We start from the raw sequence: 140,191 nt of genomic DNA on the forward strand, positions 1-140,191 counted from the left end.
TTTAATCAGGTCCCATTTGTTTATTTTTGTTTATATTTTCATTACTCTAAGGAGGTAGATCTGAAAAGATACTGCTGCAGTTTATGTCAGAGTGTTCTGCACATGTGTTCCTCTTAAGAGTTTTAGAGTATCCAGGCTTATATTAGGTCTTTAGTCTATATTGAGTTTATTTTTGTGTATGGTGTTAGGAAGTGTTCTAATTTCATTCTTTTACATGTAGCTGTCCAGTTTTCCCAGCACCACCTATTGAAGAGGCTGTCTTTTCTCCATTGCATATTCTTGCCTCCTTTGCTATAGATTAGTTGACCATAGGTTCATGGGTTTATTTCTGGACATTATATTTTGTTGCATTGATCTATACTTCTGTCTTTGTGCCAGTGCCATACTGTCTTGATGACTGTAGCTTTGTAGTATATCTTAAAGTCAGGGAGCCTGATTCCTCCAGCTCCACTTTTCTGGTCTGGGAGTTGGGCAACCTGGGTTTCAATCCTGATGCAGCCACTGATGATCAGGCTGATCTATAGCAAACCTCTGCCCCTTTGTAGACCTCACTTTTCCTATTGGTTCAATAAGAAGACGAGTTTAGCTAATTGATCTTTAAGGGACTCTCAAGTCACGCCTCCCTCCCCTGCCCCACTTCTGTCTTCTAGCATCACCCCTCGGAGGCTGCCAGTCTCAGGGGAGGCTTCAAAGAAGCCAGTGCTGCCTGGGATGTGCTGCTTGGAAAATGCTCTTAGTCTCCAGAGAGAGAACAGGTGTCTTTAAGCCTCAGAGGGAGGCCCTTTTGCTAAGATGGAGTGGATTCTGAATGAATACCTCTTATCCCATTTCCAAACCTTCACCACATTCAAGTTCTCTCCACCTGCTCTTCTCAGATAACGCCCCAGCACATCCTTCTGGGGCAATGGCAGGTGAGTCCCTGGCTTGCTGTCTCTATCCCAACTCCTTTATGAACTTGCTCCTATTTCCTCCCTGCTAAGCTGCTCCTACTGCTGGGTTCTTGCTGTTTGTCCTTCACATCAGCTCCAGAATCTGGGCTTTGCTCCAGCCCTGGACCCCTTTGCTCCTGTATTTTCCATTCCTTCCTTTCTAATGTTTTCCTCCTAAATGCATAAACATGCTCAAGCCTCGTCTTTGTTTAGCAAAGAACAAGCCTCAGCCAGCCTCCAGATAGCCTGTGCTTTCACGCTCCTCCCCACGCCAGGTCCCCACGGAGCTGGCTGGACCTGCCATCTCTTCTCCCTTGTCATTCACGCCTGCCTTCCTCACGGCCATCAGACTTCCAATCCCAGTTCTCCCCAGAAACTTTGGAAAGATGGAGCCCTTACTTCAGTTTTTCAAGAGGTCTTGATTCATAACATACTTCTGCTCCACAATACCACCAGCCACCAGAAAGCAGCTGCCCCAGGCCCCACCCTAAGCTTCCCCATCTCCATGAGCTGCCGAATAGTGTCCCCCAGGGGGAGGCCTGGCTGCCACAATGAATATGGCCCTAGCTAAATACTCTGGGCTGTAACTTTTTTTTTTTTTTTTGCCATTTCTGGGGCTGCTCCCACGGCATATGGAGGTTCCCAGGCTAGGGGTTGAGTTGGAGCTGTAGCCGCTGGCCTACACCATAGCCACAGCAAAGCGGGATCCGAGCCGCATCTGCGACCCACACCACAGCTCACGGCAACGCCGGATCCTTAACCCACTAAGCGAGGCCAGGGATTGAACCCGCAACCTCATGGTTCCTAGTCGGATTCGTTAACCACTGCGCACGACGGGAACTCCGGGACCGTACCTTTGTGTTGCCGCTTTGCTCTAGGCCATTCCCAGGACTACGTGGTCATGGCCACCGCTGCCCCTTCACTCTGGCCCCCTCCTGGGTCCAAGCGTCTCAGGTCTTCCGTCTTCACGTGGCCCCTCATCTCTGGACTGCTCAGTACACAGTTTACTCCGACTCCATCCCCTACCTTCGATTTCCCAAACCTCCGCTTACTGTGCTTTCTGGAGTCCACATCTTCTGGCAGAAAAAAAAAATCGAGTTTGAAAATCACTACTATAAGTCACAGAAGCAAGTCAACAGCCTAGATCAGGCTACGATGACCGACCGTGAAAAGGGCCGCCTTCCACTGAGGGACTTGTCGATATGTCTCAGGGAGGAACAGTGCCGGGCTCCCCGCCAGGCCCAGCCGGAAGCGGCTCCAGCTGCAGGGCCTCAGTGACTTCCTATCAGGGGGCGTCACGGGGCATCACAGTGCAGAATGGAAGCAGAACCCAAGAAGCAGGTGGCCGACAGAGGTCTTCCCCTCTTTGGGCCTAAGGCGGAGGCAGCCCCTCCCGGCCGCTTCCTGTAGGTGCAGGAAGGTGGGTTCTCGCCTCCAGACGGCGTGGCTCACGAGCACTTTGTTTCTGTGCTGAAACTGGCTGCAAAAGAGGAGGATTGGAGAGGTGGGTATCACGGCGATCAGCACAGAAACAAGGTGCTCATGGGCCACGCCGTCTGGAGGCGAGAACCCACCTTCCCGCATGTACTGAAAGCTCCTAGGAAGCCAGTTACGAGTTCTGCGGCAGTGGGGTTACAGACGAGAGGAAAGGCTGGTTCTGCACACAGAGCAATGAAAGCATTCCGAGTGCAGAATTCGACCAGGCAGTTCCCACGAAGAGCTGGCATCTACCCAGGCAGTTGGGTATTATCATCAACACGCGTCTATGGGGAAAGCTCTGAGAAGGAGGCCTCTGAGCGCCTGCCGCTGCCCTCACTCTAAAAACAAACTGCGACTCCCTAGAAAAGCAGTCATCTGACCAATCGGTCCACCCTCGGTTGCTGTCACCTCCCATCCTTCCAGCAACTCCTCGATTCGTTCCGATCTTAACACCTGGGTTTTGACGCGGTCTTCTATTCTACCCCCTTTCCGTCCTCGTACCTGGGAACTTCAGCGGGAGGGTGTGAGCTGCGTTTGCACTGTGGCGGCCTCTCGCCAGTACATGAGCGCCCCAGTGAACATTATCCTCATTTACTGCGATGGGCTCATCACTTCCGTGGTTGTTTCCAGCCCAAACAGCTCTGTGAACTTCAGACGCATATATCCAATTGCATACTCTACCCAGTGAACGTTATCCTCATTTGCTGCGATGGGCTCATCACTTCCGTGGTTGTTTCCAGCCCAAACAGCTCTGTGAACTTCAGACGCATATATCCAATTGCATACTCTACGTGGACATTTCATGGAACACAGCGAGTCAAAATCTGAGCTCATCTTTCTCACACACCTGATTCTTTCTGTGCTCAGAATCTTGTTAGGTGGAATCAGTGTCTACCCACTCAGCCAAGCGAGAATTTCGGGGGTCAGCCTGGATTCCTCTGCGCCTCTTAGGAGCTCTCTCTCCTAAGTTACTGCCTTCCTAAGCTGCACCTGCTATCTGAGTCTAGAGCGTTTGTGGTTTCCGAGAGTAAACTGGTAATTAAGAGGCCAAGTCCTGGAGCGAGTATGCCTGGATTCAAAAAATAACAGCTTCCAATATACCTGTGGTTGTTGGAAAATTTCTTAGGCTTTCTGTTCCTTGGCTTTTCTCATCTGTAAAATGGGTACATGATAATATTTCTTCACAAAGTTGGCAGGAGCATCAGTTGTTACGAAACGTTAAAATACCTGAACCCTAGGAAGTGCTCCACCAATTGTAGCACTTCTGATGCCAACGATGACGGTGCCTGAGTGATGCCAATAAGACCACCACCTGACTGCAGTAACCGAGGAACTAGATTTGGAGGATATCAGCTCTTTCTTGACCAGACTCCCCCCAGTCCTTCTTCATTCAGCCCCACTCCACACCTCTGCCCTTAAGGGAACGCGGCGCCTCCCCTTCCTAATGCTTCATAGGTTCTGAAGGCCAACTATGCTTCTTAGAGTCTCTCTCTCTGTAGGCACCTCACTTTTTAAAAAAAGAAATGCTATCAGACCTTACATACTTTATTTTATTTGCTTTTTTTTTTTTTTTTTTTTTTTTTTTTTTAGGACTGCACCTGTAGCATATAGAAGCTCCTGGGCTAGGGGTTGAATCCGAGCTGCAGCTGCCGGTCTACAGCAGTGTGGGATTTGAGCTGCATCGTCGACCTACGCCACAGCTCATGGCAATACCAGTTCCTTAACCCACTGAGAGAGGCCAGGGATCGAACCTGCAGCCTCGTGGATACTAGTTGGGTTCTTAACCTGCTGAGCCATGACTGGAACGCTGATACTAGAAAATTTTACATTACATATGTGACTGCCTTTATGTTTCTGTCGGATAATGTTGCATCTTACAACATTTTGACTTTGCTGCCATGCTTTTTCCCATTCTCTTTAGCCTTGTAGTTAACAGTTAATCTCTTTATTTTCATTTTTGTGAGGTGTCAGGAGAAAGCAAAGATAAATGCGTGTGTTCCATCTGCCCTGTTTGACCGGAAGTCATGGCCATGCTTCTCAGAACCTAATTCTGCTTACATTTGTAGCCTTAGCACTTGTGTCCCGTCCCGGCTCTATGGTCTGACCACAATGAATCACTAATAGTTTTGGGAACATACCAGGAAGCTTCGCATCTTCATGCCTTTGTTTCCTTTGCATCCTTTTCCTGGAATACCCTTCTGACTGCTCCCCCACCCCCTCGCCTGCCTAGGAACTCGTTCATCAAAAGCTCTGCATTTCACCTATTCTCAGAAGTTTTTCCTGATTCCTCCTCTTTTCAGCTGAGTTGCGTGCTCCAGAGTTCAGAATATTTCCTGCATTTTGTTTCTAAATCTGTCTACCTCACAGGGAACTCTTCTCATTCATCAAACTCTGTAGTGTCGTTTTAGGCTTTGATACCTAGGAAAAACCAAAAGAATGCTTATTGAACACATGCATAAAGCTAGTAAGGGAGACTGAGGGGATACGGACGAGGGAGAGGCCAAGGAAGTTCCATGAAGATAATACTTTTCAGCTGTTCTTCAGAGCAGCTTTTAACAGGTGGAGGTGCATTAGGCGTCTTCCAGGACAAGCAAAATTCCAGGAGAGCAAGGGCTGCGTGGGGAAACAGCAAATGACCTAGAGTGACTGCATCGCTAAGACGCGAGCTCGCAGGCCTTTCGGGCGCAGAAGGCAGTCTGCCCGTCGTTCTGAGGACGGAGAGGTGTGTGAGGGCTCCTAAGCCGGGGAGAGCTTCCAACGCCCCCGACGTGCCTTTCCGCTCCGTCTCCTCGGCGGCAGGTGGAGAAGGGGCGTGAGCGGCCTGGGCGGGGCGCTCCCGGGGAAGCGGAGGCTGCGGTCTGCGCGGGGAGCGCTCCGTCCGGAGAGCGGGATCAGACGGCGCGAGCGGCGGTCGTCTGGGCGGTGGACCCCGGGAGGCCTGGGGCCGCGGGCCGAGGGTCTGGCTGGAACAGACGAGCCGCGCGGGCTCCGCTCATCGCCCCGCGCCGCGGGCTTGGGGGCGCGGCCGCGTGTCCCTCGCGCGTCGCCGTCCGCGCCGCCCTCCGCGGGGGAGGCGGAGGCCGCGGCGCTGCGGTTCCGGTTCCGGTTCCGGCTGGAGCGGGCACCTGCGGCGCGGCGGCGGCCATGGCGTCCTCCACGGTGCGCAGGGTGGCCCTGGCCTCGGGGCTCGTCCTGGCCGCGTCGCTGCTGCTGCCCAAGGCCTTCCTGTCCCGCGGAAAGCAGCAGGAGCCGCCGCCCGCGCCCGAAGGTGAGCGCGGCTCGGGGGGCTCCGTCCCCGCGGCGTTGGGGGGCAGCCGAGCCCCGGGTTCTCCCGGCACCCGCGGGCCGCCGCCCAGACGGCCCGTCCCGACCTTCCGCGGCCGACCGGCCGGGAGCGCGCAGACAGGCCCGGGCACACGCTCCGGCTCGCCGCCCCTTGCCCTTCCCCGAACCCGCCTAACGCGGCGGGTCGCCGTCCGCTCGGGTGCTTCGAGTCGGGGGGCTCCTCCCTTTGGGGTTTCCGCCTGCTTTCCGCCGTGCTTTCGAACGCAACACTTGGAAGTGGCATTGTTACTTTAATTCGTCGTGCGCTCGCAGTTTGCTGTTGGGTGCTCACTGCTTCAGGCTCTTTTTGGTGCTTTTGTAAATACAACTTGAAGATTTTAGTGATGTGATTCTCAATTGCTGAGATGAACAAAGCGTTTCTCTTCCCAGAAGTATTTATGTTAACCCTTTGTTATTGACACGATGCATGTGGTGGTTAAAAATCCAGCCAGCGGGTTGCGTTCTGGGGCCTTTACATGAGGGCGAGTGTGACCGGTTTGGATGCCAAGGGCTGGGGAAGGAACTAGAACAGTTCTTCGTAGGCCACGAGGTTCCCGTAACGGTCTCCTGGAAACCACCCGTGGAACATCCTCCAGGCGTGGTGGTCCGGTCTCGGGGCGTCCTCCCCGATTTCAGCCCGCTGGCTGCTGGACAGCTCCTTCGGGCCGGAAGCTCGCCTCCCTCTGGCGCAGCCGCGCTTGTAAACAGTGCAAAGGCAGAGCACCAAGCTCTAGGGGTGGAGGGCGGATGACACCCAGAATCCCGTTTATAGAACCTGCTCGATAGTCTTGGTGTTTGTAAGGCTGCCTGGGAGAGACGTCTCAAAAAAGAGAGGAAAGAACAACTCTCACGTGTCTGGTCTTTTTCTCCTGTCTCATTACGAACCCCGAAAGGTGTAACTCCCTTTGTCTGAGGATATTGTCCGAACTGAAGAAGAGTACGTTTGTGATGATGCTGAGCAGTAGAGCTTCGACTAGAGTAGGGCCTTGCCACCTTGAATTCTCATTAGGCCGAAGTATCTTGAGCGCGTTCTCTTCGGTGTGGGGGAGACGCCCTTCTGAATGGTGCACAGAGAGGCGGTGAGACACGGCTTCTTCCCAAGAACTCAGGTGCTGAGAGTCAGTGTTCTCATCTTGGAATCTTCGCCCTTTCCGTTCTCTGCATCACCTTGATTCCTGAAGTGCTCCTTCCTTGGCTTCCTTCTCCTCCCTCAAGTTCCAGCTCAGAAGTCGTCTCGGAGAGACTTTCCCCAGTGACCCCAGCTGCAGTAACTCTGCGCTCCCATCATGCCCTATTCAGTCATGTTATTTTATTTTCTCTGCTGCAGGCGTTACTATGTAAATGACGTTTTCTTAGTTGCTTACTCATTTTTTTTCCCCTCCACTCTCTAGAATGTAAGCTGCTGAGGGCAGGCACTTTGTCGTGTTTACCAGTATTCCTCTAGCAGTTGGCATCTAATGGGCACTCAACACATGATTTTTAATAAGATTATGAGGTTATTAATATTGTGACTTCTCTTTGTGCTTTAATTACCACCGTAGTGTAAACTAGGCAAAAACCCGTCCTCGACGGATGTGTTCCAGTAATTGCAATTTTCTGGCTGAAATCTCTGGCTTGGCACACTGACGTTTTGAAAATGGTGACTCCTAACTATCATGGGTTTATATACGTGACTTTTAGAATCTGATGGGCATTTGGGGTTTTGATTATTATGGATAATGCTGCAGTTACCATCTGTGTGTAATTTTTGTGTGGGTGTATGCGTTTGGGAAATGGGAGCGTTTTAATGTGGCTGGAGCGTTTTAATGTGAGACTTCTGGTTCATGTGATTCCTGTTTGAGCAGTTTTAAGGGACGGCTAGATTGTCCAGAGTGGCTGCACCATTTTACATTCCCACCAGCAGCAGGCGAGGGCTCCCTGATACTTGCTGTTGTCTGTTTTTGATCATAGCCATCCTGGTGGGTGTGGAGTGCTGTCAAGCTGTGGGGTTTTTTTGCTTTGTTTTTTTTTTTTGCATTTCCATGATGACCAATGACACCGATGTCTTTTTGTGTGTTTATTGGCTATCTGTATATTTTTTGAGAAATGTCTCTTCAAACTTTTTCCCATTTTAAAATTGGGTTTCTTGTCTTTTTATTGTTGAGCTGTAAGAGTTCTCTGTGTATTTCAGGTTCAAGTCCATGGTCAGGTACCTGATTCGCAAATATTTTTTCCATCCAGTGGATTGTCTTTACTATCCTGATGTTACTCTTTTAAGAAGAAGAGTTTTAACTTCGATGAAATCCAACTTACGTATTTTTTTTTCTCTTCTGCTTTGGTGTCATCTCTAAAAAAACCCTGCCAAATCCAAGTCATGAAGATTTATGTGCATGTTTTCAAGTTTTATAGTATTTACTCTTTAAAAAAAAATTTATTTTGGAGTTTCTGCTGTGGTGCAGTGGTAGGAGTTCCCATTGTGGCTCAGCAGTAATGAACCCAACTAGTATCCATGAGATGAGGTTCCATCACCGGCCCTGCTCAGTGAGTTCGGGATCTGGGGTTGCTGTGAGCTGTGGTGCAGGTTGCAGATGCGGCTTGGATCCCATGTTGGCTGTGGCTGTGGCTGTGGTGTAGGCTGGCAGCTGCAGTTCCAATTCGACCCCTAGCCTGGCAACTTCCATATCTGGGCAGGCGCAGCCCTAAAAAGCCAAAAAAAAAAAAAATTGCAGTGTAGCTTATTTACAATGTTGTGTTAATTTCTGCTGTATACAACACAATGATTTAGTTATACATATATTCCTTTTCACATTCTTTTCTGTTACGGTTTTATCGCAGGATATTGACTATAGTTCCCTGTGCTATGCAATAGGACCTTGTTTTTATCCGTCTGATGTATAATGGCTTGCATTTGCTAATCCCAGACTCCCAACCCACCCCTCCCCTACACTCCCTCCCCCTTGGCAACCACAAGTCTATTCTCTATTTCTGTGAGTCTGCTTTTGTCTCACAAATAAGTTCTTTTTTTTTTTTTTTTTTGCCTCACCCATGGCATTGGTTAAACCCTCACCACAGCATCATAGCACCAGAGCCTTAACCCGCTGAGCCATGAGATACCTCCATTTGTGTCGTATTTTAGATTCCATGTGTCAGTGATATCATAATGATAATGTCTCTTTTTGACTTATTGCACTTGGTATGATAACCTCTAGATCCTCTAGATCCATCTGTGTTGCTGCAAATGGCATTATTTCCTTCTTTTTAATGGCTGAGTAATATTCCATTGTATATACGTACCATATTTTCTTTATCCGTTCCTCTGTGGACGGGCATCTAGGTTGTTTCCATGTCTTGGCTGTTGTGAACAGTGCTGCAGTGAACCCTGGGGAGCGTGTCGTTTCGAGTGGATAGTTTTGTCCAGCTGTATGTCCAGGAGTGGGATTTGCAGGATCACATGGCCAAACTCGATTTTTAGTTTTGAGGAACCTCCATCCCGTTCTCCATAGTGGCCGAACCGATTTACAGTCCCACCTTCAGTGTAGGAGGGCTCCCTTTTCTCCACACCCTCTCCGGCATTTGTTATTTGCAGACTTTTTAATGACAGCCCTGCGGGATTCGGGGAGGTAACTCTTCAAGTGTCTGTTTTGCATTCGCCAGATTAAGAAGCACATTCCAGGCAGAGGGAATGCAGAGCAAAAAAACAATACCCAGAGCCTCGAAATAGCCTGAGGGCTGTGAGAGATGAAACCTGAGAAGTTGGCAGCTGCTAACTTGTAAAGATTCTCTTCTGCTGTACTTGAGGAGTTCGGATATTATTCTCAAGACAGGGGAGGCCACAGTAAGTGTATAGGTAGAAGAGAAACAACCAGTGCGGTTTAGAAAAGACCCCTTGGCAAGAGTGAGGACGCTGTGCCGTGAGGATTTCTTCAGGGGGACCACTGCAGCCGTCCACGTGAGACCCCGTGAGCGTCGGTACGCCCGAGTCTTTGGCCTCACCAGTTAGGATTCTCATGAGAAGTGAGAAAATTCAGCTGAACTGTCTTAAGTCAAAAAGAGAAGTTAACGTCTAGTGCAAATGAGAAGACCCTGTGTTAGAACTGGCCTCCCGTGTGGTTTGATCTGGAGATTCCCAGTCTCATCAGAGCTTCTGTCTTATTTTCTGTGTCCTTCTCACTCCGGGCTCCTTCTCAGGTTGACCCTGTCCTGTGACTTCTCTCTCACAGTCACTTGTCTGGGGAGAGATGGTTTCTCCTCTTAGAACTCCTCCTTTGCACCCATCACACTCTCACTCTTCCCCCACCCCCAGTGCTTTCCCAGTAATTTCAGGTGACACCTCCACCCATCCCTTCACCGCCTGAGTTAAGTGACTTGCAGGGTTCTGGGCACACAGGACTTGCTGATCAAGCCCTGTGGGTGGAGAGCGGTTCCCAGAGGGAAATAGGGGGGGCAGGAGGAAGAAGGAGTAACTGGAGCCCAGGAGACAGTCTCCTGAGGGTTGGAGGGAAGAGAACAGGTCTAAGAGGCGCTTTAACGGAGAAATGGAAGGCGACAGAGGTGTCTTGAGTTACTGGGTTTATGGGCTTGGGCGAATGTGTGGAGGGGGAGGATGCTGAGTTCAGGAGCCTGCAGAGGCAGTCAGGGAGGTCAGTGCAAGAGACAAGGCGGAAGAGGACGTCCCTCGTGGGACGCAGTGGCAGGCATCTAAGGTGGCCTCTTAGAGGGCAAGCAGGAGCAGGTGTGAGCCAGTCAGCTCATGGAGGAGCCGCCTATTGAACCCGCTGCCTTTTAAAATTTCTCTCCTCCTGTTAATGTGTCCTGGGGATTGCTTTCGATTTTTGGCATTTTACTTGCTGACCTGACTGTATATTAGAATCTTAAACCTTTTTTTTTTTTTTTTTTAAGGGGAACTGCTCATCTAGGTTTTGTCCATTTTTTTCTTCTTCACTTGATGTTTTGGAATCAAGTGTAGGACTTGATTGTCTTCCCAGTTGCATTTTATCCATTTATATTAATTCTAGCTTCTTGACATTTTTAAAGAACATTTGTTCAGGGCATTTGTTTACCACCTCTCAGCTCTATGCCATACTTGATTTTTAAAAATCTTTTTTGTTAGAGACCTTTTCAACCGCAAGCAGAAGCGGGGTAGTGAAGTGACCCACTGGGCTTTTGCTTCAGCGGGCATCCTCGTGTGCCCTTCACCACCACCACCCCCGCCCCCGCCCCAACCGACACGCGATTATTTTGACGCCAGCCCCAGACATTAGGTCATTTCATCCTTAAATACTTGCATATACCTCTCTGAAAAATAACCGTCTTCTTAAAGTGTAGCCACAATGTCACTGTCACACCTAAAACCAGTAGTTCCTTAACATCCTTAACAGGCGGCCAAGCGTTCAGATTTCTCCCAGGGCCTTGTCGTCTTTGTCACGGTTTCACCCTCGACTGTGACCAGGTCTTCTCCACCAGTCAGGTCACTTTTCAGATGCATCGCTCATGTGAACCGCTCCCAGGGTCGCCCGGTCTGTTCGCCGGGAGCTTTCGCCGGGAGCCTCTGGCCGCTTCCCACGGCCTGCTGGTCCGCCTTGGCCGTGGTCTGCCTGCCCGCCCGCGCCCTCCAGCCTGGCCTCCGCCAGCAGCCACACGGGCGCCGCTGCAGCACAAGGCTCTCCCTCCACAGAACCTCCCAGGGGCTTCCTGACTTGCTCAGAGGAGGAGACGAAGCCCGTGCCTGCGCCCCGGGCCCTGCTCGACCCCTTCCCCTTCTCTTGTCCGCCGCTCTCCCTGGCGTCCCCCGCGTTGGCTCCTCGCTGCTGCCTGAACGAGCTCCCCGCGCGAGGCCTTTGCGGCTGCGGTTCCCTCGGCCTTCAGGGCTCCTCCTCCGTAGCCTGAGCCTTGCCTTCGCCCTCTGTGCCTTTGCGCTCAAAGGACGCCCTCCGAGCCTTCTCTGGATGCTCCAGCTGAAACCCTCACGCCCCCACCACATCCTATCCCTTTTGCTGCCGCATTTTCTCTTGTTTTATGCTCTTTTCCCACTTAGAACGTAGGCTCCACGAGGGTAAGGATTTTTTGTTTTGTTCACTGCCGTATCTCTAGCTTTCGACCAGGCCTGCACATGGTAGCAAATGGGTGTGTGTTAGCGAATTGAGGAAGTCGTGGATTGAGCGAGTGCAGGAAACCCGCTCCTGGGATCATGGCTTCTGCTCTCGTGCTTAGAGCCCATTGCATCGCCGCCATCGCCACCTGTGGTTACGTACGTGGTTGTGCCATCCGTGTGATGGCCTGTTATGAATCTGTAAATTATAGTCCTAAAGAGTTTTAGATGGCGTGGGAAAATGACGTGCTACAAGTGAAAAGTAAAGATACATTCACCAGAAAGAAACAGGTAACACGTTAGCCCTGGTGGTTTCTGCCTGGTGGTTGTTATTTACACTTTTTGGTACTTTCTCAGTTTTCCATAGGCATGCATTTCTTTTCTTTTTTTTTTTTTTATTTTCCCACTGTACAGCAAGGGGGTCAGGTTATCCTTACATGTATACATTACAATTACATTTTTCCCCCAGCCTTTCTTCTGTTGCAACATGAGTATCTAGACATAGTTCTCAATGCTATTCAGCAGGATCTCCTTGTAAATCTATTCTAAGTTGTGTCTGATAAGCCCAAGCTCCCGATCCCTCCCACTCCCTCCCCCTCCCATCAGGCAGCCACAAGTCTCTTCTCCAAGTCCATGATTTTCTTTTCTGAGGAGGTGTTCATTTGTGCTGGATATTAGATTCCAGTTATAAGTGATATCATATGGTATTTGTCTTTGTCTTTCTGGCTCATTTCACTCAGGAAGAGATTCTCTAGTTCCATCCATGTTACTGCAAATGGCATTATGTCATTCTTTTTGATGGCTGAGTAGTATTCCATTGTGTATATATACCACATCTTCCGAATCCAATCGTCTGTTGATGGACATTTGGGTTGTTTCCATGTCTTGGCTATTGTGAATAGTGCTGCAGTGAACATGCGGGTGCACGTGTCTCTTTTAAGTAGAGTTTTGTCCGGATAGATGCCCAAGAGTGGGATTGCGGGGTCATATGGAAGTTCTATGTATAGATTTCTAAGGTATCTCCAAACTGTTCTCCATAGTGGCTGTACCAGTTTACATTCCCACCAACAGTGCAGGAGGGTTCCCTTTTCTCCACAGCCCCTCCAGCACTTGTTATTTGTGGATTTATGAATGATGGCCATTCTGACTGGTGTGAGGTGGTATCTCAAGGTAGTTTTGATTTGCGTTTCTCTTATAACCAGCGATGTTGAGCATTTTTTCATGTGTTTGTTGGCCATCTGTATATCTTCTTTGGAGAAATGTCTATTCAGGTCTTTTGCCCATTTTTCCATGGATTGATTGGCTTTTTTGCTGTTGGGTTGTATAAGTTGCTTATATATTCTAGAGATTAAGCCCTTGTCGGTTGCATCATTTGAAACTATTTTCTCCCATTCTGTAAGTTGTCTTTTTGTTTTCTTTTGGGTTTCCTTTGCTGTGCAAAAGCTTTTCAGTTTGATGAGGTCCCATGGGTTTATTTTTGCTCTAATTTCGATTGCTTTGGGAGACTGACCTGAGAAAATATTCATGATGTTGATGTCAGAGAGTGTTTTGCCTATGTTTTCTCCTAGGAGTTTGATGGTGTCCTGTCGTATATTTAAGTCTTTCAGCCATGTTGAGTTTATTTTTGGTGCATGGTGTGAGGGTGTGTTCTAGTTTCATTGCTTTGCATGCAGCTGTCCAGGTTTCCCAGCAATGCTTGCTGAATAGACTTTCTTTTTCCCATTTGATGTTCTTGCCTCCCTTGTCAAAGATTAATGGACCATAGGTGTCAGGGTTTATTTCTGGGTCCTCTATTCTGTTCCATTGGTCTGTCTGTCTGTTTTGGTACCAGTACCACACTGTTTTGATGACTGTGGCTTTGTAGTATTTCTTGAAGTCTGGGAGAGTTATGCCTCCTGCTTGGTTTTTGTTTCTCAGGATTGCTTTGGCGATTCTGGGTCTTTTGTTGTTCCATATAAATGTTTGGATTGTTTGTTCCAGTTCTGTGAAAAATGTCATGGGTAATTTGATAGGGATTGCATTGAATCTGTAGATTGCTTTGGGTAGTATGGCCATTTTTACAATGTTGATTTTCCCAAAACAGGAACATGGAATATCTTTCCATTCCTTTACATCTTCTTTGATTTCTTTGATTAAAGTTTTATAGTTCTCGGCATATAGGTCCTTTACCTCCTTGGTCAGGTGTATTCCGAGGTATTTGATTTTGTGAGGTGCAATTTTAAAAGGTATCGTATTTTTGTATTCCTTTTCTAATATTTCATTGCTGGTATACAGAAATGCAACTGACTTCTGAATGTTAATCTTATATCCTGCTACTGTGCTAAATTTATTAAGCAGTTCAAGTAGTTTTGGGGTTGAGTCCTTAGGGTTTTCTATGTATAGTATCATGTCATCTGCATACAGTGACAGTTTTCTCTCTTCTCTTCCTATATGGATGCCTTTTATTTCTTTTGTTTGTCGAATTGCTGTGGCTAGGACTTCCAAAACTATGTTGAAGAGCAGTGGTGAGAGTGGGCATCCCTGTCTTGTTCCAGATTTGAGTGAGAAGGCTTTCAGTTTTTCCCCATTGAGGATTATATTTGCTGTGGGTTTCTCATAAATGGCTTTGATTATATTCAGGAATGTTCCCTCTATACCCACTTTGGCGAGGGTCTTGATCATGAATGGATGTTGGACTTTTTCAAATGCTTTTTCTGCGTCTATTGAGATGATCATATGATTTTCGACATTTTTTTTTGTTAATGTGGTGTATGATGCTGATTGATTTGCGTATGTTGAACCATCCTTGTGAACCTGGGATGAACCCAACCTGGTCATGGTGTATAATTTTTTTGATATGTTGTTGGATTCGGTTGGCTAAGATTTTGTTGAGAATTTTTGCATCTATATTCATCAATGATATTGGGCGATAGTTTTCTTTTTTGGTGGTATCTCTGTCTGGTTTTGAAATGAGGGTGATGGTGGCATCATAGAATGTCTTTGGGAGTATTCCTTCTTCTTCAACCTTTCGAAAGAGTTTCAGGAGGATGGGCACCAATTCCTCTTTATATGTTTGATAGAATTCAGCTGTGAAGCCATCTGGTCCTGGACTTTTATTTGTAGGGAGTGATTTTATGACCTCTTCAATTTCATTTCTAGTGATTGGTCTGTTCAGTTGGTCTGTTTCTACCTGATTCAGTTTTGGCAGGCTGTAAGATTCTAGAAAATTGTCCATTTCTTCCAGATTGTCAAACTTGTTGGCGTATAGTTGTTCATAGTATTCTCGTATGGTTTTTTTTGTATTTCTGCTGTATCCGTTGTGATTTCTCCTTTTTCATTTCTAATTTTGGTTATTTGGGTTCTTTCTCTCCTCTTTTTAGTGAGTCTGGCCAGGGGTTTGTCAGTTTGGTTCACCTTTTCAAAGAACCAGCTCTTGGTTTTATTAATTTTCTCCATTGTTTTTTGAGTCTCTATTTTATGGATATTTTCTTCTTTGATCTTTATAATTTCCTTCCTTCTGCTGACTTTAGGCCTTTTTTGTTCTTCTTTTTCTAATTCGTTTAGGTGGAGGGTTAAGTTGTCAACTTGGGATCTTTCTTCTTTGTTGAGAAAGGCCTGTATTGCTATAAATTTCCCTCTGAGCACTGCTTTCGCAGCATCCCATAGATTTTGAGAGGTTGTGTGTTCATTATCATTTGTTTCAAGGTAGTTTTTAATTTCCTTCTTGATTTCCTCATTGACCCATTGGTTTCTTAGTAGCATGTTGTTTAGTCTCCATGTAGTAGGTTTTTTCTCTTTCCTTTTCCCATGGTTGATTTCTAATTTCATGGCATTGTGGTCAGAGAAGATACTTGAGATAATTTCTATGCTCCTAAATTTATTGAGATTCGCTTTGTGTCCCAATATGTGGTCGATTCTTGAGAATGTTCCATGAGCATTTGAGAAGAATGTGTATTCTGCTTTTTTTGGATGTAGTGTCCTGAAGATATCAATGAAGTCTAACTTTTCTATTGTTTCCTTTAGGATCTCTGTTGCTTTATTGGTTTTCTGTCTAGAGGATCTGTCCATTGATGTGAGGGGGGTATTAAGGTCTCCTACTCTGATTGTATTCTCATCAATATCTCCCTTTATGTCTGTTAATATTTGTTGTATGTATCTGGGTGCTCCTGTATTTGGGGCATATATGTTGACGATAGTCACATCCTCTCCTTGGATGGATCCCTTAATCATTAAGTAGTGTCCTTCTTTGTCTTTCTTTATGTCTTTTGTTTTAAAGTCTATTTTGTCTGATATGAGCGTTGCGACTCCTGCTTTTCTGTCATGTCTATTGGCGTGAAATATTGTTCCCTACCCTTTCACTTTCAATCTATGTGTATCTTTTGTCCTAAGGTGAGTTTCTTGTAGGCAGCATATTGAAGGTTTTTGCCTTTTTATCCACTCAGCCACTCTGTGTCTTTTGATCGGGGCACTCAGTCAATTGACATTTAAGGTGATAATTGATAGGTGATTATTTATTTCCATTTTGAACCTTGTGTTCCAGTTGAATCTGTGGTTCTCCATTCTTCCTTTCTTTTTTTTTTTTTTTTTTTTTGGTTGGATAGTCTCCTGTTATTATCTGCTTGAGTGTATATTTTTTTTTTCATTTTTTGCAAATGCAATATTTGGTTTTGGCTTGTGGTTGCCCTGTTTTTTAAGTATGCTAACCCCTTCCCATAATTGTGTGTTTTAGCCTGATGGTCCTGTAAGTTCAAACACTTCATTACTATATTAAAATTAAGAAAAGAAACATACAAACAAACAAAAAGGGTTATTTACTTCCTAACATCCCTTGCCCACATTTTATGGTTTTGATGACTCTTTTTTATTTTTTTCTTTTTTAATTTTATTTTGTTTGAGGCCTGTTCATGATTAAATCTGTATGCTGGCTTATTTGAGTGACTGCTCTCTGATTGCGGTTTCCTCAGTCCTAGTTCTTCCTCTTCTTCTTTTTTTTTTTTCTTTTCTTTTTTCTTCCCTTTCCTTCCTTTCTTTTTGGTTTAGAGAAGCCCTTTCAATATTTCCTTTAACCTGGGTTTTGTGTTGCAGTATTCTTTAAGTTTTTGTTTGTTGGAAAAACTTTTTATTTCCCCTTGTATTTTAAATGATATTCTTGCTGGATAGAGTATTCTAGGTTGCATATTTTTTCCTTTTAGCAGTTTAAATATCTCTTGCCATTCCCTCCTGGCCTGTAGTGTTTCTGTAGAGAAGTCAGCTGATATTCTTATGGGGGTTCCCTTGTAGGTAACATTCTGTTTTTCTCTTGCTGCCTTTAGGATCCTCTCTTTATCACTAAAGAGAGATGTGTCTTGCTGTGGGTCTATTTGGGTTCAGTTTGTTTGGGGCCCTCTGTGCTTCTTGTATCTTGAACCCAGCATCCTTTAGATTTGGGAAGTTTCCATCGATAATTTCTTCAAATATATTTTCCATCCCCTTATCTTTTTCTACTCCTTCTGGAATTCCTATTATGCGTAGATTGGCCCGCTTTATATTATCCCATAGGTCTCTTATATTGCTTTCCAGTTTTTTGATTCGGTTTTCTGTCTGTTGACCGGATTGAGTGATTTCCATTATTCTATCTTCCATATCACTGATTTGTTCTTCTGCATTATTCATTCTGGTTTTTATTGCCCTTAGTTCAGTTTGCATCTCTGCAGATGAATGTTCTAGTTTTTCTTGGCTCCTCCTTATATTTTCTAGTTCCTTTCTGAGGGTATCTGCATTACTGTTCATATCTTCTCTTAATTCCTTCAGTGTTTTCACTATTTCTCTTTTGAACTCCAGGTCTGTCAGACTGCAGAGATCTGTTTCATTGTTGACTGTTTTAGGTGAGTTTTCTTGTTGGATTGACTGGGGGTGGTTTCTCAGCTTCTTCATCTTGCTTGTTGTTTTCTTTCTCCTGAGGGAGTTGTACTCTCCGTTATTGTTGCCTTGTCACTGCCGTGGAATATTTCCTGAGGGCTGGCGTTGTTGGTCAATCTTTTTTGAGGCAGTGTGGCTTTTCTGGAGCGTTGATGCGGCTAACAGTGTTTCTTTGAAGCAAAGGAGGACTTCCTGAGGGCAGACAGGACTGGGAGGTCCACACCACGATGGTAGCAGATTTCACTCAGTCAGGCAGAGCTTGCTCTGGTGTTTTTAGGCTGTGGGGCTCTTGCAGGGGGTTGGCAATGTTGGGCAGCTGTTCCTCAGGAGTGCAGCACCCCCTGGGGGCTGGAGCAGCTATCTGGGTCTCTGAGAACCTAAGAGGCTCTTCCCTAGGGCAGCCCAACTCAGAAGGATGGCCTGAGAATGTAGGCAGATCTTTTCACAGTCTGGCTAAGCTTGTTGCAGCTTTTGTGGGCTGCAGGGGCTCTTCTAGGGGGCTGGTGGTGCTGAGCAGTTATTCCATGGGAGTGGGGCACCCCCTAGGGGCTTGGGCAGGTAGCAGGGCCACTGGAAGCCCAAGAGGCTCCTCCCCAGGGCAGCCCAACTCAGAAAGACCGTCTGAGATCTTTTCCCGGCTTGGCCAGGCTTGTTGCAGCTTTTCTGGGCTGTAGGGGGTCCTGCCTGGAGCTGGCAGTCCTATGCAGCTGATCCACTAGGGCACCCCCTGGGGGCTTGGGCGGGTAGCAGGGCCGTTGGAAACCGAAGAGGCTCCTCCCTGGGGCAGCCTGACTCAGAAAAACCGCCTGAGATCTTTTGCCGACTGGGCCAGGCTTGTTGCAGCTTTTCTGGGCTGTAGGGGGTCCTGCCTGCAGCTGGCAGTCCTATACAGCTGGTCCACTGAGGCACCCCCTGGGGGCTTGGGCAGGTAGCAGGGCCTTTGGACAACGAAGAGGCTCCTCCCCGGGGCAGCCCGACTCAGAAAAACCATCCGGGAATTAGGCAGATCTATTCACTGCCTGGCTAGGCTTGTTCTGGCTTTTCTGGGCTGCAGGCCTTTTCTCGGGGGCTGGTGGTGTTTGGTTGTGTTTGGTGCTACTCTGCGGAAGTGTAGCCCCTCCAAAGGGCAAGCAGGCCTGTGCAGGGACAGCCCCTGCGGTGGTAGGCTTCAGGCAATTGTTGAGGCCAGCCCTCCTGGATGGCAGGCAGCCCCAGGTTCCGCGAGAGCGCAGGGGGTGGCGGGGGTGGGGGGAGGGGATGCACTGGGAAGCACAGCTTTCAGCTAGCTAGCGGGCCTGTAAGCTTGCTGTGGCGTGGGGGGTATTCTATGGGGACCCACCCCTTCTTCTCTCCCCTCCCCAGCACGGGCGCAGACCAGGCTCTTCTCCCAGGTTCCCTCTGATGCGGCTTTCCACTTCCCCGCCCCTAGAGTATTGCTCCCTTCCTCTGCGACAGCTTTGTTTTCTAGTCTCCCAGGCAGTCTCTGTCCCGTCAAATGGTTTCTAGACCTCCCAGGCAGTTTCCGCTCCGCCCCGCCCCCCCCAGCCCGGGGACTATCCTCTGGAGCCGAGGACTCGGTGCCCAGCCCCCACCCAGGCGTCTCAACCTTTGGTGACTGTGCCCGTAGTTCAGATGGTCCGTTGGGTTCTTGATCGGCTTTTCCGTCCTCCAACTTACTGCTACACTCTTCTCTGCATCTGGAGATTCCTCCGGTTCGTTTGATCTTTCCCCCGTGTAGGTGACTTTCCAGGGTGCGGGATCCCTTTCTCCTCCGCAGTTCCCTTTCGGCAGCGCCCGTCCCGCTCGGATTCGCCTTCTCTCACTCTCCTCTTTTCTCCCGATCTGCCCAGTAATGTCACGAACTTCTTGCCGTTATTGGAGTTTAGGTTCTTCTGCCAGCGATTGGTTGCTGTTCTATGCGAGTCATTTATTCTGTAGATGTGCTTTTTTTTGTTGTGTTTGTGGGAGAGGGCGAGCGTGGCCCCCTACTCCTCCGCCATCTTGTCTCTCCTGCATTTCTTTTATAATCCCACATTCACTCTAGCAAAAAAGAAAGGTGTGAGTTGAGCCAAAGAGCTGCAGTGAGTTCACTTCTCTGTAGTTGAAAAGTCCGCTGCTCAACCTTCACTTTTTTGCAAACTGAAGCAATAGTTATCTCTTTCCATTTAGGCAAGACTCCCCTTTGCCTGTGTAATTTCTGAGAACAGTCTTTAGCTCTGTGATCTGGTTCACAAGTCCTCCCGGTCTTCCTGATAGAAATTATTTAGTGAACAGACTTGAACCCATCCTCCCCACCCACCTGGAACTTTTTCTCCCCTCTGGGATTGTCCGTTCTCTCCCATTTAGCCCCAGTTCACAGCCTGTAACAGAGACTATGGAAGCAAAATAGTGATTGAGAAGTTCTGCTTTCTCAACATTGCATTTTCAAACCAGGCAAATTGCCTTTCACTCTGAAATACCCCTTTGGGCGTTCCTGCTGTGGCTCAGTAGCTTAAGAACCCAACACAGTGTCTGTGAGGTTGTGGGTTCGATCACTGGCCTTGCTCAGTGGGGTAAGGATGCCGCATTGCCGTGAGCTGTGGTGTAGGCTGAGGATGCGGCTCAGATCCAGTGTGGCTGTGGGGTAGGCTGGCAGCTGTAGCTCCATTTCCACCTCTAGCCCAGGAACTTCCATATGCTGCAGGTGTGGCTGTGAAAAGAAAAACAAAATCCCCTTTCGATAGCCTTTCTGCAAACCTTCATTTTCTCTGGACCTCGGTCTCCTCGCGTGACTCTTGCTATAGTCTTGCCACTCTTTTATGCTGTTTGCTTCTGTGTCTTTCTGTTCATTTTTTCTCCTTTTAGAAGAGCTACCAGTACACCCACTGTTTTCCTCTGCCTTTCCTACCTGCTCAAGAATTTTTGAAATGGCCACGAGCAAAAATGCCTTTTAAGAGCTTTCTGTGAGTGCCAGGCCAGCTCACAAGCAGCACCAGGCCAGCTTCTGGACGTCGGAGGCTGCTTTGCTTGCTCTCAGCTATTACTTGTAGGTTTCAGGCAGCACTAACTGCAATTAGATAGAAGTGGCATAGTTCATCAACTTTCCAGATGACCCCAATCCAAGTCAGGAACTAATAAATACAATCTTACATAAAAATTAACCTCCCCCCACCAAAAAAAAAAAAAAAGTTAGGCAGAGATGATACTTGGTGGAGGATGTTGGCCATTTCTGTACAGTCCATTCCAGTGGAGGCTCTAAGACACATGCATACAGCTCTTGAATAAGGCCGGGTGTGCTAAGTGCAGTGGACGCAGTTCCAACCGCGTCTTCGAAGCAGTGAGGACGGCCAGAAAATGCTTAGGGGGGAGAGGAGCCTTTGGCCTGGGCTTGGAGGATAGGCTGGATTTACGTGTACGGAGCTGGAAAAGCACAGTGCTTGGAGGGAGCAAAGGCCGAGAGGCCGGAGACCCCAAGGCGGGCTCGACGCCCTGGTCTGCTCTGGCTGCATGGAGGTACGAGATGGGAAGGCAGCGTGAGCAGTCCCTTTGGCGCTGGCTTATGGAATTCAGCTCGTAGGGAGGGAAGAAGAGTGGGGCTGGGTGCTTTGTGCATGTTATTTTATGCACCCTGGAACCCCGTGCGCGCCGCTGCGAAGTGGATGTGTCCTGGAGGTCATTTTACCGACGACGGAAATGAGCGTCGGGGGGGTTCACTTCCGCTTAAATAGTTTAACGCGCAGCTGGGCTCCTCCCCGTGTCGGAAAGGAGGTGCTCATTTTACTCCCTCTTCCGCCTTCCGCCCACAGCCTCTTGTCGTTAGTGGGCACCTCCGAAAGCTTTTGGTGGAGGAAATGGCAAGGTCGCTTAGGATTGCACCCGAGGCCGCGGTTACTCTGGTGACGGACGGTCCTGGTCCCGTGTGGAGTGTGCGGGCCACCCCCGGGCTACGCAGCCTGGCAGCACCTTCAGCAGCAGGCGGGAGGAGCTGGGAGGAGGCGGGCCGACAAAGGACGAAGAGCACGTCGGCTTAAACAGGCGCAAGTCGTCAAAACAGGGGTCAGCCGAGTGGAGTGGAGCTGGAGGGGCCCCGGGAGGAGGCGTCGGGGGGAGGAAGAAGCCGCTGTGCGCGAAGCCTCCCCTTGAATTGAAGCTGGTTAAATCCGGCCCTAGGACTTGCTCCGCATTCGGGGAGGCGCTCGCGAGTCTGAAAGGACTGGCCGGGAAGACCTTTCCTGTGTGGTGGTAAATCAGAAATGTAAACACCTCCAGTTCCCTATCGATTTATTTGCCCCAAGACTGAAACGCGGCAGGTGCTTAATGTTGCTTTCGGAAAGCGCTTTTGTTAACAGCCCTAGAATTTTGTTTTTGTTTTTAAAAATAGGGATGGATATTAACAAGGGAAAGTAGAGCTTCACTCTGTAAAATCCATTAAGTTTTTAGTCAAGCTTAAATGATTTGCTAAGTGAAATTTTAATAATTAAATAAACCTAAATATGGGGAAAGCTTTCAATAAACAATTGGGATTTAGTCAAGTCCGTTTTATAGAATACTTAAGTACATCTAGAGATAGGGAACCAGCTGTTTTCTATTTTGGAAGGTCTGCAATTTTAATGTTCTCATATCTTTAATGTTCTGATCTCTTTAGCTGTTTTCCTACAGCAATTTGTTTTTTTTAAACCCACAAATCTTTTTTGTAATGTAGCTATAAAGTAGAGCGTTCGTGATAGTAAAAAAAAAAAAATTCCAGAAATAACCCACACGTTCATCAGCTTGATGGCGGGTAAATAAATTGTGATATAGATACACAAGGGGATGCTGAGTAGCAGTTTTGAGTGGGTGAACCAGAGCTGCAGGTATCAACGTGGATGCATTTCTAGGCCAAAATATTGATCCCCACCCAGAAAAAGGCAAAAATGGGGCGTTAGAGAAGCATGAGTGGAGAATGATACCATGACATAAAATTTTTTAAAAATGGCGTTTAAAATATACCTAACACAAAACCTTTCATTTCAACCACTAGACAATACAGTTGAGAGGCAGTGAGGCTCTATGTGGACTTGCTGTTCGGGGCGTTTCACATGAGTGGAGTCCCGCAAGAGGTGGTCGTGCGGGACTGCCTCTTTCCCTCTTGGCACCATCTCGGAGTTCATCTGCACCGTGGCATATGTGTCTGTGCTGCTTCTTTTTCTTCTTTTTTTTAGGGCCACATCCATGGCATATAGAAGATCCCAGGCTAGGGTGGAATTGGAGCTGTAGCTGCTGGCCTGCACCACACACAGTTCACAGCAGTGCCCTATCCTTCACCCACCAAGCAAAGCCAGGGATTGAACCCGCGTCCTCATGGATACTAGTCGGGTTCCTTACTGCTGAGCCACCGAGGGAACTTTCGTAGTTCCATTTTCTCCACATCCTTCCCAACACTTTTTGTCTTTTCTATGGCTGCACCCACGGCATTGGAGGTTCCCAGGCGAGGGGTCTAATCAGAGCTGTAGCCACCAGCCTACACCACAGCCACAGCAACCCCAGGTCCGAGCCGCTTCTGTGACCTACACCACAGCTCATGGCAATGCCGGATCCTTAACCCTCTGAGCAAGGCCAGGGATCAAACCCACAACCTCACGGTTCCTAGTCAGATTCGTTAACCACTGAGCCACGACGGGAACACCCAACACTTTTTATTCTCTTTGGTTATAGCTACATTTCCTTGATGGCTGCATGTTGAGATGATGAAAAGATACTGCACATCTTTTCATGTGCTTATTGGCCATTTATGTATCTTCTTCGAAAAATGTCTAAGATCTTTTGCTTATTTTTAATTGGTTTGTCTTTTTTTTTGTCTTTTTTTGTTGTTGTTATTGTTGTTGTTGTTGTTGCTATTTCTTGGGCTGCTCCCTCGGCATATGGAGGTTCCCAGGCTAGGGGTTGAATCGGAGCCGTAGCCACCAGCCTACGCCAGAGCCACAGCAACGTGGGATCCGAGCCGCGTCTGCAACCTACACCACAGCTCATGGCAACGCCGGATCGTTAACCCACTGAGCAAGGGCAGGGACCGAACCGGCAACCTCATGGTTCCTAGTCGGATTCGTTAACCACTGCGCCACGACGGGAACTCCCTGGGTTGTCTTTTTATTGTTGAGTGTTCAAAGTTCTTAGTTTAGATTCTCGACCCTTATCAGATATATGATTTGCAGATGTATTCTTTCATTCAGTAGGCTCTCTTTGCCTTCCTGATGGTGTCCTTTATAGCACAAATATTTTAAAATTTGAAGTTCACTTAATTCTTCCTTTGGTTGCCTGCACTTTGGGTGTCACATCTAAGAAAACCGCCCAATACATGGTCACAAAGAGTTAAGTTTATGTTTTTTTCTAAGAATTTTATGGGTTTAGCGCTTATATGTAGGTCTCTGTATTAATTTTTAGAAATTTAATATGGCGTGAGGTAGGAGTCCAGCCAGCTTCATCCTCTGCTTGTGGCTGTCTTGTCCCCATGGCGTTTGAGAGACTAGATGACTTTTAAGCTGCCTCTGCCAATTCTGTGATGCTTTGTTTCTGTTGCTGTCTAAACAGGTGGGCGTCGAGATGTCCTTTTCCCGAGAATACGTGGTGTCTGAAAACAGGGATCGCCCTTGGTCTTACCAGTTCAGCCGGGGTTTCTCGGTTGCTCTCAAGTCGAGGTCCTCCTTTGACTTTCATGATACTGGTTTGCTTCTGGTCTTTGACCTGCTCCGTAGTCTTCTCTTTCTGCACCTAAGACCACGTCTCTCCATCTGGGAGAGTTGTTCAGTCAGCCTGGTTGAATTAGCTTTGGCGCTTTGGTAGCACACCTACCTACAGTCTAATAAAAGTGTCCTCAGAGTGTGCCACCAACACCTGGAATGGAGCCTGTGGCACGTGGGTCCTGGGGTCTTCTCCCAGTTTGTCTCGTCATCCTCTCCCAGTCTCTCAAACCTGCCCTGGAATCTTCTGACTCTTCTGACTCTGCTGACCCTCACTTGGTAAAGGCCGGCCCGGGCCCTTCCTGCCCCTCTGGGCGAAGCCAGCCCGCCAGGCCCGAGCACCTCGGAGCTGAATGGCCTCTGCTGATGGCGCTCACCCTGACCCCACGGCCGGGATAACGCCTCCCAGACACCCTGGTCAAACTCCTGAGACAGAGTGAGCCCTTGCCTCCACTCTCCTCTCCTCAGGTGACTTCCCTGAAGGGACTTGGCAGTTAGCCTTATCTCCTCGCTGTGCTTATTCCTTTGTTTTCTTCTTTTCCTTTTTTTTTGTCTTTTTAGGGCCACTCCCTCGGCATATGGAGGTTCCCAGACTAGGGGTCTACACCACAGCCACAGCAACGCGGGATCCGAGCCGCGTCTGCAACCTACACCACAGCTCATGGCAACGCCGGATCCTTAACCCTCTGAGCAAGGCCAGGGATCGAACCCGCAGCCTCATGGTTCCTAGTCGGATTCGTTAACCTCTGCGCCATGACGGGAACTCCTGTTTTTGTCTTTTTTTCTTTGCACACTTCCCTCCTTCCCGCTTTCCTTCGGGTGTGCCGGGTGTGCCTTCGCTTCTCTGCTGCTCCGAGTGTCGCTCCCGGCACTGGCTGATCCCATCGGACTCCTCTCTCCTTTTTTTTTTTTTCGTTCTCCTCTTGAATTCTTTCAGTACTTAGACATTTGGTTTGTGTAGCAATAAGATCAGTGACGCCCTGTTCCCTTCGTTGCCATTTGTCTTGGCCATGCTTCGCTTGAAAACATCTTTCCGTGTAGGAACCACTGTTTCTTTTCATCTGTGGCTTTCCTCCTTTCCTACACGCGGCAGAGTCCCGCACCTGAGAGTTGTCCAGTAAATCGTCTTGGCTGTCAGAGCTATAAAAGTTTCGGGGGGGAGATAGGTGATGTTTGTTAATATCTTCATCATTTTTCAGTTTTAGAGATGCAAAGTCATGCCTTTTATGCCCCTGCTTGGTTTTAATTTTTCATGTTTTGTTTCAGGTTTTGCAAATGGTCTTTTTAGCACAGTAAGATAGAGTTCAGCACCTCACTACAGATGTTACCTCTCGCTTACTGAGCACGAGTCGCCCAGTATGTCAGATGCTCTCACAAGCTTCTGGGGTCCTGTTCAAAGGGCATTATAGCCCCAAAGCCAGGATTCACCATTTCACATATTAAGCTCCTTGACGGTTTCCTGGCAAAGTGGTCACCAGCCCCCCGGGTAAGGGGTGGTGGCCTCGTTTCCTTCTGCCGTCTGGGGTGATGCTGCTTCTGCCTATTTACTCTTCTTTCCATCATTTCCCTGTCGTCTGAAGTCAGGATCAGGAGGGAAGGGAGATTCCTGGAGTGGAGGCTGGCCGAGAGAGGATACAGCAGAAGCAGCTCCCAGGCACAGGGCTGGCTGTCTCACCCCTGCCTGCCTACGCAGCATCTGTCTTACGTCAGGAGCAGAGAATTGACTTAAAGACGCTCCTCCGTTCGAGGCAAATGATGTGGCATCATCCACACGTTTCCTTTCTTCCTTTGCTATTTCTTCTCAACGCTTTAGCTTCCGTCCACATGCCCATTCATGTGCACCCCTCTGGTGTGTTTGTCTTGTGTTCCTGCACTTACAGACGCGCTTGAAACATACGAAGTGCGATTACAGTGTAATTGCAGCTTGCTTATGGTATTTGGGTTTTTTTTTTACTCCACGCTGCACTTTTTAGGGTGTGTTCATGTTGCTGTAGGTACAACTCAGGTGTGTTTTCTAAAAGCTACCCCAGATTCTGTGTTTGTATCTAGGAGGTACAGTTGCGGAGATCAGAGCTACTTCAGGCTCTCTGCTACATCACCGTCGCGTGAGCAGTCTCCCCCAGGTCTCTAAAATGCGTCGTTCAGACCCAGCAGAGAGAGCCTCATTTGCGATGTCCCTGGAACTTACCCACAGGCCGTAGACATGCTTGCTGTCACCAAGGGCCGCTGGCTCACTGAGCAGAAGGGCTGCTCCTTTACCGTCGGAGCCGCCGCGGGAGGCTCTTGCGTCTGCACATCTTCCCAGTGCCTGCTGGCAGCCCCCGTTCTACTTTTTGCGCTTCTGGGAGGTGTAAGTGCGACCTCATTGTTTTACTTTGTATTCTTCTTGTTGGTTTTACTTTGAATTTGATCTTTATGTACTCTGTACATAGCTGTTTGCCATTTGAGCTCATATCGATTCATACTTTTTGGCCATTTTTCAGTTGAGTTTCCTCCGAGGTTCTTACCACATTGTGGGAATTCCTGGTCTGTCCTAGAGATTTAATCCCTGTGAGTTGCAGATGTTGCTGAGGCTTTTCCTTGTTGGTCCTCTTTCTTGATTCTGTTCGTGGTATTCCTTGGTGAACAGCAGCCCGTGACGGCGTCGAAGTTAAATCCAGCGGGTTTGCACTGTTGTCCTTTTAGAGTCCGACACGGACGTCTCTCTGCGCCCTGCTGTCTCCTGCTCTCTTGTGTCATCTCCTGATGGCTTCTCCACACTGGCCTGCGCACATGACCTTTTCGAGAGCGGTCCTTGCTTTCTCTCTGTGACCCCTAGGAGGCCTGGCATTGGCGTTAAAGACTGGCCGCTCCTGGCGGAGGGGAATGGGTGGCCCGCCCTTCCCGGCCCTGCTCCTCCTCTCCCAGGCCTGAGCCCCCGGCACCCTGTTTGTAGGTACGCGTCCTGCCTGCTCAGCGACAGCTGACCGGAAAGGCTGACACCGGAGCAAGCCCAGTGCTCCGTCCTCCTGCGAGGAGTTTGGAAATATGACCAGTCTCTGCTGGCCTCTTGAAAACGGGCCTGGTGAGGAGTCTGGGGCTGGGCAAGTTCCTCTCTGTTGGCAGAGAAGCTGGAGAAGGTGCCCTGCAGAGAGATGAGACTGAGGAAGCTACGCACAGAGTCGGGGGACAAAGCCCTGCAGTGCCACAGACGGAGGGAGTGGGGCCCGGGGGGAGAGCCCTGTCGTCCACAGACTGAGGCGGAAAGCGGGAGACAGCGCGTGGGTGCAGCTGCCTTAGGTCTGGGTCCTTCTGGTTTCTGGTCGTTTTCTCTGCGACCAGAACGCACTCCCTTATTTGGGTTTTTTAGGAGTGTCTGAGGGTTCCACAGACTCCATAGTGGTGCACGTTTATTTCTTGCTCTCAGATAAGAAGCAGCTCCAGACGGTTCTCAGGTGGGGGGCGCTGACAGTGGAGGCCTCTGGGCCGCACGGTTTGTTCGGGAACCCGGGTTAACTGAGGCTCTCGACACGTGGCTTCCAAGTTCTCCCTGGGTCTCAGCATCCAGCCCGCAGAGAGGAGAGGAGCTCGCCCTTCAGCACAGGGGATGTTTCATTGGCCTCGAACTGGCCCCTGGCGTTCGCATTCCTTGGGCGGCAACTCAGTCCCATGGTGCATTTAACCATATGGGATGCTGAACAGTGTCATCTGCCTGGGGACCCAAAAGGGAGAGAAAACGGGTGTGGGCAGCAGCCAGAGAGGCCGCATTATCTTTATTGTCCAGCGGTGTTCCTGTGAAGCCTCCATGTCCTGGGTCAAGTTCCTGGTTTTCCTTGAGCTGTTGTGTGGCTTCTGTTTTTTGCATCTCAGTGCCTGAGGTGTTTTCATGGTGGCCGTGTTTCAAATAGTGGAAGAGCTAAAAGATTCATTCATTTGTTTTCTCAGGGAAGTTGGGTCGATTTCCACCCGTGATGCCCCATCGCCAGGCGCCCTCAGACGGCCAGACGCCTGGGGCTCGTCTCCAGAGGTCTCACCTCGCGGAGGCCTTTGCAAAGGCCAGAGGATCAGGAGCAGGCCCTGGAGGAGGAGGTGGTGGAAGAGGCCTCATGGGGCAGATCATTCCGATTTATGGTTTTGGGATTTTCTTATATATACTGTACATCCTGTTCAAGGTAAGTGACGTCGCCCAGATCATAGGACGTCGGCGAAAGCGTAATATCGCCATAGCAAGTGCCGTCGTCGGCATGAAAACCCTTTACAGTTCAGAGCCCTTTCGCAGGTCCGTCACCTCTTTCCTCCGAGCCTCCTCTTCATGAGGTGCTCAGGATGGCTGTCACCTCCGCGTCACAGGCGTGACAGTCTGCACACAGAGCCTGGGCGCTTTGCCCAGGACTCACCACTGAAAATGCAGACCCAGGACCTGAACCTGAATCCTCTAGTTCCTAATCCGTTGAGCAGTAAGATCCAAAGCCCACCCTCCCCCTGCCCCGCCTGGCTCCAATTCTCTTTCTCTCTTTTTTTTTTTTCTTTCTGACTAAGCACCTTTGCAGGCTGCAAAGGCATGAAGACGTTCTAAGAAGAACCTTCTCGTTAGTTTTGGCACAGTGGTTTCCTGATGGCCTCTGTGAGGCCGAGTAATGACTGCAGCAAAAGTACTTTGTCCTTCTGTCCCGCAGGTGCACGAGGTGCTGTTTTTAGCATCCGTTGTAGTAATTCTCGTGAAACAAAGGCTGAGATTTCCTAGCTATGCGGAGACATGGTCCTTTTAAAAGCAGACTCCCACTCAGCCTCCACGTCCAGGCAGGCGTGGGCCGCCCCAGGCCCGGACCCTGACACTGGAGGCAGGAGGTGCCGTTGGCCTCCTAACTAGAGTCGAAGGGGATGTCCTTCGGGCCAGGCGGTCCGCAGGCGGCCAGGCTGGGGCTCAGGCGAGGCGGACGCCCTGGAAAGACAGTCCCTTTCGGGGGCCCTGATGATGGTTTGCTTGGGAACCTTTTGATGGCTTTTTTTTTTCATTTAATATGAGAGGTTCCATGACGTTGAGGTTCTGAGCTGCTGTTGACGTGCTGTCCCTCGTTCCCTCCTCAGCTCTCGAAGGGGAAGAGCCCTGCAGAAGACCGCAGATGCGCCACTGCCCCCCCGGGGAGCTCCCACAGGAAGATCAGTAAGTGCCTCGTGCCGTTCATTCACGTTTTGTCCAGTCAGACAGTTACCACACAGCCAGAGGGACAATCTGTGGCTGTGTCTTTAAAGCGTTTCTCAAAAGTTGTCCCAGATTAATCTGATGCCATTTTTACTTTAGCTCTAGGGCTTCTCAAAAGTTCCATATTGATGTTGGACTTTTAAGGGAAAGATAGTTATAAAAAGCGCGAGGCCACCAATTCACTTTTTTGCATATTAGCAAGTGAATGTTTTCTGCTTGGAATGGGTTACTTCTCATTTCCAGGCGTGAGGATATTGGCAGCCAATCTCTGTCACGTCGAGGAAAAGCCAAGCAGCACGTCCACGTTATTGCCCAGGTCAGCTGGAGGTTCAGGGCCGGGCGTGAACACTCGTGACTCTCAAGACATGAGCGTGTAGGATTCATTGACCAGCTGGAATATTCTGTACTCTCCGGGGAAATCAAATGTGTATGGCACGGCCCTTCCCTCTGAGAGTCCGTAGTCCCGGATGGATGTCAGCGAAAATAACTTGGGAGAGTCTTCTGTCTGGAAAGAAGGGATTTGGCGGAAGCCTTGTGGGAGCTCAGTGTGGCTGGTGGCTGAGGAGGAGGGCCTGTTAGGTAGGGCGCTGGCACAGGACGCAGCCTGGCAGAGGGCAGCTGTGGGGAAGAAGGCATGAAGAGTCGGAGGGTTAATTCATAGTGTTGAAGGGCTTGAAGGCCGACCATCCTGTGGATCCTGAAGCCTCATCTGAGGGTTTTGTTTTCGTTTTTGTCTTTTTGTCTTTTCGCCTTTTCTAGGGCCGCTCCCCCGGCACATGGAGGTTCCCAGGCTAGGGGTCAAATCGGAGCTGTAGCCATCAGCCCACGCCAGAGCCACAGCAACGCGGGATCCGAGCTGCGTCTGCGGCCCACACCACAGCTCACGGCAACGCCGGATCCTCAACCCACTGAGCAAGGCCAGGGATCGAACCCGCAACCTCATGGTTCCTAGTCGGATTCATTAACCACTGAGCCACGATGGGAACTCCAGAGATTTTTAGTAGAAACTAGACATCAGCAAAATGAAGTAAGGCTGGGCCCCTGGAGCCTCTGCCCTCAGTCATGGTTGCTTTTTGGATTCACTCTGGACTGATTCTCTCTGGAAATGGATATCCCAGTCACATCTGTGTCCTGAAATCTTAAATTTGAAGATTTAAGTGACCGTCGTCCCTGCTCTGTTCTTTTTTTTCTTTTTTTCTTTAGCGCCGCCCCTATGGCACATGGAGGTTCCCAGGCTAGGGCTCGAATTGGAGCTGTAGCCTGGCCTACACCACAGCCACAGCCACACCAGGTCTGAGCCGCGTCTGTGACCTACACCACAGCTCACAGCAGTGCTAGATCCTTAACCTACTGAGCATGCCCAGGGATCGAACCTGCAACCTCGTAGATGCTGGTCAGATTCGTTTCCACTGAGCCACAACCGGAACTCCCCTGTTGTGTTCTTCACTGAGACAGTGTCTAACCAAAAGTGATGGCAAATGCATAAAATTTTTTTTTAAAGATTTGTGAACTCTTTAGAGAGTAGCATATTCTGTTCCTTGTCACATAATACATTTAAAAAGAAAGAGGAAAATAAAATGAATTCCTAAGAACAGCCTTTATAACATAGTAGCAGCTGCATCAGTTTCCTGTGCTTCGGTTTTGAATCATATGGAAATAAAAACAACCTGAGCATTTATGTGGCACAAATGTTAACTGTATGCAGAAGCATTTGCTGCGGACGTTCTGAAAGGCCTTTGGCATGGTACATGTTATAATGACCCTCTGAACACATCTGCCCGGAACGATACTCGGGTGTGAAACAGAACTAGATCATCCACATGACGGGCAGCCGTTTATTGTCCTGCTGCCCCGCGGCTGGTGTCACGGACCGCGCGACTTGTGTCTGATGCTCCGCTCCGAGGGTCTTCGCGTCAGCTTCCGGGCACGTGCTCCTTTCTGACCTGTGCTGGGAAAGCTGCTCTGGGAGTCCGGTTACACCACCCACTGCAGGTGGCTGGACTGGAGACCCTGGGCATGAAGGTCTCAGCCCAGGTTCCGAGGAACACCTTGGGTTGTTGTTTTTTTGTTTGTTTTTTTTTTTTTGGTCCTTTGTCATTTTAGGGCCGCACCCACGGCATATGGAGGTTTCTAGGCCAGGGGTCTAATCAGAGCTGTAGCCTCCAGCCTATGCCACAGCCACCACAACGCGAGACCCGAGCCTCGTCTGCAACCTACACCATAGCTCATAGCATTGCCGGATCCTTAACCCACGGAGCGAGGCCAGGGATCGAACCCTCAACCGCATGGTTCCCAGTCGGATTCATTTGCGCTGGGCCACGACGGGAGCTCCAGAAATTACCTTCCATCCTTGTTTTCAGAGCTTAAGCACACGTGCAGTATTGCTCGTTTCAGGGTCGCGGCTCCTTTTCTCAAGTCCCCGACAGGCTCAGTACTCGACCCTCAGCATCCCTGAATTGGAAGCGCCGTGTTCATCTCCCCCGCTCTTTCTTGGCTCACCCAGTAGCCGCGAAGGGCTGTTTTCACTCCTGAGTTTGTCTCTGGCTGGTCCTTTCTCGTGTCAGGAGAGTGATGTATGCATTACTCTCCAAACTGCCTCTTTCGGTCTTGGTGCCTCTGCCTCGTGGTGGGATGAGCTGGAGAGCCCTCGGCCTCTTGTCGGAGGCTCGGGACCCGCGGGGTTACTGCAGCGTGTCGCAGCCAGCTGGGTTCCAGAGGAGAGCTTGGGAGTTGTTTACCGTGGTTCTTAGGATGTTTATTTTTTTCAGCCAACTTTGAACTTGTTCAATTGCAAGAAAAACTGAAGGAGACAGAGGAAGCCATGGAGAAATTAATCAGCAGAGTGGAGCCTAATGGTGAGAGGTACGTTTTCACATAACAGGGATCAGACTGTTGCCCTTTTAGAGAGTCAGTGTAAAATTTTGTTTTTCTTTGATTTCTGGTTGGCTTACTTTCATTTTTTTTTGTAATTGTCATCATATTTTGTTATTTACGTGGTGTTTTTCGTGGGTCATTTCCACTTTTTATGCATCCAGGCGTCTCGTTTTCAAGAGGATGTGCGCAGTGTGCGGGGGAGTACGTTTGTGAGTGGGTCCCACAGGGCGAGGTCACCGCGTGCTAAGGAGGACAGCTTCCTGGCTGTCTGAAAGGCATCGTTTGAAGTAAAATCAGCTTGTGAGATACCGCGCTTTCCCTCTGAAACAACCTGAGAGAAGAGAGCGCGTCTAGGCGGAGAGGCCCTTGTTGGGTGTGGACTGTGCTGGAGCAGAGCTAGGCGTGCGGAGGGGGCAGGAGCCAGGCTGGCCTGTGTGCCCCGCTGCCAGGATGCACTCCTCCAGCTCCAGGCTGGCTGAGGCCCTGGAGAGGTGGCTCCAGCAGGTCGACGGAAGTGGGCATCACCTAGGAAGACAGAGCTGCAGAAGGCCTGGGCAAAGAAACTGGAGAGTGAGCACAGAGAGGCCGTGCTGCCCCACCGTGGCCTCTGCTGCCGCGCCCGTGGTGCTGCTGGCTCCGCGCTCTCCTGCCCTGCTCCTGGCTCTGGCCTCGCCCACCCTTGGCTGGAGAGAAGAGGAGGAGCCTCCATCCCGGAATTGCAGCCCCTCCAGGTGGCTTTTCCCTGCGGTGTCTCCGTCGCTGCTGAAGTGGCAGTTCTGAGAGGGAACCTTGCCTGTCTGGGCCCAGGAGCCTTGACCGCCTTTCGGGCGGAAAGCACCGTGGCTGGATTTCTCCAGAGCGGTAGGCTGTGTGCACGTATCTACACCCGAGGACGTCTGTGCGGATGGAGGCTGCTGCTGGGTATTTACTGAGCGCCCACTGCGAGCCAGGCTCTGAGCTGAACGCTTATACACGTTACCGAGGGTTTTCTGAGCGGGACCAAACTGTGCTTTTCTGGCCCTTTCTGCCCTTCCCCCCACCACTCACAGTCTGGGGAGCAAAGCACCGGACTTTTACAGACCCTTGTGCCGAAGAAAATACCTGTGCCCTGACCCCGGTCTGTTTGCAGCCTAGGCCAGACCTAAGGGTCATGAAAACTGTAGGAGAACAGACTGGCTCGGGCTGCCGCCTGGTGGCGGTTGTGTAACGTGTCCCCGTGGTCCCTCCCGGGAGCCGAGGAGCAGCTCCCCTCCGTCTGAGGGGAACGGAGCGTGTGTCTCCCTTTCTCCGCTGGCTTAGTTTCCAGTCCTTAAGGATAGGAGCGGTTCTCAGAAACCCCGTGATCTAACGTCTTTCGTCCTTATAGGTGGGGCTGTGGGACTCCCAGCTTTGAAACTGCAAGGGCTGGGCAGCTGCATGTATGACACTCTTCCCGTGTTTTTTTCTTTTTGCTTTTAACTCAACTTTTATTATATTTATCATTGTACAATAATCATCACAACGTGATTTCATAGCATTTCTGTCCCAAACCCCCAGCCCATACCCTCCCCCCAAATCTGTCTCCTTTGGAAGCCGTACGTTTTTCAGTCTGTGAGTCAGGATCTGTTCTGCAAAGAAGTTCATTGTGTCCTTTTTTTAGATTCCACATGTCAGTGATAGCAAATGACGTTGGTGTCTCACTGTCTGACTAACTTCACTTAGCGTGGTAATTTCTCGGTCCATCCATGCTGCTGCAAATGCCGAAATTTCAGTCCTTTTTATGGCTGAGAAATACTCCATTGTGCCTATGTACTACTTCTTCTTGATCCACTCCTCTGTCGATGGACATTTGGGTTGCTGCCATTAGTCTTGACTTTTGTGTATAGTGCTGCAATGAACATTGTATCTTTCTGAGTCATGGTTTCCTCTGGATAGATGCCCAGGAGTGGGATTGCTGGGCTGAACCTGCAGCATATGGAAGTTCTCAGGCTAGGGGTCAAATCAGAGCTGTGGCTGTCGGCCTTCACCACAGCCGTGTAGGCTCCAGACCAAGTCTGTGACCTGTACCACAGCTCATGGCAGCGCCAGATCCTTAACCCCCTGTGCAAGACCAGGGATCGGACCCACATCCTCATGGATACTGGTGGGATTTGTTTCTGCTGAGCCACAATGGAACCACCCTTCTGTCCATTTTTTGATGGGGTTGTTTGGATTTTTTGGTATTGAGCTGCAGGGGGTGTTACATATTTTGGAGATAACCCCTTGTCCATTGCTTCATTTGCAAATATTTTCTCCCATTCAGTGGGTGTCTTTTTGTTTTGTCTAGGGTTTCCTTTGCTGCACAGAAATGTTTAAGTTCCTTAGGTTCCGTTTGTCTATTTATTTATTATCATTACTCTGGGCAGTGGATCTGAGAAGATACCGCTGCAATTCTAGAGTGTTCGGCCTATGTTTTCTGCTAAGAATTTTATAGTATTTGGTCTTATATTTAGGTCTTTAATCCATCTTGAGTTTATTTGTGTGTATGGTGTTGGGAAGTGTTCTGATTTGATTCTTTTACATGCAGTTGTCCAGTTTTCCCAGCATCACTTATTGAAGGGGCTCTTTCCTCCACTGTATATTCTTGCCTTCTTTGTCATAGATGAGTTGACTGTAGGGATGTGGGTTGAATTCTGGGCTTTCTATCCTGTTCCACTGAGCTATATTCCTGTTTTGTGCCAGTACCATATGGTTTTGATGACTGTAGCTTTGTAGTATAGCCTGGAGTCAGGGAGCCTGATTCCCCCAGGTCCATTTCTCTTTCTCAGGTTGGCTTTGGCTATTCTGGGTCTTTTGAGCTTCCAAACAAACTTTAAAATATTTTGTTCTAGATCTGTGAAAAATGTCCTTGCTAGTTTGATAGGGATTGCATTGAATCTGTAGATTGCCTTGGGTAGTACAGTCCTTTTGACAATACTGACTCTTCCAATCCAAGAGCATGGTATGTCTTTCCATCTGTTTGTGTCATCTTTGACTTCTTTCATTAGCATCATAGAGTTTTCAGAGTACAGGTCTTTTGTCTCTGTAGGTAGGTTTATTCCTAGGTATTTTATTCCCTTTGATGAGATGGTCAATGGGATTGTTTCCCTAATTTCACTCTTTTATCTTTCATTGTTACGATATAGAAATGCAGTTTATTTCTCTGTACTAACTTTGTATCCTGCGACTTTGCCAAATTCATTGATGAGCTCTTAAGTTTTCTGGTAGCATCTTTAGGATTTTTGAGGTATAGTATCATGTCATCTGCAAACAGTGATAATTTTATTTCTTCCTTTCCATTTTGGATTTCTTTTATTTCTTTTTCTTCTCTGATTGCAGTGGCTAGGACTTCCAAAACTATGTTGAGTAGTAGTGGTGAGAGCGGACATCCTTGTCTTGTTCCTGATCTCAGCGGGAATTCTTTCAGCTGTTCACCATTGAGAATGATGTTAGCTGTGGGTTTGTCATATATGGCCTTTATTATGCTGAGGTAGGTTCCTGCTATGCCCACTTTCTGGAGGGTTTTTAATCAGAAATGGGTGTTGCATTTTGTCAAAATCTTTTTCTGTATCTATCGAGAGGAACCAATGGTTTTTATTCTTCAGTTTGTTGATGTGGTGTATCACACTGATTGATTTGCGGATATTGAAAAATCCTTTGCATCCCTGGGATAAATCCCATTTGATCATGGTGTACAAGCCTTTCACTGTATTGCTGGATTTGGTTTGCTAGTATTCTGTTACGGATTTTTACATATATGTTTGTCAGTGATATTGGCCTGTAATTTTCTTTTTTGTGGTATCTTTGTCTAGTTTTGGTATCAGGGTGATGGTGGCCTCCTAGAATGAGTTTGAGAGTGATCCTTCCACCGCAATTTTTTTGGAATAGTTTCAGAAGGATAGGCGTTAGCTCTTCTCTAAATATTTGATAGAGTTCACCTGTGAAGACATCATGTCCTGGACTTTTTGTTTGTTGGAAGTTTTTAGCTCACGGTTTCAATTTCAGCACTTGTGATTGGTCCCTTCATCTTTTCTATTTCTTCTTGGTTTATTCTCGAAAGATTGTACTTCTCTAAGAATTTGTCCATTTCTTCTAGGTTGTCTGTTTTATTTGCACATAGTTGCTTGTAATAGACTCTTGTGGTCCTTTCTATCTCTGTGATGTCCGTTGTAACTTCTTTTTCATTTCTAGTGTTACCGGTTTGAGTCCTGTCTCTCTTTTTCTTGATGAGTCAGGCTAAGGGTTTATTAATTTTGTTGGTCTTTTCAAAGATCCAGCTTTGAGTTTCATTGATCTTTTCTATGATTTTCTTCATTTCTATTTCATTGATTTCTGCTCTGATCTTTATGATTTCTTTCCTTGTGCTAACTTTGGGTTTTGTCTCTTCTCTCTCTAGTTGCTTTAGATGTAAAGTTAGGTGGTTTATTTGAGCTTTTTCTTATATCCTTAGGTAGGCTTATAGTGCTATAAACTTTCCTCATAGTTTCCTCTTAGACTGCTTTTGCTGCATCCCGTAGGTTTTGGAGTGTTGTGTCTTTGTTGTCATTTGCTTCTAGGTATTTTTAAGTTTCCTCTTTGATTTCTTCAAGAAGCCATTGGTTGTTGAGTAGCATATTGTTTAGTCTTCACTGTTTGTGTTTTTTGCAGTTTTTTTCTTGGTCTTGATTTCCAGTTGTATAGCCTTGTGGTCTTTACCAAATCTTGGTTTGTGTCCCAGAATGTGGTCAGTCCTAGAGAGTGTTCTGTGTGCCCTTGAGAAGAATGTGTATTCTGCTGCTTTTGGATGGATATTCTCTAAATATGTTAAGTCCATCTGGTCTAATGCATCATTTGAGGCCTGTGTTTCCTTGTTAATTTTCTGTCTGGATGATGTGTCCATTGCTGTAAGTGGCTGTTAAAGTGCCCCACTATTAATTATGCTACTGTCAATTTCTCCCTTCAAGGTTATTAGCAGTTGCCTTATGCATCGAGGTGATCCTATGATGGGTGCGTAGATATTTACAGCTGTTATGTCTTCTTCTTGCATCGATCCTTTGGTCATTATGTAATGGACTTCTCTGTCTCTTAATTTTTTTTTTTTTTTTTTTTTAATTTTAGGGCTGCACTCGTGGCACATGGAGATTTCCAGGCTAGGGGTTGAATCAGAGCTACAGCTGCCAACGTCTCTTGCAGTGTTCCTTATTTTAAGGTCTGTTTTATCCAATATGAGTACTGCTTCTCCAGCTCTCTTTTGATTTCTGTTTCCATGGAATATTTTCTTCCATCCTCTCGCTTTCAATTTGTAGGTGTCCCTAGAAGTGAACTGGGTCTCTTGAAGACAGCATGTATGTGGGTCTTGTTTCTGTGTCCATTCAGTCAGCCTGTGTCTTGTGGCTGGGGCGTTTAGTCCGTTTACATTCAAGGTAACTATTGATAAGCGTGTTCTTATTGCCATTTTATCAGCTGTTTTGGACTTGCTTTTGTTGCTCTTTTTTCTTTCCTTCTTCTCTTGTTCCCTCCTCCTGTGGTTTGATGGCTGTCTTTAGTGTTGTATTTAGATTGCTTTTTCTTATTTGTGTGTGTATCTATCTTAGATTTTTGGTTTGCAGTTACCCTGAAGTTTTGATAGAGGAGTCTGTATATATACAAGATTGTTTTAAGCTGTTGGTCTCTTAATTGCAAGTGCATCTCTGCTGTGCTGCATCTGGACCCTGCTCTTCTCAGGATTTCTGACTTTGGTGGCATATTTGTGTGTGGATGATTTCCTGCCTTTACTATATGTGTGCCTTTACTGGTCTGCCTTGTCATTGTGATATTTTTGTTTCTAGTTGTGACCTTTTCTTTCCTGCCTGGAGAAGTTCCTTTGGTATTTGTTGTAAGGCTGGTTTAGTGGTGCCGAATTCTCTTAGCTTTTGCTTATTTGTAAGGCTTTTGATTTCTCCTTCAAATCTGAATGAGAGCCTCGCTGGGTGGAGTCATCTTGGATGGAGGTTTTTTCCCTTTCATCACGTTAAGTATATTGTGCCACTCCCTTCTGGCCTGCAGTTTCTGCTGAAATATCTGTCGATACCCTTATTGGAGTTTCCTTGTATGTCACTTGTTTCTTTTCCCTAGCTGTTTTCAATATTTTCTTTTTGTCTTTAATTTTGGTCTCCTTTAATTTGCGTCTCGGGGTGTTCTTCCTTGGGTTTATTTTGTATGTACTCATTGTGCTTCCTGGGTTTGAGTGAGTGGTTCCTTCCCGTATTAGGGAAGTTTTTGACTATTATCTCTTGAAATATTTTCTCTAACCTTTTGTCTCTCTTTTCTCCTTCTGGCACCCCTGTAATGTGGATGTTGGTGCATTTAACACCGTCCCAGAGTTCTCTGAGACTGCCTTCGTTTTTTTCAGTCTTTTTCTCTCTTTTCTTCTGCATCGGTGGTCTCCACTCGTCTGTCCTCCACCCGCTTATTGGCTCCTCTGCCTCCTGTGTTCTGCTCTTGGTGGCCTCCAGTGAGTTTTTATTTCAGTCGTTGGATTTTACATCCTCAAATCTTCTATTTCTTTGCTCAGTGATCCTTGCACTTTATCAATCTTTGCCTCCAGTTTATTTCCAAGATCTTGAGTCATCTTCACTGTCATCTAAAGTCTTTCTCATGGAGGTTGGTAATCTCCAGATCACTTAGCTGGTTTTCTGTTTTTTTCTTGTGTCCTTATCTGAGTCATAGTTCTCTGCCTTTTCACTTTGTATAGATTTTTGGTGTGGTTTCCTTTTTGCAGACAATAGAGTTGTAGACCCTCTTGCTTCTGATGTCTGCCCCCTTGTGGCCGAAGTTGATACAGGAGCTTGCTGTAGGTTTCCTGGTGGGAGGGACTGGTGCCTGCCCACTGGTAGGTGGAGCTGATTCTTAGCCCTCTGGGGGGTGGGGCTTTGTCTCTGGGTGAGATTAGAGGTGGCTGTGTGCCTGGGGTGGGGGTGGGGGTCTTTAGGAAGCTTGTTTACTGATGGGTGGGGCTGTGATCCCATCTGGATTATTGTTTGGCCTGGGGCTTCTCAGTGCTGATGGGTGGGGCCAGATTTTTCCAAAGTGGCCACCTCTAGAGGAACACACGCTGATGAATATTTCCGGGAGCTTTGCCTCCAATGTCCTTCCCCCACAATGAGCCACAGGCACCCTCTGTTTTCCCAGGAGATGATCCTAGAACTGCAGTCAGGTCTGACCCAGATTCCTATGGAGTCTGCTTTGCCCTGGGACCCAGTGCACATGAAAGCCTGTGTGTGCCTTTCAAGAGTGGGGTCTCTGTTTCCCCCAGTCCCGTGGAGCTCCTGTGCACAAGCTCCCGGCCTTAAGTGCACATGCCCAGGGGGTCCTTCTCCCAGTGCCAGATCCCCAGGTGTGGGGACCTGACATGGGGCTCAGAATTCTCCCTTCCGTGGGTGAATCTCTGTGATACAGTTACTTTCCAGTCTGTGGGCCACCCGCCCGGCAGGTATGGGGTTGCTTATATGGTGTAATCGCCCCTCCTACCATCTCGATGTGACCTCCTCTTTGTCTTCTGGAGTGGGACATCTTTTTTGATAGTTTGAAGTCTATTCGGTTGAAGGTTGTTCAGCAGTTGGTTGTAATTTTTTTGCTTTTATGAGAAGGCGAGCTCCAGTCCTCACTAGTCGGGTTCTTAACTCACTGAGCCACAGTGGGAACTCCCCCATTCTTTTGCTTTTTATGCTTAAATCCTTTAAACTTCGTCTCTTCTGCATCTGTTCTTTTACAAGGATTATTAGAAGAGCCCAAAATACTCCCAGGCTTTTTATGTTAGATCAAGGTTTTATCGCTTTGCCAGACTTCTGGGAGGATTTAAGACACGACAAGTTCATTTATAGCCTTCTAAGTCCTTTCATATCACATTGCTCCATAACTGTAAGATTTTGCTTAACATTCCAGAAATATGCAGTTCCAGAAACTTCATCTTGATACTTAGGTAAGAATCAAAATATGGGAGAGGTTTTTAATATGGTCTAATAAAAGTTTTCAGACAGCTTTGAGTGGGAGTCCCGTGAGTCTGCACACGTTTTAAACAACTGGGCATCGTGAAGGGCCGGCCTTGCGCCGCGCTGTGTCTGCTGCCAGGCGCGCTCTCTAGCTCAAGGACACAGAGGCTGAGGAGCCGATCTCGGAATCAGAATTGAGGCGTTTTCATTTCTGGCCTCTGGTTAGCAACCTTTTCTTCCTGGAACAGCGTGTCCAGCTCTAATGGCTTTCCTAGAAGCATGGCGTGGCTTAGGAGGAGAGGTGAGGGCGCAGACTCTGGCAGCAGACACCTCGGCTGGCATTCAGGTGGGTCCGTGGGACTGCGGGTTCCTGGCGGGCATTGTTGGGAAATGCCCTCTTTGAGGACAGACTTAGTCTCTTGTGTTCGCCATGTTCACGTGGTGGGTACTCAGTAAATAGTCACCACCGAAGGAAGCAGGTGTTCACGTTTGATGCAGGCGTCCTTTGAACACGTGGCACCCTGACGGAAGGGCGAAACAAGGGTGTTCCCAGTTGAGACCTCTCTTTGTTTCCCGACCTCTGTATTCGGTCGCTGGACGTGTCCCGTAGGGGCTGCTGTTATCCAACAGTGAATGTCCCTTGCGTGCATGAATGTTGAAAACGGAACGCGTCCCCTGCCCCTGGGTGAACTGGTCTGCCTTTGATGTCCCCATCGCAGCCATGGCTCGGCCACTACTGAGTCGGCCGCAGCAGAGATGAGAAGTCGTGCTTCGTCCACCTGTCCTTCCTCCATGTGTCCTCATTTCTTCCGGATAAGTCTGTCTCCCTGCAAAAGCCTCTCAGCTCTACTCGGGCAGGGATTTTCCTCCTTACTCCCAGAGCCTCGCACAAGCCAGCAGGAGGCTTTAGAGAAGCAGTGGCTGAAACAGAAGAATGAGGGAGCGAGTGGGTGGGGGTGTCCTTACGTTTGACCTGAGTCAGAACTATTGCGCGGAGCTTCTTCGCCCCTGATTTTGCCTCCCTTCGTTTCACTTTCTGCCTCCAAACCAGTGGGTTACGTCTTTGGTTTTAACCCGTCAGAGGGCCCTGCTCGGGATGAGGTGCAGAATCTCTCCCGTGACTTGTGCTGTGCTGGCGACGTGGCTCTGTGTCCCCCAGTTGCTCTGTCTTTGTCCATTTCTCTCTCTCTCTCGGTCTGTGCTCGAGCCATGCTGACTGCTTGTTGTCCCTCTGAAGTAGCTGTACGCTTTGGCTTTGCGACTTTGCATAGACTTTTCTCCTTTGCTTGGGTGCCCCCCCACCCCATCCACACACTTACTTTAACTCTTGCTTGTCCTAGAGGTCTCAGCTCCGCTATCAGGTCTTCCGAGAGTCCTCCTCCGAGCCCACAGCTTGGCTGGGTGGTCCTCCTGCGTGCTGTCAGCCCCCTGGGTTTGCTGGCTATTGTAAGCATCGTATTACCTCCTTATGTTCTGTTAACTCTTCTGTCTTCCCTCATGCCCTGTAACCTTCATGAGGAAAGGGAGTTTTCGTCGTTCAAATTTTTATTCCTCGTGCTGGCACATGGCAGTGTCCTACGTGCTGAAAGAATGAGGACAATGTAAAGACGGTACTTGAAAGCGGGGGTGCAGCAGCAGCAGCAGGAGCATCTTTGGTGCTCTTCTGATTTGTCCTGCGCAGCCCTCCAGGGTTGTCAGTGGCAGGGATTATTTTCGCAGAGAGAAAAAGTATGCTCTAGGAACGTGTATCAGTTTTCTGTGGCTGTTGTAGCAAATTACCCCGAATTGAATGCCTTAAAACAACGCATATTTATCCTACAGTTTTGCACGTTGGAAGCCCTACGTTTGGGCAAAAACCAAGGCATCATCAGCACCACACTCCCTCTGGAGTCTGGGGGGGAGAATCTGTTTCCTTGCCTTTTTCAGATTTTAGAAGCTCCCACATTTTTGGCTCACGGACCCTTTGTTCCACCATCAAACCAGACTTTCTCACTTAGTACTTTGGCCTCTTCTGCCTCCCTCTCTACTTTTAAGGACCCTCGTAATTACGTGGTGTTTTCCCAGATAATCCAGGATGACCCATTTTTAAGGCCAATGTGCAACCTTAGTTCCTTGTGCACCTGCAGTCCGCTGATGCATAAGGTCATGTGGCGACAGGGTCCAGGGGTAGCATGTGCACATCTGTGGGGAAGGGAAGGGACATTGTTTCACCTGCCACAGCAAGGCTTAGGGAAAAGGGAGAGTTTGGATTAGCCTTTCAGGATGCAAGGCTTCTCTCAGGCAGAGTTTGGGGAGAAGGTTTCAGAGGGAGCAGATGGCACAAGCAGCAAACAAAGTCAGAGAGTCAGGGCGACTTCGGGGAATAGCAGGTGGTTCTGAGTCCCTGGAGCAGAGCACACCAGGGCCGTGGTGAACGTCAGGGGGCAGCCGATGGAGAGGAGGCAGAGGAGTAAACCGGGCCCACTGGACGGCGGGCTGTGACGCGCCGGGGCCGTGAGGAGCGCTGCCATGGGCCTTTGTGCTGTGGAAGAGTTTATATGTAGAGCTGCTGGATGCTAGGAGGATATTGAAAAAGTTCTCGCAAAGGTAATAAATAAGCCAGTGAGAATGGTAAGAGGGGTGGCAATTAAGGGCACTTAAAGGAGGCAAAAAATTGCAGGCTCTATCAGGATTCCTCAGTTGCAAGTAGTCAGTTCTTGGGAGCAAACATTTGGAGGGGGCAGCTGCGTTGACTGGAAGAGTTTGCAGTAGCTTACAGTGTCAAAAGCTGAAGATGAAGTTTCAGGAAGAGTGGGGGCCCGAGCAGCTCTAGGGGCTTAGGGAGCAGGGGCAAATGGACAGCCTCTTCAAGGGCTGCCGCCAGGGCGATTTAAGGCAAACACCTTCAGTTCAGGCTGCCCTGTGTTCAAGATCCAGTTTTCGGAGAAAGCACAGTTGGCCTGGCGTGGGTCCTGTGTGTATCACTGACTCCGCCGCTGCAGCCAAGGGGATGCCGTGTGTGGTGACTGGCTCTGGGCTGCAAGGCCACCCTTGAAGGCGACGCCAAGGGGGCGGATGTGCTGGGAGCAGACGAGGGGTTGGTTTTCCAAAGGAGGACTAGCTCGACAAGAGAAACGAAGAAGAGGGGTAATTTTGAAAATTTACCACTAAACTCGACGGGAGATGATGGTATATCAACCAAGGTAAAAACAGAAGAGAGCAGGTGAGGCTCTGGGATACAGGGGTCACGGGTTCAGCTTCGAATGTGGCTGAGAGGCCGCCAGAACTTCCGTGTGTGGTGTCCGACAACAGCAGCAGGAAACCTGGGCATCGCGGTCACAGCAAAGGACACGGGCTTGGAAGTCACCCGGCCGGGAGTAAGAGTGAGGGCCGTGGGGACGGTGAGAGCACCCGACCCTGAGGCACGTCTTACCGATGGCCGGCACTCCGGCTGCTCCGATTGCTGTTCTCCTCGTGGAAGGTGTTGTAAGAAGCTCTTTCATTCTGTGTTTTATTTAACTCCTGCATCCAGAACTTGAACTTGAGTCCTCTGGGTTTGCAGCATATTCCAAAGTCTGAGGAATTATCCCCCAGCTTGACCTTTCCTTTTTCTAACGTCTTGGAATTGCTGTACCCCGCCTCACCTCCCTCACCTCTTCATGCAGCTGCTCAGGACTCTGGGCCAGCTAGGACGTGGTTGTTTTTGTTTGTTTTTCTGCTTCTTCGGGCTGTACTCGTGGCATGTGGAGGTTCCCAGGCTAGGGGTCCAATCAGAGCTACAGCTGCTGGCCTACACCACAGCCACCGCAACGCAGGATCCTTAACCCGCTGAGTGAGGCCAGGGATGAAACCCGCATCCTCATGGATCCCAGTCGGGTTCGTTAACCACTGAGCCACGAAGGGAACTCCCCGGACGTGGTTTTGAAGGATGAATTTAAGATTAACTTCGTTGTAACGGCAAGGCCCCCAGGGGGAAATGCCCAGGAAGCAGCTGGAATGTGGCGAGGCCAGGGCGTCATCTTTGTAGAGGTGACGGTTTACTGTGCTGCTGGCTTGCGTCCTGAGAGCATGCCTGCAGGACTGGAGATGGGGAGTCCTCCAACCCGGCTCTCCGGAACACCAGGTCTTAGAGGTGGGAGTAGGGAAATGGGCCGGGATCGAAGATGCAAGAAAGGGTTAGATAAGTGGGAGGAAGACGACTGCCTCAGTAGCCCGGGGAGGAGGCCTCTTCCAGGCGAGGGTGGCGCACAGCACAGAGACGTCAAGAGAATGAAGGGGGAGAAAAAGACTCTGGACTTGAGAGGAAAGGCCCCACTGATGATTTCCCCAGGTGTTGGGTAAGCGGTGGAGCGGCAGCCAGCTTTCAGGGAGCTGGGAGAAAACGGGGACCCGTCAGAGTAACGCTCTCGAGACTTCCAGCGCTCGTGGCACTGTGCCTGGGCGCTGCGCCGGGAAGCATCGCTGCCCTCCAGGAGCTGTCAGCAGGCGAGGCGGGTGTCGTGAGCGTGCTCGTTGCAGGAGATTCGGGAGAGGGGAGGCGGACACCGAGTGCCCTCGAGGACACTTTACTCTGGAATCCTCGAGGCAAGCCCCTCTTGTCGGTTTCTGCGTTTCCCAGCCCACCCATCCCTCTTTTCATTACGATTTTCCACGAGTTAGGAAACCGACAAGACTGCTCCACTCAGCGCAAGTCAGAATGTGCTGAGTACGGTCTGGGGGGGACACGTGTGCCCTGTCGGGACAGGCACGGGCTCTCGGCTTAAGGACGCCCTAGCGGCCCCGGAAGCCTCCAGCGAAGCGGGCGGTTGTCACGGGAAGAATCAGGGCCTGTGGAACAGACCTGCCATCTGCCGGGTGACTCGGGGGCGGAGGCGGCTGTCCAGCCCCCTGGTGCACACGGGCTTCGAGGCCGGTTAGTGGAGGAAACGGGGAGCTCGCGGGGTCCTGTCTCCCCGCACCGAGGTCTGTAGAACTGTCGCATGTGCATTTTCCGGTTACCGACTGCGTGTTGGCGAGAGAAGCCCTCGCCTCCTCCCGCTGGGGCGCAGGGGCCGCCGCGCGGGGTAGGTTGCCCGTGGGACTCAGGCCGCCTGCGCGAGGCTGGCGGTCCGTGCGCGTTGCTGCTTCCCGGGCGTCGGGCGTCGCGGTGACTTCGAGCGCGTTGGGGGTCGAGGAGAAGAGGGAGGAGCCTCTGCTGGATCCTGCCCCACCCCCCCACCCCCCGCCCCCGGGCAGCCGCCGGCCGTCCCAGGGCACACAGCGCCCAGGCTTCGGAGAGGCCTTGCCTCCCGTCGGCGTGGTGCAGGGCCTCCTGCTCAGGGTCCCTCCGGGCCCTGGGCCTCCCCTTCCTCGGGTGGGCATTTCCCCAGAGCCACACAGCTGAGTCAGGACACGCACCCGGCTTTTCTGAGCTGGGTAACCCGAGCGCGGTGCCTCAGGAGTTCACACCGTCAGAGCAGCACACACGAGAGCTCCCTGGCGACTCGGCGGGTTGAGGATCTGGTGTGGTCACTGCTGGGATGCGGGTTTGATCCCTGGCCCAGGAGCTTCCCTGTGCAACGGGTGCAGCCCCCAAACATAAACAAACAACCCCCCCCCCAGAGGTCAGGAGACGTTCGTTTTAGGTAGCGCGGCGGCATTCACTAGCCATGTGGCTGGATGTGTGGCTTCCCTTCCAGGAGCCTCAGTTCCCCCCGGTTCTCTGGTCTAGATGACTTGTCACAGTGCTCCAGCTCTTAAATTTCGCTTTATTTCTGCACAAGCACATTCAACCTGGGAATCCTAGGGTTGGCATATTTTTCCCTCGTTGAGGCTAATGGCACAGTGTTTTGATCCGACTTCAGAGGAGGGTGCTTGCAGTAAGTGGAAAGAGTGCCTCCCGGGGGGGGGGGGGGGGGGGCAGGCAGCGGCTCTGCTGAAGGGGCACTGGCTGAGGGCTGAGACGGGGGGTGTTGTCCCGGGACTGACGTTAAACTTCTGGGCCCTTGGACAGCTGCCTCATCTATTCTGGGCCTTAGTTTCCCCACTTACCGAATCAGAACATGGAACTAACACCTCCAGGCCTCAGCTGTGCAGCTCTGGGATCAGTGCCCAGAGTAGGTATTTGTTGCTGTTGAATTTCCTATTCTCGACCCCAGGCAGGTTAGACGCTAGAGTCCAGGCAGATGGCGGTGTGTATATTCATTGCCCAGGAGTGTTTACCACTAACCGGCTGGATTGTCCGATGTTTCTCAGCAGAGCACGGACTGTGACTTCTGACCAAGAAAAGCGGCTGCTGCATCAGCTCCGAGAAATCACCAGGGTCATGAGAGAAGGGCGATTCATTGACAGACCCACGCCGGAGCAGGAAGCCGAGGAGGCCTCTCCCACGGAGGACTGGGAAGGTAAAGCGTCTTCGTGCGTCTTTGCTCAGCGTCAGCCCGGAAGAGGACCGCACAGAATTTGGAGAAATCGGCTTTGTTGCTGAGGGATAGTGTGTGTACAGTGGATTCACCCACTGTAAGAGTGTGGCTGGATGGGTTTGACAGCTGTGCAGAGCTGTGTCGTCGCACTGCCATCAGGATGTGGCGACATTTCCTTCGTCCGAGGAGGCCCCCCCTTCCCCGTGCTGCGGATCCCTCGTCCTGCCCCGGCACCAGCGGACCTGGTTTCTGTCCCTGTAGCTCTGCCTTTTCTGCTACGAGGGATCGTGCCTCGGGCGCTCTTTCGTTTCCGCTCCGTTGGGTGAGCGCATCCCGCGGGGGCTTCGCGTGTCCAGCATATCCCAGCGCTCTGTCGCCACAGTAGCGAGGGGCTCTCCTGTTGGCTGTTCCACCACAGCTTGTTTCCCCGTCTACCAGTTGAGGCACACTGGGGTCTTTCCAGCTTTGAGCAATTATTATGAATCAAGCCGGTATGATTTTTTTTTTATTTTTTTGGCTTTTTAGGGCTGTACCCACGGCATATGAAAGTTCCCAGGCTAGGGGCTAAATCGGAGTCTGTGGCCTACACATAGCTCAGGGCAGTGGTGGATCCTTAACCCACTGAGCAAGGCCAGGGATTGAACCTGCAGCCTCCTGGATGCTAGTCAGATTCGTTTCCGCTGAGCCCTGACGGGAACTCCTGCTGTGAAGTTTTGCATACAAGTTTTTGTTGGAACACCTATTTGTGTGTGTTTGGGTACATAGCTAGAACGAGGTCTCTGGGTTTTATAAGTGTGTATTCGACTTGATTAGAAGCTGTCAACTTGTTTTCAAGAGCGGCTCTGCCGTTTCGCCTTCCCACATGAAATGTGTGAGAATTGCAGCCACTCCACGTCCTCGGTGAGGCTTGGGTTTGTTAGGCTTTTTAGTTTTAGCTGTTTTCGTGAGTGCGTGGTGGTATCTCAGTCGTGACTTTAGCCTGCATTTCCCTAGTGGCGGATCATGTTGAACGTTTTTTTAAACTCTTGTTTGACATCTGTGTGTCGTTGGTGCCGTGTTTGTTCACGTTGTTTCTCACTTTCTTAATTGAGTTGGTTGTGTTCTTACCGAGTTGCAAGAGTTCCCTCTATGTTCTGGATGTGCGCTGTCAGTTATGAAGTTTGCAAATATTTTCTCCTAATCTGTGGCTTGCCTTTTTAATTTCTTAGTGGCATCTTTCAGAGAGCAGAAGTTCAGTTTATCATTTCAGAGAGATGAAACCCAGTTTATCATTTTCTCTCTCTCTCTTTTTTTTAAAATTTTTAATTGTCTTTTGAGGGCTGCACCCACAGCACATGGAGGTTCCCAGGCTAGGGGTCGCATCAGAGCTGCACCACAGCCGCGGCCACGTGGAATCCGAGCAGAGTCTGTCACCTACACCCCAGTTCATGGCGATGCCAGATCCTCAACCCCCTTCCCCACAGATACTAGTAGGGTTCGTTACCCACTGAGCCATGAGGGAAACTCCTTTTTTCCATTTTATGAAGTTTTATTGAAGTTTTAAAGTTTGACTACAAAGGTTTGTGGTAAAGTTGATTTGGAGTGTTTGGCCATTTTCTGCTGTACGGCAGAGTGACCCAGTCTTCCGTGAATATGTACATAACACATCATCTCCCCTGACTGCCTCCCGTCATGTTCTCTCCCAGGAGGTTAATATAATTGCCTGTGCTGTACGGCTGCCCTCGTCCATTCTAAATGTAATAGTTTGCACCTACCAACCCCAAGCTCCCCCTTCACCCCACTCCTCCCCCCTCCCCTGGCAACCACAGGTCTGTTCTCTGTGTCTGTGATCTGTTTGCTTTGTAGGTAGGTTCATTTGTGCCACACTTGAGAGTCCACTTATGTGATATCATATGGTGTTTGTCTTTGTCTTTCTGACTTACTTCACTTAGGATGAGTCTCTAGTTGCATCTGTGTTGCTGCAAATGGCATTATTTCGTTCTTTTTATGTCTGTATAATAGTCCATCTTCTTAATCCACTTAGCTGTCGATGGACATGTAGGTTTTTTCCATGTCTTGGGTGTTGTGCATAATGCTACTATGAACATGTGGCTGAGGGCTTAATCTACAAAATATGCAGACAACTCATATGACTCATCAACCAAAAAACAACCCAACTGGTAAATGGGCAGAAGATGTAAACAGACGTTTCTCCAAAGAAAATATTTTCTCTTTTATGATTCGTTCTCTGTTTGTGTTTGAGAAATCTTTACCTAACTCCAAGTTTACCTAACTCCTCTGTTTTCTTCTAGAAATTCAGTGGGTTTAGCTCTTACATTTAGGCCTGTTGATCCATTTTGAGTTAGTTTTTTGGTATGTCGTGTGCGATAGCAGGACTGAGGTTAATTTTTAAAATAACTATTTTTCTCCAGATAGATACCTGGGAGTGGGATTGCTGGATCACGTGGTAGTTCTGTTTTTAGTTCTTTAAGGACCCTCCATGGGGTTCTCCATACTAGTCGTACCAGTTTACATTCCCACCAACAGTGCAGCAGGGCTCCCTTTTCTCTGCACCTTCTCCAGCATTTATTGTGTCTGGGCTTTTTGGTGATGGCCATTCTGACAGGTGTGAGGTGATACCTCTTTGTAATTTTGATTTCCATTTCTCTAATAATTAGTGATGTTGAGCCTCTTTTCATGTGCATTTTGGCCATCTCTATGTCTTCTTTGGAAAACTGTGTATTTAGATTTTCTCCCCATTTTTGATTGAGTTTTGTGGTTTGTTTTCTATAGAGCTGCATGAGCTGCTTTGGAGATTAATCCCTTGTTGGTCACTTCATTTGCAAAGATTTCCCCCCACTCTGTCGGTTGTCTTTTCGTTTTGTTTATGGCTTCCTTTGCTGTGCAAAAGCGTTTAAGTTTAATTAGGTCCCTTTTGCTTATTTTTGCTTTTATTTTCATTACTCTTGGAGGTGCATCTGAAAAGATACTGCTGTGGTTTATGTCCGGTGTTCTGCCTGTGTGTTCCTCTGAGTTTTATAGTATCCAGTCTTATACTTAGGCCTTTAATCCCATTTTGACTTTATTTTATGTATGGTGTCAGAGAGTGTTCTCATTTCATGCTCTTACATGTAGCCACCCAGTTCTCCTAGCACCACTCACTGAAGACTCTTTTCCTCCGTTGTGTATTCTTGCCTCCTTCGTCGTAGGTGTGTTGACTGTAGGCGCTTGGGTTTATTTCTGGGCTTTCTACCCTGTTGCATTGATCTATATTTCTCTTCTTATGCTGGTACCTTGCTGTTTTGGTGACTGTATGTTTGTGGTATAGCCTGAAGTCAAGGAGCCTTCTTCCTCCAGTTCTGTTTTTCTTTCTCAGGATTGCTTTGGCTATTTGGGGTCTTTTGCTTGTCCATACAGATGTAAAAATTTTTTGTTCTGGTGCTGTGAACAATGCCATTTGTAATTTGATGAGGATTGCACTGAGTCTGTAGATTTCCTTGAGTGATGAATTCGTTTCGACAGTAGTGATGCTTCCAACCCAAGAACATGGTATAAACCTTCCAACTGTTTGTGTCGTTTTTCATTTCTTTCATCAGTGTCTTACTCTTTTCAGAGTACAGGTCTTTTGCCTCCTTAGGTGGGTTTATTCCTGAGTATTTTATTCTTTTTAATGTGATAGTAAATGGAATTGTTTTCTAATTTCTCTTTCTGATCTTTTCATTTTCAGTGCATAGAAATGCAACAGATTTCTGTGCACTGGAGTTCCCTGGTAGCCTAGTGGTTAAGGATCCAGCATTGTCACTGCTGTGGCTCAGGTTTGATCCCTGGCTTGGGAAACTTTTGCATGCTGTGGGCACAGCCAAAAAAAGCAAACAAACAAAAACCCAAAAAACCAACATCAGGGTTCCCGTTGTCACTCAGAAGTTATGAACTCTAGTAGTATCCATGAGGACGCAGGTTCAATCCCTGGCCTCGCTTCCTGGGTTAAGGGTCGGTGTTGCTGTGAGCTGTGGTGTAGGTTGCAGACTCGGCTAAGATCCCATGTTGCTGTGGCTGTGGTGTAGGCCAGCAGCTGCAGTTCTGAGTCAACCCTTCGTCTGGGAACCTCCATACGCAGAAGGTGCTGCCCTAAAAAGCAGAAAAACAAAACAAAAACCCAGCAACAGCAAGAGAGATTTCTGTTTATTATTTGTATCCTGCAAAACTTTACCAAATTCGCTGGTGCACTCTAGTAGTTTCACAGTAAACAATAAAAAGTTCAGGAGTTCCTACTGTGGTTCAGGGGAAACGAATCCGACTAGGAACCATGAGGTTGCGGGTCCGATCCCTGGCCTCGCTCAGTGGGTTAAGGATCCAGCACTGCCGTGAGCTGTGGTGTAGGTCGCAGAGGCGGCTCGGATCCCGCGTTGCTGTGGCTCTGGCGTAGGCCGGTGGCTACAGCTCCGATTGGACCCCTAGCCTGGGAACCTCCAAATGCTGCAGGTGTGGCCCTTAAAAAAAAAAAAATGACAAAGAAATGAGTTTATAAAAGCAGCTGCAAGAAATTATAAGGGAAGGATGGTGTAACTTGAATACGTAAAAGTTTCACCTTCTGGAGATCAAAGACTCGTGGTTTTCAAGGCTAATACCGAACTGGAAAAATATTTGTAACAAACATGACTGATACCAGCCAAAGAAGCCTAGATAGGCAGTGCAGAAAGAAAAAGAAAGGGTACCTAGTTACAAAATAGAAGAAAAAGTATTTAATTCTCACTAGTAATCAGTGAAATGAACATTGGAATTCCTTTGTCATCTTCCAGATTGCAACTCTTTATCACATTTATCTTCTCCCTGCAGATTAGGTTTTATTGAAATTATGTATACTTTTAGCTACAAGTGTTGTTAACTTGTGAAAATATTAGCCTTTTCTGTTGGAAGTATTTCTTAACAATGGCATTAAATGTCTAACCACAGTATTAATAATTATTTACTTTACATTGGTAATTCCTACTGATTTCACTTTCTTGTATACCGTGTCTTATTTCTTGAATTTAAATTGTTGACTAATTTTTATATCGGTGCTTAAGTTCCTCTCCCATCCCCCCCTATAGAATGATACACTTCTGAGTAACTATACATAGCAGTTTTCACTTTATACAAATAATTGGTTGGGTATAAAATATGATCATGCCATTTCCCCTTTTAGTCTTTGAAGAAACACTGCTGCATTTTATCCTTTCATTTGATGTTGAAAATAACAAATCTTCTCCCAGTCTGATTCCTTTTCTCAGTGGGCAGCCTGTTAGCTAGGTAGCTAGTTTTTTTTGTTGTTTTCTGTCTGGAAATTTGTATTCTTTTTATGCTCAAAAACTTGAATGTATACACGTTCATCAGCATATATTTGTGCATTTTTTCGGTCGCACCCACAGCATGTAGACGCTCCCAGGCCAGGAATCAGACCTGTGCCACAGCAGCGATCTGAGCCCCTGCAGTGACAGTATCAGATCCTTAACCTGCTGAGCCACACTGGAACTCCCAGTCTGCGTGTGTATTAATGTGTGGGTAGTAAATATTTTTACTGCAGCGGTCAGTGATTCTTTCCATCCGAAGACTTGAGTCTTTTTTCAGGTAGAGAATCTTTTATAATCGCTTTGATTTTTGCTTCCATTTGGTCTACTCTGTCATCTCGTTGTAGAATTCTAGTAATTCTGAGATTGGATCTCGGATGGATCTTCTAAGCAGCCTGTGTTTTTTCTCGTAATTTCCATCTGTCCTCTTTGTTCTAGCAGAATTCCTTCCCTTGAACTTCTGGTATATTAATTGGATTCTCAGTCACGCCCGCTTCGGCGTACAGCTCTTTTCTGTCCTGTTTGTTCCCTTGTTACATTGAAGGCTGTTGGTTTTATCAGTGCAGTAACCTGTTGAGTATCACGGGGAATTTCATTGTAAGCTCATGGACATCAGCTCCTGTTTCTACACTGACTTTTTTTTTTTTTTTTAATTTTTTTGGCTGTACCCGCAGTACATGGAGGTTCCTGGGCCAGGAATTGAACCCTACGCTGCAGCTGTGGCAACCCTGGAGCCTTTCCCCCACTGCCCCTGGCCCGGGCTCAAACCCGCACCTCCACAGTGACCCGAGCCACTGCAGTCAGGTTCATAACCCACCATGCCTCAGTGGGAACTCCGGCATTGACTTCGTGTGGGGGCGCTTCCCATAGTGGGCTTGAGTTTGGTTGAAATCTGCCGATTTCCTCTTAGGACCAGTGAGTTTTTGTTGCTTGCTCATCTGCTTAATGAAGGTCTCGAGTCTGTTGGCTGACAAGGCTACTGTAGCAGGTCTGTGAGTCGTATTTAATTTTCCTCAGTAGGCTTTCCCCTCTGAAACCAAAGCAGACAATCACAGAAGAGTCCAAAAGCAAGCTTTGCTCTCGGTGTGGGGAGAAGGCAGCAACCTGCCCACAGACGGCCTTCCCTTCAGCCTTGGGTGGCAAGGAGCTGACCAGCAAGCAGACCCCCCGGCCGCCTCCGCCCTTGGCCAAGGAGACTGTGAGGCCTTGAGTAGCTAAGCTGCACTCTGCTAGCCTTCCGACCGCAGTGAGTTCAGCCCGGGGACGAAGGACGGCACTGGCCCGACGCTGGCACGATGCCGTCAGCCCTGGCGAGGATCTAATGAGACGGGCACTTTCCTCCGTCCCTGGTAGGACTGAAAATTTATATCATTCTTCTGGAAAGTAACTTGGCAGAGTGTGAAAAAAGGCTTTTAGAATGTCCATTCCCTTTGGTCTAGTGTCCATGTTTCTGAAGTCTGTCTTGAAGAAATGGGGAGGTGGACATGGATTTTTATTCACAGATCTGCACAGGTAACGTATGGCGGAAAACTGGAGAGGATCTGAATGTCTTCTAGAAGAGGCGCAGGACGTGTGTGGGCTGTGGGCCGTGTCTGCAGCCAGCTCTCACATGCCCGGTGACGTTGAGAAAGGCCCGGGATGCAGTGCTGAGCAGAGAGTACGCTTGCACACGGCGGGGCGCGTCTTCGTTGAAAGAGGGGAAAGACGTGTCTGCGTAGGGTAAAAAGGCCAGCAGGACCCGGCAAGGTGTTACCCGTGGTGGGATTCTAGGTGGTTCGTTTTCCTTTCAGAACTTGTGTCTGTCCGATTTCCCAGTGAGTCTGCAGGACTCTTACTGTCTTCTCTTTTCCTGAATGTAAATGTTGTCAGATGTCTCTCGATACTCCACGTGGCACCACAGTGACCCGGCTTTTCAGAGTCTGCAGACCAAAAGATGGCTCACGTTAGGGTTGAGGGTGCCAGTCAGCACAACGTGCACATGGCTGCGGGTTCTCGGCCCTCACGGGGTGCCATGAGCGGGGCCGTGGTCGCCAGCCCCGGCCCGGCCCGGAGCCCCGGCCCCGGAGCCCTGGCGCAGCTCCTCTGCGGCTCGGCTCGGCTGACGCAGGCTGAGTTCATTGCGTCCTTCAGTTTGGCAGCGTTTCCTCCGTTCTCGTTAGCGTTGCTGGGACTCGTTTTGTTTACCAGGCTGTTGTCTGCTTTTGCCCCTTTGGTGAGGACAGGACGGCAGTGGGAACTCTGTCGTCTGCAGAGGCGGCCAGTCCTTCGGGGTCCCGGGCGGGTCTGGCTCAGGCCATTTCAGTTGTTTTGATGAGTAGAAGGCTTTGTGGTGTACTTTTTAAGGAGCTCAGCGTCCACCCCACTCCCCTGGAAGATTTGGACGTGGTTCCGCGTAGAACTGATAAACACTGGCCCGGAGCCGCGCTCGCGCCATCTGGTGTTGGTCACTTTCCTTTCAGACTGAGGCTCCATCTTCACCCTGCCGAAGCTCAAGGTGTGAGACTCAGCCTCTGCCCCAAGCACCCTGCACTTGACAAGGGGTTTCCAGTGGAGGCGTCTGTGTGTCGGGGAGCTGGGGGCCAGCCCGCTGGCCCCGAGCCTTCCCAGGGGACGGCACGATGGTCAGGCCAGCTCTGCGATCTTTGCTGGGGTGGGACGGCTGCTGTCTGAGAAGCCTCCCGAGCCTCACACTTCATTCAGGTGGCAGTGACATTGTGGTAAGACTCCGTGCTGTTTTTGCTCCAGGTTACCCTGAAGAGACTTACCCGATTCACGACCTTTCCGACGGGGTCAGGCGTCGGCCCGAAACCATCCTGGTGGATTTCCCCGACCCCCAGGAGCCCTCCGCCGAGGAAATCGCTGAAAGAATGGAGCTGCCGGAAGAAGAGGAGGTGGGCCGCCCAGGTCGGGAGATGCCAGCCAAGCCCAGAGCCCCGGAGGACGGCGCCGCCGCCCCAGGCGGCCCCCGGCCGGAAACCTGTTCCTGCTGTTTTCCTGCCCAGGAGGACCCCGCGGTCCTGGCAGAGCACGCTGGGTTCGGCGCAGACAGTCCCAGCGAGCTGGAGGAAGGCGCCCACGAAGAGCCGGGCATCGGGGCTGCCAGGGCCTGTGCGGGGGGCGCGCTGAGGAGGCGGAGCCCCCAGGGCTCGGAGTGAAAGCAGCCGGAGTGGGGGTGTCTGCTGCTCAGTCCCTGTGACCCGTCCGCTCCCAGCGCCCCCTGCACCCAGCGCCCCCGTCCGTGTCCACGTGTCATCGCCGGCCAGGCCCCTGCGGTGGCTCTCCTGTGTCCTCCTGGTGCTGACACAGCTGTCCCCGTAAACACCGCGGACATGAGTACGGACTCCCGATAGCCTCACTCCTTTCCCGCCTCTCCCCCGTCGGCGGTGATGCGCCGCGTAGCTTTGCCTCTGCTGTAGTGTCAGAGGGGACAGCTCTGGGCACAGGCCTGACACGTCGTGCCGGGCCAGCCTGCCTCACCTGCGGACAAACGTCGCGGTCCTCGTGCCGAGGACCGACCGTCACCAAGAGTGACGCTTCAGAGTCCCGGAGGCCTTGCTCCGCGGCCTCCAGCAGGTTGGTGCCCTGCTGGGTTCAGGAGGACAGCGTTTTGTTTGTGGGGGTGACGGGGCCAGAGCAGGCAAGACTCTGCGGTCTGAGCTGAAGCCCCTTGCTCGCACCTTTTTAGGAGCACGAGGCCACGCAGACGTGTGTTCTTGGCACTTCGGAGAAGGCGCGCAGAGTGCTCTTGCTCTGCCGCTGCCTGGATCTCTCGCTCCCTTTATCCCTGTTCTGCTTATAACAGAGCTGCCAGCCCCAGAAGCACGTTTGTGCCTCTGGTCTTCAGCGGCCAGAGGAAGCGTGAGATAGAGCCTTTGGTCCTTGCCCTGCAGAGCCAAGGCTGGAGGCAGGTGGGGCTTCAGGAAAGCCTGCCCCGGGGTGACAGTCCTGCCATGAGCTGCTCCGCAGGCCGGGTGCCGGTGACAGGAAGAGCCCCGCTCGTGGACATGGTCCTTTCTGAATGTCGTGCCCTTGGGGACATTTGTTCTCACAGCAAACGGACTGGAAACGGAAGCGAGGACCCAGCTTGTAGACCACGTGCCAGCCCAACAGGGCAACTGCGGGACCCGACGTAGGAGGCTCTTTATCCCTGCGCGGCTGGCTGGGCCGCCTGAGAAAGCTGGATGGAGTAGGAGGTCCGTTAGGACTGGAGGATTCTGACCCAACCCAACGCCCCGTTTCCGAGCGGCCACCTGTCACGCGTCTCCTGGAGGCGGGAGGTGCTCTGGCGGGTAAGGAGGAGGGAATTCACTTTCTCATCCTGGGAGTTTCCGCCGACACCCCCCGCCCCACCCCGGACTCAGCCGGCTGTGCAGTGTCGGTGACTTGGGGATGAAGTTACGCAGGGGGGGCGGGGCTGGCTGTCAGAGGCCCGGGGTGCCCGGCCCACGCAGGAGGCCAGGCAGATCGTTCAGATCCCACCGAGACGCGTGCACGCTGTTGTCGCCAGGTCCAGGATCATATTAAGACGAAGTGTCAGCTGCTGCTGCGCGGTGCTCGTTCGCTCATGACCACAGAGAGGTCGCTGAAGACGGGGTCTGCAGAGCGCACATTGTGTGTGTCTGTGTGCAACACTGATTCACTTGTAAAGAACGTTCTTAGCCGTGTGAAACTGCAGTCTAGCTGTAATGTCATGAGCTGCAGGTAAAAATAACACAGGTGCTCCTTGCTGTTTGGGTCACTTATGTCCCGTGTTCTTTCTCTTTATTCGCAGTGAGGGTTGACTCAGGAGGGAGGTCTGGCGTCCTGCTCAGGCTGCTCTCTGCCTCAGGGTCCGATCCCCTCACTGGAGGAGGGATTTGTTTCCTTTTAGCACACTCGCGCGTTGGTCGCTCCGCAGACACTGCTGCGAGCGAGGCAGCGGGAGTGAAGGCTCGCTCCCCACCTTATGAAACACGCCGTGGAATGTGCGAGCCTGATCGAGCTGACTTTTAAATGAACTGGGGGCTCTAAAAGGCTCCGTAGGCAGAGAAATGTCCATCACAGCGCCATCCCCGTCTCTTCCAGCTGCAGAACCTGGCCCGAACCCCCGAACCCTGGCGCTCTCGCCTCTAAAGCTGGGCCGTCAAAGCGGGGAGGGCTGAGTGAGGCCCCCGGGACCGGTGGAAAAGCTTCACTCCCGGCTCGCTCCTGATAACCGCCCGGTGAGCGGGCGCTTTCTTTCCCCGTACTGGGTCTTGTGCTGTAACCGAGATAGGGCCCGGAGGCCTAGGGGCGCAGAGAAAGATCATTTTTGCCTGAAGTACTTGCAGGAAACTGCGCGGCGGCGGCGGCGGGTCTCGTGGGATGCGCTGGGAGGAGGAAGGATGCTCTCGACAGGAGCCCGGGGCGGGGCGGGGCGCGGAAACGCAGGTGCAGGCGCCGCCAGAGCGAGGCTGGTTGCAGGGTGTCGGGCCACCAGCTCTTCCCGCGGAACGTTAGTCTCTGGGGGAAGCTGGCCTCTGGAAATCATTCCTGTGACCTCATGACGGCTCTTGCTGGGTTTCTACAGCGGGGATGTGTTTGTGTATTTCCAGTTCAGGGTTTTTGACGTGCTTCCCAATCTTTTCAGGTTAGGCAGTCCTCTCTGGATTTCCCAGAATTATTTCACTCTTTAGGGACAGCAGTTCTATTTGTCTACACAGCCCAGGACGACCAGGATCATGGGATGGCTTTTGGTGTCGTGCCTGCTGTCTCTTTCCTCCTGGGTTTTCATTTCTCAGGACGGGTCTGGGCTGTGACCTTGACTGGTCCCCTGGCACTGGTGTGCGGTGACCTTTGAGCCCTGGGGCAGAGCCCAGTCTTACCTCTGGGCAGATAGTTGTGGCCTCGGAAACGGCCTGGTAGGTCAGGGGGTGACCCTGCTGGGAGGCCCTCTCCTGGTCAGAGCAAGGGCACAGCGAGCACGCCTCCTTAGCCCCAGGCCCCGCGCGTGAGCCCTGGAGCCAGACCGGGCCACACGCAGCGAGGGGCGGGCGCGGCGCCTTCTGTGAGCTGGGCCACCCAACTGATGGTCCAGACGGGGACCCTGGGAGAGGGAGCGTTCACAGTAACCCCTCCAGGTAACAGGTGTAGAGCGGGACCCTCCATGGACCCTGGCCATGGCTCCAGAATGACAGGAAGCCTTGCTTTTCAGGAGGCGACTTCCTAGAGGCAGAGCCGAGGACAGGCCACAGTTCAGGCAGGATCTGCTCCCGACCCACAGAAGCCTGAGTCCCAGGTAATAAACCCACCCGCCCTCCGACTACTGGCTCTTCACCACCTCTGCCCAGACTGTCCGTGTTCCAAGGCAAACCTGCCCCTGCAGCCACCAGCAGGGAGGGACCATCAGGTGTCACCGGCTCTGCCTCGGCCACTTTCATCCAGATCTTTCTAACAGGGACGTAACCTCTCGTGCTCTCCGTTCCCACTTTGATGCAGAGAAGACGGCACGTTTCTCCTTTATCTGAGGTGACTCTCAGCCCCCGTCTCCTCATTTATGGACTGGAGTCCCACCCCCAAGAAGGCTGGGTTATGTCTGTCCCGGGTGCGGCATGTGCTGGGTGGTCGCTGCTGGGCTGACACACCTGACACCCTCCAGGGCTCCCGACTGCCGGGAATGGCCCTGCACCCGGTGCCCGCGTCCCTGGGGGACGTCCACCTTGACCTCCTCCCTCCGGCCCGCTCCTCACTGTCACGGCCGCTTCTGGCTCAGCTGCAGCGCCTCTGCTGCTGGCTTCAGAGCCGCCACAGGCTGCTCCGCGTGGGGCTGGGGCTCAGGGCACGTGCACCGCCGGGGCCCTTCCCGCCTGTCCTGAGGGCCCGGCAGAGCACAGCGGGGGGCGCTGAGTAAGTGCTGACCGTCCTTCCAGCCCGTGCCGGCCCCTGCGTGGGTGCATCTGAGCGTCCTTAACCTTGACCAGCAGGAGCAGAGGGAAGGCCGTCTCTACGCAGGCCACAGGCCTCGTCAGCACCGCGCTCCTGCCCGCCCCCGGCTCTCGGGCCAGCGTAGAAAGACACTCTTAGGTAAGAGACACGTTTTCTCCTTTTATGGGGGAAAAAAGTGCACAGCAGTATTGAAACTGTTCGAGTTTAATTTGTTGACACAGGGTCTGTACCCGACCCACACTGGGTGCCACCACGCCCGTAGAGCGGCCTGGGGACAGACCCCGGCGTCCTCGCACGTACCACTAGAGGAATAGGTTTGCTCCGGAATTCCAAAGTTTATTCAAAAAGTCACTTAATAAAAGCACAGTTTTGCAAGTTTGTCTAAAACTCCAGATAATTAATTTTGAACAAAAATAAAACGTCTGACCAAAATGGGCAAAGACAGTCTTGTGCAAACTGACACACACATTCTGGGCGTTTCGGAAACTGGCTAAAGGGGCGCCCCAGCCCAGGAAGTTTCACCCAACGAGGGACTAGAGAGGCCAGAGCCCGCCTTCCCTGCTCGGCCCCCGTCACCCCCTGAGGCGCTGGATCCTGGCCTCATCGTGCGCGCTGCCCGGAGCCTGATGGGGAGGTGGGGGGACAGCAGAGGAGAGGGCTGTGATGTCCTTTATTAGCAAACAAACAAAAACGGCACAGCGAGGAGCTGGCAGGTGGTGGGAGCCGGGATCCGTTCCCTTACCCCGAGTCCTGCTGCAAGCCGTCAGCGGCCAACCTGCTCACCTTGGAGACGAGAAAGCAGACCTAGAAAAACTATGTGGTTTGCTCAAAATGACACACTTCCTAAGCGTGGTGGTGTTTTCTGTAAGGCTGACGTGCCTCGCAGCTCGGCTGGAAGAAAAACCAAACCTGGCCCCAGGGTTCTGATCTCCCTGCCTGCCCACATCCCGAGGTGACAGAAAAACTGCAGACTGGAGGTACGGAGGGACAAGCGACCACGGAACTCTTTCAAGAGCCCGGTCTGCGGCCTGTTCCCGGGGCAGCCCAGGGCCGTGCCAGGGAGTCGGCCCCAGTGCTGGGCGCCCGAAGAAAGCAGACGCGTTTGGCTGCCTGGAAAAGTGTGCTCTGAGGGCCACCGGGTGCCCTGAAGTCAGCAGGCCGTCTCAGCCGGGCAGCGCCCGGTCAGTGTCACAGCAGCAAGGGGAGCAGGGACGCCCTGCAGGAGACGGGCTTTGTGCTGGCCTAACAGAGCCGGGCCACGGCCAGCCCGGCCTCGCCCTCGCCAGCGGACCTCGCTGCAAGGCGCGCACGGGCAGCCTAGTTCCCAGCGGTCCCTGTGGCTCAGCCACGTCAGACCTGCCTCTAGATACACGCGACACTGGTTCAGAGAGAGAGGGCCTGCCACTTCCAGAGCAAAGACAGACGCCTGCGTCCACCGCTGTGTTCCTCTCCTGTCCCTGGAGGGCTCCAGAGGCCCTCTTCGCGCCTGTGACTGCCACGCTCCTGGCTTCGGCGTGGCCTGGGCCTTCATGCGCCTTCTGAATTAGGGTCTTGGATTTTTAAGGCACATTCAACTAGAATATGTTCAGACTCACCCGAAAGCACACATTGCATCCCAAAGCCACACCAATTTCTAAAGGTAATGCAGAGCAGGAACCAAAAAACGAATGTTTTGGACCATGACTTCCCAATCAGAACCTTGGGAAAGAGTTGGTTCTTTCCCAGGTGCCTCCCGCTCCGAGAGATGAAACGGACGAACGAAATGGGATGCACAGGCGATCACGACGCCATCCTCAGCCCGCCCCTGCTCGTCCTCAGCAACGCTCGGAACCGGAAACCTCAGTAGATCGTTCAGACTGCGCTTTGTCCCAAAGACACAAAGACACACGGACAGACACACCCAGAGCACCTTGGAGCCAGAAGGAAAGAAAAGCCATAACCGGAGAAGAGTTGGGGATGGGAACGCCACTGCTCGGTCGAGCTGCTTTGGGGCAGAGGGAACAGGGTTTGGGGGTACAGCCCCAGGAGGAGTTGGAGCCAGGAGCAGTTACAGAGGAGCTGCCTGAGGGCCCAGCTACCTCACAGCCTGGGGCCTGCTCGTTCTGTCACCAAAGTCCCCAGCCTGACCAGGCCCATCTGACTGGACGATGCAAAGGGCAAGAGCTGGGAGACACTGAGCCCACGAGGTCTCCAGGGTCCCAGCAGCTTTACGAGTCTCTGGGCCCACGGCTGTGAGGCCAGCAGTCAAGGAAAGCCAGCATCAGCAGAAGCGGGGTCTTAGGAACAGACCTCGTGAAGCGGGGTCTCGAGGAAGTGACCCGACTGTGCCCCGCAGAGGGTGGCGTTGCTGAGCCACCAAAACATCCACCTGCCCCCTCCTGTGCAGCCGCACAGAAAGCGGGGGACAGGTCCCCTGTGCCGCGGAGGGGTGTCCCACTGCCCCCAAGACCGCCCTTCTCCCGAGGAGCCAGAAGTAGCTGTTCCACCTCCAAATCACAGACCCAGGAAGCCAGCGGGACTCGAGCGGAGAGAGGGCCTGGTTCCCATCACTCCCAGTGTCCACAGCCCGCTTCTCGGCGTCGGGCGGAGGCAGCAGCCCCACCGCGTCTCCGTTTCGGGGGGAAGCGGGCGGCGCCAGCCCCTCAGAAAGGCCCCGGGCCAAGAGCCGTCCAAATACTCGACCACGCTAACAAAACCCAGGGCTCCAGAGGGGCCCCGCGACCTGTGCCCCTGGTGCGGGCGACCCTGCCCTAAGCTCACACAGGGACCAGCCAACACAGCTCCCGCCGAGCTCCCGCCTTCCTCATCTCGATCCGAGCCCCACCAACACGTTCAAGACACCAGCCTCCGTGTGCTCTTTCCAAACACCGCTGCTGCTCGGCCGTAAAGAACGACTCCTCCTCTCCGTCTGGGCAAGGGGCCCTCGCCAGCGTAAACCACAGACACGCGAGGGGGCCCAAGTCCTCGGAGCAGGCGAGCCACACACGTGCTCAGACACGGCCGGCCGGAGCAGGCAGCTCGCAGCAGGGCGCTGCCCCTTTCCCGCTGCACAGCAGCGGTGTCATCACCTCTCAGCATTGCTCTGATCCTGCGCTCAGGCCCAGGATGGCCGGGGGAGAGCAGTTTCTTAGGGGATGGGGGGGCCGGGCAGGCAAGGCAGCTGAAGTCCCCAGCTCTGCCGCCAGCCAGCCAGGTGACCAGGACAAGCCCCGATTTCTGGATGACCTCCATGCATCCTGCCCTCACCTGCTCCCCCACCCTGCCATGTCCCCGAGAAGAACCACGCACACGCCCTCAGGGGCTGCGGCCGCGGCCGCCCGGAGAGGCAGCTGGGGCACAGGCACAAGCCTACCTGTGTGCAGTCGGGGCTGGGTTCCAGGTCCCCAGGGGTCTGTGTAGGGACTGCTCAGCTCAGCAGGGAGCTCCTGGGACAGCTGACAGGGCTCCGGGACGGCCCTGCTCCGCGTGCCCTCGTGCTGAGCCTGGGTCCTCCAGGCCCCGTCCTCTTAAGCCACCCGGCCTTGGGGGCCGGCCTCCTGCCGCCTCTGTGTACACAGAAATCCTAGGAAAGGCAATCGAGCTCGAACCCTAGACCGGCAGCCAATTCCCGCAGCCACAGCCGGGCCCCTGCAACCCTGACGAGGTCCCGCCACACCTCCTCGCAGGCTGAGACGCTGTGCAGCACGAGGGCCCCCGAGCCCTCCACTCCGCTGAGCTGACGCGCTCATGCTCTCACACACACTCACTGCGGCCCTCCCCGAGGGGGCCCGTTGTCATCAGACTCGTGCTGAGTGGGTGGCTGGGCCACAACGGCCCCGCACTGTTTGCTTGCCCCCCATGCCTCCTCCTGCTCCCTGGCTGCAGAGGCCGCCCTGCGGCAAAACGTGACAGCAGCAGGATGCTAACCCAGGAGTTGGGGGGCGCGGACCTTGGGGCACAAAGTTGGTGCTGGTCCCTTCATCCCCACCCCCCCAGTCCTCTGTCTCAGCAGCCGCTCCTGCACGGCCGGGGCCAGGAGCCCGCCGAGAGCCAAAGTGCATCTGGCAGGAGGCCTATGTACAGGGCTCGGCAGGCGGGCAGCTCCTCTCCAGGCCGCGCAGCTCCAAGCAGCCCGAGGCGACCGCTACTCGCAGGCCAGCTTGCTGTCGAAGCTGGACAGGGCAATGGCGAAGGCCTGCAGCGCGCACAGCGGGTAGTTGTAGTCCATGGTGAACACATCCTCAGCCACGCGGCCAAACTGCATCACGATGTAGTCCGCTGGAGCCGGGCGTGGACAGACACAGGTCACCAGAGGCAGAGAAAGTGAGAGGCGGAGACGTCAACCCCCAGGTCGTCACCCCGAGCAATCGGGGAGCGGGGGCAGGAGAGAGGCCACAGGTGCCCGAGGCGGCAGCCACGCACAGACAGCAGGTGGCGGGGAGAGGAGACAAAGTCCCTCCAAGGGGTGTCCCTGCCCCCGCGGCTACACCCAGCGCACGGAACCTGGGGTCGGGGCCCCGGAGAAGGTTCTTCCAGGGCCTTGCAGGCACGAAGGTTAGAGCGCCCTGGACGGCTGCTCTGGGCCGTGTCATCCACGTCCTTAACCTCGGACCTCTACGGGCAGGGCTGGGGGAGCTGAACCCCGAGCGACGGCGGCCAGGAACGAGGCAGGGCAGAGACACTCACGGTCGTTGCCGTGGATGATCTGGAAGTTCTTCACCGAGGCCTGGGTGACGCGCCCGTGGAAGTTGAGCACGTAGGACTGCGTGTCGTCGTTCCAGACGGGCGTCTTGTTCAGCAGCTCGATGATGCTCTCGGTGTTCTTGCTCTGCCAGCGTGCCAGCAGCGTCTCGCGCTCCTGGGAGGGCAGCCTCCGCTGAGCGGGCCCACGCCTTGGCCCCAGCACCGCCCAGGGGGGACCCGCCCCGGGGTGGGCAGGTGGGGGCTGGGGCCCTGGACCCGCAGGGCGTCTCCAAACCCGGCAGAGCTCCGCCCGAGCGGCCCGCGCAGAGCCTGGGATGGCGGGGCAGGCGGGCTGGGGGGGGACCGACGCGGGGCGGGTTGGGGGTGGGGGGGACCGACGCGGGGCGGGAGGGCTGGGGGGGACCGACGCGGGGCGGGCTGGGGGTGGGGGGGTGCTCACGTTGCGGGCGGGCGGGCTGGGGGTGGGGGGGTGCTCACGTTGCGGGGCGGGCGGGCTGGGGGGGACCGACGCGGGGCGGGCGGGCTGGGGAGGGGGAGGTGCTCACGTTGCGGGGCGGGCGGGCTGGGGGTGGGGGGGGGTGCTCACGTTGCGGGGCCGGATGGAGACCCTCTCGTGGACCATGGTCATGCCTGGGACGATGACGCTCATCTTCCGCGGCCCCTTGAAGCCTAGAACGTTCGTTTCCTGGGAAACAGGGAGAACTCAGCCCTGGCCACCCCAGGACCCTACTCGCCTGCTGCCGAGCCTGGGGAGATGACTTATCAGGTCCAGAACTGGGCTCCCGAACCTCCTCTCTGCCCGAAGGAGCTTCTCGCCCAGCCCCCCGCCCCGCCGCTTCATTTAGCCCTGAAGTCAGACCTGCCTCCACCAGAGGCTGTCAGCTCACCCTTCAGTTGCGTTCAGAATTCAACCACCTGTCACCACCGGCCTCTCCCGAGACCACGGTCCGGCCTCCGCCCGGCTCCTTGCATCCCTCCCCGCCCTCGGCCCCATCGCCGGCATCATCGCGTTCTCCCACAGTGGCCAGCGGCCTCTAAGTCAGAGAGCTGCCTTCCCAGCAGGAGCCCGAGCTCTGTCCTCCCCCTGCCAGGCCTGCGGTAACATGCCCCGGCTCCACTCCTCTCCCTGCACTCACTCTGCCCTCTTCGCCAGGCGCCCTGGACTTTGCAGGGGCTGTGTCCCCCCCGCCGACACCCCCACACCCGCACGGCTGGGCCCGTCCTCTCCCCCAGCGTCCCCTCTGGGGGCCCACCCTGCCATTCTTCCTAAAGGGACATTAGCAGTCCTCTCCCTGCTGGATTTCTTCCTCCTCAGCATCTATCAGGGAGATGCTTAATGTGTTTATACAGCTGTTTTGCAGCTTCTCTCCCCCACGGGGGGGGGGGGGGTTCAGATCCCATCAGGACAGCCACTTGTTCACCCCTCGGTAGGCTCGGGATCTGGAGGTGCCTCCCCAAAGCTGACCAGCAGGTGGCATCATCGGATCGTACAAAACCGCTATGGCTGCTAAGCCTCCGCAGGCGGCCGCCCAGGGTGACAGCACCAATCCCGCAGTTAAAGTGAGGTGGAGAAACCCCTAGTGTTTCTATTCCGGTTTGGTTTCCTACGAGCTGTGGCCCAACCCCTCAGCTTTCATCTCCTCCTCTGCATCATACAGAAAACAGGAGGCAGCTCTTAGGTTGAAGGTTCGGTGAGGTGACCCTAGAGGGGGACTTGCGGTCCACGGGCCACCTGGCTGCCGGCAGGAGGGCTGGTGCTCTGTGCCGAGAAGAGCCCGAGCCTCTCCCTTCCAGGCTGGGCTGCTGAGGGTCAGGCCTGCCTCCCACAAGCCCCAGGCAGGTGGCCAGCCGTGCTCTGTCCCCGCAGAGGCCCTCCGGAGGGCAGCCCCTGTGCCTCCTTGTCTGCCCACAGAGCCAGCTGGGCTGGGCCAGAGGGCCAGTCCTGTCCACCTCGAGACCAGAGCCCCAGAGCCCACGACTCACGTAGCACACGGCCGCCAGCTCCTGGCGCAAGGGGCCGCTCTCCAGAGCGGACGACGTCGCCTTCTGAGGGTTGACGCCGTTGTCGTAGACGGTGAACTTGGTGCCCATGAGGTTGGACCTGGGGGACAGGCCCGTCAGTACCGGGCCACGCAGCTGCCGCGCCAGGGCAGGGCAGGGCACGGCTCAGGCCATGCTGTGAGGAACCGCCAAGCCTGCCGGGCCGGGTCAGGAGCAGACCTGGGCTCTGCTCACGGAGTCCCCGTCCTGGAAGGCACATCCGGGACGCAAGGCCTGGCCTTGCTCGGCGTCTCATCAGAGAGCGTCCGAGCTCAGTGCGGGGCAGTCAGTGCTCCACTCTCCCTGGAGGAGCGGGGGGCTCCCTCACGGGAGGCGAGTGGGCAGAGAGGCGTCTGGCAGGACCGCAGAGGGGACTCTGTGCCCGCCAAGAGCGGAGATGTGTCCTACGCAGCCCCGTCTCCAGCTTTAGCTCCTGGCCACTCAGCCCGACTTATGCCCCCAAAGCCAGCACTTGCTCGGCAAACCCGCCCTCTCCGGAGACCCGGCTCAGCTCCGTCCCCACCCCCAGGCTGCTTTCCTCAAGGGCTCACCCAGCCCCGCCCCCTGGCACTGACCACGGGCCATGTCGTCAGTGGCATCGATGACATCCCTCTTGGTGGGCCTGCGTCCCCTGCCTGGGGGACGGTGGGGGGGGTGTCAGGTCCACCCCCCCGCCTGGCTCCAGGCCGGCACGCATCTGGGCCTACGGTTGACCTGAGGGATGGAGGGGCCCCGGGAGAGGACCTGAGCCCTGACCCTGGCCCTCTGTGGAGAGTCCGCCCCACCGCCGCGGGCTCCTGGGGGGGCGGGTACCGCAGCTTCCCGATGTAGCTGTCCCCTCCTCGCGACAGGTCTGTCGGGTCCACAGAGATGAGGTAATTGGAGGTTTTGCTCTTCTTTCTCTTCCTTCCCGCCAGGAGGAACACCTGGGAGAGCGGGACGCGGTCGGGCTCCAGGGCCAGCCTCGCTCGGCACGTGTGCGCACAGGGGCGCCCCGACCCCGCGGAGGCTCTGTCTCCCGGGGACCGTGGGCTTCTGGTCCCGTTGCAGCCCCCAGACCTCCGGGCACAGCCGGGCTCACCTTCTTCCCGTCCTCGCGGTCCAGGTGCAGGAAGTAGGTGGGGTACATGCCCCGGTCCATGCCCTTCTTGTCCCGCGTGATGCGGCACTTGACTGTGACCCCCTGGGGGGCCGGCCTCAGCGCAAACTCCTCCGGGTCCTGGACCTCGACATCCGCCGACGGCTCCGGGCCTGTGGGGCTGGGGGCTGAGGCTGCCTCCTGCGGGGGAGGGCACGGGAGCCTGAGCCCCAGGGGCCTGGGCAGCTGAGGTTGGTGGTCTGGGGTCCAGGCCGCCCTGACGTGGTGCTGACGCGGGGAGGCAGGTGGTGCCCTGGATGTGGGCCCGGCCGTCCTGGCCCTGGGCTGGGCTGCTCGCTTCCGAGCCACTCCCTCATGTTGGCAGCCCCTGGGGATGGGGTGCGGTGGGGGGCATCGGCAGGGGCTCGGAGGCCGTCCTGTCCGGCTCCAGCTCTCTGCCTCCTCGGGGCCTGGCTGAAGAGAGGGAGGCCAGCCGGAGGCGGGAGGAGCGGGGGGCAGGGGGGGGGACACGAAACGCTTGGGAGGCTCCTGGCCCAGGAGAGCCAGCCCTCTGTCACTGTCCGCCTGCTCCCCTCCCACCGGGGGACACGGCCGTCTGCTCCCGGAACCGCTAACCTTGGTGGACTTCCTGCTCGTGGCGGAGCTGGGGCGGGTGTTGCTGTTCAGCTGGGAGGAGCTGGAGCTGCTCTCGTCCTCCTCCTCCTCCTCGTCCAGGCTCGTGCTGCCGGAGACGCCTGCCGGGCAGAGGGGCAGGAAGCACCGACGGTCGCACAGGCACACCTACACGGCAGCTGGCCACAGGCTCTCAGTCGCCCCCAACACACGCACACTCACACTCGGACACACTGGTGCACACGTGAGCTGGGGCGGGTCTCACCCTGCCGCCCGGGGTGCAGGCCCCCAGCGTGGCCTCCAGGCCCTCCTCTCGGCCGTCAGCTCCCCCCGTGGCAAGGCCGTAGGTGCACTGAGTGCCCACCTCTGGCCTCGGGCCCAGGTTGGCACAGGCTGTGCACTCTCCTTGGGGAAAGCCCAACTCCTTACTCAGCCTGGGGCACAGGCCCAAGTCCTCTCCAGAGCCTGCCTGGCCCGGCTACGCGTCCCCACCTGGAAGGCCGTGCCCGGCCTCAAGCTGCCTCCAGGACACTGCCCTGACGCGAGGCCTCAGAGCGGGGGCACTGCAGGTCTTCCCTCTGCCACCCCCCCGCCGGCGGAGCCCCTGCTGCCACTCGGCCTCCTGGCCCTGCTCCCCTAGCTCTGCAGACAGAGTGGGGATGTCTTGCCAAAAAGGAGCTTTTTCAAAGGAACCAAAGGGGAAGGACATGTGTTCCTGAGCCTGGGCCCCGGGGGTGGGGTGGCTCGGGGCTGGACTGTGGAGAACACTGAGGCGAGTTCCCTGGTGGGCTAGTGGGTAGGATTCAGTACTCTCGCCATTGTGGCCCATCTCCCCTTAGCCTCCGCAGGGCCCCTGCCCAAGCTTCTCACTGCTCTGAAGTGAGCCCCCCACCAGGGCCTGGGAGAGGCTGGGACAGACACCAGAGGGCCGTGCCCCCAAGCAAGGGTGAGTTTGAGAACCTGGGACCGAGCTTGGGGGGTGTCACTGTAGCCCCGGGGCCTCACCCTTCCTCTGCATCGTGGCACAGATGTCCTGCCCGCTGGGCCGTGGGCCCCCACCTGCGGCTGTCTCCCCCGCGTCCCGGGCGTGGTCCGACTGGCCCACAGTCAGGATCTGCACGGGGCCTCGGGCCTCAGACTTGTCTTCTGCCAGTGCTGCTGGCCTGCCGGTGCCTGCAGGCCATGGACCCTCCTGAGCGCCGTTGTGGGGCGGGGCGCGGGAAGTGGGGGAGAGCCTGGATTCTCACGTCCAGGAAGGAGTGAGGGAAGAATGGGGGCACCCTCTGAAAACAGCATCCGCAAAACCGACTTGACAAAATGAATTGCTGCTGTCGGCCTCTTAGGGATGGGGGACTAGGAGGGGAAGGGGCTCTGTCTCTTCCGCCGCCCCCAGGTCTGCTGCCCCCCGGGGGGACACACCCCTGTCCCTGGGCAGGGAGGAGCCAGCGCCCAGAACAAGGGCACAGCGAAAGGACAGGAGGGGAACAGGGCTGGCTCCAGACGCGCCGCTTGGCGTGGCCGCGCCAGCTCCATCTGCCAGCGCTGGTGCTCCCCGCAGACTCACACACACCGCGGGCCTCGAGACCGAGGCCGCGTCCCCGCGCCTCCCAGGGAGGGGCTGCCACCGCCCGTCAGCCTCAGGATGGGAAGAAGGCCTGGCCCACTCGCCTGGAGCCCGGGCAGCTGACACACCACGGTCCAGCCACCCCCAGGGGCCTGCAAGTCCCTCCCGAGGGAGCTGAGACCGGGTGTCGAGCCAGCAGAGACGGGACTCTGGCCTGCGCCACTGGGACTGTCGGTGTGTGGGGGGGGGCTTTTCTGGAGAAAGAGGAGCAGAGGGAGCAGGCTGCCCTGTGGGCCCAGCGGGTGGAACCAGGGCAGGACCCCCGTGTGATGACCGAGCTGCCCCAGGGCAGGGGGCGCTGCTCAGGATGGAGGGGAGGCTCTCAGGCTGGGCCACGAGGGGCCTCCTGGGCCACAGCCGAGCTGGGCTTCACTTCCCGGCCGACCGGGACTGAGGTCTGCCTGTGCCCACAGCCCAGCCTGGGCGGGCAGGTGCACAGGAGCCAAGGGAGGCCCTAGGCGCCACCCGGTGCCTGCACCCAGCCCCCCTCCCTCGCCCCCACCCCCGCCCCTGCCTGGAGGATCGAGGGGGCAGAGGAGAGGCCGACCTTTGTGCTTGCCCTTCTTCTCCTTCCTGGGGGCCCCGCCCTGGCCCCCCACAGCCGCGGCCTCCCGGGCTCTCTGGGCTGAGGCTGGTGCTGCCGCGGGGCGGGCGGCTCCCGGCGTCACACCGGCCAGCGAGTCGGCCTCTTGAACTGCTCGGGAGAGAGCACAGGACAGAGAGAGAGAGAGAGATGCGCCAAGGTGAGACCGGAGGTCCCGCACCCTTCCCAGCGCCCCGCCGCCCACCCCACCAAGTGGCGATGTCACCAGCCTGGTGCCACCACGACCAGCCAAGAAGCGGAGCAGTCAAACCAGAGCGAAAGCAAAGGCTGAGCCCGGGGTGGCGGGGGGGGGGGACGGGGAGTGTCGGCGAGAACGAGGGTCAGCCAGATCAGCATGGGGACAGAAGAGGCCCCCGGAGGAGCCCACAGCTGAGGCAAGTCCCCAGGGAGCCAGCACTGGCCTGGGGGGGTGCCCCTTAGGCAGGAGGATAACAGAAGGAGCTACAGCCAACAGGGGCCTCGGAAGGGCCACAGCCGGGGTCCCACCCGCCACACGTCCGAGCCCAGACGGCTCCAAGTCCTCCAGCGGGTCCCCCGCTCTCCTGCAAGCCTGCCCCCCCCCTCCCCGGCCTGACGCACACCCCTCGCTCCGGGCATCCTGCTTCCCACCGCACCAGCTCTCGCGTGCCCTGTACAGCCCTGCTCGCACAGTCCCACCTCCCAACCACTCCGACGAGCTCCCACTCACCCGGCTGCCCCGCTCTGCCTCCAGCCTGGGAGCAGCCTCTGCCGCCACTCACCAGCCTGGCGCCCCTCCACGAAGCACATCTACGACAACGATTCTGTCCCTGCCCAACCTTAAGGTCGCTGAGAAAACAAATTCCAGACCCCTAGCCTCTAATCCAGAGCCTGACACAAACAGGCCCCTGATAAACATATAAGAAAGGGGTAACAGGGATGAGCACGGCCAGTGGGCGAAAACTCTCTATGTAATAAACTCTCAATATTGTGTGTGTGTGTGTGTGTGCGCGCGCGCGCGCGCATGTGTGCGCTTTTAAGGGCTGCACCACAGCTTATGGAGGTTCCCAGGCTAGGGGTCCAATCGGAGCTGCAGCTGCCGGCCTGCACCACAGCCACAGCCATGCTGGACCCTGAACCCACTGAGCAAGGCCAGAGCCTGAACCCGTGTCCTCATGGATCCTAGCAGAGTTCTTAACTCGCTGAGCCACCACAGAACCGCATAAACCATCAATTCTGACGATGTCGAACTCCCCCCCGCCTCTGAGAATCACCCCCTTGCGCTTAACGCAAGAGCCAGCACAGGGCAGGCGGGGGGCTCCAGGAACCCCACCTCCCAGGTCAGCCAGGGGAGACTGGGCCCCAGAAGCCGCCTGCACCCAGCCTGGCCTGGCATCTCCGCAATGAGCTGACTGGACCTTGGAACAGACCCCGGCTGCTTTAAGGTCCGAAGCTCTGACACAATGTTCTCCACTTTGCAGGGAGGAAAGAGTCCCACAGAAGGTAAGGGACGGGCTGACGGTCCCACGAGGGCAGGGGACAGGCAGTGGCACAACCAGAGGCTCTGTCTCCTGATGCCAGCCGTGCACTGCTCAGAGGGGCTGCGGTCCCCCTGCGGACCTGGCCCTGCCCGGCACACAGTCAGTGCTCGAGAAGCACCTGCCAGACAGACGCTCTCGAAGCCTCGAGATGCTGGCTGTGGCACAAACTGGCAGGGCCCAAAGTCCCAGGAGCAGACTCCCCTGCCATGTGCGGCCTCGGAGGGCCAGGTGCCAGGCTTGGCAGGGCCTGAAGTCCCAGGAGCCGTGTGCGGCCTCGGAGGGCCAGGTGCCAGGCTTGGCAGGGCCTGAAGTCCCAGGAGCCACGTGCGGCCTCGGAGGGCAGGTGCCAGGCTTGGCAGGGCCTGGGCCACCGGTGCAGACGAGCAAGGCCTTCTCTGCTGAGCGCCCACAGAGGAAGCGTGAGAAGGCTGCCAGATAAGGGTGTGGCCAGAGCTCAGTTCTATGTGGAGCAGCTGTGGGCTTCTTCCCAGAGCCGGCAGCGGGGCTGAGGTCCCCGATCCCCGGGGGCGGTGGTGGTGGTGGGGGGGGCCTCTCAGGTGGAGCAGGACACAGCGCTGCAGCCCCAGAGCTGAGCTAAGGCACCCAAGGGGAGGCTGCAGGTCCCGAGGGAGCCACAGGAGGGCAGCACTGTGGCTGCTGAGGTTCCTTCCAACTGCAACAGGCAGTGCCCCACCCCAGGGTAAGCCTCAGGGATGCAGTGCCCCCACCCGCCCCAGGAAGGGCTACAGAGACGTCCCTGCCCGGGGACTCTGCTGAGAACCAGAGTGCAGGAAGATGGGACCTGGAGGCTGCTGGTCTCCGCAGCTCTGCGCAGGGACCGGCAGGCAGGAGCCAGGCACATGGAGGGTACGGGGAGCCATGGGGGGTGGGGGGAGGCAACAGGTGGCTGTCACAGGAGGCACCGGGTGGGCAGGAAGTGGAGATGGAGTCCTCTCGGGCGGCAGACTGCTGGCGGGGAGCAGAAGACTGCTCTGCTCCTAGGAGCTGCCGCCTGCTCTCGTGAGATGTTTCAGGTCAGAAGTGTGTTTTGAACTCCTAGATCCATAAAGCTGTAGCCTGTGACCCCGGGACTCCAGGTCCAGCCTCCTTGCACCTGCCCCCTCAGCCGCCCACCCAGGCTGGGAGCCATACTCGGCCTAGGCACCCAGGCAGGACGAGCCCCCAAGGGACTCCCCAGGCTGCCTGTCCCAGGCTGTCCCAGGGGCGGGGCGTACCTTGGTAGCTGGTGCTGCCACTGCTGCTGAGGTAGGACTCCACCAGGGGGGCCTGCTCCTCCGACTGCCGGGCCCGCCGGCTCCGAGGCCGCCCGTCGGCGTTGGCCTGCACCATCAGGGGCTCCTGGCGCTTCTTCTTCTGTTTCTGCTCCAGCAGGGCCCGCTGCGGAGGCACCAACAGGCATAGGGTCGGCAGCCCCAAGAGGGCCTGCGCCTTGCCTGGGGCAGGTGCCCGGACCAGGGCTGGAGAGGGCCCTGCTTGCTCAGCTTGCTGCCGGAGGCCAGTGGGCTCCACAGCCAATGCCAGCGTCGTGGTCTTGGAGCCCTGACACTTGGGGTCGCGGGGAAGCAGGCAAAGGGCAGCTCAGGCAGCTGCCCAGGCAGGATCGCAGCTGAGACGTCCAGCCCTGCAGCCGTGGTGACCCCTGCCGAGCCACTGGCCCACAGATGGCCCGAGACCTGGGCACTGCTGATGCCCAGCTGGCAAAGGAGACAGCTTGCCTCTGCCAGGCCCTCTTCCTGCTCAAGGCAAGATCACCCCAGGAAGGAGGACAGCCCTGCCCCTGCCCCGAGAGCCCTGCCTACACCCCCGGGGTGGCAAGTGCTCGCCGCCCCTCCGCCGGGCTCCGGCCTCACTCACCTGCCGGTCAAGCTTCTGCTGCCTCAGGTTGCTGCCCTCGTCATCTAAGACGCTGCAGAGGGAGAGAAGGGTATTCAGGGCCTGCCCCCAAGGTGCCACCCCAGCACCTCCGCGTTCTTTAAACTGCTCCCGTCAGGGCTCCTGGGCACACGGAGGACGAAGAAGGCTGAAGCTACTCTCTGGGAACGAGCTTGAGCGTAAGGCATGAGCCACCTTTCTGCCCCTTTCGAAACTCCTCTTCTGCTGGGATCCATCCCTGTGCCCCAAGGGCTCCCCAGTTGGCCTTTGCCCCAGCAAATACAGGCGGGGACAGGGCCCGTGAGCAGGGCCAGCCCCGATGAAGTCCAGCAGCACCGGGCTTCAGACCCGAGGGTCCGTCCTTCCAGCTCCGTCCCAGCCTTTCTGGAAGCTGGGCCTTCCGGGCCAGACTCTCTCCGCACCTGTCCAAGGCACACCTGGGCTCTCCCGGCGGCCAAGCGGAGGTGCTGACACCGCCCACGTCCCCCTTCAGGAGGACTGCAAGGCCCCTCACTCGGAGAGGGAGGCTGAGACTCAGGCGGTCCCGCAGGGCGTGGCAGACCCAGCCAGCAGCTGCCACGGATGCGGTGCGGGCGGCCGCCGAGCATCAAATCCTCGAGTCCCCAGCTAAGGTCTCGGGCCAGGCAGGGTCACCTTTCCCAGGCCGGCTCTGCCTCCCAGGAAGGCAGGGCACAAGCACTCCACCTCTGTCTAGGCAAAGACACATGCCTGAGACCTTGGCCCAACCTGCAGAAACCGAGTCAGGACGGCCGCACGGGGTGGCGGTGGGGCCCGAGGATTTGAGCTCCGGGAAGCCCCAGGCTGCCCGGCCTAGGTGTTCGGAGCCTGGCCCTGAACCAGGCCTGTGGGGGTGCCTGCACCGGTGTGCCCGAGCACGGCGAGTGTGTGTGGGGCTATAGGTGCGTTTCACACGCACACGCGCACCGGGAGCCGCCCGAACATGCGGGGCGACTACACGTGGAAGCACCTATGCGGCCACGAATGCGTGCCGAGGGCGAGGAGGGTGAGTGTGCGCGCGTGTCAGGGAGCCAGACGAGTCACACCCCCCGAAGACAGGCGAGGCTGTCCCTCCTGACAGCGGTGGCCCTGCCAGCTGGGACAAGCAGTGACTGGGGATGTCCTTCCAGCTCATGCAAACTACTTCCGCTGGGGAGGGGGCACCAGCCAGAGGGTGACGGGAAGTCACCCACCACCTCTGCCCCCGCCACCACCTCTGAGGACTGCATATTGCAGCCGGCAGCTGTCCTGACACCTGGGAAGGACGTTGCGGATGCCCGCAGGCTGCTCGGTGCCCAAGGGGCCCCGCCGCGCTGGGCGCTGTGCACAGAACAGCCCCGCTCGCCAAGCCCTTGGCTGCCGGAGCCCGGGAGAGACACTGCCCCACAGACGCGGGTCCAGCCAAGGCCTCGGTCCACCTTTTCCACGCAGCACACGGGCCTCGCAGGGCACCGCCAGGCCCAGAGCACAGGAAACAGCTCAGAAAACCCCGGCTGGCTGAGATGGTGAGTGTCCCAGGACAGACGGCTGCGTCGCAGGCCAGCGGGGGCAGCAGGAGCTCTGAACAAGGGTGAGGGCACCAGGGCAAGCAGGATGCCCGGGAGCCCTGCCAGGCCTGAGAGGCTGCCGCTCTTCCAGCTGTCTCTCCACCTTCATCAACGGCCTGCCTGGAGGGCGCCGGGCCAGCGCACCGTCAGCGTGCGCCAACACACAGTCCACCACGGACTGCGGCTCCCAGGACACGGGGGACAGTGGCAGTCTGGCTCTGTGTGCCACCCGGCCAAGAGGCGCAACGGGGTCTGAAATCCAACTGAGCCCTGCTGGCCGGGCTCTGTGCCTGGGCGCGTGCAGGGCAGCCTGCCACTCCAGGGATGTGCTGGTGGCCCGGCCAGAGGAGCCTGCATCCCTCCACGAGGCAGTGCCGGCTCCCCTTGCCGCCAGCAGGAGAGGCCCTTTCCTGGCTCACTGGGGTGGGGACAGTTTTCTGTGTCATCCCTGCCCCCCGGCTTGGCTGAGCAGGACAAAGACGGCTACCTCCACGGCCCCAACACCTCACGGGAACGGGGCATCTCACCGAGAGGGCAGATCACATTAGCAATGCCACCTGCAAAGCACTGGGCACAGTGACTGCCCTGCCCAAGAACAAGGGGGTCCTAGGGCTCACCGGTGACACAGGGCTGTTTTCACAGCTGCAGCCCAACTCAACTCCTGGCCTGGGAACTAAGATTCCACACCAAGCCACCTCACGGCATGGCCAAAAAAAAAAGTGGTTCCAGCAATAGTAGCCTCCCTGCCCGGTGTCCCCTTCATGTCCTCTTCCGTGTGGGGAGAGGGGGCGTCCTCCTACCACCAGCCACTGGCCTCCTGCCACGGCCCTTCCACACGGCTCCGTGAAAGCACGGCTTCCTCTTCCTGTCCCCGCCTCCACTCCCGATGGCGGGGACGGCAGAGGCACCGGTCGCCAGGGACCGATACAGGCAGAAAGCACTCAGGCAGTGACCTTCAAGACAGACGGAGTGAGGCTTCGGAAGAGATTCCAGAAACTCGGACACCTCGGAGCCTGAAGGAAGGGCGCACAGGGTGGGGGAGGTGGATGACAGCGGCCACCCAGGGGGCTGGTGCTAAATCCTGGTACTGCAGGAGGCGGGAGGTGGCACGGGGACCGCCACCCCAGTGCGGGCAAGCCTCCCCTGGCGGTGGTTCCACCTGGCCACCGTGTATCCGGGGCATGCGACTGTTCCTGTGAATGACACGGCATCCCCTGCACACGGCAAATGGTGGCAGCGACGAGGGCGTCTCCAGGGAGAGTGGAAGCACAGCTCCTCTCCCCTCCGCACAGGCCCGGTCCCCCCACCCACCCCCGGACCCTTCCCCGGCAGCTCCCGTCCTTGGGACATCCCCTGCTGCCTCTCTGACGCACTGCTCTAGCCAGCACTAAACGAGAACCACGAGAGGGGACAGCAATGGCTTTTTAATGACTTGGGCTCCAATTATGGAATCCGTGCCAAGCCCTGGCTGCCAGCTGCAGCCCCGCCAGGCGTCTGGGACGGGAGACGGCACTGATGGATGGGCCGCCCAGCTGACCCTTGCTGGGGGCCGGAGCACCGAGGCCCGGGTGAGCACCGGCCGCCGGCTCACGAAGGCTGGAGAAGCCCAGTCTGCAGTGTCCCTTCCCTCCCAGGGAGCCACCCCTCAGCAGCCGTGCTGATGCTGAGGCGCCAGAGAGACACCTGAAGGGGAACCACGTGTGGCAACAAGGTGTCAAGGCCACTTTTTCCCGTGGGCTGGAAAAGCCGGACTTGGCCTACAGTTAGGACCTTAGGTCCCCGTCTCTTCCTAGGCCCCACCCTCCACGTGCGCACTCATCCCCCGAAGCTGAGCCGAGGCCTCGGAGCCAGGCCCACGTCAGGGCAGACCCGTCTTCATGCCCACTCTGCCCTCCTCCCCGCCCAGTTGCAGGGGACGCTGCCCCTGCTGGACTCAGGCAACCGGGAAGTGGGCCGTCGGGGGAGGAAAGGCCACCCGGGGCCTGGCTGCCAACGTGTCCAGCACCAGGCCCCCAGCACGCCCAGCTCTGTGGCTGCTGCCGCCTAGTGGCTGCCTGGGATACGGAAGCAAAAGAGGAGGGGCAGGGCAGCTCCAGAAAGGGGGCCGCGCTGCTGACCAGAGTTCCAGCCTCCTGGGATGAGGCAGCTCCACCCCAACCACTGGCTCCCAAACTCACCCGTGTGTCCACACCGCTGGGGGCACGCAGCCCCCACGTGGCCTTTCGGAACCGTTGGGGAGATGGCCAGGGCCCCCCACCTCCCAGTCTCTCTTAAAGCAAGTGTCATCGGGGACCTAAGGCGCAGTCATGCGGGCAGAGACCAGGAGCCTGGCTGGTGCCTCTGAAGAGCAAGGGGCCGAGGCTCCCCCACTCGGTCAGAAAGAGAAACACACGCGCCCTAGGGCGTCGCTTAGATCCGGAATCCAATACCCGGCACAAAGGAACCTGTCTACAGAAAAGAAACAGACTCATGGACACGAGAACAGACTTGTGGTTGCCAAGGAGCGGGGGGAGTGGGATGGACGGGGGTTGGGGGTTAGTGGGTGCAAACTACTACCCTGAAGTGGATGAGCAACGGGGCCCTGCTGGAAGCACGGGAAACCACGTCTAACCCCTGATGGAACGTGAGGGAAGATAACATGGAAAAGACAAACAAAAAACCCAATCCAAACCAAAACCCACCGAGGCGTTGCCCTAAGGCTGGAGTATGCAGCCTGCGAAGGGAGCCTTCGTCCAGATCGGGGAAGAGACCAGAGTTTGCATGACAGGAGGGCCAGCGCAGCCCTGGTCCCAAGGGAAGGCCACGGAGGGCCGGCTGCAGGCTAGGAGTTCAGGACTGTCCCAAGCAAGGCCGAGCAGGCCGAGCAGGCCGGCAGGTCAGGGTGCGAGTCCGCTGGCCCATCAGCAAAGATGGGAGGACCGGACAGCCAGGCTTCCGCATGGAGCCGAAGGGATGGGTGGAGAATCCACGTGGGAAAGAGGCAGCCGTGTAAGCAGGGCGCCTGGCCAGACGGTCACGGGTTTGGCAACAGGGTCAGGCCACAGTCAAAGACGGCCTCCAGTACCGATGACGTGGCACAAGGCAGGCCTCTCGGCAGACTTAGAGGCAGACACAGAGGAAGCTGTACTAACTGATCACTAAGGCGGATGGTTCAGCCGACCCTGGACACCTAACAGGAGGTGACCGACTCGGACAGGTGGGCCCCCAACCCAGGTCCTCCCGCGCGGGCGGGATGGAGCGGATGGGGCGGGACGCCAGCCTGATGACAGGCTTTGAGGATTTGTGCACAGAGGCCCCCAGGGGACGGGTCAGTGTCAAAGCCACCCCCAGGGTGGTGAGGGCTGGAGGGCGGTGGCAGCAGCAGGGGTCAGTGCTGGACAGGCCACACACAGGACCCTGCCTGTGGCTCCAGGACCCGAACGGGAGGAGGGCAGAGACCAGGGCGAGGCCAGCCGCAGGCTCGCTGCTCCCGGAGTCACCTGTCAACCCCGTTTGTCGTACTCCTTCCACCCCGGGCGGCAGCGAGAGGACCTCCCGAAGACGCAAACCGCGCGTGCACAGAAGCCCTGGGGACGAGGCGCAGCTGCCGGCGGTGAAGCCGCGGGCCGGGGTGGGGGTCCCCCGGAGGCCCTCCCCAGGGGGGCACGACTGAGAGGGTCAGAGTGACAAGGCAGATCTTAACAAGGACCCGGAGGAGGGTAGACCCCAAGGGATGCGATGGCAGACCGTTTGCAAGGACGCTCCAGGGAGCGTGCCCGGCCTGAGAGGGCGGGCAGAGGATGCCCGGCCTGAGAGTCTCCCTCTGGACCCACAGCCCTGCTTCTCTGGCCGTGGCGGGAAGGCCTTGCCCTCTCAGGCCAGGAAGTCCTCGAAGCTGCCTGGGGATACCACTCTGTCCCTGTGGGCCTCTGTCCCTGCCAGGTCACGCCGGGCGCACAGACGGCTCTCCAGATGAGGTCCCTGTTCCTCCAGAGTTCACGGAGGTGAGGGAGGCCCAGGGCAACGGCTGCAGGGCCTCGCAGACGCAGCCCTGACGACAGGGACCCGGCCGGCGACACGCCCATCCTCCAACACACCTGACCCGCAAACCCATTCAAGGTTGTCAAGTCATGAACGGGGGGGGGGGGGTCATGACCCCCCAAGAACACAGGGGAAAAGAGAATGGCAGAAAAAGAAATCACGAGTAGAAATAACAGAAAAAAGGCGAAATTTACTCCCGTTGTTCCGCTTCACAAGCGAACGGCCCCCTTGTACGTCAGAGGGTGAGATTAGCCCATGACCGTCACAAACGGAGTCACAGCTGCCCGTAAGAGGCTCAGCGCCAATGCCTCTGCCCCAAAGAGAACGAGCCGGCCCAGGAGTGCAGGTGCCACCACTGCAGAGGGAGCAGAAGCCCCGCCAGGAGAGCTGACAGGCTAGGGACAGACCTGGCTTCCCAGACCAAACCACACCTTCCAGCCCCGACCTGCTGGGAAGCGAGGGAACCCTCACCCCAAGGCGCGTGCGCGCGTGCCCGCCGCCCTCCTTCCTCTGCAGGGGCGCTGCCGGGCCATCTCTGGCCCAGTTCTCTGTGTGGTCAGGCCGGCATGCAGCTCTGATTGCAATCCGCAGCCCTGTCAGAGCAGGATGCGATCTGCATGTCCTGCTCTCAGCCAGCAATCCCCATGCTGGAGTCCACACTCAGGCCCGGGCTTGGAAAGGCCCCAGCAGGACGGCAGTCTGGCAACCTCTGACCCCGGCCCGCCCCCGGGGAAAAAACTACCAGCTCTGCCACAGAGCAAGGGGCGGGGGGCAGCACACCCGGACGGTGACAGGGCAAGGCCCAGGCTGCCAAGCTGCTCTCGGGCAGGGCTCTGGGGCGGCAGGATTCTGTGCTCCAGATGGAGCGTGTGGCCCCCGGAGAGGAATGAGGGAGTGGCTGGCCTGGGCTGGGACGTGCCTGCGCATTTGCTGGAGGAGAGCCCTGGCGGAGACAGCCCTGCCTCCCCAGGGCCCCCGCCCCGAGGCAGGCTTGCGCCTCCCCCGTTTGAGGCAGACCCCTGCACTCACTCCACAGGCCGCTTTGGTCTTTGGCTCCTGGGAGAGGCTGCCTTGCACCAGGACCTGGCCTGGCCCCCAGCCTGGCAGGTCCTCCACAGGCCCTCAGGTCCACAGCCCCAGGTGCAGACCCGTCCCCTCCCGGCCCCCTGCGTTAGTCTGCGGCTGCCACCCTGCCATCAGCCCCTCCATGGGTATTCCCACGGCACCAGGCCCCCTGGCCCACAGGAGGCACCTCTGCTGGGTGGTGGGAAAAGATGACTGACGCTCTGTGATGCCCGTGCACTCTGTTCTAGAAGGTGCTTAGCCCACGTGTGTCAAGAAGGTCGGGATGCTCTGACAGCACGTGTGCCCCCTGCTGGGATGCCCTGTGCGGGGTGACAGCCCTCCTGTGCCAGCACGGCCACAGTCCCCTGGTCTACAGGAGACTCTGCGGGGTGTCTGCATAAGCCTGCAGGACAGCCTGGGTTGACGTGTGCGTGCCGGTGGGAGGGGCACCCACAAACCCTGCCCTGGAGCCCCCAAAGGAGCAGAAAGTAGAGACAATGGCAATTTTCAAGAGAACCCTGAAGCCCCAGGCCGGTCACAGGGGCTCGTTTGCAGAAGGCTCTGCTTTTAACAAGCCTCAGGCGGTTTCAGCTGGTTTCCATTTTGGATGCCGTCTGGACAGACTCATGGAAGAGCTCTGTCAGAATTACCCTCTGTCGGTGACTGGAATCAGGTCCCCCTGAGAGCAGGCTGTGTCACAAGGCAGGTCCCCAGGGTCTGTGCCCACCCGCCCCAGGCAGGTGCACCTGGGGCTGTAGGAACAGTGGACTTTCGCCATCAGGCATCCCTCTGCCACGCATGAGCCTCTGGGGAGGCCTGGCGAGAGCCCCGTAGCCCATGGCAACCAAAGAGCCAATGGGTGGGCAAGGATCTGGCGCTGCCATGGCGATGAGCGGCCCCTCCAGTGGTAAGGCGAGCACGGAGGAGAGTGGATGCCGAATGGCCGGCACCTGGGTGACGCGCCGGCGACCCTCCCCCACCCGGCCCTCCACAGGCGGGAAAGCACAGCTGTCCCTGGCACAGCGCACAGCCTAGGGAACTCAGGACGGCCATGCTTCCCCGAGTGCGTCCGGGTTCGGAGGTGCTCCTGTGCACAGGGAGAGGCAGTTCCCATGTACTGTGAGTTGGTGTGTGTCCAGGGATAAGCCAGTTACAGCACGCGGACTTCCGGGTCCCTGAAAGACAGGGGTAGTACCTGCGTGTGGGTAGTAGGTGGCAGGCGGTCTCCAAATATAGGCTGCGGCGAGGCAAAGCCAGGCAGGAGCGCACCTGTGCGAGCCCCAGAAGCAGCGGGCGGGTATGGAGCCGTGCAGGGTGTGGGGATGTATGAGCAGCCTCTGCTTTAGTTCGGAAGGCCTGTCTCCAGGAATGTGTGCTCTCAGTGTGTGAACTGACCCGTGGACGTCCTCCGGGCGCACGCCTGCAGATGCATGGGTGTGCACACGCGGCTCTAGTGGCGTGTGACCCGTGCCTGGGCCTAGGACGAGGCCCAAGCACGGCTCACTCCCTCCCCAGAGGGCCACAGGGCGCTGCTGGCCCCAACAAGGCCCGCACAGGCCGGGAACACTGGCCCTTCCAGCGACCCCGGCAGATAAGGAGAGAGGGGGCAGGGCAGGTGGGTTCGGTCCACCAGGGCCCCCCAAAGTTGGGATAGAAAGGCCCAGAGCCTCCAACCGGCGACCCTGGTGTTGGGCCAGGTGGGGAGGGTACAGCTGTCCCGCGCCCCGGCCCAGGGTCCCCGGCCAGCCCCGGGCCCCGAGTTCCAGGGGCTGGGCACCCCGGCCCGGCGCCCTCGGCTCTGCCCCGCGCCCTCAGCGATGGAAGAGGTGGGCCGGGCCCGCAGCCCCGAGTTGAAGGGAAGGTGGGGGCCGGCGCCCGCGTACCTGTAGGGAATCCAGTCGGAATGCGCCTTGGAAGTCATGTCTCTCGGGGGCGGGGCGGCGGCTGCGACTCGGGAGGCCGGGGCCCGCGGGGGCCGGCGCGGGGGCCCTGCTCAGCTCCGGGGCCGCCCCGGGCCGCATCCTCCCGGGCCGGGGCGCTGGGCCCCGCCGAGGCCCGCGCTGCACGCCAGGGCCCCGGCCGCGGGCTCGGCGAGCGGCTGCCTGCGCGGCGCGATGGGCGAAGCGGCGGAGCGCGCGGGGCCGCGGCGGGCGGGAGCGCGCGTGGAGGCGGGAGAGGCGGCCCGCACGGCCCGGCGCCGCCGCCGGAGGGGCTTGGTCCCGCGCGCCGAGCCCGGGTTCTGCGCGGCCGCGGCGGCCCGCCCCCTCCGCCCTCGCCCCGCCCCCGGGCGAGACCCCGCCCCCTGCCCGCCCCCCCGCCCCCCCTCAGCGCCGGAACCGCGGGTCCGAGGCCCAGCACGCGCTCGTGAGCATCCTCGCGCCCCACTGGGCGGGTCCCCGACCTCAGAGCCTCAGTTTCCCCCTTGGCGAGGTGGTGATCATTCTCGCATCTACCTACACGCCTGGCCTACCTGTGTCCACCAAGGAACGGAAAACCGCTGCTCGGACGGGGGGAGAGGCAGAAGTGGGGGTGGGATCCGGTTGTGTAGGAAGGGAGGGATGTCAGGAAAGACGAAAGAGGTCCAGGGCAGCCCCCCTCCCTACTGCTCCAGCTGCCTCCAGCTCTCACACGCCCCCCCAACCCGGGAGGGAACTTTCTTTCTAAAGGAGGTGGTTCCTGCCGGAGGAGTCCCCCCGCCCCCAAGCAAGAGCCGTCAAGACAAGGGTAACAATTCCGGGTCCTTGCATCCCCAGCCCTTCTAGGTTTGTATCACTTAATCTCCGCAATGGCCTGGAATCGCAAGTGGTTACCCCAGAGAATAAAGCCTCAGGAAGGCGAAGATGCCCAAGGACAGAAGCCACAGGCAGGGAAGGAGCCGAAAAGGAGCCAGGGCCTCTATCCCCCAAAGCCCTTGCTAGGGCCACACTTAAACGGAGGCCAAAACCTCTCCGCCCTGAGGAGGTCCTGGCTGTCCCCAGCACTGACTGCAAAGCAAATCGTGGCATGTCAGGTGAAGGGTGGCAGAGCCACAGCTGGGCTGGTAGAGGCGGGGAGGCGAGGCCGGTGATGGGGGGGGGGGGTCTGCCGAGGGCACGGGCTCCACCCTGCAGCTGTGTGTCCTCACGTGCAGCCTGGATTCAGCAGCGCCCTCCCCCAACCAGGCCAGAAGAGCGGCGGCGTGGGATCCTCGGACAGCCCGACCGACTGGCGGGGGCAGCTTGAGGACAGCCAGCTGGGCTGAGGGAGGCCCCCTCCTGCTGCCCTGGATCCACAGCCAGGACTCTCCATACCCATTTCCTAACAGAAGACGCTGAGGCAGAGAGAAGGCAAGGCTCCTGCCTGAAGTCACACAGCTGGTCACTGGTGACGCCCGCCTTCACACACTAGCAGTCTGGGTCCACAGCCCTTGTCCTCAGCCGCCCTCCTGCCTGTCACAGCTCTGGTGGTACACATACACACGCACACCCGGCCCCCCTTCTCCAGGCTTCAGGAGTGCAGGACAGGTCAGATCCAGCTCTGCCTGGCACAGCACGGCTGCTCTCCAAAGGCTGTGACCTCTGATGATGTGCCAGGCCCCCCCCAAGAGCTATCACCGTCAATGAGACAGACAGCTGACACACAGAAATCACCCCGCAGCAGAGCCTGGGGGTGGGGGGGCAGAAAATGCCACCGTTTCCTTGCCTGCTGAGACGCTTGCCCTGGGGCTCTGTTTTCACCCCTGTCAGGCTCTGAGAAAGGGCGGCAGAAAGGGACTGGCCCCTGCCAGGGAGGCCCAGGCGGCACAGCAAAGCACAACCTGAAGGCCACCGTCTGTCAGGACCTGTGGACAGAGCCCGCCTAGAAGCAAGGGGTCAGGCCCGCCCTCCAGCCCAGCAGCGGCTCCACTGCAGCGGTGAGCTTAGAAGACCCTCCCCTTCAAGGACTCGAGGCTGCTGTTCATTGTTCCCAAATTATCTGACACCTTAAAGCCATCAGAATCAAGCTGCAAGGTCTCCGGAGCCTGGAGTCACTGGATCTACTAAATAGACACTTCGGGTTCTGTCCTAAGAGACAAAATCTGGAGGCAGACTGAGGTGCAGAGACAGCTCTCCACGTCTCTTCCTGCAGAGGCTGTGTGTGCGCGTGGGACGTGGGGGAGCCAGTGGGGCTGTGAGCCATGTGGCAGGTGTGTGTGTGCGCGTGCGCATGTGTGTGGATGGGTGTGGGTGTGGGTGTGTGTATTGGGGGGGATGTCGGGTCCCTGCAGACAGAATGGGTCTGCACAAGAACATGTGTCAGTTGCTGCGTTGCTGCGTGTGCTTGGGGAGGGGCCAAGTGTGTGCTTCCGTGAGTTCTCAGGGGACGTGCGAGAGGTCACACCCAGCTCAGAACTGGCAATGGGCTTTCCTGCTCAAATGGCTTTCCTGGGTGACATTTTAAGCATATGCCCTTGGCTTCCACCGAAAAGTCACTCCAGAAAGCCCCGCGCAGAATTCCGTCCTAGGCCGTGGTGAAAACACAGCCGTGCCGCGCAGTGACCCTTCCAGAAGTGCCTCCGCGCAGCCAGTTGGCCCAGGAACAAGCGCATCTCCCTGAAGCCCAGCAGCCCCCCCACCCCCCAACCTGGGTCTGATGCCTCAAGGACGAGGTATTTGCTGTGAATTCAAATCCTCCTCGTGGCATCCTAGCCTCACTGCGTGGCCGTGACTTGTGAGGGCATGAAAGAAGGCATGGGGACAGGGGAAGCCGGGAGGAGACCTTCCCGTCTGCCACCCCAGCGGGAGAGCGGGTAAGCTCCCTGCAGCCAGGCTGCTCCCCCCAAGGGGGACGTTTAGCCTTTTGGTACCTTGTCACGTCCACGTGGTGTCTTCAATCTTCTGTTTCTAATTGAACCGTTTTACTGAGTGTGGGCCACCTCTGGTCAACGTTGGAAGCAAGAGGCCATGAATAATAAACGGATATCTATCCAGGTTGGGCTCCAAGTTCCACGGTGCCCTGCCCGCAGGCTGGCCATGCACACTTGCGTTCTGGGAAAGGCCACGCATGGACCCAACGTCACCTCGCCCCCTCAAGGCTCCGTGCGGCACTGTGACAGGGGTCGGGCTGGGCCCTGCTCCCAGGGAGCTTTCAGGCTGGCCAAAGTGCTGGCCTCACAAACGAGGGATACAGAGTGCGGGGGTGGGGGGGATGGCCAGGTTAGGACAGGCCTTTCCAGAGAGTGAAAAGGGGTGACAGTGGAACTGGGCCTTGAAGGACGAGGAGGGTTTTGACAGATGGATGAGAGGGGAAGGGGGACGTTTCACAGTTTCCGAGATTCTCCAATCGGTCAGGCCCCGCGCCAGGCTCTTCTTACCAAAGGGCTTTCCAGGCAGAGAGGACGACGCAAGCAAAGGCGGGGGGGGGGGGGGGACTGTGACCGAAGCGCCCAAAACCCCAGGCTCAGGCCCCGAGGGTGGGGTGGGGAGGCGAGCGCTTTGGCGTGGCAGTAAAAGGGCCCAGCAGTGAAGCTGAGGCCCGATCCCACGGCCTCTGAGCACCCAGCTGAGGGGCTGATCTCCTCCTGTAGTCGATGGAGAATCATGAAGAGGTTTTAAGCCAAGGGAAACCTGTCCAAATGGTCCTTTTAGAAAGAAAGAATTGGGAGCAAAACGGAGGACAAAGCGAGACAAGAGCAGAGGGACTGACAACCGCTAAATGGTGAACGGGAAGTTCCAGAACAGAGATGTACGGCTTTACACTAGAGCCCAGGCCCCGCCGAAAGCTGTGGGGCAGGAGTTCCCTTGTGGCACAGTGGGGTAAGGACCTGGTGGTGTCACTGCAGCGGCTTGGGTCACTGCTATGGCACAGGTTTGATCCCTGACCCAGGAACTTCCACAAGCCACGGGCCTGGTGGAAAAAAAAGCCCGGGGCAGACGTCCTGGCAAGATGGCGGCACACATGGACTAATCACGGACAGGACAACCTCTGGTCACCTGGAAACGGCCAGGAAAGCCATGGGATTTACGCTCCGCCTCACCTAGGTGTCAGGGGGAAAAGCAGCCCCGCTGGAAAAATGTAAGGTAACCGCTGGTGGAATTAAAAACCACGCGTCTACTTTCCAAATCGCTGCTGAAGGGAACAGCAAGTAAAAACCTCCACGACAACAACAAAAATGATCTCGACATAAAGGAAACGTGACACTCAGCTGAGCCAGGGTCCCCGGACGGAGAGCCAGTGTCGCCGTGATGAAGACGATGGAGACGGCGCCTCTGAGGCGGGGTCACCCGCGACCGTCATCTGTGCGGGACGCGCTCGCTCCGTGCCAGGCGCCCTCCCCGGGCTCCAGAAAAGCAAAGGGGCAGCAGGGGAGGAGACGGAATTCTCCCGCGGAGGCCACAGGTGTCACCTTGTGGCGTGAGGCGGACACCCCAATGTGACATGGAGAAGAGGCTGTGCCATTAGCCGGCACCCATCTCTGGTGCGTAAAAAATATGGGGCTGGAAAAATAGGCTTGTTGGAGGTTTATTTTATTTTTATATTTTTTATTCTTATTTTTTTCTTTTTTAGGGATGCACCTGAGGCCTATGGAGGTTCCCAGGCTAGGGGTCCAATCGGAGCTGCAGCAGCCAGCCTCCACCACAGCCGCAGCCACACGGGATCCAAGCCACATCTGTGACCTACACCACAGCTCATGGCAACGCCGGATCCTTAACCCACGGAGCGAGGCCTGGGATTGAGCCCACAACCTCATGGACAGTAGTCGGGTTCTTAACCCACTGAGCCACAACGGGAACTCCCGAGGTGTAGACAGGACATACTAACGACTGGCAGGAAAACTTTGGTCACCTGGAAACGGCCAGGATGGACCCTCCATTCCACTTAGGTGTCAGGGGAAAGGTGGCCCCACAGAATAAGATTGAAGAGACCAGGGGAGACTTTATGATCCATCCATGCGTCCGCCTGTTCAGCCGAACGGATGCACACGGCGTCTCTCGTCTAATTCTCACTGCGCCCCGACGGAGGCACTGTGATGATCCCCACTCAGCAGAGGAAGAAGCAGGCGGTTACGTAACCTGCCCAAAGTCCCACAGATGCTAAGGGACAGGGTTCAAACCCAAGCTCAGGCAATGGGGAGTTCTAGAGCCCACGGCTTAGCGACCATCCTCTAGAGAAAAAGCAGTGATGGAAGCCTTAGCCCCAACTCATTAATTCCTGTCCTAGAAATCCAGCCGAGGGAAAGACACACTGGAGTCAAAGCTTCTGTACAGAGACAGTCACCCCACCCGTATTTCTTTCTTTCTTTCCTTCCTTGCTTTCGTTTTTTGCCTTTTAGGGCCACACCTGCAGCATATGGGAGTTCCCAGGCTGGGGGCTGAATCGGAGTTACAGCTGCCGGCCTACACCACAGCTCACAGCAATGCCCGATCCTTAACCCACTGGGCAAGGCCAGGGATCCAAACCGCATCCTCATGGGTCCTAGTCAGGTTTGTTAACTGCTGAGCCATGACGGGAACTCCCTCTCTTTTTATGTTTACAGTTGCGTGTGCGGCATATGGAGGTTCCCAGGCTAGGGGTCAAATTGCAGCTGCAGCTTCTGGTCTACACCACAGCCACAGCCACACGGATCTGAGCCGCATCCGTAACCTTGCGTTGCAGCCATGCTGGTCCTTAACCGGGGCATTGAACCTGCGTCCTCCCAGACACCATGTCAGGGTCTTAACCCACTGAGCCACATGGGGACTCCTCCCCAGCTTTATTTCTAATGGAGGAAATTGGCGGGGGTGGGGGTACAAAGCGTCTGTCACCTGGGACTTGGTTAAGTCCATGATTTTCCCTTCACAGGATGGCTCACTAAGCATCTTTAGGGGGAATGGAACCCCAGAGGAACAGGTTTCTGAGATGAGATGCGATGTTGCAGGGAAGCATCCGACTCAGGCACCTGCACAAACGGTCTCATTAAAGTTGCCCGGGCGAGACACAATCTAGTCCGTCCTCGAGGCCACCCAGGACCACGTCCCCCTTTCCAGCTGCTTCCTCCTTCCAGGTGCCGGCTCCTTAGACCTCTCGAAGATGGTTCTCAGCACAGACCCCCCCCCCGCCCCCCGGCTCAGGGACAGACAGTAAGTGAACACTCCGTGAGCAGTGGTTTCCGGCAAATGAATAAATAATAGCTTAGAGCTGTGCAATTGAATTAGCCTTGGCCCCCTCGCAGAGATGGCACCCAGATGGCCACAGGCCACTGCACGTGGGCCTTAAAATCATCGGCAATTGGGAGCCAGGGAGTTTACCTGGCGGGGGGTGGGGAGGCCTGGGAAGGATGCTTAATACCTGCTCTGCGCCCAGTTTACCAGCTCCACACGTGGAGGACCCGCTGAGCGTTTCCTGCTCAGAGGACCCAGGAGGGCCTGGGACGTGGCTGGGGGGGCCTCAGCGCTGAGGCCCCGAGTCCCGGCCCCCTCCCCACCAGGCTTCTAAGCGCAGCTCCCCAGGGAGCAGGGGCTGAGGTTATAAACAGGAAAAGGCTCCTGAGGAGGACGCCCAGCCCTGTGCTCAGCCTGCAGGAGGGGTTTGTTTGACCCGCGTTATTGGATTTGCAGATAAGCAACAAGGAATTAAGCTCATCAGGAAGAGCGGGAGCGAGTTCTCAGGGGTTCAGAATGCAGGATTTATCCAGCAGAGCCCTCTCCTTTGTCAGACAGAGCCAGTGCCTTTACAGCCTCCAGCAAGGAACATTTTATTTTGTAACCTTTGAGAAAAGCCTACGAGTTTGCAGCTTTGACCTGTTTTTCCCCCCCCATCTAAGAAAACCATGGTTATTTAAAATGCGAAATGTGCTTTAAACAAGCCCACTCTGAACTCACAAACCCACCTCTCTAGCAAGAGGAATCAGACCCTGAAATGCAATTGAAACTGTCTGCAAAGTTTACCACCCCCAACACGTCATCTTTTTGCCCCGGAGCCCTTCCCTTTTGCTGCGAATGGTTCATAAACATCAGATTCGAAAGCCACCAGGACACGGAAGAAGCCGTGTCCTTTAAGACAGAGTTACAGGATTAGAAGTCCAGCTGAGCTACCTCACCGGCTCGATTTTCCCGCCGTCTCTGAAACGGGGAGAACATTCCCCAAGGCCTCTGGAGGCAGCAGGATAGAGGAAAGCCAGTCCTGGCTTTGTTGCTGAGGGACGGGGAGTGAGTGGGCTGCCTCTCTGTGCCTCATGAAATTCAGGGGCTGGGAAGTCCTCAAAGCCCACCTTTCAGCACTAAATTCCTCTGCTACTGTATCTCTTTACAGCAGAGCTGCAGGAGACAAAGGATGATGATTACAGGGTTTGCTCAACTCTGAAACAATAATAAAAGTCTTGCATCTTACAGAAGAAACATGCAGCAGGGAACGCGCACGAGACTTAGAATGGACTTCGCATCCTCTCTGTGCTGCTAACTCCCTGGGGGGCCAAGGGCCACTCCCCTGGGCTGGCCTCAGTTTCCTCATCTGTGAAGTGGGGGCAGTGCGGGTCTCGCCTACTGGAAGCAGGGGTGTGTGAGGCTGAACCCGAGAAGGAACGTGAACCTGCCATGGCTGTGACGAAAGCCCAAAGCACCACGGAGACATGACAACATTCAGTCATTAAAGCTCCCGCTCACTGAGCCCTGGCTGGGAGCCGGCACAGCGCCAAGCCAGCGTTACCTGTATCATGTCACGGGTGCTCACCGCATCTCCGAGGAGCTATCACGTGACAGGAGGCATAAGCGCGGTGGGCGGTCATGACAGCAAGGAGTTACTGGCCTCGGCAAAGCCTGTGCTTTGGGGCCTGGGCAGGGAGTGCCAGTGGCTGCTGCCCTACCTGGGCTCTTGTGGGGGGGGGGGGTTGCCCTCAGCATCTCCTGGCTCTGGGTAGCCCCTTCTAGATTGCCTCAAGTGAGGTGGTACCCGGGGCTGGGTGGGGTGGTACCCAGCTCTGCCTTTCTCCAACTCCAGGATGCTCTGGAGTTCCCTCTGCCTCTCTCCAACTCCAGGATGCTCTGGAGTTCTCTCTGCCTCTCTACCCTGCATTTCTGGTCCTCATCACAGCCCACCTCCCTCTAGGCTCCCTTTGCAGGCACCGTCCTCCCTGCTGCCCCAGAGCCTGCCCTTCCTGATCCCACCGCCCTGAGGCTGGCACAGCACAGCTGGCAGGGAGCTAGCGGCTCTGCTCAAGGGATGAGGCGTGATTGGCCCTGTTGGCTCTGACCAGGCCCTCAAAGTCGTTAAGATGCCTGGGTCTCCTAGAGATGGGCGAGCTGGGCTGGCCTCAGAATGGACTTCAGAGGTTTCCCTTCCCTGCAGGCAGGGCCCTGGGAGCTGCCGTGTGGTCCTCAGGCTCACGCTGCCCTCCGCTCTGCCCCAGCCTCCTGAGCACCTGCTCCAAAGACCCCAGGTCCCTGTGTTGGGTCCCGGTTCCTTGTACGTGCACCTCAGCCCGTCTGGTTTTCAGGAGGGATTGTCCCGTTTCTCTGGCTCAACCCAAATGTTTTTCTCCTTGTCCCACCCCGCCTCTCGGCTCTGACACTGTAGGATATTCCTGGTCCCCTGCCGGGTGACCAGACACCTGCTGATGCTGTTGGCCAATGTCCTTGATCCGAAGAGGCCTTTAGTGCCCTGGATGTCGTGAAACCTGAATTCTGGGTCCAGGTCCCCGACCTCCGGCACGACCGTGAGCAAGCTTCGTCCCAGCCCCCTTGGCCTCGGTGTATTAACCTAGAAGAGGAGGGGGTTGGCTTGGATGGTGTCCAAGGCCCCGGTATCACTGGAGCTCCATTCTGCAGGCCCCTATCTGACAATCTGTATGAAAAGAACTCACATGTCTCCCCCCCCCCCGGAAGAGCAGAGCAGAGAACACTCAGGCCAGGCTCGGCCTGCGCTCACACCGTGAGCAGATGGCAGTGAGCAGAGGCCAGCCCTCACCCAGCAGACGCACGGGAGACACAGAGCGCACCCTGGCAAAGGGGCCGAACTGCCTCCCTCCCCACGAGGAAGGGGAGCGGTGATGAGCACAGATGAACAATCCAGTGGAAAAGGAAGCAAAGTCCCAGGAAAACCCCAAACGGCCCCCCAAATGTGGAAAACCTGGCACCCTGATATTCCCCCCCTCCCCCCACCATCCAGTCTATCACCAGGTCCTGCTGGTATCAAATCCTACGTGTGTCCTCAGTTGGGCCCCTTCTTCAGCTGCTCACCGTTTCCAACGCCGCCCCCCTCATCCACGCCACATCCGTGGGGTGGGATGACCTGTGTGCATCAGGTGTCGACTCTGGAGCCAGATCTGCTGGCCTCAAGCCAGGCTCAGCCACAAACTCCCTGCGAGACTTAGGAGGTGGCACAGGCAGCATTTGGAGCAGGGCCTGGCCCACAGCCAGGCGAGGACGCGGTAGCAAACTGCACGCGCCCGCTTTCCCTCTGGCCCCGCAGGTGGCTCCCACACGCAGTGAGAGCCCTCTTTTCATAACGCAGATTTGCCACTGCACCTGCTGCTAGAAATCCTCGCTCACTCCCTGCTCAGAGACCAAAGGAAAACTCCAGGTGTCTACAAAACCCACCAGGTGTCCACTCTCCAGCCACACCGGGCTGCTCTCAGATGAGCCAGGCGCCCGCTCTCCCAGCCTCTGCACACGCTGTCTCCTTGGTCTGGACGCTCCCTCCCAGCCCGACCCCTTCCAGGCCCGGCCCCCACTCTGAGCCTGGGGGTGGTGGTGCAGTGGGGATGGAGCCGAACCAGCCACCCCAACTTTTTGAAAGTTCCTGAGGGCCCCAGGGATGACCAGTCATTAGTCTATGAGGTGAGAAAGCAGAGCCATCGTTATGATGGCAAGTGGCACACCGAGTCCTGAGAAAACTGAAACGGATCAATGAAAAAGCTCCAGAATCAGAACGTTAAAGTCCCCAGATAAAAAGAGAAAAAGTCAATAACGTTTCTATTGAAAAAAGAACTCATTCACAATGGGGAGATTATGCAGGAACCCATTTGAAAAGAATATTAATGAAACTTATTTGTGATCCATGTGAAGAAAATTATAAGATATAATTGAGAGTTATAAAAAGAACTTGACTGGAGATTCCTGATATAGTCCTACGTGATAAGACGACTATGTAAAGTAGTCCTTTTTTGTAAATCAGACTTCTCTTCGTTCAAAATGGGAAGCGGATTCTGACACTTGATAACGCACAGGGATCTCTCAGGTGTCCCTTAGCTGATGACCTGAGCACAGGCGGGCACAGCAGGGTGGTGTGTGAGCCAGGGTTCTGCGACGAGAAAGGCGAGGCGGCCACTTGGCTTTGCTGACTAGCGTCAGTCCCCACTTTCCCAGACTGTCTCACCAAGCAGCTGGGCTGTAAGATGATGAGGTGTCCCCTCCGTACTGAAAGGTGAGTGTTTTGGGGTGTGACTGGCTTAACGAGAACGGTGGGACTGTGTTGGAGGTGACAACTCTGGGAGAGTGGACCGTGGACCGTGGGAGGCAGACTCTTGCACCAAAGCAGAGTGACCTGGGGTGGAGCCAGACTCAGCGGGGAAAGCCTGGGCCCTCGCCACCAAGGAGGTGGGAAGGCTGCCGGGCAGCTGGCACACATTCCGAGGAGCGTGGCCAGGGCTGCAGGCTCCCCCCACAACGGGTGCTGCGGACAGGCTCATGCAAACCCACGGCCACTGAGGGACCGCCAGCACCAGCTGCGTCCATCCTGAGGGAGCACGCCTGCCCCGCGCGCGGGCACCCCATCCTGCCCCCCCCAGGATGGCAGGTTAGGGGGCAGCGGTGCGGGAGGGGCTGGTCAGGGAGTCGGGACCACTGCTTCCTTCTCTGTCTAGTTCACCCATCAATGGGCCTCTTTTCCATTTCCACGCTAAGAATAAGAGCCCCAGTCAACCGACCTGTGTCAGTGCCCACGATGAGGGCGGCCTGGCATGAGGTATCTCCTCGCTCTTGACCTGTAAAAATCACCTGGAGGAAAAGAAAAACTAAGCAAGAAAAGCGACGAAAACTCTGACAGTGATGGCTAATGGGAGGAGGACCCGTCCTGCGGAAGTATTTTATAAGCGACAACAACAAAAGCAGGGGGTCGATGGACGGGAACTCACAGGAAGGTCAGCAGAGGTACGTGAGCAACCCAGCAACACACCCCAGGCCCCAGCAGGACGAGATTTAAATGTTAACGACCCAAAAAGGACTAAATGAGAAAGTGGGGGCGCAACGTGGCGATGACAACGTCAAATGAGGTGCACCTGTTGTCTGGCAGGGGACAGAGAAGCCACCTGAGCCCTGAGACCTGGGCTGGTGCCACGTCACTGCGGCTGCTGTTTACGTGGAGAAGAGCAAAGGCAAAAGCCTGAAGAGTCAGGCGGAGCAGAAAGCCCGCTGGGACCGGAATTCTGGTCACAACTTCTGCCTGCTGAGCGACCTGGCGGCGGGGGGGGTCCCCCCCGGGGCTCCGCCCACAATCCAGAGATAAAGGATGCGCACGGATGGGCCCTCCCGGCCTAGCCTTGCTTTTGGGGCTTAAGAGTCTGGGACAGCACCCCCTTTTTTGGTTTCCACAGCAGGACTTGGTGGGAGAACAGAAAGACGCCAGGTGGCCGGGTGGCCCCACAGGCCAGCTCTGGGCATCTCAGCCCGGAGGCTCCCTCTGCACCGGCCCCGTGAGTCCCTGGGACCCAGGGATGAGTCAGACGTGGCGCTGGGCAGTGGAGGTGCCAGGGCAGCAGAGGACGCAGGCGGACACGGACTCACAGAGGGTAATCCCGAGGGGAGGGACGTCAGTGGGCGAAGCTCTGATCGGGGGCAGGGGGGACAGCACGGGCTCGGGGGAGCAGCGGAGCCGGCAGCGGGTCAGGCCACCCTGGAGGCTGGATACGGGTTCCGTGAGCAGGGGGCGAGGGAGACTCGGGCGCAGGAGAGCGCTGGGCGGGCGCTGAGTGTGGTGGGCCTGCGCGGGCCTGCGGGGTGGCTGCGGGCCTGCGGGGTTGCTATGGGCCAGGCTGCACGTTTGATCCTGAATCTCTGGCAACAACAGGAAATTCGGGAAACACATGGACGCTCCCAGTGCTCCAGCCCTTGGAGCAAGGCCTGCGGGGAGGTGAGAGGAAAGCAGAGACGCCAGTGAGCGGCCCCTTCAGCACCCCACCCCACAGGGCAGGCCTGTGGCAGAGGAGTGGATGGGGGTGGGGGCACAGCCCCGTGAGGCCACCAGGCTCAGGACAGGGCACACGGCCGGAGGGGAGGCACCGCCTTTAGACACGGCGGCTCTGGCCAGGCGGACTCATCTTGAGTTTTATGTTTTGGGTTTTTTGGGGGGTTCTTTGGCTGATAATCCCAGCTCTGCCATGTATCAGTTGTGAGACCTTGAGCTATTCACGTGCTCATTCTGGCCTCTGTCTCCTCCTGTGCGATCAGAACTGTTGCTTAGGGATTGCAAGACCTCCAATGATTTAATAAATGAAAGCCTTTGGCATAGCACCTGACACGGCAGGGTCTTGATGAGAGGTGATGACGACAGTGACGAAGGAGACGAGGGCGACAGAGGAAGGGCTGCGCGCGAGGCGGCAGGAGCAGGGAGGGACCCTCGGGCAACGCCGGGGGCGCAGAGAGGGTCTGGAAGCGCGACTGCGTCCCGCTGTGCTGGGTTTGCACACTCCAGGTGAGCGGAGGGGCGCCCTGGCGCCCAGCGAGAGCAGGGGTCCCAGGCGCGGTGGAGGGACTCCTGAGGCTGAGGGACGCGGTGGAGACCGCCTCCGGGGAAGCCGCACGCAGAGAGGAGGGGGGCTGGCAGCAGAGGCCGAGTTTGGGGGGGCGGAAACCAGCAGAATGTTGACTCCCAGCGACAGGGACGCCCCCTGCTTTGCTCCCTGCCGGATCCCCTGTACCCAGGGCTGTGCCTGGAGCAAGTCAGTGTTCGTACCTGTTTGTATTTCTAATAGATCGGTATTTATTTGCTGGGCGTATAGGTGAAGGTAATCCTTTCTGTCTACTCCAATTACCGTCTTAGGCACAAAATTAAGATGCTAACATTTATTAAACACCTACTGTGTTCTGGGCACTGTTCTAAAAGCTGCACGGAAGGGTCTCGTTTAACCTCTGTGGCTGCCCTATGCGGAAGGTACCATCAGGGTTCCCAGTTTACAGACCAGGAAACAGGTTTCAAAGGTAAAACGACCTGCCTGAGTTCACACAGCTAGGAAGGAGCAGAGCCAGGAGCCAAACTCCCTGACGCCGGGTGAGCAGGAAGGGAAACTGGAGAAAGAGCCCGTCGGCAAGCCGCTTGTACAGGCTCCCAGTGACCAGTACAGTCGCCAGGTCTTACGGGGGAAGGGGAGGCACAAGCACGAGCCGGAGAGGCAGGACCTCATGAGACTGGCGGGTACGGCCACTGCCCAAAGCACAGCTCGTGAGGCCAGACGCTGGGAGGATGGGGAGAGGGTCTGGAAGCAGGAATAAGCCACTGGGAGGAGAGGTTCAGGGTGGAGGCCAGAGACCGAGGAGGCAGGGTCCTCACATGGTGATGTGTGTGTGTGTGTGTGTGTGTGTGTGTGTGTGTGTGTGTGTGTGTGTGTGTGTGTGTGTGTACATGCGCATGTGCACTGCAGAGAGGTGATGGGCTGCCCAGGCTGCCCCGAGGATCCCGGCAGGTCCTCACAAATCCAGGGGCATCTCGGGGGCAGGGGACTGGGGGCCGTTTGCTAAGTGCGGGGCCCGCACACCTGGCAGGGGTGGAGCTTGTGCCGGTGGCTTCCCACCCTCAGAGTGCTTTTTGTAAGCACTGCGGACCGTCCCCAAACGCCAGCCGTTAGTACTGGTGCAATAAGTCTAGTCCTCCGACAGGGAGTGCCAGGTCCAGGGACCAGGTCTCATTCTGCTCCCCCTTATGCACGCCTGGCACGAGCACAGCGCCTGATCCTTGACAGTATTTTCCAGAAAGGGACATGGACAGTCGGGTGGGCCGGGTTGGCCCCAGGGCTCCAGCTTACAGGTGACAGACTGGGATCCAGGGCCCTGGCATCCACCTGCCCCAGAGCCGTGGTGCCTGGAGCAGGGGGGCCCCGGGCAGTCTGAGCAGCTCCAGCCTGGCTCTCCCCGGGTGTCTGCAGCCTACGCACGGTCCCCCCGCCTCCAGAGAATGTGGCCCTTCCCCTGGTCCCCTGGGCACAGGAATGGACCAGGCCTGGTCAGGGCCAGGGCATAGGCAGCAGACTGGTCCAGGGGTCGAGCCCAGGGCCAGCTCCCTCTGAGCTGCACGGTCCCCGCCCTCCCCCACCCCGACACGTGCTGGGCCCGTCCCTTCTCTGAGCTGCCTGGCTCTGTGACACTCCTGCGGGGAAAGGCGGGCCACCACGTGCCAAGTGAGACCCTGAGCTGACCCTGCCACTCCCGGAGCAGCCTGTGTGAGAGGGAACTGCGGAGGGCCTGCTCTGTCCCCTCAGTCCCCGGAGCCCCATGGGTCCCAGGGGCCTCAGGGCAGCTTCCCGCTGCGTCCTCCCTCCCGGGCCCCCTCTGAGATCAGCCACAGACCAAACCGGTCGGAGCGCTAGCCACCACGCGCATGCCCCACTCTGCGTCTGTCAAACCCCGAGCTGGAGGCAGGGGCGCAGAGAGAAGACCCTCCTGATGTGCCTCTGAGGTCAGCGGAGCTGTCCGCAGCCGCAGACCTGCAGTGCCACGTGTGTACGGACCCACGATGAGCGCTGGCAGTGCTACTGCTTTCTGTGGGCTCCCTCAACTCCTCGCATGATTCTGTTCATAAACCCATTTTTCAGATGAGGAAACGGAGGCTCAGAAACTTGCCGGGATCTAACCCTCTCACTCGCTGCGTTCACTGGACCAAAGTGACTATGAAGAGCAGGTCCGATTAACCCAGAAGCCGAGGTTCCGCTCCATCTCTGCTCCTGGGCTGCAGGGCCCTCCCCGGCTCCAATCCCAGCCTCCCCATTCCCAGGCCCAGGGAGGGAGGGCGCCCGCCGGAGACGCACACGACCCGGATCTGGCAGCAGAAGGAGGGAACCTGGCACTTGTCAGGCCACAACCCCCGTGCCAAGCACTTCCGTGTATTCTCTTCTAATTCCATCTCTTCCCACCGGACAGTGAAGATGCCCATTCGCACAAGCGGAGGCTCAGAGATGGTGAACGAGGTTGCACGGGGGCACAGTTGCCAGGATCTGGCCGGACGGTTCGAATCCGTGCTTCTGCTGCACCAAACTCCCGCTCGGCTCTGTCTAGCTGCCTGTGGGGTCCTGGGACACCTGCCGTGTCGCCTCTGTCCATCACCAAAGCCCCAGCCCCACCCGAGCCCTGGGTCCATGAGCAGCAGGCCAGGAACACGAGGGAAAGGGGTGTACCCTGCCCAGAGGCTGGAGGACCCAGGACTCCCAGCTGCCTGGCTACGTGCGCTGCAGCCCCAGCCCGATGTCCCTGATCCAGGCCTCCTCTCTGCAGACCCACGTCCAGGTGCCTCGCAGGAACGCCGATCCCTGGGCAGCTTCTGCCAAGTCCCCGCCAAGAGGCTGGGCCCTGTTTGCCTCACACACTGGGCCTGTGCCCCCCACCCAGCGTCCTGCTGTAACATGGACAGGCCCTGGCGCTGCCCATGGCTCCGTGCTACCCAGAACGCCCTTGAATGTCCGTGGCTGACTCTTTATCCTCAAATACTCTGAGTCCTTTGTCGCTCTGAGTGCCAGCCTCTCGCCCTGGTTCCTGCTGCCCACCAGCCACGTCTGCCTGGCCGTAGTCTCCCGTGTCCAGCCTGTCCACCCTGAGACCCCAAGATGCCCGGCGGCCCTGCCCCATCGCCAGGCCCACGCCCCCGAACCTGTCTCCATCTCGAGTCCGTTACCGCGGATGAGCCCCCTGACCTCATCTGCAGACCGCAGTCCCAGACCCCGGCGTGGCTCAATGCTCCTCGCGCCACACTCCTCAGGCTCGGACCTCAGCCGAGACACGAGAGCCTGGACCTGGCCGGACCTTGCTGGCGGACCTTGCTGGCCTCGCCCAGCTGGACTCTCTGGCCACCGTCAAAGCCCTGCCTTGACAGGCAGCGGACAGACTCTCGGCTGATCCCGCTGGTGGCTGCGATCAAACAACAGGCCACTACGAAGCCCACACGGGGTTTAGGCCCACGCCAAGCCACAAGCACAACACGCGGGTCTGTGCTCCGGGAAACCACGGCTGGGGCCGGTGGCGGTGTCACTCGTCGCTCAGCCTCAGAGCAAGGGGAACTGTGCTCCCGGGGGGCACGCAGCCCTGCGGCTGGAGGCGGAAGGACAAAGTCTAGAAAACCAACATGTTCCATTTCCCGGCCCTGGCCTCGCGCTTTGACTCGGGGCCAATCCCGCGTCTCTCCCCATCAAGGTCTCAGGGTCCTTCAGAGAACTTCCAACCAGTGGTCGGAGCAACACAGGCTGAAACATCTTCACAGCACCGCTCCCCACCCACGTGGCAAGACAGCCAAAATCGAAACAAAGTAACACACCCTGTGGCTGCAAGGGGGCGGGGGTGGGGGAGGAAGGACCGGGAGTTTGGGATTAGCAGGTGCAAACTCACACACAGCATGGACAAATGACAGGGTCAGAGCAGGGGGAGCTGTATATTCCATGTTCTGTGATAAACCACCATGGAAAGAAGATACATGTGCAGCTGAATCCAACACAACGCTGTAAATCAACTCTGCTTCAATATATCAAAAAAAAAAATAGAACAAGATAAAACAGCTCCAAACAAATAAAAATGATGACCCTAACGATCGGAGGGCGGCGTGGACCAGGCCTGCACAGTCGGTGTCACGGTGAATGGACTCGGGGTTTCCTGAGAATCGTCTCGTGACGTGCGGCAAGGCTGATGGAAGCGTGCACATCCTCTGACCCAGCGGTTCCCCTCGGGGAACGCCTCCCGGGAAAATACGGAGCAAGTCATTTGTACAGAGATATTCAGAGCAAGGATATTTATAAGAGCAAGAAGCTGGAAAGGGCCCGAAGGTTCCGCACGTGGGGGCTGGCTCAGCAAACTGGGTCGAGTGAGCGCCGGGGATGCTCTGCAGAGGGAGCGCTCGGGGTCGGGGGTGCACGCGTGTCCCGGCGCCAGACGCGAGGTGACCCAGCTCAGGGCACCTCGGAGTCCAGCTCCGCCACATCGACGCGCAGTGGGTTACGTCGTGCTGCCTCCACGCGGGTTGGGCTGCATCCGTAACCGCCGTGTCAATGAGGAGAGCTCCAAAGGTCATTTTTCAAAAGACGTTAAAACGGTACAGAAGGAGCTCCGCCAATGCAATTCCAGAACGATCCTCGGGTGCCCCTCCCAAGATGCCCACGCTCTCACCTCTGTTCCCTGGTGTCTGTGCAGAAGGAGCCAGGCTCACCCACAGGACTGGGTGGGGGCAGGGCGGGGGCTGCTGCCGGCCTGGGTGTCCCGGCTCTGAGCTGGCTGCGAGGGCCACAGGGCTGTGCGCCAGGCCCCCCGACGAGGCGCGCAGGGGTCCCATCCCTCGGGCGTCACCCTTCTCCCCGAGTCTGTCTCCCTCAAGGGCCCACCCTGGGCACCGTTCTCTCTCCCGAAGAGCATGTGACCCTTCCCCCACGTGAGATTCCAGGTGACCAGAGGGCCCTGGGGGCCAGGCCCGGGCTCCACACGCCTAGAGCAACACCAGCCAAGTGACCTCCACGGCTGGCTACTGCGCCCGTCAGGACCCCCGAGGGGCTTTCAAAGCAGGTTCCTGAGCCCCGTGCTAGGCTCGGTGGGGACAGGGCCTGAGACCACGTGTTTGTCACACTCTCCGAAGGTGTGCCTGAGGCAAGCCACTGCCTTAGAGCCACTGATGCCGAAGAAAGCAGCTCTGGGCCCCGGGTCCCCAGGGCACTTATCTGGGCCAAAGGCCACTTGCAGTCGGCAGTCGTGACAGAGACCATAGCCACACGCACACACACAGGCAGATACACACGTGACCTCAGGGAAGGCCCCAGCCCAGCAGCCTGGAAGGTGGGGGAGGCCCCCACAGGCCCCCGTGCTGGGAACCGGGCTCCTCAGGCCCCCAGAGACCTCGTTTCGCCCTCCCCCTGCCCCCGCCTGGGCCCCAGCACTGCGTCTCCCTGACACCGGCCCCCAGCTGCCCGGGTCCCCCCCTGGGCTGCAGGGTCACTGGCTGGAGCTGGAGGCTCCTGGTCCACACCCACGTCCCAGGTGGGGCAGGGGGCCAGCAGCCCCGCCCGCCCAGGCCATACTTACGGAGTCATCTTATACAGCTGCGTCCTCCTCTCAAACAGCGACCCTCCCCAGGCCCAGGGCCACACCCCCGCCACGGGCATGGCTGGGGCAGCCTCCGTGTCACCGCCCCCCGTCTCCACGACGCTCTTCAGCTTCACGTGGGCGCTCGCATCCCCCAGCCTGTTGTCGGAAACACCGAGAGTCGTCACCCAGCCCCATTCAGCCACCACCCTGCCACGTGGGGTCCGCCCAAGTGGCCCCCGTGGTCCTGGGGCACCGAGAGCAAGGGGGAGCCGGGAGTCATTCAGGGTGGGGTCCTGGAGCAGCTTCCCGAGCCCTAGCTGGGACGCGGTGGGGGGGGGGGCACGTCTGCTGAGATGGTCCGCCACACCCTTCCCAGGGTCCTGGAGCTTGTCGGAGGCACTGCCTTCAAGCCTGGATCCTGGGCCCCGAGTGGCCTGGTCTGGGGGACCTGGACCTGAGAGGGGCAGGGCAGGGGCAGTGGGCATGGGAGCTGGAGCGGGGGCCTGGGCCGGAGCCCAGAGCCCGGGTGTGCGGCTGCCCCGCCCCCGCCCCGACGGCAGGAAGCCAGGCGAGGGCTTCGGGGGACGTGAGGTTGCACAGACTTGGAGGCCCGCGTGTCCCTGGGGCACTGGAAGGGCACTTTGGCCCCATCCTGGGGCACCCCCTCCTCACCGCCCCCCACGGGTCCAGGCCCAGCCTCGTCTCTCCTGCACTGACAGTGTCCTGCCGCTCAGCGGGCTGGGGGAGTCAGTGTCACCTGCTCTGGCCCACATGGGCACCGTCACGGAGGCCAGACTCGGGAAGAGGAAGAAGCCCAGGGTTTTGTGTCCTGTTCAGAGAATGTCTGTCCTGTCTTCAGAGCAACAGCGGACAGGGAACATTCAGGGGAGGGAGGCCCTGGCGGCTTGGCAGCCGACCCCACAGGGCGCTGTCCCCGGGAGACGTGGGCAGGGCCAGGGTCACACAGACCCCACTGGGCACGCTGACGGCGGAGGCGGGTGAGCCACCGGCCAGAAGGAGGGAGCAAGTGGAGCTGCATCAATGGCTGAAATCGCCCACAACTACCCCAGGCCACGTCCCGTGCAACCGCGGGCTCGGCCGTGACTGTGCCACGCGGGAGGCGGGCATCAGGGCTCAGGCGGTACCTGTCTGAGGGCATTTGGTTTCCTTGGCTTTTGTTACCCTTCTGCCTCCACAGTGACCGTGTCAATAAGGCCGTGGCCAACACAGAAAACATAAAAGCGAGTGGCTTTGCATGAAGCTGGGGGAGGGTGGGGACAGGAATACCACATCCTCGGCCTCTCCCTGTCCCTCCATGAATCCCTGGAGAGAGTTCTGGGTGACCCTGGGGCTCCCAATGTCATCTGAAAGCCACGGGTCCGGTCCAACCTTCCCATTTTCAAAAAGAGAAACTGAGGCCCAGAGCGGGTAGTGATTTGCAAAAGGTCACACAGCAAGTTGGTAGCAGAGCCAGGACTGGAGCTAGAACTGAGGCCCCAGGACTTGTAAGCATTGCGACGTCCAGCTCCTGCTGAAGGCCGCCAGCCACCCAGCTCCGGTTCTGAACTCCTCCAGTTCCCCCCGCCTCCTCCCTGGCTTTCTTGAATGGAGGGACCTCGTGTCTGGGCCACCTCTTCCAGAAATGAGGCCAAAACTGGCCCTTCGAGACTGGATCCAGACACCTGTCCTGAGACTCGTCAGTCTTTATCCTCCCAGGGGCCCTCTCCACCCCACCCCCACGCTCTCCCCCACCTACCTGCTGGGACTCCCAACGGCTCCCTCGAGCCCCCATCCTCTGGCTCCCTCGAGAAGCACCCCAGCTCCCAGCTCCCAAGCGGAGCTCATCTCGCTCCAGACCTGCGCTTCCTCCTGTTTTGTGGCAACACGCACGCCCCGCCATCCACCTGAGTGCTGCGGAAACCCAGATGCCACCCGAGCCCCGAGCCCCTCCTCCGCCCAGCGCTGCAGACTCGGCCTTCGAGTCCTCCCATCACCGCCCCCATGCCCCTCTCTGCGTTCCGGCCTCACGTGGCTCCAGCCTCTGGACCTCCAGCTCTGCCCGCTCCGAGAGCGTCACACCTTCCAAGGCAACCTGACTGTATCTCCTTTCTGCCAACTGCGATTTTTTTGCCACCCCTCATCCACAGGACGGGATCCAAACCCCTGTGGGGTTCTGCCCGCCTCGCCTCCTGGGCCCGGCCGGCCCACCCCCGCATCGCTCCAGCCCCCTTCCAGGCAGCTTCCCACCTCTGAGCGCAGCCTCACCGTCGCCTTTCTCATCTCTGCCTCTGCACACACCCGCTTCCTTCCCGGATCAGCATCGCTCCAGGGTGGCCCGAGGGTCACCTGCTTCGCCACCACCAAGCACACTGCAGACGCCTGGGCCCGGCCCTGAGCAGACCCCCTGCAGGAGCGTCTCCAGACGTCTTAGCAGAGGTCCCATGCGTGCTGTGCGCCCGATGCTGAGGAGCACCTGCCAGCTGCCCTGGTCCCAGCCTCCCTCCTCCTCCAGTTTCGGCCCCACGCTCTCAAGGGAGGGACTGGCTGGGATGGGTGCCTCCCGCTCTGGGCTGTGAGCTCCAGGCGGGGGCTGGGACTATGCCTTCCTCTGCCTCGGGCATCCCCAGCCTGGCACAGAGAAGAGGCAGAGCAACTAGTGCTGAGTGAATGGGGCCTCCGGGGGCGTCCCAAAGCCCAGGACCAGGAGGAGGTCCCGGCTGAGCTGCTGACCCGCCACAGCTTGTCTGGGAATCTGAGAAGCTGCTCCCAGTGTCTCTGAGGCTGCACCTGCCCCCTGCCCTCCACCCACGCACAACAAAGGGGACGGAGTGGGGATGGGTAACCAGGACCTACGGACAGCTTCAGACAGGGATGCTTAACATCTAGCTGGCCGAAAAAGATGTTCACAGGCATATGTGTTTATTATAAATTTTGCTGATATAGAGGATGCAGAGCACATAATTTACAAATAAAAATTCCATCCAGCCAGTTAATTGTCCCAGAAATCAATGGGGCCATTGATTTTTGCTTTATGCTCCACCTGGAGCCAACCTGCGGCTGCCGTGACAGAGGCGCGTGCTTCCCCCTTGAACGGTGGCTGATATTTTCATCAACAAGATGAAAGTGAAGGAAACAACCAAGATGTGGCCAAACCTCACGCGCGCATCGGTGACGCGGGCGGCTGCGTTCCCGAGCCAGTTACCCGCTTCTGAAGGCTGGAAAAATAATTCTACAGCAGTGTGTGCTGTTCATGGCAAAGCCCCATGGACAGGACAAACGGGAAAGCGGACTCTGAGTTCGTGTGCCTCCATCGCTTTCTGAAGTCTAGACAAGCAACAAAAGAATCACTCAAGTCTGAACCTGTAGCATCTGCTGACTCCCGGGGAGTAAATACTCCGACTCTGAGCTGTGACCGAATGCAGAGCTGGGAACGGATGCCCAGTGGCGCCTCACGACAGAGCGCCCGCGGCACAGACACAGGGGTCATTCGTCACCCCGAGAGCGCTAGTGCCGTCCAATACAGCTAAAAAAAATTAGGAAGTGGGGAGTTTTGAGTACTTAGCATCTTTGTTTTTAACATAATTGATTTAATTTTATATTTATATAGTTTAATTCTTCTTTCTTTTTAACGGTTGCAGCCCTGGCATATGGAAGTTCCCAGGCCAGGAACTGAATCCGAGCCACAGCTGCGGCAATGCCAGATCCTTTAACCCACTGTGCCACAGAGGGAACTCCCTAGTTAACTAACTAAATTAACTCCTATTTAATTCCGCCCCCCTTTTTTTAAGGGGCACACTTGTGGCATATGGAAGTTCCCAGGCTAGGGGTCAAATCAGAGCTCTAGCTGCTGGCCTCCACCACAGCCACAGCAACACCAGATTGAAGCCACATCTGCGACCTACACCGCAGCTCAAGGCAACACCAGATCCTTAACCCACTGAGGGAGGCCAGGGATGGAACCTGCATCCTCAAGGATGTTAGTTGGGTTCATTACCGCAGAGCCACAATAGGGACTCCGACTCCTATTTAATTCTTAATAACAGCTATATTTGGCAACTGGCTTACAAAACTTTCCCTTCATTGTACAACTGATTCTTGTGGGGCGATGGGAGCCAGCTCCAGGTCAGTGAGCCTAAGGACCCGAACACGACCAGCCATAACCCACAGGCCACCAAGGCCGGGGTCCCCTGCCCAACCCTGAGAGGCCAGGTATGAGCTGCTAGGTAGCTCTGGGATTCTGCTTGTTTCCCCCACGTCGGGTTCCTCAGCCTGGAGGGAAACCAAGCCACCAACACCTGCCCCTTCCCCACGCAGTCGCCAGTTCACTTCCGTCATGCCAGCACACGCATGTCACCCGGGACGTGCCATGCACATAATCCCCCCCCAGCCCCCGGCCACACCACACACGGTGCTGTCAGCCCCCTGTACCAGGTGTGATAAGCTCACGAGCAGACGCTGCCCCCAGACCTCAGATGCTCCATGTACCCATGTGCCTCCAGCTGGAGTCACACACACTCCTTATCCCACAACCAACTGCCACCCATGCGATCGTGCCCCACGCGCCTGCCCCCCAGATACCTCCTACCGCTGCTCAGGGCATCTCCCGCATCAGTGGACACCGCGCCCTGCTCGCCACACACCCGCACCCATCCAGACACACTACACACCCAGCACACACAAGCACACACACCCTGCACGCACACACACCCTGTGTGCGTGTGTACACACCCTGCACGCACACACACCCTGTGTGCGTGCCTCCACCTCTCTCTCCCTGCTCACACGTGCCAGCCCACTCGCAGCTCACACTCCAGGCACCTCATCTCACCCCACATTCCGAGACAGAAGACTCCCCCCAACGCAACTGCCAGAACTCTAAGCCCACCCCCTGCACCAAGGAGCATGGGGGCGTCCTGACAGCAGAGGTGGAGAACTGGCGTGAGCTTCCCTGGAGTCACAGGTTGCTTCCTGGAGCTCAGGCCCTGGACGGAGGCACAGGGGGATGGACGGCCAGGAAGGGACGGGACAAGCACTGCAGGCTCAGCGCTTTTGTGTCCTCAGACCTGGCTCCAGGAGCCGGCCTCCTTCCTGCTCTCCCCAGCACCCCACCCCTGAACAAAGACACCCCCCCCAAGCTTCTAGAAGCTCATCCCATGACCGGTGAGAGCAGACTGGCCCAGGCAGTGAGAGCTAAGCTGCGGGCTGGCAGGCAGGGAAGAACAGCAGGAGCCACAGCCTCCAGGCAGAGGAGCTGGTGGCAAGGGGAGCAGGAAGCCTGGGCTCCCGGCTACAAAGTCCACAGATGCTCACTGGACTCAGGGGCGTCCCCTTCCTGCTTCTTGCCAGATGGAGGCTTAGCAGAGGTGCGCCTGTCCTTGGCCATCCCAAGCCTGAGCTCCACCCGAAGGCCAGGCCCCATCCAGCCTCTGACCACCACCCGGTACCCTTGCCCTGGCCGCACCACCCAGCCCATAGGCGGCAGAGGCAAGCCCGGGGTTGATGGGTCTGCCTCTGCTCCTGTCACCCCAGCATCTGTGTGGCCGAGGCGAGGTCCCACTTGGGCCTTGAGGGAGGAGGAACCCGTGTCCTGCAAATGCCAGCTGGGCCCTGGGTCCCATGACAGGCAGATGCTGGCACTTCTGCCTAGAATAAATACCTGCAGCTCACTGGAAGAGCCATCTTAGACCAGGCCTGACAGACACACAAGCCATTGCAACGGCACATCCCCCTTCTTACTGCACACCCAGCGCTAATCCGGGTACTGCACCAGGCTTCGAGGGCAATGATGAGGTGGGCACCTCTCTCTTTAGAAAGTGTTCTCTCTCTCTCTCTCTCTCTCACACACACACACACACACACACACACACCCCGTAGACTGGCCCCACCCTAGTGCCTCCTGTTCTCCCTGGCTCCACGTCCTGAGCCTCCCAGAAGATGCTGCCTCCCGGTTTCCATGGCAACAATAGCTGGCTCCCTGACTGCTGAGTTACAGCAAGGCCCTCTCTCTGTCTAACTTAAGGGGCTTCCAGGGGATGCAGGCTGGGCATTTAGGTCTGCGGCAGGACCCTAACCCCCTGGTCTCAGGGTCCCCAGGACTCAGCAGGGTGAAGCCACACCGGACCCTTTAGTTCTGACCCAATGACTCCAGCTCTGACACACTGACTCTAATTCTCTTACATGTCAGAAACATCTAGTTAAAAATATAAAACAAGAGATCCTATTCACAAAAGCAAGAGAAGAAATAATATATCCAGAAAAACTTCATAAGACATGCCTCAGACATACATGAAAACATATTAAAATTCTAAAACAAACAAACACCTTTGCTTTAAGGAGATGCAGCCTCTGTTCCTGTCTGATATTCTAACTGTGGTATTCATTTCTACAAATGAATTTACAGACTTGATGCCATTCTAATCACAAGTACAGCAGTATTTTATTTAAATGGAAAAATTTATCCCAAAACTCATCAGGAAAACTAAGCCAATTTTCCAAGGCACCCAAGAAAATTTTATAAAAGAAAAGCCTAAGGAAGCACTCTCCACGTCAGCTCTCAAACTGTACTAAGACTCAGAAATAACCCCAAGCGGTCTTGGCTTAAGAAGGACCAAAGAGCCCAATGCCGTGTGGAAAGAGACCCCTATCTGCAGAGGAAACTGGTTCCCTCTAAAAATGACCTTTCAAAACACAGAAGAAATGTCTTCTTTCCTAAGTGGTTTAGAGGGAAACTTCTATCCTTTTGGGGGGAAAACATTATAACCCTACTTCATATCAGACATGAAAACCACTAACCGGGGGATTATGATTTACTGTAACAATGAAAACATTTCTACAAGTAGAAAATATTTTTCCAATGTGTAGTTAGCAGGTGTGATTTTCTAAGTATATTCCTGAATCCAGAAACTATACAGATTTTTTTTGTTTTGTTTTGTTTTTTGGCTGCATCCAAAGCATGTGGAAGCTCCCAGGCCAGGGATCAAATCTGAGCTGCAGCTGCAACCTACACCATAGCAGTGGCAATGCCAAATGCTTAATCTATTGGGCCAGGCCAAGGGTCGAACCTGTGCCGCCATAGAGATGAGGTAGGGTCACTAACCCACCATGCCACAGCGGGAACTCCGAGAAGCCATACAAATATTTATTAAGTTCAAAATGACAGTCTTCTGTTGTGGTTGCCAAGGGGGAGCGGGGAAGGGAGTGGGGCGGACGGGGAGTTTGGGGTTAAGAGATGCTAACTATGCCATTTAGGATGGACAGACAACGAAGCCCTACTCTGCGGCACAGGGAACTATATCCAGTCTCCTGGGATAGAACACGATGGAAAATAATACCAAAAAAGAAGGAATGCATACATATGTACGAATGAGTCACTTTGCTGTACAGCAGAAATTGCCACAACACTGTAAATCAACCATAATTTAAAAAGTAAAAAATAGGAGTTCCCATTGTGGCTCAGTGGTTAATGAGCCCAACCAGCATCCATGAGGACTCGGGTTTGATCCGTGGCCTCACCTGTTGGGTTAAGTATCTGGCCTTGCCGTGAGCTGTGGTATAAGCCACAGACGTGGCTCGGATCCCGCATTGCCATGGCTGTGGTGTGGGCCAGTGGCCACAGCTCTGATTGGACCTCTAGCCTGGGAACCTCCACATGACGTGGGTGCGGCCCTAAAAAGACCAGAAAAATAAAATAATAAAGTAAAAAATAAATAGAAAATAAAAAGACAGGCTTCCACGTGGCCAGAGACACTGTGAGCGAAGTGAGTGCCAAGCTGGCAGATGCCCGTTACTTATCACTGGGGAGAGAAGGGACTGCTGGTCTTTCTGGAAGGAACGTCTAATCCCAACATACCCAAGATCCTTAAAGATACTATTTTTGAGTCATTAATTTCACTTTCCTGAAACTATTCTGGGAAAATAATCAGGTCAGCATGGAGACTCATGGACAAAGACGTTCCCCGCTGAGAATTCTGAAACGATTGAAATAACCAAAACAGGAGAAAGACGACACTTCAGTAAGCCCGTAGAAGAAGCAATTACACAGCCACCCTCACTTTTAAACATTAAATCACATGCGAAAACACATTACATGAAGAATTTAGGTGACGAAACAGTCTCCCAGCTTTGTTCAAAGCCCCCACATACCCACAAAACATACATAATTGTGCACCAGCGCATACTGCGTATTTGTTTCATGTCTCACCTAAGCTTTTTTTTTTTTCCAAAATAGCACCTAAAGAGAATTTAAATTCACTTTTTTTCCCCCAATTAACAATGTTCTCCAACAGCACCACAAAACAAAGCAACCTATTTTTAGAATTTACTCTGCAGTCGTCACTCCACTGCATCTTCAACGCTTCCGCTGTCCCCGTGGAATGACAGTCACTGCTTCTGGGCACTGACGGCCCAAGGCTTCCTCTCTCACCCTGAGTGTAAGGTCTTCCTTAGTCACAAGAGCCTTTCTTAAGGAATATTAGTGCAAAGTGCATAAAAAGGCCTCTCCCAAAAAGACGCCAACGCTGTTGGTGGAGCGAGGGAAGAAAAGCCTGGGACTAGAGAGTTGAGAAAAAAGGAAAACAGCGGAACATCTACTTTCTTGAAGGTCTGATCGTGAGACAAAGCTTAGCATTTTTAAGATGACTGACCTCTCGGAAGGGAAAAATCACACACGACTTCACCCCGATGTTTTAATTCACTTTCTCGATGTGTTTCGCGTCGTGGTTTGGCCTCGCCTCGCTTTCATTCCCCCCCCCCCCAGTGAACGGAGGGTGACCAGGGCAGGTCCCCAGCAAAAGGTCAAAAAGAAACACATGAGGGGAAAGACGCTCAACGCCAGGACTCCCCAGGGAAATGCAAAGACCACACGTTACGCCTTCGCCAGGACGGCGTCGATAAAAAGGCGAAACGACCACGTTTCCGTGAGGACGTGGAACCATCAGACTCATAAAATGCTGGCGGAGGTGCATGCGGAGGATCATTCTGGAAACTTTGGCAGCATCTGCAAGAGCCGGAGAGAAAACCGCTTTGCGGGGGCACGTTACCAGAGGGGACTTCAAAGGGTGTTTTCAGGGTGCTGGCAACCTGTGGTTTCCTGGTGGAGGTTCTGGTAACACAACTGCGTTCGGCTGGGAAAATGCACTATAATGTGTGTGCCTAATATTTGTGCATTTTTATGTCTACAAATAATCATTTCTGTAAAAAAATTTTAAAAAGAAATAAATCAAAATGGGGAGTTCCCATTGTGGCTCAGTGGGAACAAGCCCAACTAGCATCCATGAGGACATGGGTTTGATCCCTGGCCTTGCTCAGTGGGTCGGGGATCCTGCGTTGCCATGAGTTGAGGTGTAGGTCGCAGATGCAGCTCAGATCCCCGGTTGCTGTGGCTGTAATGTAGGCTGGCAGCTGCAGCTCTGATTCGACTCCTAGCCTGGGAACGTCCATATGCCGTGAGTGTGGCCCTAAAAATACAAAAAATAAAATAAAATAAACAAGTTCACAGGCGTTCCCTCTGGCTGTTGGCATCAGTGGTAATCTATGTCCCTTCCTTACACTTTTTATGTTTTCCTAATTTACTACAATGAACATACGTGCTTTAAACTTTTATACATCATTTTACAACATAAGTTCATACCACATGATGCCACCCTGTTTCTAAAAGATGCTGTGCAAACAAAAGTCCGGGACCAGATGGCTTCACAGGCGAATTCTATCAAACATTTAGAGAAGAGCTAACATCTCTCCTTCTGAAACTATTTCAAAAAATTGCAGAGGAAGGGACACTCCCAAACTCATTCTATGAGGTCACCATCACCCGGATACCAAAACCAGACAAAGATACCACAAGAAAAGAAAATTATAGGCCAATTTCACTGATGAACATCAATGCAAAAATCCTCAACAAAATACTAGCAAACTGCATCCGACAGTACATTAAAAGGACTGTACATCATGATCAAATGGGATTTATCCCAGGGATGCAAGGGTTCTTCAATATCCACAAATCAATCAGTGCAATATAGCACATTAACAAACTGAAGAATAAAAACCACGTGATCCTCTCAATAGACACGGAAAAAGCCTTTTACAAACTCCAACATCCATTTCTGATAAAAACCCTTCAGAAAGTGGGCATAGAGGGAACCTACCTCAACATGATAAAGGCCGTATATGACAAACCCACAGCGAACATCATTCTCAAAGGTGAAAAGCTGAAAGAATTCCCGCTGAGATCAGGAACAAGACAAGGATGTCCGCTCTTGCAACTACTCTTCAACATGGTTCTGGAAGTCCTAGCCACAGCAATCAGAGAAGTAAAAGAAATAAAAGGAATCCACATTGGAAAGGAAGAAGTAAAACTGTCACTATTTGCAGATGACATGATACTATACCTAGAGAATCCTAAAGACTCTACCAGAAAACTGTTAGAGCTCATCCATGAATTTGGCAAAGTCGCAGGATACAAAATCAACACACAGAAATCAGTGGCATTTCTATACACCAACAATGAAAGATCAAAAAGAGAAATTAGGGAAGCAATCCTGTTTACCATCGCATCCAAAAGAATAAAATACCTAGGAGTAAACCTACCTACAGAGACAAAAGACCTGTACTCTGAAAACTATAAGACACTGATGAAAGAAGTCAAAGGTGACACAAATAGGTGGAAAGATATCCCATGCTCTTGGATTGGAAGGGTCAGTATTATCAAAATGACTATACTACCCAAGGCCATCTGCAGATTCAATGCGATCCCTATCAAATTACCAAGGACATTTTTCACAGAACTCGAACAAATATTTTAAAATTTGTTTGGAAGCACAAAAGACCCAGAAAAACCAAAGACATGCTGAAAAAGAAAAATGGAGCTGGAGGAATCAGGCTCCCAGACTTCAGACTACACTACAAAGCAACAGTCATCAAAACCGTATGGTGCTGGCGCAAAGACAGGAATATAGCTCAGTGGAACAGGATAGAAAGCCCAGAATTAAACCCACACACCTACAGCCAACTCATCTATGACAAAGGAGGCAAGAATACACAATGGAGAAAGGACAGCTTGTTCAATAAGTGGTGCTGGGAAAACTGGACAGCCACATGGAAAAGAAGGAAATCAGAACACTCCCTAACACCATCCACACAAATCAACTCCAGATGGATTAAAGACCTAGATATAAGACCAGACACTATAAAACTCTTAGGGGAAAACATAGGCCAAACACTCTCTGACATAAACCACAGCAACATCTTCTCAGATCCACCTCAGAGAGAAATGACAGTAAAAACAAAAATTAACAACTGGGACCTAATCGAGCTTCAAAGTTTCCGCACAGCAGAGGAAACCCTCAACAAATATGCTTGGGGTGTGGGGTGGAAATCCTGTGACACTGGATTGTGAAGACCATGGTACAACTATGAATGTCATAACTTCATCGCGTGATTAAGAATAAATAAACCAGATAAAAGATCCTGTGAAGCTGGCCCCAGGCAAGAGCCCTTTTCCTGAGGAGCACGCATTTCCTCTTCCCCGAGCCTGGGCCAGTGGTTCCCAACTCTGTTTAGACATCAGTGTCCCCTGGGGAGCTCTTTAAAAACTCAGATTTGGGGGCCACTGCCAGAGATTCTGACCCTGCGGCTCTAGGACAGGCCCCACTACCGCATCCCTAACAGACGGGCCCCACACTACCACCCCCACAGTGTTCTAAGACACCAGGGCTGTACCCACAGCGTCGGAACCGCAGGGACTGGGAGAAGCCGTGGGGGTCCCTGAGCACCCCCTTGGGCAGGGGCAAAGTGGGGCCAGGCCCAAGGACTTGAGAGTTTGCTGGGAGAGCCCGAGCCTGGAAAGCCAAGGCGCCCTGCTTCCGCCAGACCGCGCGAGACGCAGCGAGGCTCGTAAGAGCTCAGCCACGGAGTCCAACGGGCCAAACAGACTGGGTGCAAATCGCCTTGGCGATAAGCGCCGTGACCTTGGGCCCAGCCACGCTGAGCCTTAGTTACGCCACGGGAACTCACAGGCATTCTCACCCCTGATCCACAGAATGATGAGTGTTAAGTAAGAGCATTTATGTAAAACACCGAGTACACAGGCTGGCACGCGGTTAAGATCACGGAGTCGGCGATGACGACATGTAATGTGCGCATTACCTCATCCTTACGGAATTACTGCCGTCACTGAACAGTATATTCACTGTGGTACACGTTTAATGCACACAGACACTAATTGCTATGGAGTGGGGACAGTCCCAATTATGGGGAGTCGGATCTTCTGGTGACTGGCTTAAGAAATATTCCTTCCTTGTGGCCCATGTTTGCAGACGCTCTCTATCAAAATATTCATTAACGCATTCCACAGAGGTCAAGCCCTTGAAAGGCCTGCCTCGCCACGTATGTGACCATGTGCCCTTGGCCGCGTAACCAGGCTGGGTCCCAGCTCCTTCATCTCATTCTGAGAATGGCAATAGTGCCGCCTGCCAGGGTGCTGTGACTCTCACAGGAGTTAGCGTGTGTGAATGGTTTAGAATCGTGTGGGGCGCTGTAAGCCCTCAGTAAGTGTTTGTTTGCTGCTACTGCCCGTTCAAGATTTATTGAGTGCCTACTGTCCGGCTGAGGACACAGCAACGGAAGAGACAGACACAGCCCTGCCTTCGTGGACCGAATGCCAGTCAAGCACAGATCATTTTCTAGATGGATGAGCCAACGGGACCTTTCCTCGCAGAGTCACACTGCATGGCGTGCGAGCCAGGCCTCAGAGCTCTGAATCCGACTGGGATCCATGAGGATGTGAGTTTGATCCCTGGCCTCGCTCAGTGGGTTAAGGATCCGGCATTGCCATGAGCTGTGGCGTAGGCCAGCAGCTACAGCTCCGATTTGACCCCTGGCCTGGGAACCTCCATATGCCACAGGTGCGGCCCTAAAAACCAAAAGAAACAAACCAAACCGAACCAAATCAAACAAACCCCCTCCCTATCGCATCCTAGTCTAAAATCGCTTGCAGTAAGAACTTGCTCTGAGGCATCCGGCTCCTTGCGGCACAGTTTCTGACCTTCACTCAGGAGACAGCTCTGCTGAGGAGTCTAAAGCCCAGCTGCCCAAAGACCCTCCCTGGGGCTGAGGCCCACATCGCCAGGGTGATGCAGCAGGGCTCCCCCGGAAGCAAGTGCAGATGCAGCCACGTGAAGGCTCGCGTGCATGTGGCCTCTGCGCAGCTGAGCACCAGCCTTGAGCCTAGTGCTGCCCAGCTCGGGAGCCTCTGCTGCCCTGAGCCCTTCTGCTCGGGCCCTGACAGCCCTGGAGGCATCCAGACCACTGAAGGGCAGGTGGCCTGGGGTCTCTGCCTCCACCAGACACGCCTCCGTCCGTACCAAGCTTTCATTCCTACTCTGGCCACCCGCTCAGAGGACAGAGACAAGCGAGACGCGTCTGACCCTCAGGGAGGCCACGGCCCAGTCACAGATTCAGATAAAACCCATGACTGCAATCAAGCCGATTAAGACTTAGGATAGACTTCAGCCCTGCGTACGATGGAGGACATACGAGCAGGCTTCCTGGAGGAGGTGACAGCAAGTCCTGAGGACCCTGAGATGGAAGAGAGCCTGCGAGTCTGGAGGACTGGTACAGACGGTGGGTGATGAGGAGACGAGAGGATGCTGGGCGCCCCACCGGAAGCAAACAGCAAAGTCTGTGGTCTCCACTAAGAATTGAGCTCTATGCTCAAGCTCAGAGAAGCCACCGAGAAAGAGGAAGTGGGAGTAATCTGATCATATCTGTGCTTTGGGAAAATCATTCCAACTTCAGTGCGGCCCTGCCTAGAGTCAGGCACCACAGCAGAGCAGACCAGTGAAGTCCAATACACAGAAACAGAAATATTCCAAAATAAAACTCAGAGAGGAAAAATACTCCAAAAAGAAAACCCAAATTATCCGTGAGCTGGGAAATAGTACCAAACAGTCTAACACACGTGTAACCACAGGGAGAAAAAAAGGAAAGGGAGGCAGGAGAAACAGTAGAGGAAATAATGCCCAATTGTTTTCAAATTTGATGAAAACTACAGACCCACGAATCCAACCTCAAATGCCTCAAGCAGAATATTAAAAAAAAAAACTACACCAAAATATTTCATAATCAAATTGTTGAAACCCAGGGGTAAAGAGTAAATCTGAAAAGCAGCCAGAGAGGGATCACGGTGGCGGAGGAGGGAGACGTGGCGCTCACCTTCTCCCACAAACACACAACAAAAAAACCATCTACACGTCGAACAATTCACACAGAGCATCTCCTGAACGCTGGCAGAAGATCTCAGACCTCCAAGAAGGGCAAGGCATCCTCCACATAACTGGGTAGAACGAAAGGGAAAGAGAGCGAGGCATCAGGACAAGGCATCAGGACAAGACCAGCGCTCCCGGGAGGCCCCCTGACGGACGGGGAGATCAGCCGGGATGGAGGGAAAGCCTCGAAGCCTCAGAAAGGAGCACCGCAGCTGGTCAGAGGAGGGCAAAGCAGAGAGAGAACCACACAGACCATCAGCAGCCCCAGCCAGGACGCCACGTCCGAGATGCTCGGGTCGGGGCTGGGAGCTGAGACCCAGGCTACAATGGTCAACTCCGGGGAGAGGAGGAGGGTTGGCAGTGTGGAGACATCTGACGGGGCTAGGAAGCAGCGTGCCACGGGCTGGGAGTGCTGCACCACAGCGGAGGGAGCCTGGGAGGGGGCCTGGGCCGGCAGGAGAAGCATGGCTGGGGAGGGCGAGAGGAGGAGGGCGGGACCACCAGAGGAACATCTCTACGCATGTGCAGGCTCTCAGCTGGAGGGCGCCTCTTGCAGGAGCCACAGGGGTGTGTGCAAACTGCCACAGCCATCTCGGACTCCTGAGGTGGGCACAGCGCCCCACCACCAAAGGTCCCATACACAGCCACCACCTGCAGCCCCAGTCACCTCAGGGGTCACTGCCAAGGACGGTCCTGCAACCAAGCACTACTCATTGCTCTCACCTGCCCTGGGAATGTACACGCCCCGCCAGCTGCCCCTGTCAAAGGCTCTGGGCGCTGCCTCCATCTCCCTAAAGGTCATTGCCACTGCCCAGGGCCCTACAACCAGAAGCCACCTGCCAACCCCGCCTCCCTGTGGGTTCTTGGCACTGCCAAGGGCCTGGCAACCGGGTACCAGCCACAGGCACTGTCCCTTGCTCCCACCTCCCTGGAAGCATGTCCCATGAAGGGGATAACAGTCTTCACACACTGAAAGAAAGAACAAGCACCCAAATCAAAAGCAGCGCTTACACCAAATAACAATAACAATAATAATACGCCCTCACAAGCTACCCAGGGACGTTCCCACATATAAATAGCCCTCCAATACTATAGCAGATACCTGTTCCCCCTAAACTCACAGAATAAGAAAAATATAACCGAAATGAAGAAGCACAGGAACGATTCCCGGGTAAAAGTACAGAAGAATCCCCCGAAGGAGAAAACAATGAGCCAGGCCTCTGCAGGCTAACTGAGTTCGAAAATGAGACAGTGAAAGTGCTGAAGGAATTAAGACTGGCTATAAAAAGTAATGCAGATTACTTTGGAAAAGAACTACAAGGAGGAGCCAAGAAAAATTGGAAAATTCATTTGCAGAGATGCAAGCTGAGCTAAAGGCATTGAAGAGCAGAATGAATAATGCAGAGGAACGCATAAGTGACTTGGAAGACAGAATAATGGAAATCACCCAATCAGGACAACAGACAGAAAACCCAATGAAAAAACATGAGAGCAATATAAGAGATCTATGGGATAACATAAGGCAGGCCAATCTACGCATAATAGGGATTCTAGAAGAAGAAGAAAAAGGAAGGGGGATTGAAAATATCTTTAAGAAATTACGGCTGAAAACTTTCCAAATCTAAAGGGAATAGATACCTAGACCCAGGAAGAACAGAGGACCCCAAATAAATGGAACCCAAACAGACCTACACCAAGACATATTATAATAAAAATGGCAAAAGTTAAAGACAAGAAAAGGATTCTAAAGGCAGTAATAGTGTTTAAAATCAAAGAGTTAATTATAAGGGAACCCCCATGAGGCTACGCACTGATTTCTCTACAGAAAGACTACAGGCCAGAAAAAAGTGGCAAGATATATTCAAAGTTCTAAAAAAGGGGAAATTTTGCAGCCTAGAATACTCTACCAGCAAGATTACCATTTAAAATGGAAGGAGAAATAAGGAATTTTGCACACAAAACCTAAAGGAATAAAGCAACACTAAAACCATTCTAAAAGAAATATTGAAAGATCTCTTCTAAATAGGAAAGAAGAGAGTTCCACTGTGGCTCAGCAGTAATGAACTTGACAAGTACCCCTGAGGACACAAGTTTGATCCCTGGCCTCGCTCAGCAGGTTAAGGATCCAGCGTAGCCTTGAGTGTGGTGTAGGTCACAGATATGGCTAAGATCTGATGTTGCTATAGCTGTGGCATAGGCTGGCAGCTACAGCTCCAATTCGACCCCTAGCCTGGGAACCTCCGTATACCATGGGTGCAGCTCTAAAAAGACAATCAATCAATAATAAATAGAAAAGAATAAGAAGATATAGGATGGAAGAAATCAAAATCAGAAAGTAATCACTTCAGCCAGTATACAGATCAAAAGGAAAATAAAAACTTATTTGTGAAAGTGATTATAAACTCAAGGAACAGCAAAAGAGTAAACATGAAGATGTAAAAAAGGTCATCAAAATCATAAAATGCGGGAAAAGAGAGGAAGAAAATATAGTTGCTTTTTTTTTTAGAATGTGATTGAGCCTATACGACCATCAGGCTAAAGCATGCAGACGTAGGAAGGGGTTAATACACTTGAAACACAGGGAAACCACAAATCAAAACCAAACAGTACAGTCACAAAAACTAAAGAAGACATGAGCATAAACTAAAAGGAAATCATCAACCAAAAAAAATAAAGGAACAAAGGAGAAACAGAGAATCAACTGGAAAGCAAGGTTTAAAATGGCAATAAACACATATTTATTCATCATTACCTTAAATGTCAATGGACTGAATGCCCTGATCAAAAAACACAGACTGGCAGGCTGGATAAAAAAACAAGAGCCCACAATATGCTGCCTACAAGAGACTCACCTCAGGGCAAAGACACATAAATTGAAAGTGAAGGCACAGAAAAAGATATTTCACGTGAATGGAAATGACAGGAAAGCAGTCGTCACAATACTCATATCAGACAAAACAGACTTTAAAACAAAGGCCATAAAGAAAGATAAAGAAGAACATTATCTAATGATAAAAGGATCAATTCAAGAAAAGGATATTAAACTCATCAATATATACGCCCCTAATATAGGAGCACCTAAATACATAAAACAAACACTATCAGACATAAAGGAGAAATTAATGGAAATACAATAATAACAGGAGACTTTAACACCCCAATTACATCAATGGACAGAAAATCAATAAGGCAACAGACATCCTAAGTGACACAACGGAACAGTTAGACTTCATTGACATTTTCAGGACATTACATCCCAAAAAATCAGAATATGCATTATTTTCAAGTGCACATGGAACATTCTCTAGGATTGACCATATACTGGAGCACAAAACTAACCTCAACTAATTTAAGAGTATAGAAATTATTCCAAGCATCTTCTCTGACCACAATGGCATGAAACTAGGAATCAACCACAGGAAAAGAAATGAAAAAAAACTGACGGCATGGAGACTAAACAACATGCTACTAAAAAAACCAGTGGGTCCATAAGGAAATCAAAAGGAAATTTTAAAATATCCTGAGACAAACAACAATGAAAATACAACCATACAAAATCTATGGTATGCCGCAAAAGCAGGTCTTAGAGGGAAGTTCATGGTGATACAGGCATTCCTCAAAAAAAGAGAAAAATCTCAAATCAATAACCTAAAGTACAACCTAAAACAATTAGAGAAAGAAGAAGAAACAAAACCTAAAATCAGCAGAAGGAAGGAAATCATAAAGAACAAGAGGAAAGCAACAAAATAGAGATTTAAAAATTGAGGTGTTCCCGTTGTGGCTCAGTGGGTTAAGAACCCAACACTGTTTTTGAGGACGTAGGTTTCATCCTTGGCTTTGCTCAGTGGGTTAAGGATCCAGCATTGCCATAAGCTGCAGTGTAGGATACAGATGCAGCTTGGATCCAGTGTTGCTGTGGCTGCAGCATAGGCCTGCAGCTGCAGCTCCAATTCAACCCATAGCCCAGAAACTTCCGTATGCCGCAGGTACAGCCGTAAATATAAAAAATAAAAATATTTTAGGAGTTCCCATAATAGCTCCGTGGTTGGTGAACCCGACTAGCATCCACGAGGACACGGGTTAGATCCCTGGCCTTGCTCAGTGGGTTAAGGATTTGGTGTTGCCATGAGCTGTGGTGTAGGTCGCAGATGCGGCTCGGATACTGCATTGCTGCGGCTGTAGTGGAGGGGGGCGGCTACAGCTCTGATTGGACACCTAGCCTGGAAACCTCCATATGCCACAGGTGTGGCCCTAAAAAGACAAAAAGACCAAAAAAAACATTTTAAACATTAAAAAATAGAAAAGGTCAATAAAACCAGGAGCTGGTTCTTTGAAAGGGTAAACAAAATTGACAAATCTCTAACCAGACTCATCAAGGAGAGAGAGAGAGAGCCCAAACAAGCAAAATAGCAAATGAAAAAGGTGAAATTTCTACAGTTTCTACAGAAGTGCAAAAAAAAAAAAAAAGAAAGAAAGAAAAGAAAAGAAAAGAAAATACTATGACAATTATATGCCAACAAATTTGACAACCTAGAAGAAATGGGCAATTTTCTAGAAACATACAGCCACCCAAACTGAATTGACAAGAAATAGATCATTTGACAAAACTGATCACTAGAAATAAAATTGAATATGTAATAAAAACTCCCTACAAACAAAAGTTCAGGACCAGATGGCTGGACAGGCAAACTACCAATACAAAGAACTTATACCCATTCTTCTTAAACTTTTACAAAAGGCTGAAGAAGAAGGAGCACTCCCAGAGACATTCTAAGAAGCCGCCATCATGCTAACAACAAAGCCAGACAAAGATACTACCAAAAAAAGAAAATTATAGATCAGTATCTTTGATGAATATAGACTCAAAAGTTCTCAACAAAATTTTAGCCAATTGAATCCAACTACACATAAAAAAGAACACCACTACCAAGTGGGATTCATCCCAAGTTCACAAGGGTGGTTCGACAAATGCAAATCAGTAAACGTCATGCACCCCATTTAGGAAAGAAAAGTCAAAAACCACACGAGCATCTCAACAGATGCAGAAAGAGCACTTGACAAAGCCCAACATCCATGATAAAAACTCTTACCTAAGTGGGTATAGAGGGGAAACACCCTAACATAATAAAGGCCATTTATGACAAATCCACAGTCAATATAATACTCAATGCAGAAAAGCTAAAAGCCTTCCTGCTAATATCTGGAACAAGACAAGGATGCCCCCTCTCACCACTGTTATTCAACATGCTGTCGGAAGTCCTAGCCACAGCAATCAGACAAACAAAAGAAATAAAAGGTAACCAAACAGGAAGAAAAGAGGTGAAACTGTCGCTCTATGCAAATGACATGATCCCACACACAGAAAACCTTAAGGACTCCATACAAAAACTACCTGAACTGATCAACAAACTCAGCAAAGTAGCAGGATACAAGTTAACATCCAGAAATCAGTTGCATTCCTGTATGCTAACAATGCAATATTAGAAAAGGAATATAAAAACCAATACCTTTTAAAATCACACCCCCCAAATTTAAATACCTAAGAATAAACCTGGCCAAGGAGCTTATGTGCTGATAGCTATAAAACACTAATCAAGGAAATTAAAGAGTATTCAAAGAAATGGAAAGATATCCCATACTTCTGGACCGGAAGAATTAATATCATTAAAATGGCCATACCACCCAAAGCAAACTACAGATTCCATGCAATCCCTATCAAATTACCCATGACATTCTCACAGAACTAGAACAAACAATCAAAAAATGTATATGGAGCCATAAAAGATCTGGAATTGCCAAAGCAATCTTGATGGAAAAAAACAAAGCAGGAGGCATAATTCAGACTTCAGACAGTATCACAAAGCCACAGTCATCAAGACAGTGTGGTACTGGTACAAAAATAGACATATAGACCAATGGAACAGAATAGAGAGCCCAGAAATAAACCCAGACACCTACGGTCAATTAATCTTCAACAAAGGAGGCAAGAATATAAAATGGGAAAAAGTCTCTTCAGCAAGTCGTGCTGGGAAAACCGGACAGCCGCATGTACATCAATGAAACTAGAACACACCCTCATACTACGCACAAAAGTAAACTCGACATGGCTTAAAGACTTAAATGTAAGCCAAGACACCATAAAACTCCTAGAAGAGAACACAGGCAAAACATTCTCTGACATCGACTATAGAAATGTTTTCTTAGGTCAGTCTCCCAAGGCAACAGAAATAAAAACAAACAAACAGAAAAACCAATGGGACCTTATCAAACTGACAAGCTTTTGAACACCAAAGAAAGTATAAAGAAAAAAAAAAAGACAGCCTACAGAATGGGGAGAAAATAGTTGCAAACAATGCAACCAACAAGGGCTTAATCTCCAAAACATACAAACAACTCAATCAAAAAACAGAAGACCTAAATAGACATTTCTCCAAAGAAGACATATATATGGCTAGTAGGCACATGAAAACATGCTGAACATCGCTGATTATTAGAGAAATGCAAATCAAAAATACCATGAGGTACCACCTCACACCAGTCAGAATGGCCATCCTTAAGAAGTCCACAAATAACAAATGCTGGAAGGGGGTGTGGAGAAAAGGGAGCCCTCCTGCACTGTTGGTGGGAATGTAAATTGGTACAGCCACCATGGAGAACAGTATGGAGGTACCTCAGAAAACTATACATAGAACTACCATATGACCCAGCAATCCCACTCTTGGGCATATATCTGGACAAAACTTCCCTTGAAAAAGACACATGCACCTGTACATTCATTGCAGCACTATTCACAATATCCAAGACATGGAAACAACCTAAATGTCCATTGATAGATGATTGGATTAGGAAGAAGTAGTATATAGACACAATGGAATACTACTCAGCCATAAAAAAGAACAAAATAATGCCATTTGCAGCAACATGGAGGGAATTAGAGACTCTCATCCTGAGTGAAGTAAGTCAGAGGAAGAAAGACAAATACCATATGATACCACTTATATCTGGAATCTAATATATGGCATAAATGAACCTTTCCACAGAAAAGAAAATCATGGACTTGGAGAACAGACTTGCGGTTGCCAGGGGCAGGGGGAGTGGGATAGACTGGGAATTTGGGGTTAACAGAGGCAAACTATTGCCTTTGGATTGGATAAGCAATGAGATCCTGCTGTATAGCACTGGGAACTATATCTGGTCACTTATGATGGAGCATGATAATGTGAGAAAAAGAATGTATATATGTGTGTGTGACTGGGTCACCTTGCTGTACAGTACAAAATTGATAGAACCCTGTAAACCAGCTATAATGGAAAAAATAAAAATCATTATTAATAAAAAAAAGAACTACTATATGATCCAGCAACCAACTCCTGGGCATATATCTGGACAAAACTACAATTCAAGAAGATACATGCACCTGTATGTGCATAGCAGCACTATTCACTTTAGCCAGGACATTGAAATAACCTAAATGTCCATGGACAGATGAATGGATTAAGAGGATGTGGTACATATACACAATGGAATACCACTCAGCCATAAAAAAGAACAAAATAATGCCATTTGCAGCAACATGGATGCAACTAGAGACTCTTACACTAAGTGAAATAAATCATAAAGAGAAAGACAAACACCACCTGATATTGCTTATATGTGGAATCTAAAATATGGCGCAAATGAACCTATCTACAAAACAGAAATAGACTTAACCAATATAGAGAACAGACTTGTGGTTGCCAAGGGGGAGGGAGGAGAGAAGCGGGAAGGGGTGAGATGGAGTGGGATTTTGGGGTTGGTAGATACAAACTATTCCATTTCCAGTGGATGAGCAATGAGGTCCTGCTGTACAGCACAGGGAACTCTATCCAACCTCTTGGGATGAACGTGACGGAAGATAATATAAGAAGGGGAATATATATATATATATTATATATTATATATTATATATATACATATTATATATTATATATATAGTCACTTATATTATATATATATATATATATATATATATATATAGTCACTTGGCTGTACAGCAGAAATTGGCATAACATTGTAAATTAGCTATACTTTAATAAAAATTTTTTTGATTGAGAAAATTTAAAAAAGCAGCCAGAAAGGGGTGGGGGTGGCAGACACTGCGAATAGGAACAAAATTTTAAAATGTCACACACTTCTCCTCAGAAACAATGCAAATCCGTTGTTCCCATCATGGCTCAGCAGTAACACACCCAACTAGTGTCCATGAAGATGTGGATTCGATCCCTGGCCCCACTCAGCAGGTTAAGGATATGGCACTGCCGTGAGCTGTGGGGTAGGCGGCAGACACAGCTTGGATCTGCTGTTGCTGTGGCTGTGGTGTAAACTGGCCCCTGTGGCTCTGATTCAACCCCTAGCCTGGAAAGTTGCATATGCCTGGAGTGCAGCCCTAAAAAAAGAACAAACAAACAGACAAACAAACAAAAAAGACAGAATGCAAACCGAAGGCAGTGAAGCAACATCTCATAGCACTGAAAGAAAAAAAAAGCTTGTGAATTTTTTTCTTCCAGCCATGGCATGCAGAAGTTCCCGGGCCAGGGATCAAAAATGCATGGTAGCTGCAGCCTACTCCACAGATGCAGCAATGCTGGATCCTTAACCTGCAGCGCCATAAGGGAACTTCCAAAAGTCTGTCAATTTTAATCCTATCTTGGGATAAAGTATCTTTCAAAGTTAAAGAAAAATAAAGACTGCTTCAAACAAATAAAATCTAAGAGAACGCATAACCAGCATATCAGCACTACAAGAAATGTTAAAATTAAGTCCTTCAGGGGAAAAAGAAAATGATACTTGATGAGAATTTGAATACATATATGAATAACTTTGAAATGGTAGATACATAGGTACACGTGAAATATTTTTTCCTTATTTAAAAAACAAACTGAATCTAGCAACATATAAAAAGGATTCTACATTTTGACCAAATAGGAGTTATCCTAGAGATACAAAGTTGGCATATCATCCAAAAATCAATTACTGTAGAATATCAATAAAGTACAAAAATCACACAATCATCTTAGTACAAGCAGAAAAAGAATTTGAAAACATTTGACACCCTTTCATGATAAAATCATTCAACAAACTAGGACGAGAAGGGAATTTCTTCAAACTGATGGGGGCATCTATGAAAAACCAAAAACTAACATCGGACTTAAAAGAGAAAGACTGAAGGCATACCCTCTAAGATCAAAACACATTATTCAACATTGTACTGGAGTTTCTAGCTAAGATGAACAGGCAAGAAAATGAAATAAAAGGCATCCAGATTAGAAAGGGAGAAGTAAAATAATCTCTATGCATAGATGACACAATTTTTTTTAATACAGAAAACCTCAGGGGTCCACTGAAAACTATAAGAACAAATAAGTTAAGCAAGATTTTGGGATACAAGATCCATATTCAAAGTCAGCTATATTTCTTTACACTCAAAGTGAACAATCCAAGAATGAAATTAAGAAAACAATTCAGGAGTTCCCTGGTGACCTAGCAGTTAAGGATCCAGCATTGTCACTGCAGCAGCTTAAGTGTGGCTCAGGTTTGATCTCTGGCCCAGGAATTTTCACGGAAGACAGGTGCAGCCAAAAAAAAAAAAAAAAAAGAAAGAAAGAAAGAAAGAAAAAAGAAAAAAAGAATTCAATTTACAAGAGCATCAAAAAGAATAAAATACTTAGAAATAATTTTTTTAAAATAAGACTATTCACTGAAAACTACAAACTTCTTTGAAAGAAACTAAAGAACTAACTAAATTAAAAGAGAGCCTGTGTTTATGGATCAGAAGATTAAATGTTGTTAATATGGCAATACTCTCCAAACTGATCTAAAGATTCAACCCAATCCCCATCAGAATACCAGGTGGTTTCTTTGCAGAAACTGACAAGCTGATCCTAAAATTCATATGGAAATTCAAGGGACCCAGCACAGAGAGAACAAAGTTGAAAAAGGACAAATTTGGAGAGCGGATACTTCCTGATTCTAAAACTCACTACAAAGCTACAGTACTCAGGACAGTGTGGTCTATACCGGTATAAACACAGACTCTTAGATCAACATAACAGAACTGAGAGTCCGGAAATAAACTCACATTTAGAGTCCACTGATTTTTGACAAGGATGCAAGACCATTCAACGGGAGAATAAACAGTTTTCTTCAGTAACTGGTGCTGGGACAACTGAACATCCCAAATGGGAACAGCCTGGCCTCCCGCCTTCATGCTACGAAATCCACTCAAAATTAATGAAAGGCCCAAATATAAGAGCCAAAACGGTAAAACTCTTGGAAGAAAGTGGGAGATGAAACTATAAAACTCTTGGAAGTCAGAAAAATCTTGGAAGAAAACTCACAGGCAGTTTCCTGTGGCTCAGTGGGTTAAGGACCTGGCATCGTCACTGCTATGCTGTGGCTCAGGTCCCTGCTGTGATGTGGGTTCAATCCCTGGCCCAGGACCTTCCACACGCCACAGGTGAAGCCAAAACAGACACACAAAACAAAACATAGGCACAAATGTTTGTGACCTCGGATTAGGCAATGCTTTCACAGATACAATACCAAAAGCACAAGCAGCAAAGGAAACAACAGTGTTATAAAGAACAGAATTTCAAACCTTGGCGTTATAAAGCACATCATTAAGAAAGCGAAAAACAACCCACGGAATGGGAGAAAATATTACAAACCATCATCTGATAAAGGATTTGTAACTAGAATACATAAAGAAGACTTACAGCTCAGTAATAAAAGGACATAATCCATTTAAAAATGAGCAAAGGATTTGAACAGGCATTTTCCCAAGGCAGATATCTGCATGACCTATAGGAACAGGAGTGATTATCAGTCATCAGGGAATCACACGTTACAACCACAATAAGACACCGCTTTACAGTCACTGGGGTGGCTATAGTCAAAACCACAGATAAAACAGGCATTGCGTTGGCCAGGATGTGGAGAAACAGAACTCTCACGCACGGCTGGTGGGAACGTGCAACGGGAGAGCTGCTTTGTTTCCCAAAGCAGCCGTTTTGTTTTCCATGCCTGACCATTCCTCAAACAGCTGAACCTACAGTCCTCCAGAAGGTCTACTCCTGGGCCTTTACCCAAGAGAAGCAAAGCATGCCCACAAGTGTCCACGGCAGCATCGCTGACAACAGCCCAAAAGGGGAATGATGGGAACGTCCACCCACTTGTAAGTGGATAAAGAGTTGCGCCCCAGCCGTAAGATGGAGTACTATTTGGCAACGAAAAGAAACGAAGTATTGAGACATGAGAACACGCTGCTCCGGGGAGGAGCCCTGAAAACATTCCGAGAGGAAGAAGCCAGTCACAGAACCACGTATCATGTGACTCCACTTGTAAGAGTCCACACAATGAAAGGTCCACAGCAGGCAAAGCTACAGAGACAGAAAGTAAATTAGCAGTTGTGAGGGGTGGGGGTGGGTAGAGGAAAGAGGAGTGACTATTAACAGGCGTGGGTTTCTTTCGGGGAATCAGGTAGATGAAAATGTTCTACAAGTGATCGTAGTTTGGGCTGCACAACTTAAAACACATTGAATTATGCACAAGAAATAGATAAATTGCATGGTACGTAAACTCTATCCCAATAAAGGTTTTTTTGAAAGATGACTGTTTAAAGCAAAAATAATAACAATGTCTAGTTAGCTTCACAAGGAAAGCAAAGTTCATGACAATATCAGCTCAAAAGACAAGAAGAGGGACTGGCAGGGTACTGTTGTAAGTTTCCTATGATATTCTTGACGTGGTGTATAGTATTTTACGGGAGACCGTGGTAAGGGTAAGATGCATACTGTAAACCCTGGAGTAACCACTAAGAAAAAGGAACAAAAACTTTGAAAAAAGAGTTACAACTAATACGCTAAGACTAGAGATAAAATAGAATCATAAAAGAGACCCATTCTCAAAGAAAGTAGGGGAAGGAGAAAAAAGCAAGCAAATAACGAGTGGGACAAACGGGATTCTAACAGCAGGATGGCAGGTTTAAACTCAGTGATACGATAATAGCATGAAATGTAAATGGCCCAAACATTCCAATTAAAAAGCCAGATTCGCCAGATTAGATAAAAATGACAAAACGATATGATTTCTAAAAGAAACCCACTTTAAAGTCAGAGAGTTAAAAGGGTGGGAAAAGATACACCACGCAAACACTGACCAGAGAGCTGCAGGGATTACACTAATATCAGACCAACTGGATTTCAGAACAGGAAATATCACCACAGACAAAGAAGGATATCTCTTACGGATGAAGGGGTTGCGGTCTTGAGAAGACGTAACAAACTCAAATGTCTATGTACCTGAGAAGAGAAGGTCAATGCACAGGAGGCAAAACCTGACAGAACGAAAAAGAACAAGCAAGATTCAGGAGAAGGGTCTGGGGAGCAGCTCTGGTCACCAGTTAGAGAAGGAAGCGGACATCCAGGAGACGCCCGGAAAAGGGCAAGGGAGAGCAGATTCCAGGACAGAACCCCGGAGCACGGCAGCATCTCAGGAAGAAGACTTCGCCTGGCAGGCGGAAAAGAAGAGCACGGGGTCACGGAGCGTGGGGGGAGAGGGCCTCGAAAGGCAGCGCGCGCTCAGGTCCATCAGACGCCGCTGAGAAGCCGACGAGGCCCTGAACGTCTCCAGCTGCATCTGCAGGAAGACTCACCGCAGACGCAGCATGAGAAGCCTGGCGGTGGAGTCGGGGCAGAGACCAGGCTGTCGTGGACGGAGGGCCCAGCGGGCGGTGAGGACGTGGAGCGGACAGAGGCCGACTTGGACTTGCACAAGGAGGTCGCCAGTCAAAGCACTTGGGTTTTCTCTCTTAACTAGGTTACGAAGGATGGAGCCAGGAAGATGCAGAGGAGAGAAGGAAGGAGCAAGGGGCGGGGGGCACTTGGCCGGAGGGGCGAGGAGCGGGGTCTCCAGATGTCTGGTGGAGAGATTAACCGGCAGAGGCGCACGTGTCTCCCAGGCTGATGGGGGCCGGAAGCCCGGACGGCCGTGGACGCAGGTACGTGTGGAGCCCAGGGAGAAGGATAAAGACATTTCTTCCTGGAGAGTTTTCTACTCTCAGTGAAGACAGACTCTAGGTTGACAGCAATGAGGAGGGAATTTGTGTAGAAAAGCAGCGGGATCAGGTGAGAGCTTTGAACCAGCTGAGGCGGAGCCGGAGGGAGCCTAGGCAGCAGGACTGCCGGGGGCTCAGCTGAGGCCATGGGCCCTGCGTGTGGACGCGTGTCAATTCGTGAAGGGTTCCCCCCCCCCCGCCCCCGATCCCTCCAGGTCAGGACTGGAGAAGGCGGGCCATCACCAAGCCCCAGGGGTGGCGTGGGAGACCAAGGCGCCACGTGGTGGCAGGTGAGCACGTGCAGCCCCGGGTCACAGGGCCCAGACTGGATAGGAGCAAGGGTTGATGTGGGGCAAGGAGATAAACCTGGAGGCAGGAGCCTGCAGGTCTCTACGAACGGCTGTCGTGGGTCAGTACACGGGGCAGAGACCAGTGGGGTTTCAGGTGGAACGGTGTCGTGACGAGATCCCAGCAAAGGGTGACTGAGGAAAAGGTGGCATCCCATGAGGTGACGACAAGAAGCTCAAAGGCCAGCGTCCCGAGGACCCGTCCCCACGGACGTGGACGCTCCCCGTGTGACTGGCAGAGCCGACAACACGGACAGGGGTCTTTTACGCCGGCTCTGCCCTTCCATGGCAGGACCAGCTAATGTTGCCACAAACTGCAACTATTCCCAACCTGCAGAGATCCGTCCCCGTAACTCAGCCTCCGTCCCTGAGGCTCCTGGCCCCCTCCCTCCTGTCCACCTGCTCACACCCCAAGTGCCCATGCAGGACCGGCTCCCATGCGTGAAACACCACGCTGGCTGGCACCGTCTTGAATGATGCAGACGTGAAGAGATAAGAGTCTTTGAACGTGGAAGAAGCAGAGTGGCTGTAGGGCCCTGGAAAGTAAAGAGCCGTCCCAGGCGTCTGCCAGCCAGGCACCCGCCGCGGACACAGAGTCCACACGTGCTCCGGGCCCCCAGCACACCAGGCCGGGTCATAAGCAAAGCACCGCTCACGCCCCGTCGGCCCCTTGACTCTCAGACAGCGAGCCCGGCTCCTGGGCCTGCAGCGCAGATGAAGAGCCATGAGCAGGGGGCCTGGGTTTTAGTCCTGACTCTGCTGTGAACTTGCAGTGTGACCTGCCCTGAGGCCTCGCTTCTGCCTGCTAATTGAAGGGCCAGGCGGCTCTCAAAGATTCTCGTGGCCTTGACCCTGCAGGGTAGCGGGTGCCCGAGGGAGACCGCAGCTCACAGCACTCCAGAGGCACCAGCTGCAGAGGAGACATGAGCTCACGTCCTGCAGCTTCTTGAGAGTCAGATGGCAAGGCAGCCCCCGGGGTTCCCTCCTTACACCCCTCACCCTCCTCCTCCTCCCCAAGGGCCTCTGATGTAGCACACCGGCCTCCCCACCCCCACCTCCCATCTTTCTCTTCGCGGGATGGTCTTTAGGCTACAAAGCTAACCTGGTTGGACGCCGTGTGTAGCAAAAGAGCAGGGGGGCCACGCCTGAGACCCAGGGTTCGCCGCAGAGACCCCACCAGAACCATTAGGCTCGACCTCCGTGGGGACGCAAACCAGGGCCCCAGACCGTCCACCGCGCCTCTGGCCGGGGCCCTCAAGGGCGGGCAGGCTTCCCATGTGCCGGGGTCCCTCGCGGCCACCCTGTGCCCGGGAGGGGGCTCGGCCAACCTGCCACCCCTGGGAGGCAGGCCCCCTCCTCCACAGACTGTTGCTCCTGCCCAACCTCCGGGCCAAGAAATACCTCCTGGGGACCCTGCTCTCAGTAGAGCACAAAGGAGCCTCTGGAGGGGGTCCTAGAAGAGACCCCTGGCTGTAGGAGACAGGCTTGGGGCGCCAGCCGAGGGCAGGTGGGGCCTGGGAACGCCTGGCTGGGAGACCAGGACACGCGGGGAGCGGAGACCAGAGCTCGGGGCGCTTTCGGGGGAGTCGCCTGGCTGCGGGTGGGCCGAGGGACTACGAGAGGGTCCAAGAGGAACAAACGACAGCCAGAGTGAGTGCGGACGCGGCTGGCCCCCATCTCCCACGCCAGCCCAGCCCACGAGGTTCCATGGCCGCCCGGCCGCCCTCCCTGCCCGGCCCCGTGGACACCCCCCAGCCAGCGCCCGTCCCCTGCCAGCTCACCGCGGGATCTCCCTTCCTTCCTTCCAGTACTTCCTCCTGCTTGTTCTCCTGGGGACAAAGAGCAGGGGTGACTCCATGGCTGGGGCCGCACCCGGCTTCCTGGCCCTCCCGGCCTGGCCGCGCTCACTCAGGCCTCCTGCAGGGCCTGGGGCCCAGCTGCCTCGGGTGGGAGTTAAGCGGCCTCAGGTGGAGGAGCTGCCGCAGCTGCGGGCTCTGTGGGGCCCGGGAGAGCAGGCCGGCCGCGCAGAATGAGGGCCGTGATGAACGGGGCGAGGCCCGGGGGCGGGGCGGGGCTGCAGGAGGAGCCCACCAGCCGAGGCGGAGGGCAGGAGCGGGGCCACCACAGGCAGGGGCCTCACTCCAGGGGCACAGGACTCCCCTCAGACCCTGGGCAGGCAGAGGGGCAGAGCCCCCTCTGGTCATCCGTCCAGAACCTGACGCTGTGGGAAGGATGAGCGCTGGGACCCGTGCGGTGGGGGGCGGGGGGGTCTTGGGGCTGCAAAAGGGTGAAGTTGTGGGGGATGCAGTGGACACGGGCTGGGGTCCATGGGCTGCAGGCGGGGTGTCGAGAGCTTACCGATCTCTTCGGTGGCCCCGTTTCAGGGGCCCAGGTTTCCCGTGTTGCTTTGAATGCCGAGAGCCCATGGGCCGGGGACTGCCTCCTGGGAACAAAATCCCTGTCTCGGCAAAAGGGTGCAAACCCAAAGAGAATGCAAAGGGGGCCGGCCCCCCCCCCGGCAGCCAGAGGATGGGGTGCGTTTGGGGGCTGATCCTCTTCATGCTGCACACACAGATCTGGAGCCCACGGCAATGCCTCGTCTCACCAGCTTGGTACGGAAACTGGCACAGCCACCTGGGTGTCTTCCTCCATCACCATGGCAACAGCCAGACGAACAACCACCATCCCTGATTCACCAGGACAAGGAAACCCTCTCTGCCAGTCATGGTCTCTTGGGGACAGACTGAATCCCCAAGGCCCAGTGGCCATGCCGCTCAGGGACACCCCAGCGCTTGTTTCCATGACAACACAGAGACCAGTATCCCTGCATCTGTGGTCACTATAGCAACCCCGGCAGAGCCAGGTGCGCTGAGGACAAAGGCCCTGTCTGGAGGAACCAGAGCCACACATATTTGCTGATGCCGTCTCTGTAGCCAGCCCTGAGCCAGGGGTCAAAGGCGGGCTCTGCGCTGGGTACACACACATTGTGCCATGGAGGGACTGATGTGGGATCCAGGATTTCCTTGTCTGTGTCCCCAGCCTCTCATCCTCTCCCGCCACCTAAAGATACCAAATGGTCTTATCGCCTCACAGGGCTTTGGCTCCCCCGCCGCTTACAGAGAACATCCGTGCCTGGGTTGGGGCTCCTGCCTCTCCTAAACCCTAGACCCCCCCCCCAACCCTCTGTCTCCTTGCTCTCTGGACATGTCCCCCTGGACATCCCGCAAAACCTCACACGTGGTATGCAGCTTGGGACTTCCTGGGTCTGAGTATTAGTCCTATACGTCCTGTCTCCGAGCGTGACACATGCAGCCCTTCTAAGCGCCGTCATCACTCCTCTTTGCCCTGCCCGCCTTCCTCCGCCAGCACAGCCAGCCATCAAGCCCTTACCAGGCATCTCGCAGCCCCCCTCCCCCTCCTGAGGCCCACATCCTCTGTGCAGCATCCTTGTCGGTTGCCCAGATCTGGATGTCCCCTTCCACGAGCTCGTCTCAGATCCACCCTCCAGCGGGCACAGAGTGAGCATACGTGCCAATCTCATCACGCCCCCTGACCCTACCTAAGCCCTTCAGAAGCTCCTCGCTGCCTCGGGGCAGAGTCTAGGCTGCTTTCCTCTGCCCAGGTCCTGGCAGCCCTCTAGCCTCCGCTTCTACCAGGCCTCCGTCCACCTCCTGCCCACGTCGCCTTCTGCTGCTCTCCCTCGCCCCCGTCTCGCTTGCCCCCTTTCTTATCCATCCTCTGCTTCACCCTTGTGAAAATGAAACTCAGATTCTCAAAGAATAGCAAGGAGGACTCTTTTGGATTCCATTTCAAATCGCTGATCTGAAAATGATACCTAGTTGCAAAACCAGACACTGCTGATCCCACCCTGAGGGGACCCCGGAGCCCCTGGCCCCAAGGGCTGTGGGGGGACGGCACGTGGCCGGCGAGGAGAGTGCAAAGGTCAGCCCATTCTGTCAAATGTCGTGGCCTCCAGAGGACAGCACCCCGCACACCGTCCGCTGAGTGGCGTCCCATCCCCTGCCCTTTGTGTCCTGGATGGGAGTAGCAGGCTCGGGGGAGGAGGGGTTGCAGCCAGGCTCCCCACTCCAGTCTGATCTTATCTGCACACTGACACATGCCCCTAAACTCTAAAGCCAGCATGGGGAAGGCAGCACAAAATGCGGACGTACTGCATGCAGCAGCCCCCTGGTGTGTAAGTGTGTGGCTGTGGCTGCCTGGAACCAGAAACCACAGCCTCCATCTCTCAGGAACTTCCTCCGGATGTCTTGGTCCTGCTTTGGGCAGGGTGGAGCCAGAGTCATAGGGCATCTCAAAGCGGATGCTCAGACCAGCACAGCCTCCCCGGCTCCCCCAGGTTCATACCTCGGTCCACGGGACCGGGAAAAACTCTGTAGGCGAAGCCAGCTTCCTCCAGCATCCTCACCTAGAGGCTGGCCGTGCGCCCAGCGGCCTGAGCCCCTGGGGGGAGGACGGGAAGGACAGGCAAGAGGAGTCACGGCAGCTCAGGGCTGGACAGACCTCAAGGGTCGCACCGCCTCAGCCCGCTGGAAGCTAAGCTGACCGACCTGGGAATATCACACCTCCGCTCGCCCGCCTCCAGTGCCAGGGTTCTCGCTCTTTCCAGAGTGGTCCCTCCGCCTGCAGCTGGCAGTGTCTTCCTCCCTTTAAGCTCAAACTCACTTCCTGCGATGCTAGTTCTGTCCTCCTGCGCCCACAGAACGTGGCTCTGCCGCCCATCACAGAAGCTGGCAGTTTCCGGGCCCTTTTGTTGGTGAGCACAGCCTTCAAAGATGGGCACTAGCATTATTTCCCAGATGAGTAAACCGAGGCTCAGATGGAGAGAGACTTGCCCAGTAAGCGGCCAAGTAGGTGCTGAATGACCCATGGCCAGGGGGTGTCGGGGAGGCGCCAGCTTAGTGGCGCGGTGGCGCCTCAGTGGGGAGAGGCTGCAGCAGGACAGCAAGGCTACTCCTGCCTTTCACCTCCCGTCACTGACCGAGCATCAGTTTTCCTTGCCGCCCCTGCCCGGGAGGGATTCAGGGGAATGTAATTCTCTCTGTGTCACACCTGCTTCCCGTGCTTTTGGCCCGAGACCCTCACGCCACCCCCCCGGGAAAGCATCGGACCACTGAGCGCAGCCAGGGACCTGGACCTGGACACGACAATGCCTCAGGTCCAGACCCGAGACGGAGTCCTGGGCACCCCTTCAACGGGGACCTTTCTGAAACGTGTCTTTAACCCTTAGACACGCGGAGCACAGCCTGGGTGGGGGGTGGGGGGGGGGGAGGAGGGTAGGGACAGCTGTTCCTCCCCCGACAGATCCTGTTCAGCAAAACCAAAGCCCCTCAGTGAATTAAACCCACTCGCTGCCGGAGGCAGGTTAGCCGGCACGTGCTTACTTCTGCCTCTCACCTCCCGTCACTGACCGAGCATCAGTTTTCCTTGCCGCCCCTGCCCGGGAGGGACTCAGGGGAATGTAATTCTCTCTGTGTCCACACCTGTCCGGCAGTGTTTCAGCTTCCCGTCCTGAGACCTCGGCACCAGGAACGCCTGCACCACCAGTCCTGGCTGGACCCCGTTACAGGCATGCGGGGAGACCCGGGTGCTCCATCCTCCAGGTACCACAGCAGTTACCATGGCAACCAGCAGGTCCTCCCGAAGGTGCAGAAAACTGACGCAGGGATGGGGTGGAGGATGGGCACCCGGAAGGCCAGCCCACGGAGGGGAGGGGCCGCACCTCAGAGAGAAGCTGAGCCCCCCTCCCCCCAGCCACAGCCGACCTGAAGCCGCAGAACGGAAGGGAGCACGGGTAGGGGGGCCGGACAGGAGATGGAGGAGTGCAGGGCTGAGACTGGGTGAGCTAATGAGGGCACTCGCCTGGGGCGCCAAATTTAAGGAGCTACCAAAAAACCCAGTGATCGAGATAAATCGTATTCAAATCAAAATGGATGCAAAAATAGCCTCGACAAAATATCAACCTTGTCCACAAAGCCAGGGTCCTGGAGGGCTGGAATGAGAGTGAAGCAGGTCAGGCCAAGCCCTGCTCTCCAGGTTTGGATCCTGCCTCGATTAAAAATGTGATCCGTTCATTATGGGTGTTTTTGCAAATTCATTTTGGTGTTTTTAAATCATTGCATTAAAATACTATTTATCCAGCACACTGAGCTTCAACTTTGTACCTGAGGTAAAGGCCTCGCTTGTCTCAGGCCTGGAGGGAAGCAGAGACGGAGTCAGGGCAGGAGTGATGCCCTCGTGTGACAGGTCCCCAGCGGACACGGCTTCACCAGACTGCAGGGACGCCTCTCAGTTCTGACAGAGCCGGATGCAGATTTTAACCGGCTGCAACATGAAGGCTGCCATCGGGGAGCACAGGCGCCTGGTACGCACACGGGCCCCCACCTCCAGGGTGCCGGTGACGCAGAAGGTGGCTCCCGCCGCCTGCCCTCCCTCAGGCTGGCTGCTGAGGGGAGAGGACGAGAGAAAAAGAGGGGAACGGAGGGGGCGGGCAGGGAAGAGGCTGGCAGTTTTGCACGCCCTCGAGCGCGAAGGCAGGTGAGCTGTAACTGCCTGAAGCTGAGAGGCTGCTGCTGAATGTTACTAGTTATCAACCTTCAGACCTGACACCAGCTCAGGCTGGGATTACTGTTTTGAATGGGAATCAAACGCAAACCAGTAATTATCCCGGGGAGCGATGCCAGTCTCACTCTGGAGGCTGCTCTAGGCAGAGAAATGGCACCTGCATGTCGGTGGCACGCCTTCGGGGAGAGGCTTCCGCGAGGGGTCCTTTCCCAAGAGCACAGCTGGCCTGGCCTCCCTGACCCGAAGGACACAGTCAACAGCATCGCTGCCTGTCATCCAAGCTTCCTCGCAGAGTCCAGACCTCAGACCTCACTGGCACTGCCACCCCCTCGGCGACATCCTCCCTACACAGACGCACCCCCCTAAGCCTCTATCTGGGACCCCTGGACGGCCACCAGTGGTTCCCTGTTGGACTGAGGGGTGCTTGGAATGGGCCGAGCTGGGGCCAAGTGAGAGTGGCAAGGCCACCACAGGTGCTAGGGCCACCCCAGCCTGTCACCACCCCGATGAGCCTGTTCCTGCTCCCAGTGCCAGGCGAGCACAGGTATGCCTGGAAACGAGCAAACGCCAGCCCTCGCCTGTGTCTCCTCAGCGGCCCTCCTCCTACGCAGACGACCCCTAGATGCTGGCACCACCCAGAACACGACAGAGCAGGGAAGGCCACCCCTGTCCCCGCACCAGCTCCCCTCCCAGATGCTCTCGTGCCTGGGCCCTTGCCCCTGGCTTCCCCGCAGGGTGGCTGGACACGCCATGTGGTCAGCAGGGATGACAAGGCTCCCTGCGCATCACCCACACCCACACCTTCTGCCCCTCCGCTGGGCCAGGCCTGTGGCCCGAGGGGAGTAGGACACCTGCCCCCTAGCTGCCCTGTGGGAGGAGGATAAGCAGGCAGGTGAGGTCAGATCAGCACACCTGCAGGGTGTCCCTGACGGCCCCTCCCCCACCACCCGGAACTGCAGTCTGGAGGTGTCCTCGATGAACTGCCTCAGGGACAGAGGCAGCTGGCTAGGCCTAGTGGGATTCAGAGTGTGTGTGACACAGCTTTTCTGGCTGGAATTGGATCGTGAACAGGGAGCAGGGAGCACCCAGGGCTGGTCCCTGAGGGAGCCGGTGCCTAAGGGTGCCACCTAGTGGAGCATGGCAGGACTGCAGCTCTGTTTTCAGGCTGTGGGGTTTCCCTCTGCCCCAGGCCGTGCCCTGAAAACAGATCCCTAAACTCAGCTGTGCAAAGAGGAACCAACGAAAGAGGTTGAGTTTTGTTCTCAGAGGGTTGAGGCTTGGAGAAAAGATGGCACAGCGGGCCAGGGCCTGCCCCAGGGGAGCTGGCAGAGGAGGGGCGGTGCCTCTGGAGCCCCCGGGGCCCTTCAGGGCACACCTGTGCCCTATTATCATCTGCTCACTCAGCAGTGTCTCCCCCCTGCTCTACTGGGACCTCAGCTCTGTCCCCTGCTCCTGGCCTGGCCCAGGGAGGAGAGGTGTCAGGAAGGCCACACCCAGAACTGACCTGGTCACGCTCTCAGTGGCTCTGAGAGATCTGGGGTCTCAGAGAAGCTGTGCTCACCATTAGCTAACTCGCCACTCCTGCAGCCTAGGAAGGGGCTCACTCTCGGCCTGGGGTCGCTTATGGTGCTGTGGGCACTGAGCCCTTGGCCCTCAGCTGTCACACCTGCCTGCTGCCCAAGACGGCTTCCCCTCCCACTGGAGGAAGCAGTGGAGGCGGGGCCGGAGGTGAGCAGTCCCCAGAGTAAGGTTCCCAGGTGTGGAGAGCCCTCAGCCAGGGGTCAGTCAGATGTGTGGGGGTGCCCGTGAAGGGGGATAAACCTTTCCTTCAAGGGCCAGATAGTAAATGCCTTAGGCTTGCAAGCGGAGCTGTGCCCAACCCAGGGGTTGTGGTGTGAAAACAGCCACAGCATGGAAACCAACAGCTGGGCCTGGGTCCCATCAGCTATTTACCCAAACGGGCTGCCAGCCTGCCCACACGGTTTGTGCATCCAGTCGGAAGGCGCTGCCCACGGGCGCGGCTGCCCACGCTCGGCCACCCAGGACTACGCCCTGACCTCATCCCAAAGGCTGCCAGCCGGGACCAGGAGCTTAAGGGACTCCCGGCCCACTTTGCCTCCTGGCCAGGCTGTGGCTGCTCTCAGAGGGTTAAGGTACAGGCGCTGGACGAGAAAAGGTCGGGGTGATCAGTATTTGGCTGATGGGGCCCCGGGATCCCAGGGCTGCCTCCCCCCAACCCCCCCCCCCCCCCCCCCGGCCCCCAGCGCGCAGGCGCCCACACTCACCTGCAGGGGGAGGCTCTGCGCGGTGGCGGCTGCTCCCCCTCCTGCCCGGAGGGGGTCTCTCTCCGTCTAGCTGACGCCCCTCCAGCCCCTTCCCAAGCAGCAAATCCCCAAAGCTGGGCTGGGGGATGGGACTGAGCTGCCCGAAGGACACGCCGCCGCTGGACAGATGACACTCCGGGGAGGGCGAGGGGGCCCGAGCTGGGCGGAGGTGTAACCCGGCACCGGCTCCGCGGGCCGCAGACAGGCCAGGTCGGAACCCACCCCTGCCCCGCGAGGCCGGGCCGGGCCGCCCCCACCCGGTCCCGGACACAACACCCGAGCCTGCGCCAGCCTCCCCACCCCAGCCCCGGTCCCCCCCGCAGGTGGCGCCGTCGCGAGAAGATCGCAAGTCACCGGCTCAGGCTGGTCCCTGGGCGCTCCAGTTACACTAAAAGTGAGACCTAGCAAGATGGTATCGAGGCCGCGCCGAGACAGCGCGGTCTCATCCAACTTTGATGCGGCCCGGATCGCCCCGAGCCCCTCAGGCGTGGCCGACGCAGGGTCCCGCTCCCTGCTCTTTTGGGGATGAGCCAGGGTGGCAGGAGACGGGTCCACTGCCCGCCGCTTACTGGCCAAGGCCACACCTGCACCTTTCAGCACCCCCTCCCACCTCCCTGGCTCTAAGCAGAAGTGGGGGAGTGGGGAGGGGGAGGGGTGGGAGGGCACCTCCGATCTCTCCGAGGGGGGCCTTGGTGGGTCACAGGCCTCCTACAGCCCACCAGCAGGGCAGAAACTGCCCCAGGCAAAGGCGCTTTCAGCTCAGGCTCATGGCCCAAGCCTGCTGGTCCTGGGCCAAGGGAAAGCCAGCGAGCATCCTGCTTCCACTCCCCAGTCCCCCCAGCAGGCGGGCAGAGAGCCAAAGATAGTAGGAGGGAGCTGGCCAGCCCCCCACCCTCTCTCTCTCTCTCACACACACACAGACACACACACACACACACACACACACACACACACAGAGTCAGTTCTCTCCAGCACACCACTTCTGCTCAAATGCATACTGCAGGCACACACCTACAGACCACCACTCTTGGCAGCACACACCCCCCACCCCGCTGCAGAGATGCACAAGCTCATCAATGCACACAGCAGTGCACACACTCCCTGGCCCAACGCCCACCTCAGATAGACTCTTCCTGGTGCACACACGCAGCTGTGCACACAGGGAAAGACACTCACAGAAGCCTTCTCTCAGCAGAGGCCAACCCATCCCTACACCTGCTCTCTGCCGCTTGGTGCTGGAGAGGAGGGAACGCCCTCCAGAATGTCCCCCCAGGGCAAACCAGATGGGGTGGGATGGGGTGGGATGGGGGGGTGCAGGGGCTGTGCCCTGTCTGTGTCCGGGGCCTTCCGGGCGTGGAATTTAGTTGGTCTGCAGTGCTGGGGAGGGCACGGAGGAGGCAGGGCCAGGCTGGGATTAAATCTTTGCTGAGGAATGTGACCCTGTAAGAAGATTCTCCTAGATCCCTGTCACCAGCTGAAGGCCCTCCCTTGCTTCAAAGGCTCCCTGACCTGAACCCTGCCCCTCATGCCGACACAAGGTGCCACGCAGGCTGGCAGGGTTCTCTAGCAGATTCTCTGGCATCCTTCACCTGCGGAAATCTGCCTCCCGTGGCAACGGCACAGGCAGGCGGCCCCCTAAATCCTGCTGACTCCCCGCCCCCCACGGACCCCCGCCCCCGCCCCCCACGCACACCTGCAGGGTTTTCTTGGTTCATCCTCAGATGAGAAGACCAGAGAGTCTGCCCAAGACCTCAGAGGGGGGCTGACTGGACACACACACCTGCTCAGCATGGAAAGCACAGAAGGCGACGCCCACAAGCACCTGCGGAGCCAGACTCTGCCCAACAGGACCCAGGCTCAGGTGCCTTCATCTGTCCCCGAGGCGCAGGATGCTCCGGGATCAAGCCATCAACAGCAACTGGTGCCCCCGAGCTTGGCGACTGTTCCCCAGACTGCGGGCCTGGGCAGGGCTGGCCCTTCCTTTCTTCTCTGGGCACAGATACGACGTCCCCGAACCCAGAGTCTTTCTGCTTTTGCTTGAATGCATCCGGTGCCCTGCCTGGGAGACCCCAGTGGCTGACGACTTTAAGCCTCCGTGGGACACGTGCTAAAGGCCCGCAGAAGTCCCTGCCTCGCACGCATGACTGGTTACTCTCCCAACCCCGGATCCCCCGAAGCCTCCATCATTCCAGCTACGTGAGAGACAGACCACCCCCCCTCACCAGCTCCCTCCAATGTCTTCCTCCGCGGACCCCCGGACCCTCCCCCATCTGCCCCACCCGGTCCAGCTGGCTGGGTCTGTCCTGCTGCAGGTCCATCAGAAGAAGAAGCTCTACCCTGAAAGATCTGGAATATCAGATCTCCCATCACCCGGCACCCCTCAGCCTCCCCTGCCCGGCAACACCCAAGGGGGCGCCGCCGTGGCCAAGGCCCCCAAACCCAGCCCCCACTATTCTCCTGGCTCCACCCCGGCCTTTCCTCCCTGAGGCCAGAGGTCAAGTACTCGCAGACACTGCAACCACCGTGCTTGTCACCTGGTCCAGCTTCAGGGGAAACAGGCCCAAGAGCCAGGCGACGTGCCCGGAGCCAGGATCGGGATGCGCGGACAGTCAGAGTCTACTCCCGGACTGCAGACGCCTTTCCCCGCTGCTCTGGGCAACAGCTTCCTTCTCCATCCAACCCGCGGGCAGACGGCAGACGCACGCCTTCCTGAGCTCAGCCTAAGCTGCCTGCCTGTGAACCTAGAGGCCGCAGCGATGGGCCTGTCTGCCCCGCTCCTGCCCAGTCCCCCCAGCTTTCCCGTGGGCAGGGACCCGCCAGCCGTGGGGACTGGAGATCGCTCTGCAAAGGTCTCTCGACAGGTCCTGAGGGAGGGTCTCTCTGTTCAGCAACCTGATTCACCTGTGATTTCGCCACTGGGGCTAAAGGCTCAGTTCCTTTTGGGGAAACCGAACCTGGTCCCGGTGCCTTGGGCACTGCCTGAGGTTCCCAAAGTGCCCGTCGCACCTCGCTTCTTGTCCCTGGCCCGGAGGTCCTAGAGCTGTGCGCTCTCCCCGGCTGGCCCCAATGGTGCCCATTGGGTCTTCATTAGCCTCTGCAACCCCCGGACTGCCTGCCTCCCTCCAGCCCCGACCGCTGCTGCCTCCTCCCCTCACAGAGCACTCCTCCTGCCCGGGAACCACCCAACTGCCAGGTTCCATCGGACAGAAAAGCCCTGCTGTACCACAGGTTCGATCCCTGACCCAGGAACTTCCACATGCCATGGATGTGGCCAAGACAACAACCCAAAAAACCAAACACAAACAGTAAGAACCAGGAGAGACTGATTTTTTTTTTCTTGTGACAGCAGAGCCTACGTTTTGAAAACAGAAGCACCTAGTTTCTCTTGTAGCAGTAAAGTCAGCCTTAAACTTAAAAGGCCTCCTTGTGCAGGAGGAATGAGGCTATTTTCTCGATTTGACCGAGACCCACCTGTGCCGAGAGCATCACCAGAGCTCCGCGCCCCATGTGGGAAGCGAGGGGCGAGGTGTGTCGCAGAGACCCCTCGCCAGGGTGGCCGCTGGTCACCAGTAAGCGCCAGGCCAATTAAGTTAGGAGGTGCACTTTACCTATGGCGAACCGGACGTGGGGGTGGTGGGGCTCTGCTAGTCCACAGCGCCCCCTCCCCTCCCCGCAAGGGTTCCCGAGCAGGATCTCACCCGGCTCTCCTGGGGACCCTTCGCCATG

At 54.5% G+C, this 140,191-nt stretch overlaps 2 protein-coding genes across 21 annotated transcripts; one reads left to right on the plus strand and one right to left on the minus strand.

Moving 5' to 3' along the window:
* Nucleotides 1–5,515: 5,515 nt before the first annotated feature.
* On the plus strand, nt 5,516–66,825 carry RIC3 (RIC3 acetylcholine receptor chaperone). Of its 18 annotated transcripts, none has more exons than XR_007130971.1 (8): nt 5,516–5,676; nt 28,296–28,522; nt 29,439–29,514; nt 32,322–32,415; nt 46,587–46,735; nt 54,805–56,760; nt 57,124–57,260; nt 58,232–58,294. XR_007130971.1 is itself a non-coding variant. In XM_047754104.1 (7 exons), the coding sequence occupies exons 1-6, from the start codon at nt 5,553–5,555 to the stop codon at nt 58,306–58,308; spliced, it is 747 nt and encodes a 248-aa protein (XP_047610060.1). In that variant the 5' UTR covers nt 5,516–5,552; the 3' UTR covers nt 58,309–58,315; nt 58,475–59,341. The 18 variants fall into 18 exon arrangements, 7 of the variants coding, with proteins under 7 accessions (XP_047610060.1, XP_047610061.1, XP_047610062.1 ...); XR_007130975.1 differs by having other exon boundaries at nt 54,805–56,348; XR_007130977.1 differs by lacking the exons at nt 54,805–56,760; nt 57,124–57,260 and adding an exon at nt 66,603–66,825 and having other exon boundaries at nt 58,232–59,100.
* On the minus strand, nt 59,151–81,644 carry TUB (TUB bipartite transcription factor). 3 transcript variants are annotated; one of them, XM_047754098.1, is made up of 13 exons: nt 81,550–81,644; nt 80,862–81,086; nt 72,999–73,050; nt 72,359–72,521; nt 69,568–69,714; nt 68,402–68,569; nt 67,400–67,518; nt 66,767–66,964; nt 66,499–66,611; nt 65,629–65,746; nt 64,232–64,330; nt 63,628–63,799; nt 59,151–63,219 (listed from the first exon to the last, which is right to left on the minus strand). In XM_047754098.1, exons 1-13 carry the CDS (start codon nt 81,585–81,587, stop codon nt 63,086–63,088), a joined length of 1,746 nt encoding a protein of 581 aa, XP_047610054.1. In that variant the 5' UTR covers nt 81,588–81,644; the 3' UTR covers nt 59,151–63,085. The 3 variants fall into 3 exon arrangements, with proteins under 3 accessions (XP_047610054.1, XP_047610056.1, XP_047610055.1); XM_047754100.1 differs by lacking the exon at nt 80,862–81,086; XM_047754099.1 differs by lacking the exons at nt 69,568–69,714; nt 72,359–72,521; nt 72,999–73,050; nt 80,862–81,086; nt 81,550–81,644 and having other exon boundaries at nt 63,117–63,219; nt 66,261–66,611; nt 66,767–67,518; nt 68,402–69,505.
* Between the last annotated feature and the right edge of the window lie 58,547 nt (nt 81,645–140,191).

The sequence above is a fragment of the Phacochoerus africanus genome, chromosome 11 (genome assembly GCF_016906955.1).
Source record: "Phacochoerus africanus isolate WHEZ1 chromosome 11, ROS_Pafr_v1, whole genome shotgun sequence".
NCBI lineage: Eukaryota > Metazoa > Chordata > Mammalia > Artiodactyla > Suidae > Phacochoerus > Phacochoerus africanus.

What these genes read in the sequence shown, in the direction of transcription:
- RIC3 (XM_047754101.1), top strand. Translation starts at nt 5,553, where the DNA reads ATGGCGTCCTCCACGGTGCGCAGGGTGGCCCTGGCCTCGGGGCTCGTC. An exon ending in GCCGCCGCCCGCGCCCGAAG is followed by an intron (nt 5,677 to 28,295) that starts GTGAGCGCGGCT and finishes TTGTTTTCTCAG; the next exon opens with GGAAGTTGGGTCGATTTCCA. An exon ending in TCCCACGGAGGACTGGGAAG is followed by an intron (nt 46,736 to 54,804) that starts GTAAAGCGTCTT and finishes TTTTTGCTCCAG; the next exon opens with GTTACCCTGAAGAGACTTAC.
- TUB (XM_047754098.1), bottom strand. Translation starts at nt 81,587, where the DNA reads ATGACTTCCAAGGCGCATTCCGACTGGATTCCCTACAG. An exon ending in AGCAGAAGCTTGACCGGCAG is followed by an intron (nt 72,522 to 72,998) that starts GTGAGTGAGGCC and finishes GTGCCTCCGCAG; the next exon opens with CGGGCCCTGCTGGAGCAGAA. An exon ending in TGGCAGCACCAGCTACCAAG is followed by an intron (nt 69,715 to 72,358) that starts GTACGCCCCGCC and finishes TCTCCCGAGCAG; the next exon opens with TTCAAGAGGCCGACTCGCTG.